Below are 142372 nucleotides of genomic sequence, written 5' to 3'. Positions count from 1 at the left end.
TATATTCCATAGATGTCTATGGTGAGGAGGTACAATTTGTTGTTTTTGAACTGAACTACCGCAGGTTTTTTCATTTTTGCAGGGTTGTGGTTGTTTTTTTGGCATTAATGTCATTTTGTGGGAACATTTCTGTTCACTGTACATGACTTTACATGAAAGATCAAAAGTGAATTTTCCGTTTACAATACATGTAACACATTTCTACACGAATATACAGTATTTACTGTATACATTCAAATGTGCATCTCCGGTTTCTGTGTAGCTACTACAGTATTGACTTTTCCCAGTAAACTTTGACCTACTGTTGAAATCGGAATCTGAAAAAGCAAAAACTGACATTATTGTATAGTAGGCCTACAGTAAGCAGTCAGTGTCAACAAAAAAGTAGAACAAACTGCTGTGGTGAAAAAAACACCAACACATTTTGACCAGTCAGCTCACACAATGACAAAACAACTTTTCATTTTGGTGGCCTTGGACAATTTACTGACACAATAACAAGCTTTTGAAGTATGAATGACATTTTTGAAAGGTATAAATATGTCATTCCATCCGTGATGGAAATAATGGAAACCAGGCATAAACTCCTCTCCTACTCTTATAAGCAACCTAGATATTTATAATACAGAAGAAAAATCATATGGATATATTTTCCAATAATGGTGGACTCAGTTGTCCACCAAGTGTTGAAGTTAAATGTCCCAATATGTAATACAAACTTATGTCAGGATAATTGTCTCTGTTTACCACTGGTCTTCACACCGTGTCGCCCGTTTGAGGGCAGCCTCCTGGTGCTAACCTTAAAAATGTCAAGTTGGACAAGAAACACTTGAATGCATCATGGCATCTAATGGTTCTCCTTTAGGGAGGTGGACGAGGCCCAGTCTGGTTTCCAGCTCATGGGCTGTGTCCTTTGAAGGTTCCGACCCCCGAACCAGGACACAGCTTATGACTAACTGACTCATTCACTAATAGTCTAACTCATGGACTGAGTGGTACTACTACTGTCTCATTGTCTTCCACAGTGATCCACTGGCACAGTATGATGATGTTCGGTCAGATGCTCTGCTCATTCCTGCCTTGAGGTTCTGTGGTCAGCTTGCTAGCTGGACTGGAAACTCTACCACTGACCAGGTACAGAACGGCCTTTACACAGAGTAGGTTGGTCGGTGTGTATGGATTTCAAACCACGACTTAGGTAAGGTCTCAAATGTTATTACGTACCTAGTGGGAAACCTCCAGCTCTGAAAAGTGAAGCCAATGTGGAAGTGCCTTAAACTTGCATTCTTTCTAATAGCCAGCAGGGGGCGACTCCTCTGGTTGCAAAAAGAAGTCTGATTGTATAGAAGTCTATGAGAAAATGAGTCTACTTCTCACTTGATTTATTACCTCAGTAAACATTGTAAACATGAGTTTATGTTCTCAATCGCTAGTTTCAAGTCTTCTTCAACACAGCATGATGTTCATTTAGTAAATTATGATCCCATTTAGAGTCAAATAGACCATAAAGCAGGGGATGCTTTAGGGCGTTGCTACCTTGTGTTTGACAGGTCGTTGCCAGGGCGTTGTCCGGTCTGGTTGTTGTCGTCTTTTTAGTCTTAAAACTTTAACCCTTTCACGTAAGTTTTCAATTCATGAAAGTTGATTATAACCTTTTTGGTCACCTAAAAATGTCTTATTCAGCATTCGGTTGTACTTGGCTCCACCCTCTCGTGTCACTTCTGGTTGCAAAAGACCAAGATGGTGACGGCAAAAAACAACAACATGGCGACAACCAAAATGCCAAACACAAAAATGCTGAACTGTAGTCCACAAACCAATGGGTGATGTCAAAGTGACTAGGTCCACTTGTTATATACAGTCTAAAGACTTACCTCAGAGAAAACCAGGCTTTGTTGATCAGGAGTACAGCAAAGAAGAAACAACTGGAATTAATTTGAGTATGAAAACATTTTTCTATAAACAAAAATTGTAACTGAGAGCAGCAGAGTGGGGAGTATAACATGACTCTGCTGTTGTACTGAGGAAATTAGTGCTGTAGAAATGGACATTATACTAAATTCACCATGTGAGCAGTTGTAGTGGGCTACTACTAGTAGGCTACAGGTCATTTCTACCCCCTTACTGTTTCCACCTTATTAGAGACTGGCCTTTATTTGTTCGTACTGGCTGTTATTTCAGACTCTGACATAATTTGAATACACCTTCTCACTTCTCACTGATCAGGGAGAAGTAGGAATCAGTGCCAGACTAATCTTTGAGGCCCTGACTGGTGAAATAGCCTCATCCCACCTGGAGCTGCAAAATGAGGGCAGCACGGCCATCTTCTACAGCTGGCAGCAGTTTCCCATGCCACGCGCCTTTCCTAACCTGCAATCACGAACAAAGAGTCTGCACTTCTATTTCAACTCCTCCTCTGGTAAACACAAACACGACCAGAACACCTGCCGTCTAACCCTCACCCTACGTCCCACGCTGTTTGTCCCCGTGTCAGCCCATCACGCTGTGTCTTTCAACCAGCACTCAACGCGCCTTCCTGTTTTCAATTTTTGTTTCCCCTCCCATCCAGGCGTGATCCGTCCAGGTGACACCCAGCGTGTCGAGTTCATATTCAAGTCCGAGGTGACAGGCATCAAAACTGAACTATGGCGGCTCAACACCCACCCTGTGCTGCTGCGAGGAGCCTCCATGCAGGTCACACTGAGGGGAGTGGCTCTGTACCAGGACAAAACCGCAGACCAGAGGCTTTTCATAGAGGTGGTGTACAATTAAACTGTGTGTCTGAAAGTGAGACAGAAAAAACGCATGGACAGATAGCACTAAGGTTTTCCTTTTTTGTCTGTTTCTGTTGTGTGTGCACGAGCAGACAAAGCTGGACAAGGTAGTGCAGGTAAAAATGTGTCGGTCGATTGTGTATGAGGTGCTGCGGGGGGTCCACACCCCAGAGAGGCCCAGCTCTCCTGCAGAACTCCACGTCACTGAAGAGCAAGAGTTTTTAAGCAAAAACCCCAAGGTAATTTCTTTAAAGCATCCCACACGTTTCTTAGCGATCAGTGGAGTTTATTTTTTGTACTAACCCTCCTTACGACTTCAATGTTACAGAGAATAATCCTATAAAACTTTTATTTTTGCTTCATATATAGTTTGAGACACATTGTTCATCATACATCATCATTATGGCCCAATTTCATGTAACACTGATGTATCAGAACTGTTCTTTGTACAGAGTGTTTTTGTTCAGTCTGAGTCTTAGTCACACCACCTCATACAGTGTGACATGATGACGAGTTAATGGGCCCATTCATAGTGTTGTTCTTTTTGACATTTCACTGGCTCTAGGCAAGGGTGTGATCAGCCCATAATAACTGCCCCTTCCCAAGCTGGAATTTATGTTTGTCCCCATTCTATTTTTACTCCACAATTATATTATTGCCATCATAATTCATGGTATACCATTAAGTAATAATAGATAATAACTGCTAACATCTTAACCCAGTCAATGTGGTCTCCACACTGTACAAAAGACGTAATGTTGTTGCCATTGCAGCGTAATAGGAACCTGGCTTTAACTGGGTTAATTGGGAGGCTGATTAGTTTGGTTTAGTGAATATAGAGCATGCCTCTCTGAAAGGTCTCTTCAGATATAATAGACAATAGTAATAGACATGGGAAGAGTGAAATATTATCTCTTATTATATGCCATCTAATTGGGATAAATGAATCTGTCATTACCAAATATTAGAATGATTGCAGCTCTCTTAACTTTTCACGTGGTGACATTTTATCACCACAAAGGGTGGCACACATATTCCTTCTCTGCCCCTGAGGAGTGATGACATGCATCATAGTTGTTAGAGGAGGATAACTATCAGTGATGATTATCACCCTGTAGCGTGACAGTAAGTTCTCTTCTCAGGAGTCTTGTGGTCACATGTTTAAATCACTGCTCCATACATTGTTTTAGTTGCGGTACCTTCATCAGCCATTAGAGGACCTAAAGAGACTGTGGCTGGAAGTGCATCCGGAACGCACCTGGGACCTCTCTGTTGATACGCTCCGACAGGTAGAGACATTATGTGATGTTATGGTGCACGATAACACTCGGTTAGTGCGAGGAAAGTACATGTAGCAGTACATGTAGCGGGGTTGGTCCAAGGTTATAGTCTCAAGGGCCTCTTTGAATGCACTGTGCACCCCTTCTGTAAAATGTTTAGTAAATGATAGGGCTGTCAATCGATTAAAATATTGAATTGCATGAATTAATTTAATCACAAATTAATTGCACATTTTTTATCTGTTCAAAATGTACCTTAAAGGGAGATTTGTCAAGTAATACTCTTATCAACATGAGAGTGGGCAAAATATGCTGCTTTATGCAAATGTATGTAAATATTTATTATTGAAAATCAATTAACAACACAAAACAATGACAAATATTGTCCAGAAACCCTCACAGGTACTGCATTTAGCATAAACAGACCCAATAGGCCAAGCAGCAGTCAGTGTGTCAGTGTGCTGACTTGACTATGACTTGCCCAAAACTGCATGTGATTATCATAAAGTGGGCATGTCTGTAAAGGGGAGACTCGTGGGTACCCATAGAACCCATTTTCATTCACATATCTTGAGGTCAGAGGTCAGGGGGTCCCTTTGAAAATGGCCATGCCAGTTTTTCCTTGCCAAAATTTAGCGTAAGTTTGGAGAGTTATTCAGCCTCTTTCGCAACAAGCTAGTATGACATGGGTTCCTTGGGTTTTCTAGTTTCATGTGATACCATTATCTTCACTCTAGCTTTAAAACTGAGCCCACTACAACCTAAAAAACGCAAGTTGCGTTAATGCGTTAAAGAAATTAGTGGCGTTAAAACAAATTGGTGTTAACACGTTATTATCATGTTAACTTTGACAGCCCTAGTAAATGATGATGCATCAAAAACATAACATAACATATGTGTCTATTCAATTGTTCTCTATTTAAGGTTGTGCTGTCTCTGCCCGAGCAAGAGTCAGCTCAGGAAAACACCCTGGCCCAGCTCAACTCCCTGCTTCTGCAGCTTTCTGAACCATCTCCACTGAAACACCACCAGCTAACAGCAGCAGCTGTAGGGTGAGGCATAAACACACATGAGTCATGTACTGCAGCATCTTGGCTCTGTCATATACACACCCACGATCCACACCTGCAAACTCGGTGTAGTAAGCCTACAGGTTACATTGGTGTGTGGCGCCCCCTGCAGGCAGCAGCTGTGGAGGAAACTGCTTGACACCATGACTGATGAGGCCATGTGGCTCCGAAACCTGCTGGGCCTTCCAGACACATTGATCGATAAAAAGGAGGAATCACCAATCTCTGATGCTGGTGAGACTCACAGGCTTTCAGTCAGACATAGATTGGTGAAAATTCATGCTGCTCATACATGCTGTGTTATTAAACCGCAGATGTGGCCGATGACAAAGGTGAGAAGAGTGAGAAAAAGGGGGAAACAGCAGCTAAAGAGGAGAGGAATGAGGCGAAGCCCAGAATTAAAGATGACAGCAAAGGGGAGTCCAAGTCAGCAGCAACTGAAAAATCAGTGGAGGTGAGGGGAGAAAAGGTTCATGTGTTTGTGTAGCTCACTCGTTACTATAAAATGTTTTGCCACTGAGTGGCAGCAGATTCAAAGGTGTTTTAATTATGAGCATGAATGAAAGTACCGCGACACATCACTTTGGCGGACTTTCAGCTGATCCAACCACCTTTACTTTCATCATTCATTCCTCCGCCATTCAACATAACATTTCTTGTTACTACCGTAGATTGTATATAAAGATGGACGATGCGTCTCTACTCCCTCCCACTTTACAGAAGTGAAGCCAAAATATCTGACCTCTGACCTCAAGATATGTGAATGAAAATGGGTCCTATGGGTACCCACGAGTCTCCCCTTTACAGACATGCCCACTTTATGATAATCACATGCAGTTTGGGGCAAGTCATAGTCAAGTCAGCACACTGACACACTGACAGCTGTTGTTGCCTGTTGGGCTGCAGTTTGCCATGTTATGATTTGAGCATATTTTTTATGCTAAATGCAGTACCTGTGAGGGTTTCTGGACAATAGTTGTCATTGTTTTGTGTTGTTAATTGATTTTCAATAATAAATATGTACATACATTTGCATAAAGCAGGATATTTGCCCACTCCCATGTTGATAAGAGTATTAAATACTTGACAAAATCTCCCTTTAAGGTACATTTTGAACAGATAAAAAAATTGATTAATTTGCCTTTAATCGCAATTAACTATGGACAATCATGCGATTAATCACGATTAAATATTTGAATCGATTGACAGCCCTAATTCTCTGACTTTTAATTTGGCCCATGTCCCATCCGCTAACATGGAGGAGGCGGGCTTTATGTCCTACACTGCAGCCAGCCACCAGGGGGCGATCCAGGTGTTTTGGCTTCACTTTTGGAGAGCTGTCATGTCGTCCCTCTTTATATACAGTCTATGGTTACTACTGACTGCCTCCACACAACCTGGCCACGTACTGCCTGGCTCTCAGTAATGCATATACCTACAATATTATGTTGTGTTGGATAGTTTTCTGCTGGGTTCTTTTCTCCATAACACTTAATGGTTGGTTTAATTTATAAGAGGAGCACCTGTGTAACCATTTGTTTAATAATACATTTTAGTGTTCTTGACTAATTTTAGCTTCTGTATGAATGCACATTTGTTGGCACGTGTGTGTTCCGTTGTGTATGTGTGCTAACCATCTGATATGCAGTGGTTAACCAGCCATTCCACATTCAGTCTTCCCACTAAATGCAGGAAGCTAATGTTCTCCATCCAGTGTTTTGTCCCCCAGAGAAGTCATTATAGTAGCTTAGCCATAGAATACGGTCGTGGCCATTCATGCTCTTGCAGCGTGACTGGTTGGGTGAGATAACGAGCAAAACATTTCACTTAGTTCCCATATTTGTTAAAGCAGATAATTATTTTCCTGCACCCATCCTCATTATACCCAGCCACTTTGCATCGTTCTATTCACAAATCTGAATTTCAGCAACTTTTCATTGTCACCACTGGGATTGAGAGCCTTAATGAGGACGCTGAGTGTGTTGTTCAAATATAGACTAGATGCTGCGTCCCGGTGGCTCAGTTGGCCGCCACATAAACAGCATTCTGGGTGTGAATCTGCCCCGGGACCTGTTACATCATCTCTCTTTTAATGGTTTGTGTCTCCATTGTCAAGGAAAAGAAAAAAGTAACAATAAATTTGGAAATAGGCTAGAGACGCAGTATTGTTTTTATGCCTGTGTATTTTGCTGAATGATTTTGTCTGTGTTATGGTTGAGTCATGGGTAAGGTACAGCCTATTACTCATGGGGAACCATGGTAACAGGACACTTTGTGAAAGTGTGCACCTGCTCTCCAACTGTGCGCCCAGGGTGGGAATTAATAGCACCCAGACCAGTCCAAGCCATCTGTGGTGCAAGCACACACGCAGCTATACGTTACCTAAAAAAACACATGACATTGAATATATAAAATATCATGAAATATGTGGGGGGCAGTTTTATCATGACGTAAGATGCATACAACCACGTACCAGACAACTCGACCCTAACTAACCCTAAGTAAGTTCTATCTGTCTTCTATCTGTCCGTCCTGTGTACAGGACAGCAAAAAAAAGGGGAAAAGAAGAGAGGAAATAGGGAAACGTACTAAGGAAAAGCAAGGGAAGGAATCGGCCTTGCTGACTGATATCCCTCCAGACACCGTCAGTCAACAACCTCCTGATAAGAAAATAGAGAAAGTAGAGTCGGAGGTGATGGACACTTACACAAGGCTCCTGCACAAAAAGGCAAGTCTTTTAATTATCTTAGTTTTTTTTATTTTAAAGGGGCACTGACTCAGTCAGGAGGAACAGTTGTATAACACCTGCTTTGGCTCTGGAAGAGTTTTCTAAAGGTTGAAAAAATAACCCTGATGAACTCATCAAGGTTATCTCAGGTCAGGCTTGAGACTTAAGATTTTTAAAAGAAAACCTGCATTACAAACTGGAGGTGTGGAGTTTGAAAGAAGTGGACATTTACTGTAGGAGGGGGGTGTCTAATGAAAGACGCTACACGGTTGCATGGGAAATGTGGGATCGTGTGTTTCCTCATGTGGTGCTTGATCCATACTAAAGATTAAATGTCAGGATGTCTCGGCCTCTGCCTCTTTAATTTTTACCACTCTTTTTTAAAATCTCTCTTGTGCGTCCCCCAACTTTATGGAAGTGCAACACTAAGTCACTCGAGTATGGAGGACGGAACCTGCCAAAATGAATAAATAATTAATGACTCAATAAATGAATAAATATGTCATTAAATGCAGCAAAAATAATATAATAAATGTAGCCATTAATCAATTGATAAAATGTGACAAATTTCTGTTTTAATTTGCTTCTTTATTTATCTTTCTTTGTATTAATTCCCTGATTTATTTACTCTTCTCTTTAATTCTCCCTTTTATTTATGTAATTAGTATTAATTTTTATTAAATTAATTAATTAATTAATTTTAACATTTCTTTTATGAATGTATTTATTTTTGCATTTGCATTTGTTTTGCACACATGTTGAGTGAAAGTCCCCTCACTTGCATAATGAGGCAGAAACGCATAAAGAAATGCAAAAGGAAATGTGTAAATGAATGTACAGTATAAAGAAAAGAATACAAAATAAATAGGTTTGGGGAAATAAATAAGGTGTAAAATGCAAAAGGGAAAATCGTGCAGAAATAAATAAATAAATACATAAATAAATTCATACATTTAAAAATAAATAATAAATAAATAAAAAATACATGCAAAAATAAATTAATTAATAAAAAAAATACATGAATAAATAAAATCGAAAATAAAACAGAAGAGTAAATAAATAAGGGAATTAATACAAAGATCAATAAAGAAGCAAATTGAAACAGAAATATCAATTCATGTCACATTTTATCCATTAATTATTAGCTATATTTATTTTTAATATTATTTTTGCTTCATTTAATTACGTCATTATTTATTTATCAAATTATTTTTTTGTTTTTAGATTTTGGCAGGTTCTGTCCTCCATACTCGAGTACCCTTTAGGTTTCCCTATGTACATCCTATATGAATACATTCATCTATGTGTATCTTATCTGGCAGGTTTATGCTCTGATGGAAGACCTGGTGGACAACCTGTGTGACCTGATGGATGAGCTTAATGAGGGAGATGAACAGGACACACACACTATTAATTAACACGTGAGAGGCAGAAAGTATACAAACAAATGTAAAAAAAACAACCCAAAAAACACATTCCCAAATGTCCTGTTTTTATACCTTCTTTTTGTTGTGAAATCAATAAACTTTTTTTATTCTTCTTGCACAGTGGATGTGGAGTAATATTCATCCTTGTCTCATTCACACTGTCACACTCACCCATCAGTGGATGATAGTAGGTTAAACAGTACCGCTGACTCTGCAAACGACTCTGCCTCTGCCTCTCTCTCTTTTACGCTTACCGCTGTGATTGTGTATGCTGCATGCGTGCGTGGATGGGGCTGCCTGGGTGAGAGAGAGGGAGAGAGTGAGAGAGAGAGTGAGTGAGTGAGCCGTGTGCTGTGGCTGGCTTATCCTTGTCCTATGCGGATTTCACCACTGACTGCCTGCCCGAGCGGCTCGCATCACCCATAGGGTATAGGCCGGAGGTTTAGAGGCTGACTGTTCCCATTCAAGGAGAAAACACTCACTGTTAAGCTCCTCTCTCACGTTTTTAGCCGGATCTAGGAGCCTGTGGTCGGACTTGGTTGTACCGATCCCAGCGGAGGAGGATATCTTACCGGGGACTCGGAGAGGAGATAGCAGGAGGAGAGGCGAGGATGCTCAGTGGACAAGGCGAGAGATGAGCAATGGGCAAGGTAAGCTGGCATGTTCAAATCACCGGCTTTAATTGTGACAATTGCTATAAATTGGTGTATATATAACGTTAATCTACAATGTATTGAGCTCTGTAACAGACAACTCTAGTGGCCTTGCATAGGAATCTGTGCCACACATGGCAGCAGGGAATCCACCGCAAGTGTGTGTGTGTATGGATGTGTGTGTGTGTGTGTGTGTGGGGGGGGGGGGTGAGGTTGCACATAGACTGTAGTAATGCATAATGCAGAGCCACCATGAGCACTCCTCCTCCTCCTCCTCTCCATCGTCACCTGAGATATACAGTATAGGCTATACACCTGCTGTCTCAGCACGCATGCGCATCCGTAAATGTGGACGATGGGGCCGGGTGACGTAGGGTCTCGGTTTTTAAGCGTGAGCATGTTGCTGGCGCATCACACCGCGGGGCCATGTCAGTTCATACACTTAAAGCAGCAGTAGGTGGAATTGGAGCAAATGTGATTAAAAAAAGTTATTTTTTTGTTTTAAACCGCTCACTATATCCTGACTAGTGCATGAGACAGGTAATCTGAAAAAAAGATCATGTGCCTCTGTGTCCTCAGGTCCCAGCCAACATTTGTATGTGGGGCCCATGTGGGCAGTAAATGGGCTGAAAAATGGGCCTTATATGGGATTGTCCGCGGGTTCCATAATGGCCCAATGTCAATTGCACACAAGGATTCCATGCAGGATTACAATGGGTGTTATGTGGGCCCCAACTGGGTAACATACCCAAGACCCATCTTGGTCCCAGCTTTAAGGTCTATGTGGGAACTACATGGGCTGAAATATGGGTTGTAAGAGGGTTTGTCCACAGTTTCCATGTTGGCCCCATGCACTAATTTCCCAGTAGTGACCCAACTAGGACCCACATGGGTAGCCCCCATGGGGAGCCCATGTGGGACCAACTTAGTTGACCCAAGTGGGCCCCAGATAAGATACCCATTTTGGGCCCATACCCACTTGGTACCCAGGTACCCCCAGCATAACCCATGTGGGGCCCACATAACCATGTTGGTACGGGTGTCCTCCGGTGTCTTCCGGCGTCCTGAGCTGGAGCCTGCCATCCAGCTGCCGTCTCTGAGCAGCTGTCAATCACTCACAAACTCCTATCAATCGGTCAAACTAGGCAGCACTGATTAAATATGAATCAATATTCTGTTACTGTAATGCCTATGCCATGTTGTGATCAGTTGAGGAAATACCAAGCACCGTCCACCAGCCAGAGCACAGCCAATAGGAACCTGTGATTGGCCAAAGTTTCCCGTCACGCGCTAGATTTTATAAAGCCTGAAAACAGAGCCATGAGGAGGTGCAGAAGTCTAGTTTTCTCTCAGAACACTTGAATTACAATTATGAATTTTTTCCCAATGATGCCAAAAACGTTCTTCCTACTGAAGCTTTAATCATTTAACTAGTGGGTATGATCAAGGTGTAGTATTTGAAGTTAAAACGTAGAATGTGCATTGTGCTATCCAAAATGTTAGTATCTATACAGACAACTGGCTCCCTGCAGTTGAGCATCACGACTTGACTTGATGATTTCATCAAGTGACTCTTCTTGGCGTAGTGACGGCAGAGTGAATTAGTTAGTTATCATTACACCCACCGGATGAGTCATTTGAATGTAAAGCTCATAGCTGTGATGAATCAGAAAATATCCCAGTTAAAGCACCATGATACTGTCAAGGAGTTATTTACTCTGAGCAGCTCCACAGTTTGTCCCAGGATAACTTCATCACACTCTGGACAGGTCGTCAGACTACATAAAAACACATCATTTTATAAAATAAGGTGCATGGTTATAGATTTAACTGAAGCATATGAAGTAGTTCAAATGTGTTGCATGTCGACCAACTACAACATTAAAGTGCAGCTTACATCTCAATGCAGCAATAGTAATGATTGATATTAATATAAAACTGACAGGGGCCGCTCTTCATAATGAATACGTTTGCTTTTGATACTGTAAGTGCATTCTGTTGCTAATGCTTCTTCACTTTTAACATCCATTACAAGTAACATTTTGTAATGGATTATTTTTTATAGTGTGATCTTACTTTGGTAAGTGATTTGAATACTTCTTCCACCACTGTGAAATAGTGACTGTTAGCAGTGTTGGGGGGGCGGCAGTCAATGCTTGGTCCAGGGCTCACACTAATATTGAAATGGGGGAAATTTGAACACGGGTGGATGTATTTTGAAGCTGGGATTATATAGCTACACATAAATAGCAACATCAATTCGTCTCTCTCACACAGTCTTTCAGCTGATTCCATTGCTTCGGATTCCTTTTAGGGTTTAGAGTTGTCAGGGACACAAAGAATCATATTACTTACTACCACAGTGTGAATTTGCGAGTGAGGGTCAGATAAAGGGATGAAAAGAGCAATAGTTTCACACATGGCAGTGGACAGTAGCAGGCTTTTGGTAACCTTTGTGCGTGTGTGTGTGTGTCTCTGTGTCCGAACACAGAGCTGAAGATGATTTTGCAGAAAGGTGATACTGGTTGAAGTTGCTGAGCTTCACTTTCTTCTTTATGCCCTTCACTCTCTCTCTCTCTCTCTCTCTCTTTCTCTCTCTCTCTCTCTCTCTCTCTCTCTCTCTCTCTCTCTCTCTCTCTCTCTCTCAAACACTGTCAGGCTCATCCTCCCCTCAGAGTTTTCTGTCTGTGTGTCCCTGTTGTGTGCATTTCAGTTCCTCTGCGCTTCTGCTGATGTTTGCTTTTCAGCGGCCGGATGAGGCGTCCTGTGACTTGTTTCAGTGTGACAGCCTTTGCGAACTGATGTGGAGCCGCATTGGACAGTGACATTAGAATTGAATCAATTAAAAAAATAATGAACAAGAGTCTTTAAAAAGCCAGTAATTGTTAAATATAATCAATATTGTTAGTTGTCATAATTATAGCAGTAACAGTCTCTTAATAATGTTCTTATATTTAGAGCCAAATGCATGGTTGGATTACTGAACAGGCTTACTGGACACAAACTCAAGGGCCCAATATGTCAGAGGACCCATAATGGATTGACTGCCAAAGGGCTCAGTCAAACGTAGGGATGTCCTGATCACATTTTTTCTTTTTTTGCATCTGATGTCAGTTCCTTTATAGTGAGCAATCTGCCCATTATGTACTTGAAGTAGATCAGCATATTTGATGACGTTGATGTACTTGTTTGATTCTTGCACTTTTTTGGAGTTGTACCCACATGGTTTAATCCACTTATTGTAAGTCTCTTTGGATAAAAACATCAGCTAAATAATATGAAATATAATGTAATGCCCATGCTGAGTCCAATCCACTATTTATTTTTGTTCTATATGTTATTTAAATATTTTTTTTTACATGGTGCAAACGTAGGCTGTGTGGTTTTGGAGAGGCTTTTCTCTTCATCTCCAGCATGAACAAAATACAAATTTCAGGTGCAGCAGCACTTTTAAATTCTGGTGAAGCTGCAAAATGCTGCTGAAAAAACGTGACAAATACTGCGAGCGGGCAGAGCGAAGGCCTTTTACAGGTCTGTGCCCAGGAGCCCTTTTTTCTCATAATCTGAATGAGGCATAAAATAGATAAAACAACAAATGAAATTCATCAGGTTATTACATGATTGTATAACTATTAATTCAAAAAGGGATTTAGTCTACATTTTCCTCTTTCTCATTAATCACTACATCATCAAATAAAATATACTGCACACTTTATGAAATATTGATTGATATAACAAAACTGTATGTCACTATTATCTAGCAATTTGTCATATAATTCAGTTTCATCACAGTATTCAAACCATGTAATACTTTGTCTGGTAGACATTATAGCTTACCCAATGTCGATATCAATATTTTAGAGTTTAAAAAATCCAAGAGACATTTCTGCCAATATATGCTCTTAACATAAACACAAAATGTATAAACAGGCATTTCTGATAAGGAAGCCCTGAAATTTGTTGATGAATCAACTCTCAGCAAGATTTGTACTTATGGACCGACACAGATACTGATATATATGTGCTAAGCTAATATTGCCCGATGTATAATTTTGGACAATCTATTGTCGAGATTCAAGTAAAGACGACGCTATTATTATACACTTTGTAGTGGTTTAGTCTTGAATAAAAAACGTTAAAGTAAGTGAACATTTGTATTTGTATGCACACATATCCCTAATAGAAAATAGTGACTAAAGTATGTCAAAACTGTCCTTGGTGGTTTTGTTAGCGGTTATGATGCCCTGAGGCACCCAGGGAAAAATATCTCAAGAAAAGGAACACATCATTTTTACCTTGACATTCAAAATGTAACTTTGTTTAGTGAGCTGATGACTGATGAAAGGAGTTTAGTTTAGTGAGGTCACCCTAGTTCAGCTTTGGTTTAGTGAGTAAAGAGTGTTCTGTGTCAGTGAGGGCTTAGTCGCAGGCAGAGGAAGAAGTATCACAGGAACCCTTAATGATCGATTCCCTTGTGTCCTCTCTGTAATATGAATTCGGGAGAGGAAAATGGGTTTTGTGTGTCTGTGTGTGTGTGTGCACAGGCAGCTGCATGTGTGTGTTGGCCTGAATAAATTAAGCTGCCAAGAAGCTTCATCAGACACCTGAGTGCCAGAGCTTTTGTGTGACCTACTTCCTGAGCGGGCACCAGTTGTGAGCCACTCATTCAGTCACTATCATCAGTCATTGTTTGTTTTGCTCAGTGTTTTCATATTGATGTAAATGGCAAATACATAAATCATCAAGTGCAGCCTTTAACTTGACTCATTGTTCTTAGCCGTGCTAGCGAACATGGCCTGGTGGAAGGCAATGTCGTTCATGTTCTCCTCAGGATGAAATAACGTTGGTGGCATCAGGTCAAAGTTCAACTTGTCCATGACTTTGGTTTATGACCCGCAAAACTATCACATTATACCTGCTAAACATCGCTATGAGTCAGAAATGGTAGAGTATAAAGTATTCAAAACCTTACTTAAGTAAAAGTGTCTAAGTATTACCAGCATAATGTCCTTAAAGTAGTATCAAAAGTAAAAAGTACTCATTGTGCAGTTAAATGTTCCCTGTCAGTCTTTTACTATTATATATGATGTTTCTGGATTAATGTTACTGCTAGATTAAAGCCTTAGTGCGTAGAATTGGAGCAAAGATGATTTTAAAAAGTTATTTTTATAAAACGGTCCCTATATCCTGACAGTAGTGCATGAGACAGATAATCTGAAAAAAATCATGTGCCTCTGTGTCCTCCGGTGTTCAATCAACCAATCAGAGCCGAGCTGGAGCCTGCCGTCTCTGAGCAGCTGTCAATCACTCGTGAGCTCTGATCAAACGGTCAAACTAGGCAGCGCTGATCAAATATGAATCAATATTCTGTTACTCTAATGCCTCATTCCGGGTAGGGAATGAGTTTCATTTGAAGGCACCATTTGTTACATTCCACCACTGGAAATCACAGAACAAAAAAGACGTTCTTTATAACTCCAGAACTTGCCTGACAATCATCACGTTTAAAAGTTTTCTTCAGTATTAAAGTAATCCAGCGATAGTTGTCTGTGCAGACAAGGGCACATGGCAAACAGGAACTGCTTATAGATAATTCGGCAGACTTTTAATGGTGGCAGTTTGCTAAGATGTTAACAAATATAGAGTAAAAAGTCAGGGCTCATGTCATAGCCCACAGCTTTACCCCATGAAACCAGAGCACATCCCAAAGCATTGAACTATGGATTCAAACATAGCTGAGGCTCAGAATGTCCCATTGTCGGGTTCCACTGCTAAATAGATCAACCGTAAAAGGGTGAGAATGACACAAAGTTACTTCTAGATTTTATTTTTAATCATATATTGTTTCTATTTCTTTCTTACAGGGGCGTCCGATAACTCCTGACAGAGAAGAGGAGCTTTCACTGCCATAGCTACCTCTCCTCTCCTCTCCTCTCCTCTCCTCCTCCTCCAGTCCACGTTCCCCCTTTACCCCTCTCTCTTCTTTTGTTGACTGTTTGTTTGTTTTTCCACTATTTATCCCTCCACATCCTCCATCACCTGTCGCCATGACAACCTCAGCCCTGCGCCGGCAGGTGAAGAATATTGTGCACAACTATTCAGAAGCGGAGATCAAGGTATTATAAAGGTGTCATTGTACTGTAGCTTTTATGTTAGACTTTGACGATGGGTAAACTCCTTTAAATTAACAATGATGTCGAGTCATATCAGATCAAAACACATCAAAACAAAACTCTCTTCTGCCTCTTATTTCTTGACTTCTCTGTTATAAATATACTTTGAAGCGTGTAATCTCTCACTTTTTTTACGATACTGTTACTCTGGATGAGAAAGAATGTTAAGTAAGGGATAATGTACAGCGAGCCGGTCATTGTTGTGAAATAAACCCCCTTCAGGGCTTCGCGTTGAGGTGCAGCATCGCCCTGAAGGGTTTATTTCACAACAATGACCCATTAGCTGTACATTATCCCGCTTATATACAAGGCTGCTTACTTGAGAAATCAATAATTTTACACAAAAATGGTCCGCCAGAGTCCGACATCAGAACTGCGCCCATAGCAACAGTCTGTTATACATAGCAACGGTCTGCTATAAAGAAATAACAGACCATAGAATGCTGTAATTGACCAATCAGAAACAAGTATTCAACAGAGCAGTGTAATAAATGCGTGTAAATATGCGAAGAAATGGATATCATTGTTCCTCTGCTGGTGACGTGTAGGTTCGCGAGGCCACCTCCAACGATCCATGGGGACCGTCCTCGTCTCTCATGTCAGAGATCGCTGACTTGACCTTCAACGTGGTGGCGTTTGCTGAGGTCATGGGCATGGTGTGGAAACGCCTCAACGACAGCGGCAAGAACTGGAGACACGTCTACAAGGTGACCTCATGAAAGATTTCTGTCAGATTTGACTGATCAGATTATTTAAAAATCCTCTATGTGTTTCTCTTCCTTTCTGCTAGCTCACTTTAGCTTTAACTGTTCCTTAGGCTTCCCTCTTACCACTCGCCACCACTTCCCTCCCTTCACCTTTCCCCCTCTTTAATAATTGATTTAACTCTCTTCTCTGAGGTTGACATTTGCGGTTCACAGTGAAATATCTTGACAACTGTCAGATGGATTGCCATGAAATTTACAACAGATGTTCAAGGTCTCTAGAGGATATATTCTAATGACTGCGCTGATCCTCTTTTTGATGTGTGTGTGCTGATCCTGCATGTGATTCCAGGCCCTGACTCTGTTGGATTACCTGCTGAAGACAGGATCAGAGAGAGTGGCCCAACAGTGCCGGGAGAACGCATTCACTATTCAGGTACTGGACTGCAATGAGAGGAGAACCTCAGCAATCTGATCGCCTCAGGAACAGAGCTGCTTTATTGTTTATTGTTCATTTGGTCCATTGCTAGTTGTTACCAGAACCACTACTCTTCCTTCTTTCATTCATATTATCATTTCCTAATATATACTCTGAATTGATGCTATCTTTTCTGATCAAACTGGGATATCGTTACATTCCCGAGGATCAGATTATTGAGGTTTCCCTGCATCTTCTTAACCACAAATTGAATTGTACATTTTTTAAGTTCAAATTGATCTCTAAAGCAGTGATTCTCAAAGTGGGTCTGTGGCACTCTGTCAGGGGGTCCGCAAAATAATTTGCTATCAATTATACAACTGTACTGTATCATTAATAAAATGCATATCTACAGATGGGGACCATTTGTACCAATAAAACAAGCATATTGTGTCCATTACTCCCACCCAGGTTAGCTTTGGGCCAATAACTCTGATATGATTTTGACACATAGCAGTAAGTTCATTATTTTAAAGTTGCAGCACTTTATACTGGTAGGTTTAAATATTTGGATTTATTAGGACTATGTCGGTCTTGCTACTGTTCATTTTCAGAAAGCATTTAAGATCAATTACGTGAAATGTATGCTATAAATACTGTCAAATTGGGTCCAAATGCTAATTTGAATAAAATCCCCCCCTGTTTAAAGGTATATATATCAGTGGTATTAACATTCAATAACATTGCAAATTGCCCCGCTGTGGGACTAATAAAGGATTATCTCATCTTATCTTAACGTGATTCAAATTGAAATGTGTTTCTGTTTATCACTATGAAACAGGTCAGAAGTATTTAGGTTGCAAGGTTTTACAATACAGATAGTTCTAATGAAATCTAAGAGTACAAATGGTGGTGAGAATGTGCTTAATTGGTGTTACGATTAAGAGGGGGTCCTTAGAAAATTTCTCCCCTGTAAGGGGTCCCTGGTCCCAAAAAGTTTGAGAACACCAGCACTAAAATATCATCAAATGTCTTTTTTCTATATGTGGCTCAGACTCTACGTGACTTCCAGTACGTGGACCGCGATGGCAGAGATCAGGGGGCCAACGTGAGAGAAAAAGCACGCCAACTGGTGTGTCTCCTACGGGACGACGAGCGACTCCGCCAGGAGAGGAGCCAAGCCCTAAAGACCAAGGAGCGAATGGCTGGGGGAGGAAGTGGAAGTGGAGGGGGCGGGGGCGGAGGCGGAGGCGGAAGCGGAGGCGGAGTTGGAGGCGGGGGCGGGGGCGGAGGTGGGGGTGTGTACGGAGGTATACCCCCGTCTTACCACCCAGGCAGGCGCACAAGCCAGCCCAGCATGGCTGTGCTGTACGGGGAGGAGTTCAGCCGCTCCAGAGGCTCTCCATCCTCATTCAACTGTGAGTATTTGGGGTATTTAAACTGCCAATAACTACTATAACTATTTTTTTGGCCACTTTTGGCCAGCAGAAACAATTTGTGAACATGGACATATCATCACCTTTTGATGCGGCGAACTTGTTGGCAAACAGTTGCTTATTTACACATCCAGCAGTTACGGAGCAACATTACAACATTCACTCTCCTTTTAGCTCCGTGTTTGGTCTCCACCAACTCCTGAGGGAAATATCTTGGTCTTTAGCTGCTAGATGCGCCACTATGTTCACCAGCTAGTCGCTAACTCTGTCTGCTGTTTGGTGCTGAGCAGGTAGAGTGTACAGTGGGCTTTCATAGCCCCATTCGTGATTGTCTCATCCACTGCGTAGGAGATAGTTGAAAACCACAAAATCTAAATACATTGTTTGAAAGCACTTCTGATAAAGCATAACTCTCACCTTTGTGTCGCTTGTCTAAGTAGGTTTTCTCATGTGGCGTCTTCTTCGCCTCATTGTGGTGCGCTAAGCTGTAATGGGCACCCTGAGGCTGGAGAGACAAAAACACCCATGGTTGTAATGGCCGCTTTTCCCTCAATGTCCACAAGGGGCAACAATGCACACATTCCGCACTTGAAAACAAACTTAGTCAAGCAATACAAAGGTGAGATTTATGCTTTATCTGAATAGTTTACAAACAGTGTTTTTCAGTTTGACAGTAGGCCTATAAAGCAGGAAAATGTACATCTGATTAGCCGCCCCACCTCTGTTAAAGAGCAGCAGAAAACCGCTTCCCTGAGCTTTTTTATGAGACCTTTCAGGACTGTCTCAAACACTTTGTGGGAGACAGTCACGCAGAGATTTTTAAGAGCTTTTTCACTAAAAACAAGTGCTCTCACAGTGTCATTTGCTTCTTATGAATTGATTATAACTGCTTTAAAGGTGCTACATTTGAAATTCAGATCATTAATATAGCAGCAAACAACAATTTTTAAAGTAAAGATATAGCGGACACACACTCCCTCTTTGTGTGTTGTAATCCGAGCTTCTCTGTGCTTTGTTTACATGTGCATGTTAGTGCATGTGAGTTCCAGTGTGTGTCCCACTGCCTAGCTAATCCCCGTCGCTCTACACTGTGCTCATACGTCAGTTGGCGGAAGCGTAGCGCCCATCCTCCAAGCTCTGTCAGCACTGTTGCAGTTGTTTGCACTGTTTGTGCTGCCATGTTGAGATCCGTGTGGAGGCAATCCCTCATTCATAGATTTGCTCTGAATTTCAAATTCAGCACCTTTAAAGTCTGAACTTATCTGGAGCCCTGAAGAGCTTATTTCATGTGTTGGCGACTGATAAATGGATGAAGCGTTATAAATACACACTTGTATTCAGGCTGATTCCTACTGAAATGCATTTTGTGCTGTAGCCCAGCACTTTGGACAATCCGCCACATAGATTATCAATACTGCAGCGTAGGCCTGAAAATATTCAAATCAGCCCCACACTTCCTGTGCTCCATGTCTCCATGCTCGTGCATCCCCACGTCAATCTGACCGTTTCTCCTCCTCACTTGTTCCCTCTGCAGCCTCGTCCTCGTCCCCTCGCGCCGCCTCAGACCTGGAGCAGGCTCGACCTCAGACCAGCGGCGAGGAGGAGCTGCAGCTCCAGCTGGCTTTAGCCATGAGCAGGGAGGAGAGTCAAAAGGTAAAACAACAAGCACACACACATATTATGATAATTTGTTATCTCCTTTAGCTCCTCTAGTGTGACAGCATACCCTCCCTCCACACACGCACTCACATGTCTCATTGCCTCTTTATGATTCCAATAATGAAAATGTTGTTACAAACGTTCTGAACGTTCGCCCACCTCAATCTAGCTAGCCCTTCCTTCGCCTGTTACCATAGAGATGGATGAAGACACACACAACTACAGATTGCTTTAAGCCTTAGCCAAAAGGAGCATGAGCAGGTACACACAAACACACAGAAACACACATCACTCCTTACCATTCGTTGTCAGCATTTATTAACCCTCTAGTGTGTGTATGGCTCTTAAAATGCGTATCTGTGGCCGTCCAATGAATGCCTTCCTAACTTTAGCCCTCTTTAGCCAGCTTACTCCTTTCCAGGACCTCTGGCTCTCAAACATACATCTCTGTTTTCTCACATAAGTAATGTTTAAACTTCGACTTACAAACCATCCACTGCATTCTTTCTCTCTGCTTTGCTCTAAACCAGCCTCTGCTCATTGTCAACTAAATATTTCAACAGTACAAAAAAGCCACCAGCGCATGCCTTCGTTTTGCAGGGCCAAACCAAAGACTGTTTCACTAACGCTGGTGTGTGTGCGCGTCAACGCTCATAGCCGTGCCGATAATGTTGATGATGTCACGATGCCGCCCCTGCAGGAGCAGTGCTGTCGCCAAGGAGACGAGTCTCTGTTACAGAAGGCCCTGGATGAGAGCAGGAGAGAGAGTCAGTCGGGGACACAGGAGGTGAGTTTTAAAAAACGTGTGTGTGCTGACTGTGCAGTATGTGTGTGTGTGTGTGTGTGTGTGTGGGTGCATGCATGCTACATGAGTGTGTGATGGCATGGTGGTGAGGTGGGCGGGTGCATCTGTAGGTGTATTTTTTTGGCAGGCATTTGGAGAATGAAGTGGAGTTTATAGTGCGGACTGCGGGATAGGGAGGGAAACGAGACAAAAAGACGTAGATCAGCATAATGAGGGAGGTTTGAGAGAGAGAAAAGGTAGAGAGGAGAAAGAGGTGCCTACTGAATGATAATGACTTTGTGTTGTCTAACCTTGAGCTCAGCATGACATTTCCCTGAAAGCATACTCCTTATCTCGTAGCACACCAGCTCCTTTACTTATTGGCCGGTCAACAAGCCAATCAGAGTCACCAGCTGTCTTATGTAAAGGTCCCCGTGGCTTATAATTGGTCATATTGTGCTGCTTATCGTAGAAGTCCTGGTGCTTTCAGGTGCTCCATAGAAAAAGCGTGGAAAGAAAGACCAGGGAAAAAAACAGTGAGCTTCTCAATGGTTCTCTGATTGTCGTAATTCCTGACATATTCACAAGGTTAGATACGTGTCATACATCATCATGTCTTGTATCATCACACATTCAAATAGGACATTTAATGAATGACCTTTTATCTGATGCTTTAAAGCTGCAGTAGGCAGAATGTTTTTGGCATCATTGGGCAAAAATTCCATAATAACCTTTCAACATATTATAATTCAAGTGTTCTGAGAGAAAACTAGACTTCTGCACCTCCTCATGGCTCTGTTTTCAGGCTTTATGAAATCTAGCCCGTGACTGGAGACTTTGACCAATCACAGGTCATTTCAGAGAGAGAGCGTTCCTATTGGCTGTTCATTCAACGGTGGCAGCTGTCAATCACTCGCAAACTCAGATCAAACGGTTAAACTAGGCAGCACTGATCAAATATGAATCAATATTCTGTTACTGTAATGCATATTTCTCCCCTCAAATGTTTTCAGAAACATCTTGTAGTGTACTGTTTAGCTGTAAAATGAGAAAATTTGCTCCGGCGGGTGGGCGGTGCTTTGTATTTCCTCAACTGATCTCAACATGGCTGGTCACAAATTAAATCCACCCCTTCTCCCTCAACAAATCCAGAATCTATGAATGAGCAAATATTTTTAGTTTTAAATGTTTAACTGCCGAACACAAGATGTCTCCTACTTCAACGAAAAGGCCAGTCTCAGTTTATGTGACCTGGAGGCTTCAGGGTTCCACCTCACACTTGTGTAAACTCGCTACATACTGGACCACGATTGGCTTCCAGACTAGTTGCGATGTCACAAAATCTTGCTGATACGTACACGTGTTTAACTCAGATTTAAGGTGAACACAGAGAAACTTTCCCCCCTTCAGCAGATCAGGCTGGTCTCATACATTGTTTGTAGCTATACCTACGAAAAGTAATGCAACATTAAAGTAATGCACTGTAATTCGTGTATATCCCACAAAACAAATTTGTGTGTAATGCACGTAATCGTGAACCAGGAAGTAAATAGTAGCGAACGCTGCATAGAGAGGAGGTATGAGTGGATGGGTGGGTCAAAAAACACCGGACTTTTGCCCAGGAGACCGGCGCTCGTGTCCCGTGTCAATGTTGATGTATTTGTCACGTAACTTACATACTTAAGTTACCCCACTTTTGTAGTTATTTTAAGTCAAACCACAATCTTTCCCTAAGTAGTTTTGTTGCCTAAACCTAACCACGTCGATCTTTTCCTAAGCCTAACTATTAGTTTTGTTGCCCAAACCTAAGGTAGTTGTTTCCTGTGAAGACGGAAGTTTATTTTGAAAAGACCGTATGCATGTCACGAGCGGAAATTGACACGTGTTCCTGGACATTCGTAGGAAAACGAACGAAAGATTTCGCAAGATATCATACGAACCGTTGTATGAGAATACGTTGAGCAGATGAATGTGAAAACACATGACGCATATGCATCATTCTGCACCGTGAAGCTCAAACATCAAAGTGAAGCAGCAGTAAGCAAAATATGTTTTTTGACTGGAGGCGGACTTTAAATTTCTAACATGAGACAGAATACTGAGAAGAAACAGATCATTATTTTCAGTCAGACAAACTTTTTTGAACTGTCAGTTTTTGTGCCAAATTAACCAAATAGAAACTCTGTGACCGTTCTCACGACAGTTACAAAGTTTAAACTGAACTGTAGCTCGATAGGGAAGAGTTGAGTAATCCAAGAAGGGTACTATTGTTTCTTTCTAAAAGAAAGATGCACATTGTTATAATCATGATGTCGACATGCGATATGTTTGTGTATGTAAGTGTGGTAAAAGTAGTTAATTAGGTGCCCATTTTTTCATGTACTTATTTATGTGCTAAAATGAAATTAACTGATAATATTACCATCACAAGTTCTTACTGTATATACTGTTACTCCACATCAGCAATTTTTATGGTATCACATTTCCTAATATCCATTTAACATGTCATCATGAACGCACTGCAGTCTGCAGTATTTTGCTGTATGAAAGGCCTTTATGATCTCATATGAACCCTCTCATGATAATGCCACCCTCGCATATGTTAAGATATGGTGTGATGTGTTATTTGAAAGATGTTTTATCACTTGGAAATTCTTGTTTGCGTTTGAATCATCAAAAGGCTTATAATTGCTAAATTAAGGCTGCTGTTAGTTATATGAACACAGTAGACAGAATATCTATGCACTGCACTGCTGTGTACTCTGCTGTGAGATGCTGCTCTAACAGCTGCTGCAGACTAATCTAAACAGAGGAGGCCAGATGCAGCCTTACATTTCTTATTACCTCAATCAAGCTAACATACACACAATACCAAGCAAAAGATAAAGTTTATATATGGTACAAAAGCATCTGGCTTTCTGATATATTAATCAGACGTTACAATAACAGACCAGTAAATAATGATATAACTCACAAGGACGCTTACAATGCTCCTGCTGTTATATGTTGTTAGTTGGGGGTATATAGCGCTTTACGTGTCCGTCCTTCCGTCCGCCCGTCATTCCGTCTGTTTGCGTGACACACTTTCATTTCCAGAGCAGAACTCGGAAACTATTTGTACCTTAAGGCCACCGTAGTTCTCCGACAACAGTTTTGGAAAGGGAGGAGTGAGAGGAGGGGTACATAGTTGGTTGCAGTCTGCAACCATACCACTAGATGCCACTAGATTATACACACTGTACCTTTAACTAAGATCTGCCCGGCTGAATGCCTAAATAGTGTTTTAAAGTAATTCTTGTATTATATGGTACAATCACAGTAACCACATCAGTTCCCATACTCTCCTCCACAGATCTCAACAGGGCTTGATACGTCCGGCTCTTATTGAGAGTCTTGCATGGTTCAAAAAAACATCCAGCAACACAAACCTGAGGATGTTTGGCACAGATTTACAGAAAGGTTTTGTCTCTCTCTGTAGTCGGCCATGCTGGACCTGGTGGACATATTTGGCCCCTCATCTGAGGCCCCGCCTCAGCCTAGTGACCCTTGGAACTCTGCCCAACCCACCGATGACATCACCTCTGACCCCTGGGACTCTGTAGGTGGGTGACTCATCACAGACGCACCCATTCAGTGTGTTTTTAATGCTTCACACCCAGTTTTGTGTTCTTCGTCACAGCGGTCCACTCCAGCACTCCTGTGATTGGTAGCCCCTGGGCGGCCCCTCCCTCATCCTCCAACGCGTCCAATCCTTGGGCTCCATGTGCCGACTCACGCACAGACCCCTGGGAAGCAGCGCCTGTTTCCTCCAGTCCTGTCAATCACACGTGGGACAGCCCGACAGACGGAGGTACCTTTTTAGAAACACCTCATCAAAATGCACATATGTTGTAGTTTTCAATATCTGTCAAAAAACAAAGTAAGCGCTGCACTCTGCCTAAAGTTGTACTGTTTTCAATGTGACAAGCAGGTGGTGATGGGACAGATCCGTTCGCTGCACAGGACGAGGATAATCCAAATCAGGAGGTTCCTCAAGTGTCCTCCCCTCAACCTGCTAGTCCCACAGGTAGTGTAGCACAAGACTGTGGATTTGACTGTACATTTGGATCTTACTGAAGCAATACGTCTCCTGCATGGACAGTGGTTGGAAAGGAAAAAAAATCTTGTTCCAGCATGAGCCCATGGACAGCAAGTACACAGAGTACACACAAGATAACACAACACAAGATAACTTACTGTAGATACACAGTACAGACCAAAGTTAGCCTACTGTGGTTTTCAATTCATTCACATTATGAGTATATATTGTACAATATTGTGTGTATGTTGGTGTTTGTGGTACTTTGCATATTCATTGTTGTACTATGACAATTACCTTTCCGAGGTAGACCCTAGAGAGGCGTCCCGCCCCTTCCGGTGGACCCCATGGGACCTTATTTTGGAAAAAAATATGTATGGTGGTCAATGACAAGAGACAAATATATATTTTTTTTATCCTGTTTGAATTGCTCCATGAATCACACATATGACGTTTGTCAATTTAAAAGATAATTTTGCAAGTCAAGAAAGTCACAGTTTGTTGTAGTATCATTTCGTTTTGTGTGAAACTGCTCAGTGAACTACATCTCTCGTCTCGCACAATATACATCACCAACACCAGCTAGCTAGCTAACTTAGCCATGTTCCACACACAAATGAAACGTTATCTTACCTGATGTGATTTATCCAGCGACTCCTGGTCTTTTTATCAGCCGGGAAGAGAAAGAACGAGTAAGACCCGTAGCTCGTGTGAGTTCATCCCAGTACGAAACACACAACATGCTTCAGCGAGAGAGACGTCACTTACGTGACTTTTGGGTGTTTAGTCTTTTGAGCCTAGTTATGTATTTTCACAGTCTTTTACTTCAACAGTTTTACAACAAACTGCGACTTTCTTGACTTGCAAAATTAACTTTTAAATTGACAAACATCATATGTGTGATTCATGGCGCAATTCAAAAGGATCAAACAAATATTTTTCTCTCGCCGTTGACTACCGTTCATATTTTTTGCCGAAATAAAGTCCCATGGTGGTCCACCGGAAGGGGCGGAACAAATTCCTGTATTACCTTTGTGAAACTTAGAATACAAATGTATCACCCTTGCTTCATATTGCATCTTATCCTCTCAATAACCTTTTTTTCTGTTCCCGATGCAGATGCAGAGCTGTTTGGGATGAAGTCAGACTCTGACCCATTTGCTGGAGCAGATTCCATGCCAGATCCATTTGGGACCGACCCTCCGGTGAAGCCCCAGGTAAATGGACGAGAGTCGGCCAGCCCGGAGATGTTTGACCTCTCCCGGCTAGCGCCCCCGCTCAGCGCCCCGCATACACGTATGTGTCGAACCCCCGAGGCCTTCCTGGGACCTACGGGGGCCTCGCTGGTCAATTTAGACGCTCTGATACCCTTCAACCCTCCGAGCAAGTTGCACAACAACCCCTTCCTCTCAGGTAACAAAACACTTATTGAAGAACTCATATTACAGGAACAGTATTGGGATATTATTAAAACGTTTTCCACCCACTCTGTTTCTATCTTCTCAGGTCTGAGTGCTCCGTCTCCCACCAACCCCTTCCACTGCGACCAGCCTCGCCTCACCCTCAACCAAATGCGGCCGTCCTCTACGTCCCCGCTGCCCCCCCACATGCTCTCCTACAGCCCGTCGCTGCCCCTCCCTCTGCACCACCAGACACCCGTCCTCCCCTCCTCTCAAACACAACCTCCTGCCGGACTCCTGGACCTTCCCTCCAACCTCCCGCAGCCGCTGCTCCCCCTCTCGCCACGACCGCCGCAGCGCACTCAGTCACAGACACACAGCCACAACCCCTTCCTCTGAGGCCTCCCGCATCTTTCGACGACAGAATGGACTCTTTTTGGATTAATCTATGCCGACTATAATGAGACTAGTTTAAAATGAGCCTGTGGATCCTGGTCTGATGTCATTGTGCACACGGATAAAACTCGGACCGGATGTATTTGTGTCGGTCTAAAGACACATCAGCTGCTAAATAACCTGAACTCTTGAAGAAAAGCTAACACACACACACACACATGCACTCAGGCGCACTTCAGGGTGCACAGACACAAACATGCACACACCACCAATCTAACAGGGTGTATCTCAGCAGCCCCTTCGATGCCTTTTCCCCATCAGCAGCGACAACTCCGAGCACCCTTCGACCACAGCGCCAGAACTGTTCCTTTAGACGATCGGGATGAAGCCACATACGTTGATTGTTCACCAAGATTCACCAGGATCCTTACCGCTGCTGCTTCACCGACAAAAGCATGAATGCACCCCACCCCCGAGACTCCAAACTATTCTATTCTGCTGAGCACCTGAGACGACTTCTTCAAATAAATCCTCTTTTTCTGATGAGTCAAATAGCATCTTGAGCTTTGTTGGCACAAGTGAATCACCGGAGAAAGCCCAAAAGTGTGTTAGATTCAAGACAGCACTCAGCACTGTTCAAGAACTAGTTGACTCCCGTATTCCTCCCTACATATAGGCTACATGATGATATCTATTTTGCATTGCCTTGTTACCTGGCAAGCTCAACAGCATCTGGTCCTAAGTTAGTTACGTTATTTGTCGTAGTAGCCCCAAAAGGATCCAAACTGTACTAAAACAGCCTAAGCTAAACCTTATACTGTCTAAATCTGGACCTAAACTGATCACTGATTGTATCCTATGGGACCCGTGTGCCTGTCTCTACAGCTGACCCACAATGCATTCCCGGCTGGTTTATATTGGCGCCATAAAGGAGGACCTCAGGGAGACCGCTCTGTCCCTCCTCCGGTGAAATTCAACCTTAGTGAATGGAGAGGCATTAGTCTACAGATAAAACGACAAGGAGAGCATAAAAGTGAGGGATGACGAGAGGAGATAAAGGAGGAGGGAGGGATAGAAATAAGGTAAAATGATCACAGATGATAAAGTGATGTATTAAGGAGCAGTAGCTCCTCTCCTCTCCTCTCCTCTGCTCCGCGTTCACTTCTGTATTAGGAACAAGAGAATCTGACTAGAAGAGTTTGGTCGTCACTGCACTGAACCTGGACTTGAATGTGAAATGCCTGCCTATAGATACACACAGGCTTAGTACATATGTATTTAACAGAATGATACCTACAAAGTATTATAAGATATTATACCAATAAATGAATGGTGTTTGCATTATAATTTCGGAAGTGTTCATATGGTTGATTGGGAGTTATTCCTTCATTTTTTCATTTCGTTGCGGTGAAGATACACTGTTCATTACTGCGTCAGATATGACTCCTTTCTACCTGTGCGACTGTCACGCTATGTTTTATCATTCAGCATTATTGTATTATTATTAAGGTAGTGGCCACACTAGCTGCTGTTCAGGAAAAAGGTACACAGTCTCACTTTAAGGCCTCTGTGTGCTTAAAACGAAGACGCCAGAATTGAACATCAGTCACTGATAAGGCAGTAAAGCACAAAGCTCTTTGTAGTAAAGACGCAAATACAACATTATTTATCAGAAAGTACCAGGTGTGTATAAAGGAAAAAACTATTATTTAGGATTAGTGCATTAACAATACAGAGGTTTAGTATTTTTTGTTCTACTAAAAGTATAACAACCAGATTGATCCTAACTTTAAATCTATTATTAATTATTATTTACACATCCAGCAGTTATGGAGCAACATCATCATTCATTTGGAGTCGTGTTTCTGTCCACGTGATGAATGTAAGTCCAATATCCCCTTTCTTTTTGCTCTGTTTTTGGTCTCCACCAACTCCAGAGGGAATATCTGGCTAAATATTCACCAGCTAGCTAGTAGCTTACTGTGTCTGTCTGCTGTTTGCTGCTGAGCAGGTAGTGTACAATGGGTTTTTAGAGTTTTTCAATGAAAACGACACTATGAGAGCTGAGAGTAAACTAGAACAGTAAAGTTGCGGACCGGACAGCTAAACCTGCAGCTTCAGGTGATCATTCTGTGAAGGTTTAACACTACAAATGATTCCCTTCACATTTTATTATTGTCATACATTTTTATTATTATATAAATATTGATTATAGCTCCTTTAAATATATTTTTTGAGGTACATAAGGCCACTCAACATCTCTGTGAGGTTGGCACTGAAAGAGCATCTTTCTTTCTTTGACTACACACTACCACAAACAGCATCACAGGTTTAATAAATCTAAATTGCTATTAAATGTTGACCATATATCAAGAAATCCACAAACACTCACATGTACTAACATCAGCAGGAACCAAGGCAAGAGTTTTAATTGACATTGTATTTTGGTGCTCATGAGAAGATGGAGTTGATATGATCCATTTCACTCATTGGCCACTAGATGGTAGTATTTACCCAACGTTACCCTGCAGGTTCTTTCTAGCTATTCAGATACAGCCAGCACAATTTAGGCTCCAAGAAGTAGCACTATAAACAACAGCTGTAGTAATTCAGGTGTTGCACTCTAACAGTTGATATCCTGCCATGTGTGTTTTTATCCAGCCAAACACTACAGCAGCTGCTTTCACTGATGACACCTATCATTCTCCAACTGATGGACTCTGCTGTAAACATCTTTCTCTCTAACAGGTAAGAAAGAATACTTATACATGTAGCATTTCTTATGCAGATACATTCAAGACAAGCCAGTATCTTGTAAAAAGAAAAGAAAATTACCTCACACTGCTCTTAGGACATCAAACTAATGTTTCAGTCCTTGGGGCCATGGAGATTGGGCTTGTAGTTTCCCAGATACTTTGTCATGGACTAAAGTATGACAGTATTGCGAGTTGCTATGGAGATTTCTTACCCTTGACAAAGTATTAAAATTAAAGCAAGACTGATATTGCCATAGGCTGCTAGTAAAACATGGCGTCTCCATTTTTTTCCATTTATAATGGCCCCCGTCAACATGTGTCTCCTATCTGTGTGTGTCTGCATGATGAATTAAGGCGACCGCAAATTCTCTCAAAAGGTCAGTTATGCCCAATTCCCAAAGCGAAACTAAATGATCAAGGAAATCCAATCATGCCCCAGACACACTCACACACTTCCCTGCTCTTTAATGTCTGGCAAACAAAATCAAGTGATGGCAGACCTAAACAGCTGCAGTCTCGACCTCCAGATACGGTAACTCAACTCGTGTGCGCATTTGATTTCGCCATGTGGTGTTGATTTGGCAGAGGAAGGGATTGAATGATTGTGAGACTGGCTGTGAGTGCGAGTGAGCGCAGAATTGCAAAAGAACATCCGAGGCCCTGTGGACCTGCAGTGAAGGGAACTGGACAAGCTTCACAACCACAGTCAGAACAGAGGGACTCGTAACCTCAACCTGAACCTCTAAGAGGGAAGCTTCTGAGTAATATAATTGTCTTTTAGTTAATCATGCATGGCGCTCTCCAACCATCAATCTATATTAGTCAGTGTTTTTCGAAAGAAAGTAACACATTTCCATAAGAGCGTACAGTCTTCCTCCTAACTACCCTGTTTAGCAGGTGTGTGCGCGTTGTTGCATGTGTCCAGTCAGGACAAATTTCCTCTTGATCCCATTTATCATGCACTCAAGCACGAGAGAATAATTCCTGGTCTGTTGCCCCCCCTGGAGCTGTTGTTCCTGGCCTGCAGTGAGGCGTTCGTCCAATTTCAAAGAAGCATTCAGAGTGATAAAATAAGCTTAGTCCGATCAAGATGCTGCTCCAATGTGGGAACAATTATTCTCCAGCGTAATCTCTCAGCTACATCCTGTCTGAGTGGTGCCCCGATTTAGGAAGAGTGTGTGTCTCTGTGTAATAAAATTCAGGACTTCATTAAAAATAACACCAAAGTTAAGCAGCTTACGTTCCTCCAGGCTTTTTATTGCTCATGAATTGTTTTATCAGGACACAAATAAAAAAGAACAAATAAGGATTAATGTGACGGTAATAGGGGGCCATCTGTACTCTGGAAGTGCTATAGATCTAATGGGTACCAGAGTTATTTCATGATCCAGGACTGTTTGATTCCAGACCCAGATCATAAACTGTTGGATCATCCCTGCTTCAGCTGCGTGCTGTGATGTTTTTTTCATTTTGCTGTTACAGTAACTATGGTTATTGTTAACCCTCTGAGACCCGCAATAGACCGGTTGTTGTCTTTTTTAGTGGGGGGACAGGGGGTCTTTAGGGGGAGATAGCAGGTCAGCAGTAGATGTCACATAGAAGTGGTGTACATCATCTGGAAGCTGGGAACCTGAAGATTAATTTGAGAGGCAGCTCAGCACTGTGTTTCAAGTCGTTCTAGTCATAAATCAGAAATAAACATGAATTAATTAATTGATTAAAATAAAGTGTATAAGGTTTTAGAACATTGAAATGGAATTATATGTATTCCCATGCTCTATTATGTCTTATAAGTTGTTGCAGCAATTTTTGGGTTGATACCATTTGTTACACAGATGTTACAGATTTCGACATTTGGAGATTTCTGCAAGAATTGCACGTCTGTAAACTGTAGACTTGTGGGTACCCATAGAACCCATTTTCATTCACATATCTTGAGGTCAGAGGTCAAGGGACCCCTTTGAAAATGGCCATGGCAGTTTTTCCTCGCCAACATTTAGCGTAACTTTGGAGTGTTATTTAATCTCCTTCCTCACAAGCTAGCATCACATGGTTGGTACCAATGGATTCTTAAGGTTTTCTAGTTTCATATGATATCTGTACCTTCTAGCTCTAAAACTGAACCTGCTACAGCCTCTGAAAGACAGTTAAGTCAGGTCTCAGAGGGTTAACTATGGTTAGCCTAATCTAGTCACTCAGAATGACACACACATAGGCCTACTGATAAAACACCTGGAGCTGGTACAAAACATAACGTTAAACACACTGCACTGAACCTGCTACCTGCTATTGGTTGGAAACAGACTCCCACACACACACTAAGTCTCTCTTGCTCTCTCACACACACACACACACACACACACACACACACACACACACACTCACTCTCTCTCTCTGTCATTATTCATTTACTTTCCTTTCAGAGAGAGAATGATAGTCAAAAACAATATTTCAGCCCATCCTGTTTTTCTGTCTGCTCACCAAGACAAACCTCCCATGCTGCAGCTGCCAACGTTGACATAAAACACACTGATCTGGTTCCCTATTCAACACTCTACAGGAAAGCTAAAGAGCTGCTGCTCTGTTACATGTCATCAAAATGAGTCTGACCAAACAAAACAAGGGACAACAGAAAAAGATAACTCTTTACTTCAATGAGTATTTGTTTTAAAAATCCCAAATGATCTGAAATTGAAAATAAAATAATATATCAGTTACATTAACAGATCAATTGACTCTCATCACACTGTAGTCATTGTTCTGTGTTTTATAAACTATAATTTCTTTCTGTGTGTTTAACTAGAGAGAAAACAATTTGTTTCTATATTTCCTTTAAAACATGTTACTTTCTTATGTTGTAAAAAGGCAAATTATGTTTTCGTTTTGAATTCAACAAATAATAATGAAAACATAAGCCTGAAAATAATAGTTGTTGTATACGATCACCTGTTATCAGGTGAAATAATTCACATAACAACTGAACAATCTCTATGAGAAATGAGCAAACTCCACCCACTGATGAAGGCCACAGGATGTGGATGAAAGCTGTGGAAAAGTTCCAGTTCTGCCAAGACTTACTTGTAATTGAGTACTGACTACCAAAAGACAAATGTTGTGATACATAATGGCATAATGGCCAAATAAGGTGAGGGGACACTTTATAAATATATTTCAAACAATATATAAATCTTGATTGAACACTAATTAATGATGATTTGTCAGTTTTAAAATGGGAATACACCACATTGTGATTGATTTTTTTTTTTTATGTCCTGTTTATACATAATTTTTGGAGAAAAGGTTTCTGGAAAAGTAGAAAATATTTTTTAGTAAAAGCCCAAATTGCGGGGATAAAGGAGGACGGTCTGCAGGACAGAAAGTAATGCACTTTCATAGACTAAGCTACTGGAGTTATCCTGCACTATACTCATTTTTAACAGTCTCTTCTGCACTATATTCACTTTTTTAATAGTCCTGTATCACAGTTGTTACCCTGCACTATATTCAGTTTTAACAGTTTTCTTCATCTCCTTGTAGTTTTATATCTGGTATATTTTTTTGTACTTTGTACTTTGCACTACTAACTTTTTTACTGCCTTTTTACTAACATGTTTTGCACTATGGAACTGTGATGCTGGAAACTTGTATTTCCCTCGGGATCAATAAAGTTACTATCTATCTATCTATCTATCTATCTATCTATCTATCTATCTATCTATCTATCTATCTATCTATCTATCTATCTATCTATCTATCTATCTATCTATCTATCTATCTACCTATATCAGGCTGTTTAAGCTGGCGCTATGTAAAACACTTTGGGTGACGTCACTGTTCTCGATGATTGACGGCGATTTACAGCCAATCAGACGTCTGTCCGTGTTTTTACACCAGCCAATGAGCGTCTAGGATTCATTGTTTGCGGAAGTTGTGAAGCTGTAAGACACGCCGCTAGCTGGGACTACACGTTTAGTTAAAATTATTACTTTGGGCGTCACTAAAATGTACAGAACACCTTCCAAGAGATGTCAAATGTTGACGTGGGTACGTTTTACGTAGAGAATAGTTAAAAATGAGAGCTTACTGACATTCTATTCACGTTTAGTAGCCCACGTGTGTCACTCCTCGTCACCGACTGTCTTTATAAACGTCGGTTATTCGGTCAAGCCTCGGCTGACGGCTGTTTCGTTGCCCAGATAAGTGGCGGACTCTCCGGGCAGAGGTTGACATGAACCCACAAAAGAGGCTCCGCACCACAGAGGATGAAACAGAAGCACCGAGAGGAGGAGAGGAGGAGAGGAGAACAGTGGATGTGGTGAGGGATAGACTGACACACATGCACAGCATACATTGATGTAGCCTACTGACCTAAAGGAGAATAGACATTAAGAGTGGACAGACAGTCTGAATGAGAATAGGCAGTCATTTTGACATGTAATAGCAGGGTAAACACAGGTATAATTGATAAAATGAATTATGGTCCCATTCTATTTAGTGTCACAGCCATTCCAGTGAGCCAGCATGCACAATACCAGGGCCCTGATCCACCTAAATGGAACAAGACCATAATTAATGCTATTAATTACATCTGTGTTTACCCTGCAATGATATGTCAAAAGGCTGCTGTGAAAATGGACCTATTGAGAAACTAGGTCTTCCTAGGTGTTGTTGTAAACATTGGCATACTGTTAATTTGAAGCTATCTATTAAATTAACTTGATGATTTGCACCCTAATTTCTCCCAAAAATATATCACAAACTATCTTTAAAAAGTGTCTCTGCAGCAGTTTTCCAATTTATTTCCAAATGAAATCCCTGAACTGGTTGAAATATTATCCTTTATGGGCTATTTATGGGTGGTTGTTCATGCATTGATTAGTTGCATTGACTGTAGAATCTCTGTGTTTTCTGTGCTCAGAGTATTGTTGTCCCAGTATACAATGCATCCTGCTGGCTGGATGAATGTCTGCAGGCCATACTACACCAAGACTTCACTGGAACCATGGAGCTCTCTGTATTTGACGACGCAAGCACTGTAAGTTTGCATATTTATATGCAGATATGTAATTTGTCCCAAAATATGAGACCTCAGTTGAAGTTCAAATTCTCTGTCTGTGTGTGTGTGTGTCATTTAGGACGACTCCAGGAAAGTGGTGGAGAGTTGGACGGAGAGGCTGGAGGCGAGGGGCATCTCAGTAGTGATCTCAGGCCACAACTCTGCCCAACCCAGAGGAGGTCAGTAGACTTTTAGGTTGTTGATCAGCAATCAATTCCCAGTCCCGACAATGGATATAAAACAGTAGATGCCACATTACGTCATAACTAAACGTCTGCCATCTTACCTGTTTACAATTGACACATATGGGCAGCAACTGTTATCGCCAATCGAGTGTTAAGTAAACAACATGTTAACGTTAAGGACGTCCTAAATTCCATTTCACAATATTTCAGGTATTCCTTTTAGTAAAGCAAATAAAATTAATCCATGTCTTGATCAGGTAGGTTAAAGTAGGCCTAATTCAGTTGCAGAAAAGAGATTTGTACTGTAGGTCAAGTTTGCAATTTTGCATAATTCCTGCGATTTCTCCGCATTATCATCATAAAGTTAATGTCCATAACGTTACCTAGCGATGAGGATGAAAGACAATTGAGATGAGTCCATCAGGAGTTCTGATGAAGGCATTAAAGCTTCAGTAGGCAACAATTTTTTGAGGCACATTTTTTCAGATTACCTGTTTCATGTACTACTGTCAGGATATAGCGACCATTTGATCATATTTGCTCCAATCTCTCCTACTTCAGCTTTAACTTTTTCCAAACAAAACTCTATCAATTAAAACAAGTCATTTACAGTTAGCAGAGCTCTAAAACTGTTCCTCTAAGCATTAAAGCAAACCCCATAGCAGTTGATCGGAAAAAAAACAACATAACAAGAAGTGACTGATTGTAATTATCTACCTATAAGCCATAATACTGAATCTATTAATGTACATAAAAGATATTACTTAATGTAGTATATGAGCCATTCAGACTACCAAAGACAGTTTTTACATATGAAGTTCACATAAAATTGAAAAAATATAATCATTGTCTGATACATAAATGCACAATTATGAGATTATCTTCATGATTAAAAGCATGATTTGTTCTCTTGGGCCTATAATAGTCAAAATTCTACCAAAATCTTTTTGATTATTGATGTATTGTGGTCCCGACTGGATTATCTTGTCAAACTCTGACGTTGGCAGTTCATTTTCTATGTGAACCCATATAGGCTGAATGAAAGAAAAGGCAAAAAAAGGAACTGAAAAAATTTGCAGAACTTTGGAACATGCGTATAATTTGAGCATGAAAATGAATTCCACACAAAATAACTCAAAGTCCACTTAGTAGCTTTCAACTGTATCTCCTATTCTTCTCCGTCATGGAAATAGCTTCCCAGCAGATCCTGTGACCCGTTTTGTTCTGGTGTTCACAGACAGCTGACATTGTCTGTTTTTAGGGTTTATTTAGTATCTTTCTGTGAAGACAGCTAGAGGAGGTTGAAAGCTCAAGAAAAAGCTAGTAATTTGACCTTGAGTTAAGATTATACTGTCAAAATATGCTCAGAATTCAATGAGTGGCTGAGGAAAATGAGTAATGTATGTTTGTGACCCATTAAAGTTAGATATGTGACATATTTGCATTGCCTCTTTGCATTGGTTTCCAGTTGATTTTAGAATTGATTTTAAAGTTTTACTCATAACTTTTAAAGCTCTCTTTGGTCTGGTTCCAGCATACAGTTGTGGGCTTTTGTGCACATATATACATACCATATACAGTATATACCTGCAACCGACCTCAGAGTCTGCAACAAAACTCTGCTAACAGTCCTACTAAAAAGAAACTAAAGGAAATTGTGCATTTTCTTTCAGCGCTCCCACACTCTGGAACAGCCTTCCTGTCGAAATTCATCTTGCTACCTCAGTGACTTCCTCTAAATATCTACTAAATACTCATTTTTTTAAGTTGCACTTCTGCATCAATTGGGCCTCTTGTGTGACGTATCACCTTTAACCTCTCCTTTTGCAGCCTTCAAATGAAACTCGTGAGCTCGTGTTTACAACATGGGAAGTCGTGTACACAATATGCTTGGCGTTTAAGTGGTTAAGTCGTGAGAACAACGGCAATATTAACGTTACTGTCGGCATCTGGAAGCCACAGAGGCTAACAATTTAGCAAGCTAGCGTGCGGATAATGCAGTAAATGCAAAGACATAATGACGAATGATGAAAAAGACTGATTTTCAACAGACATATTATGAAATTACAAAGAAAAACGTTTAAAAGCGAACTAAAATTAAAATATATTTGCTTATTATGCACCGAATAATTAACTTCCATGGCCTCTGCCATTTCTGACAACATCAACAAACACGTCACAACTCGTGAACTCAGTTTCAGAAACTTTCCACTTACGAGATTGTGAATACCACAAAAGGGGGGCGTTCATATGGACTCTTATCGTGACCACGTTAAACATGACCCTATTGGTATTGTCAGAACAATTTCTGCTGTTTTAATCTTTTTTTGTTTGTCTTTTTATTTTTTCTGTGAAGCGCTTTGTAACTTTGTTTTGAAAAGTGCCATATAAGTAAAGGTTATATTATTTTATTAACAAGTGACGTAATCTTCCTTGTCTCTAATAAGTGTGTTGGTAATCTGTATACTCAGAATAGGGACAGTACATGAAGAGCCCACACTTGTGGAAAACCATCCGTTGGACACCAGAGAGTTAATAACATCAGTCACTGGATGAGCAAGATCGTAAAAACGTTGTGTTCGGGAAACCAAATTAAGAAGCTTGGTGTTTCGTTTTAGTTTTATATTCTTCTGATTAACCAGGGAACAGCATGGTGATGATCACTGTGACAGACTACCGGTCTCATGCATGTGACTGGCATGCCTTTATACTGCTGCATTTTGTGGTTTGACATTTTGAAAATGTCACATGTTTAATGGTTGAACTTGATAATTACTTACACATGGATAAATAGAAATAGTTAGCACACAGAGGCAAATAAACACACACACACACACACACACACACACACACACACCCACTAACACACATACATATACACACAAGCATAAACATACTCTGTTCGTTTGTCTTTCAGTGGGATATGCAAAGAATAAGGCAATAGCTCAGAGTTGTGGACAATACTTATGCTTTCAGGATGCGGTAAGTGTGTGTGTGTGTGTGTGTGTTAGACAACATGTTTAATTTCACTGTCCAGAGTCAACACTAATTAGATCCTATTGGTTTGTCAAAATAAACACGCTGTACATGGACACGTTCACACAGAGACCTCAGCAGCTCAGTGACTGTTTGACAGACCTGTCAGAACACATGACTAATGAGCTGAGCGCAGCAGTTGACACATGTTTGTTTTATGTGTTTATTTTCATATGAGTGGCAGCTCTGTCTTTGAAACAGTGCCTTGTAGTCGCTCGTCTGAAGGTCAGAACTACAAAACAAAAAGCCATAAAATCTAAGTTTATGATCTCTGTTCAGATTTATTTTTGTGCTAATAGAATAAAAGACTCAATGACAATACGATTGCTTTCTCAGAAGACAGCCAACTGCTTCTATTTGTTCTCTTGCATTTGTTTCTGTTCCATTCCTCGACACTGTTCATATTAGGGCTGTCAATCGATTCAAATTATTTACTCGCGATTATTCGCATGGTTGTCCATAGTTAATCCCATAGTGGGATACTGGTATCATATGAAACTTGAAAACCTTAGGAATCCATTGGTATCAACCATATGTCTACCGTATGTCATACTTGCATGTCACGAAGGAGGCTAATTAACGCTCAAAAATTGATAAATTATGGCTTAATTTTGGCGAGGAGAAACTGGCATTGGCCATTTTCAAAGGGGTCCCTTGACCTCTGACCTCAAGATATGTGAATAAAAATGTGTTCTATGGGTACCTACGAGTCTCCCCTTTACAGACATACCCACTTTATGATAATCACATGCAGTTTGGGGCAAATCATAGTCAAGTCAGCACACTGACACACTGACAGCTGTTGTTGCCTGTTGGTCTTGAGTTTACCATGTTATGATTTGAGCATATTGTTGTATGCTAAATGTAGTACCTGTGAGGGTTTCTGGACAATATTTGTCATTGTTTTGTGTTGTTAATTGATTTCCAATAATAAATATAAACATACAGTTGCATAAAGCAGCATATTTCCCCACTCCCATGTTGATAAGAGTATTAAATACTTGACAAATCTCCCTTTATGGTACATTTTGAACAGATAAAAACTGCTTGACTAATTTGCGATTAGTTGTGATTAACTATGGACAATAATGTGATTAATCTCTATTAAATATTTGAATCAATTGACAGCCTTAATAATAAGGCTAATCTAATTTTACCTCATTTGTTTTTGTGATTAATGTGAAGTAGCTGCTGTAGCACTGCAATTTCCCTCTTGGTATAAGAAAGTACTCTAACTAGCTAGCAAGATAGGTATTACTGCTCTGTTCTATCCAGATCTATCTATCCGTCTGCATCTGTCCGTCTGTCGATAGATTGATAGTTAGACGGCTAGCTATAGAGTCAGGCACTTCCAGGAGAGAAAACAAAGTAGTTATTAATGGTGGCGTACACCTCATTGAAATGAGACTTTTAAAGATGATGACACTGATAGGGAAGAAAATATTACTCCTATAGTTTCATGTAAACTTTTTTTGACCAAACCTCAGATCTATTTGTTCAAGTTGAAGTGTGTTTGTATGGCATAACCTCATACAAAACCACTTAAAAAAGTGATTAAAATGCAACCAAAAAAGGTATTCAGAGAGACAGCACACATACAATAAGTAAAAGAAGGCAAAGTCAAAGCTAAACAAAACAGATATGATATGAATTCTTATACTTAAAGTAACTTAGTGTGTACTTGTTTTGCACATGATGCTTCCTATAATTTACATGTAGTATGTGTTTAATTTTATATATTTTTTGTTCTTCAGGATGATGTTATGTTGCCCCAAAGAGTTTGTCTGCAGTATGAGGCATCTGTCCTCCACCCAAACTTTGTAAGTTCTCCCTCAAGTATTTGCTTACTCACTTCCTTTCCTCTCTGTCGAACGCTGCCTTCACCGCTCCTCCTTTTCTTCTTTTCTCCTCACTTCTCTGCCTCCACTTCCCTTCCTCTCTCTCTCTCTCTCTCTCTCTCTCTCTCTGACCATCTGACCAGTCCCTCCCAAGAATATTCATGTTGTTTGTGTCAGTGTGCTTCCATGCAGTTGGCATGCAGAACAGTGTGAGCATCCGGTGTTGATGCTTTCTGTGGCCTGCCAGGTCAGAGGTCAAAGGTCGTGTGTGTGAGGGAAGTGAGGGAGACTGCATGGAGACAGCGGGCTTGCTGCCCTGCACAAACAGCCTGCCTCTTTCTGTATAGCTGTTCTATTTTATGGTTCTGGATAAAAATATGGTCCTCTGTTTTGTTTTTCAGTTCTGTATAACCTCTCCCTTCTTTATCTAAGCCCCTCTTTACTTCTCATTGACCTCTCTCCTCTGAGATCCGGCCTGTACGTATCAAACAGGGTACAACTGATATGATTCAGATATGGTGACGTCTTAAAAATGAAATGTTTTGTCAAGAAAACACATTCCTATGATACAAGACAACGAAAAGCTACAAAATGTTCACACTTGAGATGCTGGAACCGAAGAATTGTCATTTTGGAGTGAATTTAAATATTGGTTTGTCTTAATGGTCGTTAGACTTTTTAATCTCAAATGTACCTTTATTCTGAAGGCTTACTACAAAAGCCAGAAGTGATTTATGCAACTTAACACAAACCTATGAAAACAAAACTCACTAGTTATTTCCATGGCAGCGTGTTTCCAAAATTGCTGCAAATGTTTTCAATGGTTCCTGAAAGGAAAATATTTTTCATGCTCATGGTGTATGTGTGTTTCGATGATAGCTGATTGGCTGTAAACTTCGGAGGGTTCCAGAGGGATCTACTGAGCGTTACACTCGCTGGATCAACACAATCACTCAGGATCAGCTCATCACACAGGTAAATACCCGCAGCTTGGCACAGCATGCATGTTCAGGGCGCACATACTGTGAATGTTTGTGTGTATGTGAGAGGTCACGTGCCAGGCGGCAACCAGGTCAGACAGAAACAGGATACGTACCTGCCGTCCGCAGTTTCCACGGAAATGTGGCAGCGGACTGGACGGAGGGGCGCAGCGTCACTCCTGACCTCTCCGTCTATCCTAGTCCCACCAGAGGAAACGGGTCACGCTGCCAGCTGTCTGCTGAGGGTAGTCCTTAGTGGAAACTGTTGGCGGTGGAAAAGTGCATTTTGCAGACAAAAGTACTGCGTGCTTATTTCTGTTTCAACTGATCCTGCAATAGACGTTTTGATATATAATGCTTATTGTATTCATCGATGTGTGAAAGTTGCTGTAAACAAATCCATCCCTAAAAATTTGTAAAGCTTCTCCACTCCTCCCATAGACTGTATATAAGTAACAATATGCTTGTTTATGCAAATGTATGTATATATTTATTATTGGAAATCAATTAACAACACAAAACAATGACAAATATTGTCCAGAAACCCTCACAGGTACTGCATTTAGCATAAAAATATGCTTGAATAAAACTGCAGCCCAACAGGCAACAACAGCTGTCAGTGTGTCAGTGTGCTGACTTGACTATGACTTGCCCCAAACTGCATGTGATTATCATAAAGTGGGCATGTCTGTAAAGGGGAGACTCGTGGGTACCCATAGAACCCATTTTCATTCACATATCTGGAGGTCAGAGGTCAAGGGTCCCCGTCAAAAAAATGGCCATGCCAGTTTTTCCTCAACAAAATTTAGAGTAAGTTCGGAGCGTTATTTAACCTCCTTCACGACAAGCTAGTATGACATGGTTGGTACTAATGGATTCCTTAGGTTTTTCTAGTTTCATATGATGCCTAGTCTTGATCTTGTCTTATCTTTTATTTTATTCAGCTTTAAAACTGAGCTCGCTACAACCTAAAAATCACAAGTTGCATTAATATGTTAAAGAAATTAGAGACGTTAAAACCAATTTGTGTTAACACGTTATTTTCACGTTAACTTTGACAGCCGTAGTTTAGACATTTTTACACTTAAGAAAAACCTAGACATAATAACTGACTGGGCAGTGGCTACTTAAAGCTGTTATTGAGTGAACATCTTTGCATACCACTTTAACAGCTAATGCTTCTACTTTCACCATATTAAATAGTCACATTAATCACTAAATGATAAATGATGTACTAAATGTGACACCACTGGCCGTATTTCTTTGTGTGTAGAGATGGATGTCTGCTGTTGCTGTCTGAACAAAACACACTGTCTCCAAGGATACAAGACAACCTGGACTCACTCTCTCTCTAACACACACACACACACACACACAGTCTGCATAACTCCTTAGCAGGCATTCCTGGATATTTATGTGATATTAAGTTTCATGGAGCATGAGAATGAGATCATACATTGATTCTGCAGGCTTAAAGGCAGCTCGTTTCCCCTTCGCGTTTCCTTTCTTCACTTTATCTGACTTTACTTCCAGTTTCTGGGTAAAGAAACTGAACCTAACTGAGTTAAACCAGAGATTTACTCGGGGTGAGGCTTGTTTAACTTGATCCAGAGGTGGACCCTGAGTGTTCATCTGTAGGACATTAGATATGGTTATCCCACCGACTCGCCCTCTCCCTCTCTCTCTCTCTCTGTGTCCTGGTTTCCCAGAACTCATTCTTATTCATGCTTTTGGCCGCAGCTTACATCTGCAAAATGTTGCAATATTACAACAGAAGGGAGAGGAGATGTACGTAGGTGGACTCACACATACACACACACACACACACATATACTAGATTCTGTCCAGCTGTTTGACTGGCTGATTCCAGATGTTTTCCCCAATTTTCTTCATCTGTGATGCATTTCAGTTATGCAGCAGTATTCAGCTTCGACCAAGAATAGTCACACACACATATACGCACAGCAGGGGGAAACACAGTGGAGGGGGAAACGACTCGACCTGGAATGACCCCCTTCAGATTCAAAACGCAACAACACTACTGAACAAAGCACACTCACGTACAGACGAAAAGGAGGAAGAAGAAGGGGCGGGGGTCTGGAGAGAGACGTGGGCAGCAGTGGAACAAATGAGTTGGGAGTAAAAAGAGAAAGAAATGTAGGTGCTGTAATGCGGCCCGGGCGTATTAAAGAGGTTGTGGTTAGAAAAGAGAAGGAGAGGTCAAAACAAAGTCAAAGATCATGTGCGAGAGGATGGAAGTGCGTATCCTTCAGCCGCACACTTCAGGAAGCACACACTTCTGTGAGAGAGAGAGCACGTGCCTCTGCACTCTGACCTATTTTGTTTGCAGGATTAGAGGTTTTGCAGAGTCCTTCTCCGTTTGACTGTTTATTCCTAAAAGCCAAGTGGGAAATTTCCCCCGAGCCATCAGCCAAATCCTGGTCATGTTTCAGCTGATATGGATGTTATGTTCTCGACAAGAAGTTCCTTTATTTATAAAGTGGAGCTGAAACACAAAATGCTGTTTCCTGCACTGTTTGTGTGTGTGACAGCTTGTTGAGAGACAAACTGCAGGGGATGAATCTAATTACATATCCTGGTGGTAACTCTCGCAGGATTTGATTGTAGAAGTCGTGTAGCCGTGTAGAGTGCAGACTTGTTTGTATGTTCACATTAAACACAAAGAGATATTTATATGAATATAATAAAAATAGGGCTGTCAACGCGATAATAACACGTTAACGCAAATTTGTTTTAACGCCACTAATTTCTTTAACATTAACGCAACTTGTGATTTTTAGGTTGTAGCGGGATCAGAGTGAAGGAAACCATTGGTACCAACCATGTCATACTAGCTTGTCGCGAAGGGGGAGAAAAACTTTCATGGCCATTTTCAAAGGGGTCCCTTGACCTCTGACCTCAGGATATGTGAATAAAAATGGGTTCTATGGGTACCCACGAGTCTCCCCTTTACAGACATGCCCACTTTATGATAATCACATGCAGTTTGGGGCAAGTCATAGTCAAGTCAGCACACTGACACACTGACAGCTGTTGTTGCCTGTTGGGCTGCAGTTTGCCATGTTTGTGATTTGAGCATATTTTTATGCTAAATGCAGTACCTGTGAGGGTTTCTGGACAATATTGTTATTGTTTTGTGTTGTTGATTGATTTCCAATAATATTTATATACGTACATTTGCATACAGCAAGCATATTTGCCCACTCCCATGTTGATAAGAGTATTAAATACTTGACAACTCTCCCTTTAAGGTACATTTTGAATGGATAAAAATGTGTGAAAATGTAGTTTCTCTTTATTTTCACTTCTTCAACCTTATTTTAGAGTGTTGCATGTCATGTTTTCTCTCAGTGCACTGCTCAAAATTCACTGTAGAATCACATATTGACTTTTCTGCAACATCATATCAGTTGCATATTTTTCAAAATCAGTCTTGTTTCTGTTCCATCACTCATCATCTCCGTCCACTTTGATTTAATCAAAGCTTCTAAACTCATAGTCCGCCCACTAGTCGATATTTGGTCAGAATATGTTTCCCATTTCATTTCCTGACCGGGATTCAAACCTTGACCTTGCTCAGCTGAACACCTATGGGAGATTTTGGACTGACATGTTTGACAGTTCTTTCTACCACCGCCATCATTAAAATAACTAACTGAAAGAATATCTTTTGGAGGATTGATACTTGCATGTTAAAGACCAGTAAAGCTATTCTGGGAGCCTGTTGTAGCCCAGCACTTTACTAACACATTTTATGTTGTTTTTTTCATTTAATCTGTATGCTTTGGTTCAGGTGTGATCAATTATCTCTCTGGTTCTTCCTCCATCCAACACACAAACGTTGTTTAAAATAGAGCAGGATGCATAATAATAGACATGTAACCTGAGTTCTTTGTGTAAGAAAAATTGTCCGTTCACAGTAACCAGTATGGACACAACACAGTATTATATGACTGATATAATGTCTGAACTGTTCTTGTGTCTCAGGTGTACACGTCTCATGGGCCCTCAGTCGTCATGCCAACATGGTTCTGCTCAAGGAACTGGTACCTGAAAGTTGGACCGTTTGATGAGGGAGGCAAGGTGAGAGTTCACGCCCAAACTATTCCCAAAGCCCTTTCACTCCGTCTTAGTGTTTCTTTCTTGTGCCTCCCTTCTCTTATATTTCCACTCCAAATGACAGTCCATTCATTCATTCATTTGGTATCAAAAACTTTTGAATTTTTCAGATTTCAGGCGATTGGATGGCGAGCACTTCTGTTCTGGAAGCTGCTCAGAAACCCCCTTATTGTCAATATACCTAGGGCAGCCATCAGTCAGAATGCTCTAGGTCTTTAGTTTGTGGCTGTAAAGTTTCATGAGACTGTGATTATCCTAGAGGTCACCACAGGTCATTTTATACAGTCTGGTCAAATTTCAAAAAGTTATCTCACTAGAATGAAATGGCTACTACCATGGTTAGTGCCAATGAATTCCTTAGGTTTCTCAGTTTCATATGATACCAGTAGCTTCAACCTGCTGCCTGTTACAGCCTCTGAAAACGTAAAGTCGGCTGAGGGCGCCAGCGCCCTCAAGGACTGGAAGAGGTTAGAGCAAGATATTTAGATCAATTTGAGAAATGTTTAAAAAAAGTTAAAAGCTCATAGCAGCTGCTACCACAGCTTCTGTGTCAACTGAAAATGACGTTGGTGGGGGGGATCCCTCTTCGTTGCTTTTCCTGAAGTTTCTTCCACTTTCTTTACCTGTTAAAAGGGTTTTTATTTGGTTAAGTTTTTCCTCATCCGATGAGAGGGTCGTACTGTAAAGGACAAAGGGTGTCGTATTCTGTACAGATTGTAAAGCCCCCCGAGGCAAATTTGTGATTTTGTGCTGTACAAATAAAATTGACTTGACTTGACATTAGCACCTATTCCGTCAATTTCAAATATTGAAGTTAGGGCTGGCAAACGATTAAATATTTAATCGCAATTAATCACAAATTGTGTATCTGTTAAAAATGTGTCTTAAAGGGAGATTTGTAAAGTATTTAAATACTCTTATCAACATGGGAGTGGGCAAATATGCTGCTTTATGCATATGTATGTATATATTTATTATTGGAAATCAATTTACACAAAACAATGACAGATATTGTCCAGAAACCCTCACAGGTACTGCATTCAGCATAAAAAATATCCTCAAATCATAACATGGCAAACTGCAGCCCAACAGGCAACAACAGCTGTCAGTGTGTCAGTGTGCTGACTTGACTATGACTTGCCCCAAACTGCATGTGATTATCATAAAGTGGGCATGTCTGTAAAGGGGAGACTTGTGGGTACCCAGAGAACCAGTTTTCATTCACATAACTTGAGGTCAGAGGTCAAGGGACCCCTTTGAAAATGGCCATAACAGTTTTCCAGTTATCATCACGTTAACTTTGACAGCCCTAATAGAAATATATTACAATTATTAACCCCAGTCATCTCCAATCATCATTTCTCACTCTACTTCCTTCCTCTCCAGGGAGTCCCGGAGGACTTGCTCTTCTTCTACCAGAGTCTTCGTCAGGGAGGGGGCGTGGCCAGGGTCGATCAGTGCCTGCTGGTGTACCGTTACCACGAGAAGGCCACCACACACTCTGTAACAGAGTCAGTATCACTACACACGCCTTCCCCTGCTACACACACAGAGACACACGCACACACACACACACTCGGTCACAGTGTTGTGTCTTCCACGTACTCACAGCTGTCTGCTGGCATCCCAGAATTTCTCAAGGCTCGATATTCTCACACACAGACGCATGTTTTCGTAATCTAGAGATTTTCATAATACGTTTTTGGAATTCCAGACACTTTCCCAGCGTATGAATCAGGACACTTCTCTGTGTGGAATGTTCAGTATCTCTCAGACTCTGTCGGGAGGGAATCAGATCTTGTCGTGAACCATGTTTGAGATTTTGTGTGTGAGTGTCTGAAGGATCTGACACTGCTGCTGTTGCCTGTGCTTCAGCAAGGTCATGTAGTGTCTGCAGGTGCGTGCGAGTGCCTCAAATGGCAAAACACACCAAAGGAGAAGGGCTGTTTTCGAAACCGCATACTATACTAGTAGTACGTACTGATTTGGCCAAAATGTAGTATGTAGTATGCAGTATGCGAACAAAAGCAAAATCTCCAGTATGCCAGAAATACCCGGATGACGTACTGATTTGGAAAAATTCTCCAGTATGCATCGGACCAGTCTATCTCGCCTACTGTATCCCACAATGCAAAGCGGCGGAACAGTACAGGCTACGGGTATAAAAACAGCAGCCAGAAGCTGCTCTTTTTTTACGTTTTCTGTAGCCATTTCAACACTAAATTCACTTCTGAACGTTTTTGAGGCGAGAAATCAACTGTGTAGATTATTAATATCGGCAGTTTTACGAAGTTAGATGGCGAATCGAACATTTGTTCCACCGTTGTCGGAGTTTAGAAGCTCCACAGAATACCGTGACAGCCAGCGAGCGCCTGCCCGGGTCGCTGCCAGCAAGCCGGGTAGTCACGCTCAGAGACCGCTATGAGCTGCTGGAGCTCTCTAGAGACCGGTCTGTAGACGAGAGGCTTTGATTTCCTTGTTGACGGATAGTTTGTTTAAATATCACAACACAGATGTCCATTATAAATTAACAGGAACCTGTGTTTATTTGCCTTTTTTCGAGTTAAAAAGCTCCACAATCACCCGCGGGCGTAGCTCGCTGGAGAGCCGGCCAGTGACGCTCACAGAGCAGCTGTAGAGCAGCAGAGTGGCGAGGGAAGATGAGAGGAGAGGAAGAGGAGAGAGAAGAGGAGAGGAGAGAGAAGAGGAGAGGGAAAGAGCAGCTTCTGACGGGGCAGAGAGGTTCCTGATGAGACAACATGACACTTTTTTAACATGTCTCTAATATCTGGAGGGAGATCAGTCCTTTTGCTGTAACTGAAAAAGCAGTTTGAGTAAAGTAAACGTTGTGGATGAATGTTTTATATTTCCCGTCTCTCCTCGTTGATGATCCTGTTTGTCGGACTTCTTTATGAGCTGTCAGAATAAATAGTTTAAACCTGCAGTATCTTATAAAGTAAACAAGCACAACATAAACAACAAAATCAAAGTTGTATTTTTTGATAATATTGTAATAGTGGTACAAGTTAGTTTTTTTGTCCTGTGCTTTAAGAGCTGGTTTGAAGGCTTAAGCCTCGTCTAGCATACTGCTAAATACATCACTTTAACTGTCACATACTGCATACTACTGAGGAACGCAGTATACAGTATGTACTGTATACTGCATACTGCGCTCCTCAGTAGTATGCAGTATGCGGTTTCGAAAACAGCCAAGGTCTTTCCTGCCTCCTCCCCTCCCCCGCCACGCCTCCCTCCCTTTCATCCTCTCTTTCCTTTCCTCCTTCCTTCCTTCCTTCCTTCCTTCCTCCCCTGCATCTGTCCACTGCTCGTAAATCTGCCCCGTGTTGACGCACTCCTTCAACGATCATCCTCCTCTCTGTCTTCATCTATCATCGGGCTATTTTTGGACGCCTATTTCAAGTTCGCCTTGCCTACTTTCTACTCCCCCACCCCCCACTTGTTGTCGCCCCATCTCATCTCTTTAGTCAAATGAAACCATCATCTTCTTTCTGTCTCTTTCTCTCTCTCACACGCACACACACACACACGCACACACAACACACATACACTTGTACTTGTGCTTTTTTCATGCAGATTGACTTATTTCCTAGAAACTTCTGAGCACATCTCTGGTAAACACAAGATTCAAAGTATGTGATTCTTTGTGGAGAAACTCAGTTTTACAGATCTGTCGATTAAATCAACTAATCGATTAGTCAAAACAAATGAAATCGAAGGAGCAATATGCCGGGTACACACTACACGAGAATCAAGCAGATTTTGTGCCTGATTCCTCCCTCCCGACAATCGTCAGCAAAGCCCTGAGTTTTTGATGGTTCTAAAGATGATCTTTCCAGATATTCTTGTGGTGTGAGGTATGTTCAGAGTGTGTTTAACATCCCCCCCCAGTCCATCCTGACCACACTGATTTCAAATCACAAATATTAAACATGTAAACTATTTACAATTGGATATCCTGTTGTGTGTGGGGAACCCCGAGGACAGCCGATGACACAGTCACGTGGAGAAGAACGATAGCCAATTGAGAACCAAGCTGACTGAAGAAGGAAAGACAATCACCGCCGTCATTGCGGCCGAGGCTAATGCGTGAGCACATAAAGTACTCCAGGAATGACATATTTTTGTAGGCCAACCAGGAAGTTAGCATCGCACTAGTTCCCTCGACAAAAAGCCAAGGGGATTTTTCCATTGGCTTTTGGATTATTGCAGAAAAGAAGCTCTGTGGGTACCCTGCCTTCGCCCAATGTCGGCTGGGATCGGCTCCAGCCCCCCCGCGACCCCTAACGGGATAAGCGGTTGCAGATGGATGGATGGATGGATGAAGAAGCTCTGTGGCAAACACTTGAACACCACTTTTATGATTTTTGAAGCGTGAATGCAATCGCCAGAAGTAAAAATCTACGTTATGCTATAAACGAACTACACCACGGTCGCATGAGCGTGAGTATACACAACGAGGCTGTAAAGGAGGACGAGTAATATTGTCTCATTTAGTCACTTGTTATCAACTGCCTTTTTTAAGACACGTAAAGGCTTCAAAATTCATGAGTGGGGTATTTATTGATGTATTTTATGTCGTAGAACAAAACGTTAAAATCTCTTCAGCTTGTGTTAACCACAGACCTTATTTCAGACATCTAACTAAAAACCCATTCAACAAACCCATTGACTTCCAGACGAGGGAACCGGAAGTGCTAAAATGCTAACTCATTTCTGGGTTTTAGGACTCATTCCTGTAGCACTCTATACAAAACGTGACGCATAAAGTAGTGGGATGGAAGAATTGGAAGACCAACTTGTCGATTAGTGGCAACAACACGAGTGCTTATTTAACATGTCTCCATCTCCATGACTTCATCCATTCATTCTATTTTTTCTTCGTGACTTTTCAGTACAAAGTAGTGCAAAAACTAACTTCACTAATTCTTCCTGCCCGTCATACGCCATGTTTGGTCACACTAAAGTCACGTTTGATTGTGAGATATTTTGCAAGATTTCCGAAATCGTAAATCAAAACTACACACTAAAGGAACAAATTAGTTAAATTTAACAAAACATGTCGTTATGTGTGGAGTCTCACATTTTCAAAATCTGTTTGGGCCAACCTTTTGTCGACTAAAAATGTCTTCGGTCGAGGACGGCCTTAGCACACACACACACACACAAACACACACACACACACACACACACACACACACACACATCATGCAATTGTAGAGGCTCTGTCGGTGAGGTGAGAAGTGTGTTTTTAAAAAGTCAAGATGGTGCCAAATAGTAACTGAGATAAGAGGCTTCTCAACACAGAAAGGCTGTGTTTATAAATGTGAGCGTGCGTACCAGAGTGCATGAACGTGCGTTTGCCTTTTGATCTGCGGGGTATTAGGAGCATGAAGGCTTCAGTATGTGTATACAGATACAGTTTATTGTAAATCTCTGCCATGTCTTAGAATCAAAGCCTGCATAGAGAATGTATAGAAAGTAATCTGGAGACCACCCGCGCTCCTCGATGGTGGTGGGTTTGTTTGTCATACGGGGCCCACTGTTAGACCCAGTAAGACGCTCACATCAGGAGATGAGAGCGGAGCCCCTCCATGTGAATGTGTCCATATAATTACTCAACATCAGTGCATGCCTGCGTGTGAGAGAGAGCGAGTGAGAAGGAGGAAGAGGTTAAGAGCATGAAGAGTGTGAAGACGCATATCTGAGTGTAAAGGTGTAAGTGTGTGTGTGTGTGTGTGTGTGTGAGGCCTGTGCACAGCTGTGCATATCAGTCAAAGAGCAGGCAACAGGAAAACTAATTTAAAACAGGTGCAATGTTTTCATCCACTTGAAAAATCAGACTGCTGTTCATCATAAATCAGTTGTAGTTTTTATTTAATGCAGTGATTATTATCTGATCTGACTGAAAGTATGATTCTGATTTATTACTTTATTATTTTTGTAGTGTTATCTTGTACTCATCAAAGTAATTGCTGAATTCGGGGAACTAAAAAAAATTCTGACGAGCAAAAAATACGAGCAGTCAGATCATCAGACGGGCTGTAAACAGAACAAACAACTGATGATTTATTACAAATTGTTGACAGTTTGGGTAATACTTTTACTTTTTGGCTGAATTTTCTCAACAATCTTGACTTCGACCTGCAGACGTTATCTCTGATTTTAAACTTGTACTCTACGTGCTTCTAGGGCTGCACAATTAATCGAATATTAGTCGCGATCATAATTTTGGCCTCCCACAATTAAATGAACATGAATAAAATGCGTGCTCCGCTCATAGAAAACTCTGCTGCGTAAATCAAGCGCTTCCTAAACTAACAGCTAGAGATGCAACAAAGTAAAAGCACAACATGGAAGTGAAAGCAGCTCTCTGTTTATAATAATCGTGATCTCAATATTGATCAAAATAATCGTGATTATCATTTTGGCCATAATTGTGCAGCCGTACCTACTTCTGTGTCCATCGTCTGATCCTCCACTCGTCTCCTCTGTTTCCAGGGAAACCATTTGGAAGCTGCGAGTGGACTTCCTGCAGGAGCGAGTTCTCAGCCAATGGGAGAGCTTCACCATATGGAACGCTGGGAAACAGGGCCGGAAGCTGTACCGAAGCCTGAGCCCAACCAATCAGAAGAAGGTATGCTACCTCCAGCTATGCAATCAGATGTGAGACATTAGCCAAGTTAGTTTTTTTTCCGCCTATTAGTGGATCGAACTGGTGGAGAAGGTCTTGGTGTGGGATGTGAGTGTGTGTCATCTTTCACCGCCATTCTGATTCTTTTATCAGGTGACAGCTTTCTGTGATGTTGACGAGAACAAGATCCAGAAAGGCTTTTACACATATGAGGAATCCAAGGTGAGATCAGACACTGTGGATACAAAGTACACCAGAGGGCTGTACTACGAAGCAGGATTTGGGGTTAGCGAGGTAACTTCAGGGTTAACTCAGGGTTTTCAGTCCTACAACGGTGGTTCACTTCTTATAGGGGTAGTTTGTCACTTATGCTGAACAGCTAACCTGCTCCGGAGCAGGTTATGTTCAAGATAAGCGATCAACTCGTATAAAAGCAACGCCTAGTGACCAAAGCTTGGTGCGCGGATCGTATAATAATATTACACAAATGCAAAGCAGTTGATAATCCAGGCTAAAAGCAACACAGTTTAAACTGACAAATGCAGGAAGGACTGCTGACATATGACATATTCAACTGTGTTACTTTTAGTCTGATTCTGTGTTTAACTTCTTCATATTTGTCTAATATTATAGTTTGCTCTTCCTTTGTAAAATCTGCCGATCTGCTGACGGTAGACTTGTACATGTCTGTGATTGGTCGTATGCTGCAAACACCACCCCTTTTATGTGAACGCGCTCATAGCCAGATTGAGAAACCGTGGGTTGATTTACCAAGTTGATAAACAGCTTCGTAGGACCGCTTAGCGGGATCGCGTTTGTTAGAGTTAGTTAAGCCAGATAACGAGAAGATACCCTGGGTATGTTGAACTCGCTGCGTAGTACAGGCCTCTGGTTTATTGTGATTCAATGTAAGCAAGGCCAAGTTATAAGCTATGATCCAAATGAAAGGTCACCCAACCACTTTTTTTCCCAGTGAATCAGATTGCTTTGAAGCTGTGACCAACAGTGATACACAGTTAATGTGTCTCTCTTTCTCTTGATATCCCTCCAGGAAAGACCTAAGCCCAAAATCCCAGTCCTGCACTACAAAGACGCCTCCGCCCCCTTCGTTATCTGTGTTAAACTGGTGAGCAGAAAACGTGTTTGTGTGTTGTATGTTTGCTGTTTCTGACCTGCCTGTCCCTCAGGTCTGTAATCTAAGTTAACGACATAATGATCAAGGGCGTGTGCCCGGCACAGGACATAACACACACACACACACACACACACAGGAAATGGGTAGAGACAGCAGCCTGATCTTTGATCACATGACGCTTATACAAACATCTGATGTTTTTACCACTCAATTTGATACAATTTGTTCTGCCAATATTCATAGCTAGTGCTTAGCCTTGACCTAAGATAATGACATTCTCTTTTTATTAATGTACAATAACACACACACACACACACACACACACTGCTGTTCTGACAGCCAAATCACTAATTGCCTATTTATCACCTTGCCAGATTCAGATGTCGAATCTAGAGCGACCCCACCTACGGGGGCTACTAATTGCTCAATTATGGGAAATGGGAGACGTAATCATAGTCAGAGGAGACCTGGACTCAATCACTCTCCCTCTCCCGTTCTCTATGACACACACACACACACACACACACGCACATAAACACCTGGACTCAATCACACAAATTGTTTTTTAATCCCCAGATGTCGAATAACTATAATCAACAAATATACAAATTAGTTGTACATTCTCCATGGTTGAGCGTAGTGTTTTGTCAGTGAGTCTGAATCTTGTAAGCCCGTTTATAACCTTTGACTTTAATTCAATGAAGCTAAAACACTGAAGACAACAAGGACCTTCATTAAAAAGGCAAGGCAAATGAAAGAGTTTAAGGGCAAACGGTGATTCTTCTGATAATGCTTTTTGGGTGGATTTGTTTTTTTTACCTTCTGCCATGTTTTCTGTTCCTGTTGTTCTTTCATCTTTAGGACATGACGGGAGGCGTTCTGGAGGAAAACCTCAACTGTTTGCAGCTAAAGGAAGGAACAGATTACTACCATTTCAACTGAATGCCCAGAGTGGCGGAGATGACAAGAGGAGCCCTGCAGCTTTACCAGCCCAAGAGGAATGCACAAAAAACTGAGCGCGCATATGCGAGCACGCATGGGACACCGACCCGGGTGATTTATACGTGTAAGAAGTTACAAACAGTCCCTTTTAAAGGTGCACACCGTCACCTACTGTAGATAGCGCTTGTTAAGTCAATGAAAGCAATTTGGTTTTGTATTATCAGTCGATAATTTTATCAGCTGTATTTAATTATTGGAATAATCCATGATAGCATCAAATTTCACATTATCTGCCAATTATGTTACGGGCCCGATATATATCATGCATCCCTAATTTTAAGTTTTTATAAGATGATTTTATCTGTGGGAAAGAGTGTGAAAATTGAAAGTTCTCAAAGTTTCACTTGGCAAAGTTGACAGAGCTGCTGATAATGGCACACCAATATATCCCAGCCCTGTTTTTCTCTACCTCACATCTGAACCACAACACTGGGATAGTTGTTATTATTGAGAGGACCGATTCCAATCTCATATCTGTTCATTAAATATGAAGCTACAGCCAGGAGACACTTAGCTTAGCTTGGCACAAAGACTGGAAACAGGTGGAAACAGCTAGCCTGACTCTGTCCAAAGGTAACAAAATGTTCCTACCATGTTTGTTTAAATCGTACAAAAAATTAAAAAAAGTACAAACTTGGGGTTATGTGCCAAACTATTTCTTGGTCGAGTGCAGTTACTCCAGGTTTTTTTGGTAATTTTTACACTTCAAGTTTCGTATGAATCAAACAAACTACACATAACATGTTAATCAGTGAGCTTTAGGGGCGCTCGTAGGCCGATTTTGTGACCTTTCGATTTAGGCCAGTGGGTTTCCCCGTTTCAAGTCTTTGTGCTGAGATAAGCAAATCATCTCCTGGCTGTAGCTTCATATTTAACTGACTGAGAGGTATTGATCTTCCCGTCTAAATATGGGCAGGAATAGGCAAATATGCGTATTTCTCAAAATGTCAAAAGTTTGCTTGTTATAAAAGTTTGAACATGGGTGTTTAACCTGACCTGGAGTTGAAAGAGATGGCGAGACAGAAAAGTGCACGGATGATTTTGTTATTGAATTACAAAGAAGAGAGCATTAATGCAAGAGGACATGACAATGTTGGAGGAATAAAATGTTAGTGCGTTTTCTAATCCTGTGTGGACTGAGATTGGCATTTGCCAACCTGTACACTTGAAACTGTGTTTGTAGTTAAAGGAAGTGATCAGAGTCGGCTCCGTCATCACAGAAGGTTCAACTTATAAAGGGTGGGATGTTTTATGACCGGAATCACACTCCTTTCTCAACAGCCTTCTCTGAAGCAACCATGCAGAATCAGATACACGCACACAGCTGCTACAAATGTTACACATATTTGTTTTTCTTTCCCTGGGTCTCTTATGAAATCTAAAGAACAATAACGTCTTTAAGAGAGCACAGTTCTGATACATAAACACGCACAAAAAGTTTATTTTACCTCACAGAGTGTGGAGCTTTTCTGCCCAAAGGTAAACAGACCTTTCCCCACAAAATCTCCCGGTGTTTCCTGGGTCGGCGACCGACGTGGTCTGCCTTACTGTAAATCTGTCCGCAGCAGTTTGTAGGGAGGCAGCCGGGGCGGTAAAAACAACTGGAGGGGGTCTTCAACTCTGCCAAAGTTATATTTTCACTACCTTTGTTTGTTATCATAAACTGAACATACAGTTGCACAGTGGTGTGAATGTACAAAATCACTGTGCCGTATTAGAAGTCGGGGCTTGAATTCATTGTGTTTGATGAATTGCAGGATTGTTTGGGCCCGAGGGTTTGAGGTGGAAACCCCAGACCTCTGCCACCCACAGTACGCTGCTGTGAAGGGGCTGAGAAAAATATCACATCCACTTAGCACTCAGTCTCCATCTAGACCCCTCATCCCTCCCTGTGTTTCTGCACACAAACATTGAAACAAGACCGTGTGATTCTTTACAGTAGGGCTGCCACTAATGATTATTTTCATTATTGATTAATCTGATGATTAGTTTCTTGATTAATTGTTTTGTCTTAAAAAAAAACCCGCAGACAATAGTACAAAATGTTTGTTAAATTTTCCTAAAACCCAAGGTGACTTTCAAATAGCTTGTTTTGTATTACCAACTGTCTAAAACCCAAAGATATTCAGTTTACTGTCACAAACGACAAAGAAAAAGCAGCAAATGTAGCTTGAAAATATGGAAGATTTGCTTGCAAAATGATTTAAACTATAAAAATCATGTTGATTATTTTTCTGTTGAAAGGTCAATCAATTAATTGACTAAGCGTTTGTTTCCACTTTGCACGATTTAATTTTTTTTTTTATCTGTTATTAATCTGTTTTTGTTATTATGTCTTTTTTTCACTTTTTATCCAGGCTAGTAGGCTAGACATGGTATAACAATGTAAGTCAGTTGGTCGGTCCACCACTTTGGACCAGACTCAAATATCTTAACAACTAGTGGATGGATTGCCATTAAATTTTGTACAGACATGGTCCCCAGAGGGTGAATCCTAATGACCTTGGTGATTCTCTGACTTTTCCTTTAGCGCCGCCACCACCAGGTATCCTGTGAAATAGCTCAACATCTACCACAATAACTGGCGCACAATTTAGTGCAGACATTAATGGCTCCCAATGGATGAATAATGTTATCTTTGGTCATCCCCTGACCTTTCCTTTAGTGCCATCATCAGGTCCAAATTGTAATTTGTCCGCTACAGCATGGTGAACATGATAAACATTATACCTGCCAAACATCAACATGTTAGCATGCTGACGTTAGCATTTAGCTCAAAGTGCTGCTGTCTGGTTATTGACACACTGAAGACATTTATAACCTCTGCTCACTACGCCTGTTGCTTAATATTTGAGTGAAGCAGCAGTAGGCTTGACAGGTCTTCATAGCCATTCATATTCAAGGTTTATGCAGTCATGGAGCCATAAGGTGCTTTGGATAAATGTCCACTCAAATGGACGCCATATATTTTATAATGTAACGAACCAGAGTGATTTGTTTAAGTAAGGCCACGCTCTTTCTAAATACATCCTGTCTCCTTTACCCACTCTGCCCTCATGATAAAGCACTTGGTAGATGATCAGAGCGAGCTCTAATGGAGAATCTATGAAAGAGACTCGCAAAGAGAGTAAACAGAGCTTTACTCAGTGTTTACACTCCGTCTCTCTGCAGACATCAGACCTGATAACACACACACACAATGAATGACCCTGACCCTGGAGCCTGCTTGCCCTCGCTGGTCAAATAAACCTGCACGTGTGTGTAGACAAAATGCACACACACACACACACACACATATATATGCACTTACACAGCTGCGTGTTCTCTGGCAGTGCAGCTGATAAGCGAGAGAGATACGAGTTACGGGTGTGTTTGGGGGAGGAGAGCTCACGGAGGTCAGACACTGAAGGCTTTTTATTCACCTGGAGCTTTACCACATTCCTTTGTTTCAACATCTCTCTTTATAGAAGTAAGATGTGTGTGTGGTGTAAGTCTGTCACTGAAAAGGAGAGACTGTCTGTCAGCCAGTAAGTCACAGGCCCGTTCTACACTGCCCTACAAAGCTCAATTGCAGTAACCACATATTTTATCAAAATTGAGTGAAGACCAGAGTCTTACTTCTTAGCATCTGTTTGACCATATAAAAAATAGAAATGTTTCATTTTTGTCAAAACAGCATATGAATGTCACAGAGAGAAACACAACAATAGACATTTTAAGCAGGAGAGATAACGCTATATCAAGTGAAAGCTAGTCAGTAAGATTTAACCTTAGCTAAGGCAATACTTGTTTTTCTCTCTGTATGGTGCTGAGCAAAACTCTGAGGAGCGGTTTGGAAGTTGTCTCTAACTTCGGGGCTAACACCCTTCACGTTAATCAGCAGGTGGCAATCAAGACACGGGAGCACTCGCATGAAACACACAACCTACACACTGAGTTATTCCTTAAAGTGGTTCGCTACTTGTATAACACATTTTAGATTAAAAAACATCTTACAAATGCATAATTCCCCGATGCCTAGGCCCGGCGGGGAGGCAACTTAGGCCTGGCAGGCCACCAGGCATGCAATACACTTGCAGAAACCCTGGGTAATTCAGTTTATCACATAACTAAACAAAGGTTGTGTCTAGAAGCTAACCCACATTTGCGAAAACTCACTGCTCTACAACCTATCCTACCCTTAACCATTCAAGGTAAATGCCTAACCCCGGAGCAGAAACTAAATCAAATCACGATGCTCCTGCTAAAGATAGCTAGCTCAGCCATCTCAGCCTTAAAGTGAAGATCACATGATTTGGTGTAGAAATGCTTTAAATTGTAAATTAATAAAAAAAAATTATTTCAATATACTGTAAATGTATAAAGTGTATCCAGTGTGTAGGATTTAGGGGGATCTATTAGCAGAAATGGAATATAATATTCACAACTATGTTTTCATCAGTGTATAATCACCAGAAACTTTAGAATCGTGTTATCGTTGGCTTAGAATGAGCCCTTCGTATCTACATAGGGAGCGGGTCCTCTTCACGGAGTCCACCATGTTTCTACAGTAGCCCAGAACGAACAAACCAAACACTGGCTCTAGAAAGAGCCTTTCGCGTTTTTATGTTACCTGAAGGCCACCGTAGTTCTCCAAAACTGCGAAACTGCATTAAAGTGAGCTGCCGAGTGCAAAACCGCGGTAATGCCAGCCACCATCCGAATGTCGTTGCTCATAAAGTAGACGAGTAGTAGCACTCAGTTGGTTACAATCACTAAATCTGCACTGTAGCTTTAGAGTAAACAGGCAGATAGACACAAGCAAACAATCAAAGTAGCAGTACAGTAGATGCTGTGTTTCCCCCTGAAGACAGTCGAAAAACAGACTGCATTATCTGCGTTACTTTAGGTCTTATGTAGGTTTTATTGCAGGTATGAAAGTTCTTAATCAGCCTAAACAAGTTTAAATGAAGACATGTTAACCATTTCCCCAGTTTCTCTGCTTCTGAAGGTACTGCTCTCTTCTTTGTAGGACAGAATGAAGTTGTCAGTGCTGTGAGCTGAATGACTGATGTTCATCCGTGGAGCTGCTCAGTTGGTCCGTGTGGGTAAATACATATTTTTAAAAAGAGAGAGGAGTGTGCTGTGCGCGAGTAATGAGTTAATAAAGGTCATGAAGATTGTAATCGGAGATAGAGGAATGTGTGTGTGTGGCTCCGTGAGGAAGCAGTGTGTGGACAGACGGAACGTTCCTCCTGTCAGGCCGCTTGAGAGGAGCCAGGTGACGGTGGCGGGTGGGGGTGGGGAGTGTGAGGGGGGGAGGTCAGAGGCTCTGCTGCTCTGTAAATACTTCACATGGTGAAGGAGCACATGAGGTCAAACAGCACATCAGCAGCTCCGACTTCCTCTGCTGTGGTGACAGGATTAGACTCAGGTCAGACTCCCTCTGCAGCGGCTTCAGTCCTGTTTATGGTGAAATTATGTTTTTCAAATCCAGTGAGTGGAGGGAATGAGTTGGTGGTGCAGTTATACAGTCGTGCCGTGCTTTATGCAGAGAGACAGAGAGGAAGTGTTGAAAATCACCCTACCTGTCGGCATGGGTGGATTATGAGACAATGGGCACAGACATGCATCATAATCATGATACATCGTTCCAATCCATCCATGCCTGTCGGGTCATTCAGGGGTTATTATCGGCACACCTGAGCTAGTAAAGTCATCCTTCAGTCCAATTCTTTTTTTTATTTTTATTTGAGCAGCACTCAAGAACTTGATGTCATCGTTTTAATAGCAGTATGTACCCTGGATACATATGTTAAACAACATTTTGGGTACCATTTTGAAGTCATGGCTTTGCTAATGCTTTATAGATCAGTTATAAGCCATTATTTTGGGTTGTAGGATTGTGACAAATCACTTTTACTGGTGTTCATCCTTTAATTGGTAGTGAAGCAGTTCTAACTGTTGGTAATCCATTCATAAATGCTTAATAAGTTGTTAATTTTGGTTGCATCCTCTAGCCCTTAATTTGTAGTGGTCATACGGTTCAAGGTTCCACTTTATTGTCATTATACAATACAGGATTGCACAATGAAATGCAGTTGTAATAGATAAAAGAGATTTTTCCTAACCTGGTAACCCACAATTGTCCTTGTTAATGGCTTACACCTGATCTATAAAGCATTAGCAAATGATTGAATGAATGAAGCTAATTTTAATTCAGTTTCCATTTATTCAGTCCAGGTTGAGTGTTTTTCCAGTTAAAGGTGTTATTGATAACAATGATAATGTTCAGCGACTAGATGTCACAAATTTCCCACCGCCGTTTCATTGCATTTACATCACAACAAGTCGTTGCCAGGCACTTATCGTCAATCTCAGCCATTTATCCGTTATTTCCACACTAACCGTCGACCCAGAGATACCACGTGATACCAGCGTTGTTATACTATTGGCTCACAAGCCTTGTTAGAAGTGGGAACCAAACGTCAGATATCTTCCACAGAGATAAACTAAACATTGATTTCTGACTAGGGAAATACACAATCCAACTTTTTCAGTCCCGATACCGATACCGATACCGATACCGATACTGATACCGATACCTGGGTTTTGGGTATCGGACGATACAGAGTATTTATACCGATACCGAGATTAATAAACTGTATGTCTCACTGTGCGGAAATGACTGGGATAATTTGTTTTATGTGTAAGGCAACAATGAGCTTGACTTAAACATCACTTTCCTAACTTTGTAAAACAAAATGTAACAAATAAATACATAGATACAAATTTACTTTGTACACCAACAACTTAGTAAAACATCTTCAAAATTAACAGGAACTACAATTCAGGTGTAAACCTTTTTAGTTCTTGTCATCAATAACAATAAAAAATGGGAAGTGGAAAATGAATATTTGATTTACAGTATATTATAAAGTGTAATATATATAAAATATAATGAATGGCTCCTTGAATGAGTCCTGATTCTTAAACTTATAACAGCACTGTAGCAATATTGGAAATTCCCATTTCCACAGAGACATAATGGCAGAGAGAGAGAGTGTGTGGGTGTGTGTGTGCGTGTGTGTGTGTGTGCGTGCGTGCGTGCGTGCGTGCGTGCATGTGTTTGTGTGTAAGGGAGTCTGTGTTTCGGTATTTCTCGAAATGCATTACATAGCTCTGGCTGTGTGGGGGAATGTGACGAGTCAGTAACATACTGACTGTTTTCTCACGGGAAAACCGCCCGAGAACCAAACAGGCGTTTAGAGCACATGTGTGACTTCTTGTTACGTCAGGGTCTTTCTTTTTCCCAAGGAGGTGGACAGAAGGACTATGGTGAAATAACACAAGAATGATACAGCAATAGGCTATACACAATATAAAGTCACACTTAAAAAAAAAAAATCCCCATTGAGGATTATGTTAGATAATATGGCAAATTAAACAACATATTCCTACAATTAAACATCTTAACAGTGGACTCTGGCACTGACTGCAGAGGGTTTTGGTGAGTGTTTTTGGGGGGAGTCATGCTGCTGTTCCAGACCTGCATGCTGCTCTAATTTTCACTGCGATAATATGATCCATCTGTTTACAGAGCCAACACACACACACACAACACTCTCACAGTTTTCTCTCTGGCATCTTAAGACCTGTAGGACTTATACATATAGTCTACACACAAGGAGCCGACACGCTGAATAGAATAGAAATGATCTAAGAAAGCTTGGCAAATAGATGTGGACTTGGCTAAAAGGAATAAAAACTAAAAATGTTTTAAAAAGCAGCTCATTGTTTGTTTCTTTTTTAACAGATTTGTTTTTACTTGAATGTGCATATTTGTGCATTTGTGGGCCATTTTCACTCATAACCAGTATCATGATAGCGATAACATGATCCTATTATTATGATACTAAAATATGGGATTATTACAGCTAATGTAGCTTCTGAATGGAGTCACTTTTAATAGGTAAGCTAAAAGAAAACATGCCGTTCTGTCTTTAGAGAATAAATAGTTTTTGACAATTTCTGTAGAGAATACATCTGTCACTTTCTTTTCAGCAGCCATGTACATATTAAAAAACTCTTATGTTCCTTGCTGTTTTCCAATTTCAGGAGTTATAACTGGATCTGAAAAATGTACCACCTAAGTAAAGTGTCTTTGTGTTTTTATAAAAGCGCTATAAATAAAATGTATTATTATTATTACTATTATTATGATGTTCTGATCTGCATCAGTATAGGTCCAGTTTAATGTGCGTAAAAGTTTAGTTCCTGCTGCAGTGAGAGCTCCAGGCCTTTCTCTACACACATCTTACAGGGGGCAAATAGATGTGGGCTTGGCTGAAAGGAATAAAATGTTTTAAAAGCAGCTCATTGTTTGTGTCTTTTTACAGATTTGTTTTGACTTGAATGAGATTTTTTATTTGTGCATTTGGCCATTTGTGGGGCCAAGTTTCTTTTATTTCTTTTTTCTTTTATTCACTCATAATAACCAGTATCATGATGCTCTCTCTGGTCTGCATCAGTAGGTCCAGTTTAATGTGCGTAAACGTTTGGTTCATGCATCAGTGAGAGCTCCAGGCCTTTCTCTACTCTGTGTGGGAGTGGTTTGGAGCGAGCGTCTCGCGTGTCACTCAAGCGGAGTTCAGCAGTTGGCACGCGCCCCCGGTGACGTGAAGCGGAGCGCACGGACCAAACGTGTTTTAAACAGTCTGTTGTCCTGCTGCTGCTGCTGCTGCTGAGCTCTTACCTCTATACTGCTTTTACATGTCAACATGTTTTTCCGTCACAGACGCAACTTCTTTTGCCTCAGCTGAACCCGCCATGTAGCGAGCCAGAGCGCGCTGAACGGAGCTCCGGAGGGATATTTTAACGGGATTTTACGCGCGTCTTGCTGGTCCTGCCTGCGGGACTCGGTGACCTGCGGGTCGGACAGCAGACCACCATGCTCCGGCCGTGGACTGCGCACTGGATCACAGCTGTGCTGCTGTGGTGTCGGGCGGTGGCGCAGTACTCCAGCGACCAGTGCAGCTGGAGAGGAAGGTGAGGATGAAAGATGGACAAAAGAAGGACTATATCCTCCTGAGACCCAGCCCATTGACATGTGTCCTCTGTAGTGGACTTTTTGTCCACATGCATATCCTTTTACTCTTTTGACCTACTCTATCAACCCCTGGTGTATTGTAAAGAGGACATCATGGGCTTTCCAGTCAATATGGCATGTGTGTTTTTTTTAATCAAGTTGAATGTATTCTTGGTTTAATATCACTCTACGGCCATAAATGTTAATTTTTTTGTCTGTTCATACTGAAATGGTCCTCTGATCCAGTACAGTGGACATGCTATCAAATAAAAAAATAAAGTTCAAAAAGCCTAAATTGTAAGATTTTCTTTTAACCCTAAATAGGAAGAAAATCACACATAAAAAGTAATTGGAAGACTTTTTTTACTCGGTTCCCAGGAGGATATGACCATCTCTATACTCTATTATATAGCTATAGTACTGTTATCACATGCAACCAAGAAAACACACCTAACTCAGGAATGTTATCAGCATGTTATAGTCATTACTTTCTTTTAAAGAACTCCATAAAGAAATATAATCCTTTTTTTTTGTTTTTGATCTTCCACTTTGGACTTTTAATCCATGGATGTTAAATCCTGGAAATGCAGGGGGGAGTCATGAAAGGAACTTGAGTCCTGTGTGTGAGAGGGAGGTTGTGTCTTTGAAGTGGCTCTGTTGTGCATTAGGCTCCACTCTGGATTTCAGTGGGCTTAAAATGAGTAATTAGACGCATGGATGTTTGATTAAGATTGAATGTAATCTTCAGGACGGACACTGGAAGGTCAGAGTACAATAAGTGACTCTCTGGTGCATGGAAACTAGTTAAGGATGTTTTGGCTGCTGTGTGCCATTACTTGTGGTCACAGACACTTTATATGATGTCAGATCTCAGTAATTCATAATATCTTTATTAAAATCTCTTTTCTCAGAGAGGACTAACCAATTCCATGGACAGGAGGTGCTTTTTGAGAGACTATTTAGATAAACTTCTCCATATAGTACATCTAAAATATGATCCCTTTAAGATTTTTGGAAAAGTATAACCAGAGGAATGTCTCTGCTTCAGTTCCTATCTTAAGTAAATACAGCTATATGGCCCCTTTGATCACGCCTTCCAAGTCCCCAAGTCATAAAATATGAAAGCCCATGCTGCTCCGCTCTCTGTGTTGTAAAGTTTACCGGCCTCCAACTTCTAACGACTTAATGGCCCAATCAGTTCCTGGTGTTGAGGTAGCTTATGCACATCAGAGACAAGCGACCACATCCGTCCAAAGTGAAAGATTTGTTGGCTGGACAGCTGCACCAGAGCTGCACCAGAGCTGCTCCTAATGAATGTTGCAATATCATTAAATCCCTTCCATGTGCTTCTTTAACTGTAGCGTGTCGTCATAGATCGTTTTTTTATGCATTCACCGGAATATTTTATGTCTTTCTAAGGTCATTTTTTATGATTTTAAGCATTTCCATCTTGTTCCTCATGAGAGTAAGCTATAAAATCTGTCATCTCATCTGCAGTGGTTTGAGTCACGAGTCTCATCGCAGAGATGTGGAGCAGATCTACCTCCGCTGCTCTCAGGGCTCTCTGGAGTGGCTCTACCCCACAGGAGCCATCATCATCAACCTGCGGCCAAACACAGAGCCCTCGTCAGGACACACGGCAGGTCTCCACGTGTGCATCAAACCCCACACTCACTCCCAGGTAGAGCATGACACCAGAATATTACCATTTTCAGTGTCCGATGGATGGAGCTCATATTTGTGTCCTCCTGGCCCTTCCGTGTTCAGGGTTCTCATGTGTACCTGGAGCATAACGGAGATCTGAGGATGCTGCTGGCAGAGAAGGACCAGGCTCAGGGCACGGTGCACTGTTTCAGCCTGGCAGAGGGAGCTCTCTTTGTGGAGGCCGTCCCTCAGGAAGACATCAGCCGGAGGATCACAGCTTTCCAATACGAGCTGGTGTCCAGTCAGGGGCCCGGGGCACACATGTACCCGTACCTGCACCCTGGTTTAGGTAAGAGAATGAATGCACAAATTCTTCAATGTAGGTGTTTTCTTACATGTAGGTTAAAGAGATTTAAGTACATTTACTCAAGTGTTGTACTCATACACAACTTTAAGATACTTGTTTTTCCATTTTACGCTACTTTATACTTCTATACCGCTACATTACAGATGGAAATTTTGTAGTTTTTACTCCACTACATTTATCTCACTGTTTTAGTTAGTAATTACTAGGGCTGTCAGTCGATTCAAATATTTAATCACGATTAATCGCACATTTTTTATCTGTTCAAAGTGTACTTTAAAGGGAGATTTTTCTAGTATTTAATACTTTTATCAACATGGGAATGGGCAAATATGCTGCTTTATGCAAATGTATGTATATATTTATGATTGGAAATCAATTAACAACACAAAACAATGACAAATGTTGTCCAGAAACCCTCACAGGTACTGCATTTACTGTAGCATAAAAAATATGCTCAAATCATAACATGTCAAACTGCAGCCCAACAGGCAACAACAGCTGTCAGTGTGCTGACTTGACTATGACTTGCCCCAAACTGCATGTGATTATCATAAAGTGGGAATGTCTGTAAAGGGGAGACTCGTGGGTACCCATAGAACCCATTTTCATTCACCTCTTGAGGTCAGAGGTCAAGGGACTCTTTGAAAATGGCCTTTCCTCGCCAAAAGTTAGCGTATGTTTGGAACGTTATTTAACCTCTTTTGCGACAAGCTATTATGACATGGTTGATGCTGATGGATTTCTTAGGTTTTCTAGTTTCATATGATGCCGGTATCTTCACTCTACCTTTAAAACTGAGGCCGCTACAAACAAAAAATTACAAGTTGGACACGTCATTAATGTAACTTGCAAAACAAAACACCGGTCTCAAACTCCGGTCTCCTGGTTGAAAGTCCTGTGTTTGTTGGACCCATCCAACTCCCCTGTTGCCCGCCATAAGTGGTCTTTCTCACTTTTTGTTCTACGTCACTAGCTCTGAGCATCGCATATTTACAGGGATGGGTTAGTTTACATTGCTGTCAGTACAGACTACATGTCGTACTAATGACACGCCAAAAGCAAGAACGGAGTCATACATACGCTTTGTCGTGCGACCGGGCTGCTTTTAGTGTTATAGATCACACTACCCAAAAGTTTATGAAGTAGTTAAGAGTAGCTCCATTTTGACCAACTACAACATGAAAGTACTGCTTACGTATTAAAACACCAATAATGATCCAATGGTATATTAATATAACATTATTATGGGCCATTCTGCGTAATGAGTACTTTTACTTTTGATACTTTAGGTACATTATGTTGCTAATACTTCTATACTTTTTTTACTTGAGTGAAAACTTGAATGCAGGACTGTTACTTGTGGTGGAGTATTTCAATTTTATTTTAATACTTCAACCACCACTTGTTGAATGTTTGTCAGCTTTAACACACCAACAAGCAAATGTTTCCGAAACTGTTCATGCTTGCTATTTCATTATCACCAGAAGGACTTAAAAACACGGGAGACAAGTCTAAATATTAACAGCAATAGATTAACTGTCTCATGTAAGTTTCAGTTCTCTTTGGTTAAAATGATTCTGTTAAACTCCTCATATCTGACGCAGGCCGTCCTCTCACTGACATAAAGTGAAGGTGACAAAAGACCACGTTAGTGTTTCTTCATCTCACCTCCATGCTGCCCCGCTCTGACACCCTCTCCTCCCCCACTTCCTCACTCCCACACTCCCTTGTCTCAGCCAGACTTATGAAAACAAGCAGGCCAATCAAAAGGTCACGTTAGGGTCAAGCACAAGGGTCAGCCAATCGTCTCTCAACTGTCAATCAAGAACAGACCGCCGCCCCAAAGCAGGGAATTTTTGGCTAGCCCACCCGTGTGAATAAAGCGGTGTGGCGGGGAGGGACGGTGGGTGGAGAGGAAGGCTGGACTGCTTTCTTAATGAGACAGAAGAAAGCTTGTCCAAGCCTGTCTGTCTGTCTGTCTGTCTGTCTGTCTGTCTGTCTGTCTGGGCGTTTTATAGCTGTTTTTATAGCTGACAGGGTCAAGGGGTAATTCTGTGATTACGCCTCTTCCCTCACCTGCTGTTCTCATTCACTCTCTTGATGTCTCTTCTGTCTCATAATCACCCGCTAATACAGAGAACAGGAAACAGACAAAAGGGTGAAACAACTCATACGGTGATTCAAAAGCTAATAAGGAAAGAAAATGGATCGTAAAAATAAGAACTTCTGTGGTTTCTTATGTTAAAGTATTAAATGTTTTTCTTTTTTTTCCTGTTTTCCATTACAGTCTCCTGTAAACCCTGTACAGATGAAGAGGTCCTTATGGCTGTGTGTACCAGTGACTTTGGTAAATACATACACACAAACACACACATACACATTATAGGAATAGTTTGACGTTTTGGGGAAAAACACTTATTTCCTTTCTTGTCGTAGAGTTCGACGAGATGATCGATACCACGCTCATGTCTGTGCGGTCATTATGAAGCTACAGCCAATAGCTGGTTAGCTTAGCTTAGCATAAAGACTGGAAACGGGGAAACAGCTAGCCTGGTTCTGTCCAAGGGAAGCAAAACGGACTGTTTGTTTAATTTTCAGTCTTTATGCTAAGCTAAGCTAACTGGCTTCAGCTACATATTTACAGACAAGACAGTGTATGTTCTCATCCAACTCTCGACAAGAAAGCAAATAAGCATATTTCCCAGTGGAAACTATTTAATGTTTACTCAACAGTTGCCATTTGAGCGACAAGTGGCAACAACAGGATAATGGCACATTGAATTGTCCTACATTTCCCAAGATTCCCTTGAGTCGGTTTCTTTAAAGACATCATCATGTTATCTGAATGAGCTAAAATGAAGTGTAAGCTGGGGACACACCAAGCCGACATCAAAGAACTAGCGGCGACGAAGGCCGCCTGTTGCGTCACCTCACGTTGCCTTTGTTTAAGCCAAAAAGTTGCATTCAACACACCGCAAAGACGACACGCCACTCTCGCTCACCACTTAGCTTCACTCCAGAAGGCCATGTTGTTGTGAAAATATCCGTGTATTGGAATGATCAGATGAGATGAAGATGAAATATTATAAAAGCCTTCTGTGTTTTTCCGCGTGACTTTGTTCGTTGGCTTTCCTCACTTTACTCACCGTTTCTGTTCTCGTGCACTGATTCATTTGAGCTGAACCCCCAATCAGAGTGATTTTTCTCACCGTTGGGCGCCGCACGCCGATTCAACATGCTGAATCTGCCAAAAAAAACTCAAACACTAGCAGATTGGAGCCGACGGTGCGGGACACACCGAAAAAACTAGGGCGATGAACGCTCACCGACGGCCCCAAACTGACCGTTGGCTGACCGTCGGCTTGGTGTGTCAGGACCTTAACAGTAACACAAGTAGAGTTAGAAAATCAGCAAACTGACTCAGTTACACTTCTCTTTATCTCTCCTGTTCCTGTCTCTCTAGCTGGCAGTGGCATCTTTCGAGGCGTAGCATCAGGTACGAACGACCACTCCCCTGTTGTGGTGACTCTGAGTCGGCTGTTCCGTCAGAAGAGCAGGGTGTTTGCTTGGAGTGGAGCCAGAGGGCGGGGCTGGGGTGGACGTATCAACGCTCCTGCACGGTGCGTTGTGCATCCCGGAGGGGATGAGTACCTTTTGACTGGCTCTGTCCATTTTGGCGAAGCCTGGCTCGGCTGCGCACCTCGCTACAAGGACTTCCTGAAGCTGTACGTCCGAGCACAGAAAGCGGGAACAAACCCCTGTGAAATAGACACAGGCTGAGCGATCTCTTCTGGGTAAAACAGGGTGGAGCGCTTTTCAGAAAAAGTCAGTGAGGAAGACGCAAAGAGGAACAAGCTGGAGGACGGAGCGACATTATCTTTGAGCCTGTCAGAGATATGAGCAGGGTTACGGACCACCGGCCATCATTAAAGGCTACTTCTGCAGGCTCTTTTCAATGCTGTGCAACTTATTGACGCTTTGCAGCAGAATTGGACACCTGGGCAGTTTGGACATTTTAGTAGCAAATGCGCTGCCGAAACTAAAATGTCCCCATTTGACTGTGTGTAAATATGTTTGTGCATGAGTGAGACAGTGAATGAATGGATGAATGATGAGCTTAAATTAATTTTGTGCCTAACTGGTAACGGTTTTTATATTCTCATGACGATACTGCTTGTGTGATCGTTCTCAAAATGATTGTTTGCTTTGTAAAAAGCTTTCTGTAAAATTTAGGAGTCTTCTGACAGAAGTGTTCAGTATGCAGCTCTGTGAGTCTTTATGTACCAAGTGTGTTTTGAGAATGAGTTCAGAGGGTCTATATATTTACAGAAAATAAAAAAGCCACCCTTCAGCTTGTCTTTCTGTGGAAAGGTACACATTTGATCTATCCATTTCTCTATTTGTGAGTGAGCCTGTATGTCAGAAAATAGGGTCCCTTCATTATTATTAGGCCTTTATTTTATTAACAAACCTGTCCCTATGTGTCTCGTACTGTATGGCACACCGAGGCTGAGTGTGGTTGAGGTGCAGATAATTAAAAACAGACGGCAAGTGAAGTTTATAGTTGGACCAAAAGTTACCAGCTTCTCTGCTGCAAACAAAGCCATATTATTCACCTAACTACCCAAAAGAAAGACCCATTATGAGTGATCAGTGACCGTTAGCTGGCAGGAGAGCAGGAGAGCAGCAGTGCGTCAGTGCTGGCGTAGCTGCCCCTGTGGCGCTTTGAGGAGCCACTGTTCTGGTTGGCATCCTCTTTGCCTCTGTGTGTGTGCGTGTGTGTGTGTGTGTTCATGCATTCACAGCTGAGACAATTATATTTTCCAACTCAACCAGGTCCAATTCAATAGCTTGTGCTAATGTTTTTTTCCCCTTGAGTTTCATGAAAGCAGACTCCTGTGGCCTGAATTATTATACAAGCTTAAACTGTGAGCACAAATGCAACTCAGACCAACGTCCATTTTTTTTCACAGAGGCATTTTACAGCAGCTGTCAAAAGGATAACTACTGTCAGATGGATGTTTGAGACTATTAGAGCTTGATGGGTGGAGACCTGAAAGAAGATGCGGAAGTGTGAATGACCTTAGAGGAGTGTATGTGCACCTCTTCCTCCGCCCGCTGTCAGCAGTTGTGTGGGTGTGTGTGTGTGTGTGTGTGTGTGTGTGTGTGTGATGCTTTCCCTCTTTCCTCAGGAAGAGCAAGAATGGATGGAATGTCCACTCCCACACACACACACACACACACACACACACACACACACGCACACACACACACACACACACACACACACACACACACACACACACACACACACACACACACACACACGCACACACACACACACACACACTTCCTTCTGTGGAGACAAACCATGTGTGCTGTGTACTATACACAGTAAAAACAACCATTCTTAATACCTGACAAGCGTCATTTTCAGCATGCAAGTGTGTGAAACTGGTGTTTTTTTTACCCCAGTGTAAAGTTTGTAGTAATGCTGTCACTAAAAAACTTGGACAGATTAAATAAAGAGTGGTCAAAATCAAAACAGACAGAGTGTTCAGACAGAGAACTTCCCTTAATGCAACTAATTTGCGTATTTTTTCAGACCCCAAACTGCATGTGATTATCATAAAGTGGGCATGTCTGTAAAGAGGAGACTCGTGGGTACCCATAGAACCCATTTACATTCACATATCTTGAGGTCAGAGGTCAGAGGCCTTTGAAAATGGCCATGCCAGATTCTCCCCACCAACAGTTAGCGTAAGTTTGGAGCGTTATTTAGCTTCCTTCACGACAAACTAGTATGACATGGTTGGTACCAATGGATTCCTTAGGATTTCATAGTTTCATATGATACCAGCTTGAGCCCGATACAACCTAAAAATCGCAAGTTGCATTAATGAGTTAAAGAAGTTAGTGGCGTTAAAACGAGTTTGCATTAAGGGTTATTATCTCGTTAACTTTGACAGCCCTAGTAGTGAATTTGGGGAGGTAAAATGATTTTACTCTAATGTAAATAAAGCTAACACTAAATGAATAAGTGAGAAAGAGAAGGCAGGAGAGTAAGATGTAGAGGGAGACATTAACGCATAGCTTGAAGGTTTAAGATAGACGCTAAAGACTTGAGAGGGTCACCTATATATAACAGTCCCCTCCTCATACTAAGGGATATATATATGTATATAAGTAAGTATATGTGTGTGTGTGTGTGTGTGTGTGTGTGTGTGTGTGTGTTTGTCTTGGGTAGTTTGAGAAGACCACAACACACGCGTCCTGCACACTGCCGACATGCAAACAGGCCACACGGCGGAAACCCAACCCACTGTAGCAACACCCAACACTCCTTGGCAACCCAACCTGGCAACAGCCCAGCTCGCCTTGGCATCCTCGCTAATTCGGGACACACTTATCCCTCCGCACGGGGGTCTTAATGTTAACCTTTGGGTGTGAGAGTGTGTGAGTATGGAAACAGTTTGTGCTGCAGTATGCGAGAGGCACAGCTGAGCGGTCAGCTGGAGTCGAGGGAATGGCTGAGCTTAGGGAAAATACAGCATGCTTTCACCCACATATACCACCACTGGCATTTCTATAATGCGCTGACCAGGGTGGGGTCAGTAGTTTTAAACGTTGGCACAATATTTTGGGTTGTAAGTATGTCTGGTTTCTACAGGGGGTACAAGGAAGAAAAAAAAAATGGCCTCCATGGAGACTGATGCACTCAATAAAGTTCACATAGCCTCGCCTATAGACTTAAGAAATAAACAAAAATAGAGATTTTGAGCTATGTACCATTGTAATATTTATTGACATTTTCAGTGTTTCCGTCATTTTATTAAGTGACATAAGTTTAGGTTTTAGTGCTACAGTATTTTCAGAAACACTATTTAAAAAAATGATGATAAAATGATCATTAGAGGTGCCAATTAATAATTTTAATAAATGATAGACATATGAATAAATTTGTAAATGGATTTATGAAATTATTTTTAAAAGGTTTTTAAAAATAACTTTTTGCTGCCACATTAATAAATTGAATAACACAATTTAAAAAATAAAAGTAATTTCACAAAATCATTGGCTGCACGTTATGAAATATTAAAGAGAGTGGATACAAATTGTTCCTTTGTCTCCTATTGAGTGTTAAAGGAGCACTCCATTGATTTTATACATGAAGATCAGGTTACTCGTCACAAGGACTCCTACTCAACCTGGGAAAACAGTTGTCTTACAGTATGTGGCTCTAATGACGCTGTTGATGTCATGGTGATGTCATCAGGGCTATCTCAGCTTGAGCTACAAATTGTTAAGAGTAAGCCTGCGTCATCAAACTGTGGTTCGGAGTTTGAAAGAGGTGGACATTTAGCAAGAAGAAAAGGTGTAGATGCTATTGCATTATGGGAAATGCTGGATCTATCATTTTTGGAGCTTGACTCATACTAGGGTACGTCACATAACTTTATGGAAGTGCAGTTCTAAATCTGGATTTCCCCTTTAATGTGGTTTCAGTTTCCACTAAAATGAAGAGGTTAAATCAATTAAAAGTAGACATATTAGTAATTGAAATGACAAAAACTCAATTATTTTAATGCACCCTTTTAAAATGAATTCCTATAAAGAAAAAACACAGATTTAAAAGGGATTTAAAACCTATTTATTAAATATGATACAGAAATTATTTACCTGAATAAATCTGTCTTACTAAGAGTCGATGTGATGTAATGTTGGATGTGTTAGTTGTAAGTAGTTAATTTCAGAAATTAAAGGTGTACAACCCTATAGAAGGATGTTCCGGCCACATAGGGGAAAATAACAATTACAAGTTTTGATATTGAGTATGTTTTTCTTCTAGGCTACTTTTACATTATGAGTAACTTCTGAAAATTATTTTCACCTTGCTGTGAAAGGCACCGACTGAAGTTATACTGTTTCCATTGATATTTATCTGAACCTGTGTTATTTGTCAGTAAATTTCTAAAGAATAACTTTCTTTCGAAAACACTTTATTTGTGTGTATTATAATGCACACATATTCATGTGTGTTGAATCTCTTTTATTTTGAAAGTGACATGCCAGTAATAGTTAATAGTTAAATAGTTGTCAGTATATTGAGGTGTAAGTGTGGATAGAATGCCACTTTGTTGTGTCGATGTGAACCGTTCATTGAACTTCATTGAACTTCTTTTTTTTGTACAGATTTCTAACAATCACATAAACAAGTCAGTTTTCACAAGACAGGAAATATTTCTTTACAGCTGTAACTTTGTGGTAGTTAGTAGGTTGATGGAACATTGGTGATCTAAATGAGGAAGTGAAAGGGTTCAACATTGGGCATTGCATGCTGACACATATGGTGGGTGTAGCATTTTCTATTTAAGACAAACTTTTTTTCTTCCGTTTCTATTTCTTAGAAACTGCGATCGATGCAATACCATGAGGATGTGGAGCCTTCAAAACCCGCTGTTCACCCTGTGCAGTAAGTTTTTAAGATTAAATGAATAAATATATGTTTAATGCAAATTTAATATTGCAGGATACACCTTGATATTTGTCTTGGTAGTTTTTTTTATTATTTACTGTAACACAGCTGGCATTGATGCTAGCATTTTATGTCTATATAAAATATAAAAAAATGATATCATAGACATCACAACATATTCAAATGCATATACTCAGTGACACATTGATAAGAAGCTGCATAAACCTAAAAAAGAAAAGTTGTAATGACGACCCATTTCCAGAGTATTTACATTTCATGTTGTGTTCTCTTTACAGTTGTTCTGAGCTGTGTGAGGAGCGCAGCAGGGTTGATCCATGTATCTGGATATGAAGGGGGACAAGTTAAAGTTTCTTGTCCCTATGGAGGGGGTTACGAGCCTTATGAGAAGTACCTGTGCAAGAATGACTGTGGCGACGATGATGTTCTTATAACGACAACGCAAGCAAATAAGAACAAATACTCCATCCATGATGACAAACAGAAACTAATCTTCACAGCGACCATCTCTGATCTGAGTCGTAGGGATGCTGGGACATACTGGTGTGGGGTGACCAGGAATGGAAAGGATATCTACACTGAAGTAAAGCTGGAAGTAGGCCAAGGTAGGTAAAAAAAAAGTTGCTACGGGTTGTCACCATAATGTATACTGGATATGAGGCCATAGAACATTAAACAATTAGACTCATTTACAGTGGTGAAATTACATTTACACAAGTACTGTACATAAGTACAATTTGAGGTATTTATACTTTCCATTTTCGACTACTTCATACTTGCTTCACAACATTAGAGGCAAATATTGTACTTTTTACTCCACTACATTTGTCTTACAGAAATAGTTACGTTGAAGATTCATTTGTATATACAAAACATATGATCATCATCAAAATTGAGTGTTTTAGATTAAATCGGTGTTTACCAGTAAGTCAAATTGTTTAAAAAAAAATCATCCATATTGGTCGATTTTGCTGCGTGCTTACACGTTAATGAAAGGGGTCGTTCTGCTTGCCATGAGCTTTACTTACTTTCGAGGCTTTCACTACTTTTAGTGTAGCTAAAAATATTTCTGTATTTTGCTTAAAGCTGCAGTAGGCAGAACGTTTTTGGCATCATTGGGCAAAAAATCCATAATAACCTTTCAACATATTGTGATTCAAGTGTTCTGAGAGAAAACTAGACTCCTGCACCTCCTCATGGCTCTGTTTTCAGGCTTTAAAAAATCTAGCCGGTGACAGGAGACTTTGACCAATCACAGGTCATTTCAGAGAGAGAGAGCGTTCCTATTGGCTGTTCATTCAGCGGCGTCAGCTGTAAACCACTCGCGAACTCCGATCAAATGGTCAAACTAGGCAGTGCTGATCAAATATGAACTAATATTCTGTTACGGTCACATATTTCTCATTTTCAGAAACATCTTGTAGTGTACTGTTTAGCTGTAAAATGAGAGAGTTTGCTCCGGATGGTGGGCGGTGCTTGGTATTTCCTCAACTGATCGCAACATGGCTGCTGGGTCACAAACTTTCTCATTTTACAGCTAAACAGTAGACTACAAGATGTTTCTGAAAACATTTGAGGCAAGAAATAGGCATTACAATAACAGAATATTGATTCATATTTGATCAGCGCTGCCTAGTTTGACCATTTGATCGGAGTTCACTAGTGATTGGCAGCTGCTCAGAGACGGCAGCTCGATGACACATGATTTTATTCAGATTACCTGTCTCATGCACTACTGTCAGGATATAGTGACCGTTTTATAAAAATAACTTTTTTTAATCATATTTGCTCCATTTCTACCCACTGCTGCTTTAAGTAAAATTTTAAAAGCCAATAATTTTACCTTGAGATATGTTCATGTAAAGAGTCTAAATACTTATAAATATATATGTGCTTAACAATCTATGATGTTTATTTTGCTCTCAGATAGCTGTTGTGACAGATCCACCAAAGTCCAAAGTCGTGAGGAGAGTTCGGTGTCCATCAGTTGTCAGTATGAGCCTAAGCACCAGAACGATCTGAAGTACATCTGCAGAGGAAACCATCCCCCCACATGTCTGGAGAAGGCGCTAATCACCTCTGACAACACACAAAACGGACAGTTCAGACTCACAGATGAAAAGATGTTACGGAAATTCACGGTGACCATTACCAGTTTGACCCAAGATAATTCTGGGCCGTATCTTTGTGGTGTCCATGGAAACACTGGCCTGGATGTTTTCTCTGCTTTTGAGCTGGAAGTCAAAGGTGAGAGATTTACTTCCTCATATTGTGGTAAACCATTATTTTTCACAGTATGTAAATCAGTTTTCTGTAAAATAGATATTGTGGAAAAATGACTAAAGGTTTGATTTTACACTTGTCTGATTTGTCAAAATATATCAACTATTTGAAGGAAAGGTGAATCATGCACATGCTGAATACAGGCTGCAGTGTTGACCCAAACCTCCTTTTCCTTCACAGAGTGGTGCTGTGTCAAGTCAAACAAACTGAGCGGCATTGTGGGACGCCCGGTAACTCTGCAGTGTCCCTATCCATCACAACACAGGCATAACAGGAAGTTCCTGTGTAAGGGAGACTACCGCAACAACTGCACAGACATGGTGACCAGTCAAAGCAGGTTCATGCTACAAGAAGATGTTTCTTCCGGCTCTTTCTTGGTGACGATCAGAGAGATGAAAGCAGGGGATGCTGGGACGTACTGGTGTGGTTCAGACTCACAATGGAGTACTGGAAACTACACCAAGATTCAACTGTCAGTAGGTACGAGTATGAAAAGAGCAATAGATATTACACCTGAGTATATGATAGTAAAAATAGCTCTAAGTTACATCCAGGTTTGATCACTGCTGTATAAATTTGTTATCCTGTAGGTTCAGTTAGCTCTTGTCTGCATCATATCTCCATGAAATAATGGATTTTAATAGCGCTTTAAGTGCATGTGAACGTGCTCCACTGGCTAGCTCATGTGGGGGAGACATGGAGACAGATAAGAAGCAAAAACGCTGATGGACTCGAGCTTGTGGATCTGATAGACTTTATTAACACAGAATAAAGCCGAGACAACTCTGCAGAAAAGTCTATGTGGCATTCATTATGGCAAACGTTATTTTTATAAAACGGTCACTATATCCTGAGAGTAGTTAATGAGACAGGTAATCTGTGAAAAAAAAAATATGATCGTGAACTCTGATCAAATGTTTATCAATATTCTGTTACTGTAATGCCTATCTACTGTTTAGCTGGTAAATGAGAAAGTTTGCTCCGGCCGGTGGGCGATGCTTGGTTTTGGCTCAACTGTTTTTAACATTGCGGCTTTCTCCTTTTACAATTCACCAAAATGTATTTCTGAAAATGTGTCTCCCTAGTTTGACAGTTTGATCAAAGTTCATGAGTTTTGCAAGCAGTGATTGACAGCTGTCCAGAGACTGCTCGGCTCCAGCTCGGCTCTAATTGGTTGTTTTGGTGAGGGCGTGGTGAAATCTTGCAAATGTCATTAGGAGCACTGGGAGGAGGCAGGAGAACATGCATTTTTTCACAGATTATCTGTCTCGTGCACTACTGTCAGGATGTAGTGACCGTTTTATAAAAATTACTTTTTATCATATTTGCTCAAAGTTACCAACTGAAACGTTAAATGTTTAGCTCAAATGTGTTTCTATTTCACAGAGTGGTGCTGTGTGAAGTCAAACAAACTGAGCGGCATTGTGGGACGCCCGGTAACTCTGCAGTGTCCCTATCCACCACAACACGGGCATAACAGGAAGTTCCTCTGTAAGGGAGACCACCGCAACAACTGCACAGACATGGTGACGAGTCAAAGCAGGTTCAAACTTCAAGATGATGTTTCTTCCGGCTCTTTCTTGGTGACGATCAGAGAGCTGAAAGCAGGGGATGCTGGGACGTACTGGTGTGGTTCAGACTCACAGTGGAGTGTTGGAAACTACACCAAGATTCAACTGTCAGTCGGTACAGGTATGAAAAGAGCAATAGATATTACACCTGAGTATATGATATTAAAAATAGCTCTAAGTTACATCCAGGTTTGATCACTGCTGTATGAATTTGGTATCCTGTAGGTTCAGTTAGCTTATGTCTGCATCATATCTCCATAAAATGATCGATTTAATCCCTCCTCTTTCCTTCTGGATTGTTGAAATTATGGACTATCAAATAATAGCAAAACTGCCTTTAAATTCAAGGAAACAAGGAAAGGCTACACAATGTTTTTAACATAATTTGAGAATTTTCTTTCAATCAACAAATTAAAGCTGTGCTAAAAAACGTGATTTGTAGATTGTGCAGTTCGTAGGTGTAATGTTTACATTGTTCACCACCATAGTTTAGCATGTAAGCATGCTAATATTACTTATTCGCTCTAAAAATAAAATATGCTGGGGGAATGTCTTTAGTTTTTCAGGTATTTGGTCATAAAGCGAATGACCGGACAAATTGAACCTAATGATGGTGCTGGATGAAAAGTCAGCGGATCACCAGAGTTATTATATTTATTCTCTGGGGAACATCAGTGTCTGTAAAAAAATTGCATAGTGATCCATCCAACCGATGTTGAGACACCTCAAGGTGGGGTTAGAGGTAAAGTCAGGAGGATCGCCGATATTATCAGGATACATCAGGATACAACCATGAATGTCTGTAAAAAAGAATTGTGCCAATCCATGCAGTAGATTTTCATCCCCTGGGGACTGTGAATGCATATACCAAATTCCATGTCAATCCTTTAAATAGTTCTTGAGATACTCAACAGACCTGACCGAAACTGTCCGACAAACATTGCTGTCCCCGCTGCTAGCATCGCAAAAAATAAGAATGTTTGCTAAGTGTACTAAGAAACTTTCTCTAACAGTCTTACCACAGCAGACCAGCACTGTGGTGGAACCTGTCGGATCACAATCAACACAAATCCCTGGAAAACAGATCGATGGTACGTGTGTGCCTGCGTGAACCAATAGTTAAACACAAACTGGCCATTTATAAAAAGGGAGCATGGAAACACCAAATGTTGTGAGGCCACAGTTCTGATTTTCGGTGCCCTTTCTGCTGTTTAGTTCTTGAGATTGTGATAACAGATATGTGAGGAGTGTAGATCTGATATGTGTTTTCAGGAAGTGCAGAAGATATTTTTACTCTGTTCTGTTTTCTCGTCTTCTCAGATGCAGCACCCTTTCATCCTGTGGTTTTCATTGTGCCCGCTGTGCTGCTCATACTGACATTTGCCCTGGTCATGGTTTTTAAATACAAATGTTATAAAGTGCAAGGTACGTTTCACATACAAATGCATGCACAGAACCATGCACACACAGGCAAACACATACACATATGCATCCAAACTAATTGTGTAACTATTTCTTATGCTGTGTGTTTCCAGGAGCTGGAGCCAACGTGAACAGAAACAGAACCAAGGCAGCCGAAACAGAGGAAGTGATAAGTGTAGCAGATGTAAGAAGGCTAAAATCCAAAATTATTAGTAATCATTTCCCTTTGCCAATGAATACTTACACCTGCAATCTGCCCTGTAAATGGAAAAAATGTCTTGCTCTGGACCAAAGTACTGAACAAATGAAATGACCAACCAACTGATTATTTGGCCATTTTAATATGCATAATAATATGAATTATCGTCTGAGTAATGTTGCCCTCTTATGTGTTTATTTTTGTTGATTCTTTTTCAGATTTATGCAAATCAAGACATAGCACTCTCAAAGCAGAGGTCCTCCAAACCGCAAAGCGCCAGTCAACACTATGATGATGCAGGTGAAACCCAACAAGACTCTGTCTACCAAAACTACACCACAACAGATGATATCTACTGTAATCAAGTTCCTATTAAAGCCAATAGGAGATGAACAGCATGCACATCTGTGACCAAACCTTGCATTTTTGGGTCACATCTGTACCCAAATGATCCAGTTTGTATTGTCTTAATTAACAGCTGACCAACACATATTCACTTTAACTTTGATTTGACACTTTTACACTTTTTACACTTTTACCTTTACGCTCATTATGATTGCTTATTGTTAATATAACAAACTGTTTAAAGGTATAATATGACACATTTGTCAGTTGGTTTGTAAAAACACCACATACAAAGTTGGCCCCCTCATCCTCGGCTCAACGAGCCAAGAGAGAGAGAGAGAGCATTGATGGTGGAGCGAGCTATAGAGTGAATGAAGAGAGGGAACGGCGTTAGTGAGAACAACGCAGAGAATCAGAGAAATAAAAGGTTATTTTCTGATTGTTTCACAGCGGTTACATTCTAAAGCACACACACAAGCAGCATCCTGTCCTCTGTGCTCGGTGTGTGTGCCTCGGTCAAACTGACACACCGATAGCAGCACACAACAGCCGTTCTCATCCATCAAATACCGCCGATTTGTATCTTACAGAGCTAAAGGAGGACTTGTGCCTCGGTATCAGTCGCGAGGGGTGTGACAAAGTGTTAGTATTTGACGACCACACACACCCTGCACGCTGTTATTGGCTGGGGGTTACACCCCAACGTGGGGCCTAAAGGCTGTTTGCAGACGCACAGAAGCGTCCCAAACACAGCAAAAAGAAAAAGAAAAGAGAAAATACAGCCAGAAGGCAGGTTCTCTGACACGACCACTCACTTCTAGTGGGTCATAAGTGATGATTGAGAGGGGTTATTTTGTATCAGTCCATGCATTGTTTTTGAGAAAATGTCTGTACAGTATGCCTTTAACACACCTGCACTCCTTATAAGACATTGTAGATAACCATTTCAGCTAAATACTCTAAATGTAAGTTACTTTCATGTTTATATGTACCTTTAGTAAAAGTGAATAAATAAATAAAATAAACTAGAAAAGCCAATCTATGTTGAAGCAACTCATTACTATTTATTTTTATTTTTTGCATTTTATAAATGGGATATAAAAACAATATTGCCACATTGTCAGTGATTGTCAGTTCCAGACATTTGATCAACTAAATTAAATAACTGATTCACTATAGCATGACACTATATTCCAGTGATATTCACAGAGAAAAAACACACACACACACACATGCTCACTGGTCCTGCATGGTGTCTGGGCTCTAAAGTTTTCTGGGCCTCTCTGTTCATCCTGACACACACAAAGACATGCTCACAAGTCAGTAGATTTTTATTGAGTTTTGTTTTGTTGCATTAAACTAAACTAAAGTTTTTTGTTTTTTTAACCGCAGATAGTTTGAGTAAACATGATTTGACGCTCACTTGATCTGACGGATAACCTGAGCTGTACTGTAGTTCTCCTCAGATCAAGTCACTTCCTCCTGTCTATAAAACACACTCACACTTCTGGTTAGTGTGTCACAGTGAGCCCTCTGCTGGTGCTGTTTCACTATTACACTGAATTCACTATGAGACACTGGATCATACAGATGGAAGAATCAATAGGCAATATTCCAGATTGCATAGCCCATTACTGTAATAACTATTTATCCGTCAATAAATATTGTTGATTTATGTATTAATCTGACAAATTTTATTTAATTTTTTAAAATATATTTTTTTTATTGATTTTATTTTGTTTATTCTTGTTTTTTTTTTTTTTATCATTCTAATGATGAGACAGAGGATGCAGCGCACCAAATGATAATGTATAGGCATGTTAGTACGAACAAAAGCAAATTGAGGATACATTATTTGCAGTAGTTAGGTTTCACACTGTGACTGACTGGTGAGTTGTCAAGGGTGTACCCAACCTCTCGCCCAGTGTTAGCTGTGATCGACTCCAGCCCCCCGGGACCCTGCAAGGATAAGTGGTTACAGATAATGGATGGATGGATAGTCAGGTTTCATCTGCTTTTATGGTCATTTTCGACCTTTTTGTCAAGACTTTGGCTTACACAAAGTTTCTGTTTTTAGATAAATGTTTGCATGAGGTTTTGAATTTAGTTGTATGTTTAACACATTTCTTAATAATATTTAAAAGTAGTTAAAACCGTACCCCAGGAGATGTAAAATATATAAATCATATTTTGAAAAAATCCTATAATTTCTTTATTTAAACCCCAATTTTTGATTTTTTCAATGTTCTTGACCAGTGAAAGGCTAAATAACAGTAGGCACACATGGATTAAGGATTAAATTGGATTAGGCCCTGAAAAAAATATATAATTATTCTGGGGTCACACTTCAGTTTTCACACTACTTCTTGACAGTAATGGGGCTGGAGCCAATCCCAGTGGGCCATTTAGAGTCACAAATTAACCTAACCTGCATGTCTTTGGACTGTTAGAGGAGAAAGTAGAACTGATGCATATTGTGGGTGTAAGATTTACCCACATAATATTCTCGACATGTTATACACCGGACTGTAGTCTGTGTGAAACCAACAGTCCACACCTTCACACAGTTAGACCAGACTAGCTGTGGTTTCTGTTTCTTTGCAAAACCATGAAGATGCCGAAGGTTCAAAACCTGCTGTTCATCCTCTACAGTAAGTTTATTTATTTATATGAAAATCATTTCAATGCAAATAAAAGTGGTTTCAATGTCTTTGACTTGGCAATGCTCTATTATGATCACAGCTGGCATTAATGTCCGTTTGTGTCGTAATTCATCTTGTAAATCAAACTCAAAGGGGTGAAAATGATCATGATGTAGACAACAGATGTGTTGGGTGGTAAATGCACATATATGTGCACTCAGTTTAACTTAAAACAACTACAAGTTATATTACATGAAGCCTGTTTCCAGCAATGTTTCATTTCATGTTGTCTTCTCTTTGCAGTTATTCTGAGTTGTGTGACGAGTGCAGTAGCGGAGATCCATGTGTCTGGACATGAAGGGGGACAAGTTATAGTTTCTTGTCCCTATGGAGGGGGTTACGAGTCTTATGAGAAGTACCTGTGCAAGAATGACTGTGGCAACGATGATGTTCTTATTAAGACGACAGAAGCAAAGAAGGGCAGATACTCCATCCATGATGACAAACAGAAACGAGTCTTTACAGTGACCATCTCTGATCTGAGTCGTAGAGATGTTGGGATATATTGGTGTGGGATGACCCGAACCGCTTGGGATACTTACCCTGATAAAGTACAACTGGAAGTAGTACCAGGTAAATAAACAAGCATTTTTACATCACTTCATGATGTTGTTGTATGAAACATAGCTGCCTAAATGTGATACACTGAAAGGTTGTTCTGGATTGTTTGTAGTTAGAATTCAAATAATCAAAACATCAGATTTATTTCCATCATAATCTTGACCTCATTAATATTCTGTTAATGCGTATATTCTTGTATCAAAATCTGACTGTAGAATGCCAAACTTAAAACATCTTTGTCACTTGACAAACCTACACTCCATCCCATTTCCAGAGCTGTCATCAGACTAGTTTTCCACGTTGTTTTTTGTAGTAATTGTTGTTATATTAATTATAACACTCAACTTTATTACCTCCCTCAGCAACAAGAGGAATTGCACTGTGCTGGGAGTTATTCTTGCACATATACTTAATTTCTGCACATTAGAGGTGCTGAATTCGATATCAAGAGCATAAATATAGCTGCAAACAACTATTGTCTATGTAAAGATATAGAGGAGTATTGTCTACCTGAGCAGAGCGTGAAGTCGCTCTCCCTCTGTGTGTGTTGTTGAAAATGTGTCTCCCTAGTTTGACAGTTTGATCAAAGTTCAGGAGTTTTTCAAGCAGTGATTGACAGCTGTCCAGAGACTGCTCGGCTCCAGCTCGGCTCTAATTGGTTGTTTTGGTGCGGGCGTGGTGAAATCTTGCAAATGTCATTAGGAGCACTGGGAGGAGGAAGGGGAACATACATTTTTTCACAGATTATCTGTCTCGTGCACTACTGTCAGGATGTAGTGACCGTTTTATAAAAAAAACTTTTTATCATATTTGCTCAAAGTTACCAACTGAAACTTTAAATATTTAGCTCAAATGTGTTTCTATTTCACAGAGTGGTGCTGTGTGAAGTCAAACAAACTGAGCGGCATTGTGGGACGCCCGGTAACTCTGCAGTGTCCCTATCCACCACAACACAGGCATAACAGGAAGTTCTTGTGTAAAGGAGACCACCGCAACAACTGCACAGACATGGTGACGAGTCAAAGCAGGTTCGAGCTGCAAGATGATGATTCTTCCGGCTCTTTCTTGGTGACGATCAGAGAGCTGAAAGCAGGGGATGCTGGGACGTACTGGTGTGGTTCAGACTCACAGTGGAGTCCTGGAAAATACACCAAGATTCAACTGTCAGTAGGTACGAGTATGAAAAGAGCAATAGATATTACACCTGAGTATATGATAGTAGAAATAGCTCTAAGTTACATCCAGGTTTGATCACCGGTCTAAACTTGGTGTTCAGGTTCAGTTAGCTCATGTCTGGATCATGACATCACTATAAAATAATAGATTTAATCCTTTCTCCTTCCTTCTGGATTCCTGAAATTATGGATTATCAAATAATAGCAAAACTGCCTGTAAATCAAAAACAACAAGCTAACTGTTGTGTTGGCTGACACAAGTAGCTCGCTACAGTTCAAGACAAAGGCCTAAATAAAAAGGATTTGTTTTGTTATGTGTTTATAAGTAGTTCACAATTTCAATTTCTTTCAAATATGCTTCTGTATGATACTTTAATGGCAGTTTATCATGTACAATACAGGGGTAGAGATTGAAGATGACATTTGGAAATCATCATAGGACCACTACGATGTCAACATTGTATTCTTCTGGTTGTTGATTGTTAACGATCCATGTCCTCCCTTGGAGCGTCATTTTATGTGTTTGGGCCAATCGCAGATTAGCATGAAAAAAATTAAATACATTGAATTTTTAGAAGGGGTCCCTCCTGAAGGGACGACAGCACCAGCCCGTCCTCGCTTGCCCCAACCACCACTTTCTTGCCTGCCCTGCAGGTGTCGCTGTTTAAGCATTTTAATCAGAATTTCAAGATTGTATTTTTTCCAAAGAAGAAGAGAGAATTTTTTTTATAAATAATACTGAGATATTTCACTCTGGACCAAGTTGGTGGACCGGCCAACCGACCGACAAACGTTGGTGTCCCCAGATCCCCGCTGCTAGCATCGCAAAAAATAAGAATGTTTGCTAAGTGTACTAAGAAACTTTCTCTAACAGTCTTTCCACAGCAGACCAGCACTGTGATGTCTACCATCACTGTGGTGGAACCTGTTGGATCACAATCAACACATATCCCTGGAAAACAGATCGAAGGTACGTATGTGCCTGCGTGAACCAACAGTTAAACACAAACTGACCATTTATAAAAAAGGGGCATTGAAACACCAAATGTTGTGAGGCCACAGTTCTGATATTTCGTGCCCCTTCTGCTGTTTAGTGCTTGAGATTGTGATAACAGAAATGTGAGGAGTGTAGGTCTGGTGTGTGTTTTCAGGAAGTGTATAAGATGTTTTTTTTTCGTCTTCTCAGATGCAGCACCCTTTCATCCTGTGGTTTTCATTGTGCCGGCTGTGCTGCTCATACTGACTTTTGCTCTGGTCATAGCTCATAAAGACAAGTGTTGTAAAGTGCAAGGTAAATTTCACATACAAATGCATGGACAGAACCATGCACACACAGGCAAACACATACAGGTTTGCATGCAAACTGATTTTGTAACCATTTCTTATGCTGTGTGTTTCCAGGAGCCGGAGCCAACGTGAACAGAAACAATACCAAGGCAGCCAAAACAGAGGAAGTGGAAAGTGTAGCAGATGTAAGAAAACTAAAGTTCAAAGCCTTGCTAATGGGCACAATAGGCTGGTAGGGTGGTAGCCAACTACTGGAAGGGAGTGGCGTCATCAAAATCAAAAGGATTTTTACCCTTGAAACCATGAATGTCACTGCAGTCTGCCTTTTAGTCTTGGGTACTATTTAGACACAATTAGCTATAAGTGGTTGAGAAAAGCTCAGGTTCTAAAACTGAAGGGGTTCGTCCTCTTGGGAGCATGAATGTGCTCAAAGAATTTAAAGGTATGCCCATTGGATTTTTACATTTCTTGGGGTCAAGTGGACAATCTGGCCTGATGATGGCATCAGAGGAAAGGTCAGGAGGTCACCAAAAACATGAAAATTATTACTTTGGTTGATGTGAGTATCTACTGGAAAATTAATGGCAGTTTTTCATTGAAAACATTTTTAGCCATGCTGTCTACCACTTTGGTGAAGACTGAAATATGTCAACAACTATTGGGTGGATTGCCATGAAGTTTTGTACTGACATTCATTGTCTCCAGAGGAATAATCATAATGACTTTAGTGATCCCGAGTTTTCATCTAGTGCCATCATCAGGTCAAAATTTCAATTTGTCCAATACTTTGGTTCAATACGTAAAAACGCATGACATGCCCATCAGCCTCAGCTGTACTTTATGTTTAGTACTAATTAGCTAATTTTAGCATGCTAAGATACTAAACCAAGATAGGAAATATGGTAAACTTGTTAAACATCAGCATGTTAGCATTGTCATTGTGAGCATGCTGGTGTTAGCATTTTGTGCATCCTCACAAAGCTGCTAGCATAAGTGTCACCAAAATTGAAAAATGTCCTGCTCTGGACCAAAGTACTAAGCAAATGAAATTAATGGACATTTTAATGTGCATAATAATATGAAATGTCATCTGAGTAACGTTGCCCTCTTATGTGTTGATTTTTGTTGATTTTTTATTAGATTTATGAAAATCAAGAAGTAGCGCGTTCAATGCAGGAGTCCTCCAAACCGCAGAGCGCCTGTCAACAGTACGATGATGCAGGTGAAACCCAACAAGAGCCTGTCTACCAAAACTACACCACAACAGATGATATCTACTGTAATCAAGTTACTATTAAAGCCAATAGGAAATGAACAGCATGCACATCTGTGATCAAACCTTGCATTTTTGGGTCACATCTGTACCCAAATGATCCTGTTTGTATTGTCTCAATTAACAGCTGACCAACACATATTCACATACCGCTGTGGTCCAGTCATTGTCTGACTGAAAACTATCCATTGCTTAATTAATTGTTTTAACTTTGATTTTACCCTTTTCCTTCTGCTTTTACGCCCGTTATGATTGCTAATTGTTAATCACATATTGTGGATAACCATTTCAGCTAAATACCATCACCTATAATAATTTGGAAGGCAAGTCCCCACAATATGACTCACACACACACAGCCGTGTACTTCTATCTTTGTGAGGACACTCGTTGACATGTAATGCATTCCCTAGCCCCTTACCCTAACCTTAACCTAATTCTAACTTGAACCTTAAAACCATGTCTGAACCCTCAAACAGGCCTTTGAAGGTCTGTCCAAAGGTGAACACCGGCCAAAATGTCCTCACTTTCCAAAAATGTCCTGACTCTGAAGGTCTAAAACTCAAATTGGTCCTCACAAAGATAGCTGTACAAGCACACACACACACACACACACACACACACACACACACACATTCTCTCGCTCATACCGACTCCTTGGTCCTGCATGGTGGCGGAGCTCTAATGTTGTCTTGGCCTCTCTGTTCATCCTGACACACACAATGACATGCACACAATTCACTGGATTATTATTCAGTTTTTGTAAGTTGTTGCATTAAACTCAAGATTTTTTTTTTTTAACCGCATGTGGTTTGAATAAACAGGATTTGACAATCACTTGATCTGACTGATAACCTGAGCTGTAGTTCTCTTCAGGTCAAGTCACTAATAGAGTCCACTTCCTCCAGTCTAAAACACAGTCACACACTTCTGGTTGGTGTGTATCACAGTGAGCCCTCTGCTGGTGCTGTTTTATGTTGCACTGAATTCACTATTTGACACTTGATCCCAAAGGTGTAATTTACTAGTCAAAAGAACATTTCAGATATCCACTTCCTATCCATAATTGTCATTTTAGATATCCACAACATATTTTTTACCAGGAAACCCAACAGGGACAGCAACACTAACTCTATTCTACAACATGGTTTTTCAACCAGCAGTCATGGCATTATTGACAACTATAGAATAAAGCTCTGTCTGTCATGACGGTTAGTACTACTGACTTTACACTGTCTCTCTTTACAGCCATCTGACGGCAGCAGGTATCCGTTCCGTTATGCACGGCAGATCTGCTTAATTTTGTGCCACCAACATCAGACTGTTGTAAAATAACCACAGAACACCGTATGTACATTATGTATACATCAAACTTGCTGTTTTGATTAAATATTCGACACAGTTTCTTCAGCAAATCAACAGCCGTGTTTTCCAAACTGTCAGTGCCTAATGACGGGGAGAGATCTCATAATTATTAGTTCATTCTGAGCCCACCCCAAGTCATAGTATAGTATATTGAAACAAGCTCACAAGCCCCTGTCTGAGCGCCGCTGTGTTGAAATTTCATTTTCACAACTATTCTTTTTTCTCTTATACCCTCTCAAAAAGATTTGAATGCATACAGCAGACACAAAGCTATATTCAGGGATCTTTATTTCTCAATCACTCACACAATGGGAGATTAGTAATACATTAATTTGGAATGTTCTATTTTAGTTATATTTAACAAAGATTTTCCTCAACAGTCAAATTTACACTTCAGAACCAAAGACTCACTTCAAAATATAACTCACTATTCAAACGTCCAAAAGATTCGACACTCTTGGTTACAAACATATGAAGTGCATGAACCAATCTAATAAAGTGACTTGAATCCTAGACTAACTTAAAGGGCCTTAAAACTGTACAGTATCAGTTCAGTACATAAACAACTGTTGTGCTAGCTCTTCTGTTAATACAACAATAAAACGAAACAAACAAAACCACATACAGCTAATTCAGATAGCACATGAAACGTTTGGTACATTAATATCAAGTGAAATGGTGCAGTATGTCTCAATATACTCACTGCATTCTATCTTTGCGCTAAGGCGGCGACCATCAACCCCATACAGCACTACACAACGAAAATAGACATTATTTTTGGTAACATGTACACACATTAAATGTGTACAAAAATATATCTCTGCAAGATGAACTTACAATGCTTTCAGAAAAGATTAGCCTTGCAGTCCTCTCATGAATACTCAGCACATGTGGATAAAATATGTAAACAACAATTTACCTGAATTATAGACAATCATAATATTAGATAGATAGTAACTGTATTTATCCCGAGGGAAATTCAAGTTTCCAGCATCACAGTTCCATAGTGAAAAACATGTTAGTAAAAATGCAGTAAAAGTGTTAGTAGTACAAAGTACAAAAAAATATACCAGATATAAAAATACAAGGAGATGAAGAAAACTGTTAAAACTGAATATAGTGCAGGGTAACAGCTGTGATACACGACTATTAAAAAAGTTAATAAAGTGCAGAAGAGACTGTTAAAAATGAGTATAGTGCAGGGTAACTCCAGTAGATTAGTCTATGAAAGTGCACTGTGTGCATTATTATCTGCACTGTGTGCACTATTGTACATCTTTCGATCGTTTTGTACAGAAATGACATTTTAAACATATTTACCCACACTGAAAACAGCAAACGCCCCACAGGACCACAGATTAACAGGTTGCACCATTGACTGATTTGCATCATTGACTGATTTGATAAACTGTTTTTTCCCCCAGGCCATCAGACTTTTAAATAGATAATTCATAAGACACCTTCTCACACAAAAATATATCTTATACTGTATATACTGTTTATGTTCTTAATGTATATGTTCTTAATATGCCCTTGTACAAAGTATTTCCTTTTATAATTGTAATATAACTTATTATTTTAATGGAGCTTCCCAGCAAAAAGCATTTCACACGATTGTACCTGTATAGGACAGATATTCAGAGGACAGATGGTGATTTTGTAATGGGTTATGTATGGGTTTTTGTCTGATGGGTCTTACTTGTCTGTCTGTCTCTATGGTAACAGTATATCTATTGTATGTGTACTTTTTCTCAAACTGAGCTGCCTATGGATGCAAAATGAATTTCAGTGCAAACTGACAATAAAGTTGTATCGTATAGTATAACATGACAATAAACATCTTGAATCTTGAATCCTGAATCTTGAATCTAAGCAGTCACCTGAGCCACAGTGGAGCTGCTCCTGCCAAGATGAGTAACCCTGGCAACACCAAACAAACAAACACACAGCCTGCTCTGCTTCAGGACTTTGAAAACTTGCATCTCTGGTGCTACTTTTTATTTACTCCAAAATCTGCTTAAATCGGCTGATGAGTTTTTTTTTTTTTTTTAGTATAGTAGCCTAATTTAATTGTCAAAAACAATGAATTCTGAGGTGTTAGTGTCGAGGTACCAGTATGACAGCAGAGTTGTGGCTCAGGGGCTCCAGGAGAAACAGCCGCCTGTCCAGCCGGATGTCCCGCAGCCGTCCTCGGGCTCAGCCACAGCCGGCTACCGCTCCGCTAAATACTCCCCGGATGACTGGTTCTCCAACTACCACACCATCCTGCAACAGGCCGGCACCAACCGCCTCCAGGCCCGGAGCATCCAGGCAGACTCCAAGACTCTGTACCAGGACACCGAGGCGGACACTGTGAAGACTCAGGCCGAGGGGACACGTCTCCTGGGACAGAGACTACAAGAGGTCTACTACTGGAAGTTTGAGCTGCAGCGGCACATCGAGCTGCTGCAGGCCGACACCGAGGCTCTGATGGCGCTGAAGAGGAGACTGGAGAAGGCGCTGGACGCCACCGAGACTCCGTATGCCATCGCCACCGATAACCTCACCTGCAGGGCCCGCAGACTGGGACCAGACCTGGTCCGAGACTCTGTGGAGGAGGAGCTGGTTAAGGTGACCTTTGACTTTATCATAAAGTTGATGTGCTATATATACTTTTGCATGAAAGAAAAAGCATAAAGATAGATATGCAATGTGAAATCCAAGCAATATGGCAGTAATATATCAAAGTTAATAATAGGAAAGTGTAGTAATAATAGCTTAATTCCTAGTTAAAGGTCCCATTTTGTGTGAGATTTTCAGGTCTTTTACATTATAAAGCAGGTTTAAGTGTTATATAAATACTGTTAAACTATCAAAACGCTCAATATACAGAGAAATACACACAGCCCGTGTTCAGAAATTGTGCGTTTGAAACAAGCCGTTTGGATTTCTGTCCATTTGTGATGTCACAAATATACAATATTTAGACCATTACACGGTTTTAAATGTAAATATTATATTTATATCTATTTATTTCCTGTTGCGGTGTATGTAAATGACATCAGCTGACAGGAAGTAAACATGGACCCAAACTGTTGCCTAGCAACGCAATTCCGTTGCAATTCCATTGCAATTCTGTTGAAATGTGCTAAAATGGAGCGTCTCAGACAGAGGGTAAATACAGGTATATTCAGGCAGACAGTATGAGGAAAATAAAGTCTTTTTTGAACATTACAGCATGTAAACATGTTCTAGTAGAAACCCAAAATAAAAGTATGAGCCTGAAAATGAGCATGATATTGGACCTTTAAAAGGACAAATATAGGACATATGCTATAGCAAATAGGCCTATATTCCCAGAATAAATTTAATTAACACTTGGCCTACTGTACGTATGTTAGCAATAATGACTACTTGATCCTCTTTAGGCTAATGGTATACTTTGGGAATGTACACTACTTATTGGGATCTAAAATTTTGCATGAAAAAAAAATCTGAAAGATAAATATGCAATGTGAAATCTAAGCAATATGGCAATAATATATCAAAGTTAATAATAGTAAAGTGTAGTAATAATATCATAATTCCTAGTTAAAAGGACAAATATAGGACATAAGCTGTAGCAAATAGGCCTATTTTTCCCAGAATAGATTAAATTGATCCTCTTTGGGCTAATGGGATACTTTGGGAATGAACACTACTTATTGGGACCTACTTTTTCAAATTAAAATAATAGATCTGCAACAATTAGTCAATTAATAGATTGGATGGTCAAGGGAAAATTATTATTTGAACAATTTTGATAATCGATTAATCATTTCAAGTCCATATTCATGCAAAAATGCAAACTATTTGATAACTCCAGCTTCTAAAACGTGATAATTTGCTGCTTTTCTTTTTCTTAAATTATATTAAATTGAATATATTTGGTTTTTGGCCTGCAGGTTGGACAAAACAAGCCATTTGATGATATCACCTTGGGCTTTTTTCTCTTTTTTTCTGATGTTTTATCAACCAAATGGTTGATGGATTAATCAAGAAAATAATCTGTTGATAAATCGATGATGAAAATAATCTTTAGCTGCAGCTCTATAAAATAATAATGTAGTCCTTTACATATTTACTTATTCTTTTAATATTACATATTCTTAGGGATCAGTTGTCTCATCAGTGTAACAGTAAAACAGCACCAGCAGAGGGCTCACTGTGACACACACTAACCCGAAGTGTGACTGTGGGTTTTTTGTAGGAAGTGGACTTGATCAGGAGCGTCCAGGCTCTTCTGAAGAGAACTATAGCTCAGGTCGTCAGTCAGATCAAGTGAGTGTCAAAATCCTGAAAACAACCTGACATGCAAACTCACGTACAAAATGTCTTCTTTAGTTTGATCGTCCTACTTCAGAGAACTGAGTTATCATCCTTCGGTTTGTGTCTTTGTGTGTGTGTCAGGATGAACAGAGATGCCAAGCAGACATTAGAGATGGACTGGTCTGATAAGTACCAGGCCTACAACTTTGATGACCACGGCGGAAGACACAGTAACATGAGCCCAGATACGAAGCACTACCCCAGCTCAGCCACCATGCAGGACCAGTGAGTCTTTGCGTGTGTCAGCGTGTAACATCATTTTCAAAACTTTGAAAGACATAAAATGAGAAATAACGTTACATAACTTAACACATAACTTTTATACAATTTGTCTTCTGGTCTGCTGCAGGGTGTCTAACTGCACATCGTGGACAAAGTTTACACAGGACAACCTGTGCAAGGCCTTGCAGGAAGAACAGGCCACCCACAGTCTCAGGTCAGAGCGCACTGTGTTGACTGTTATCAGGCCATTAAAAGGTACAGTGTGTAGGATATAGTGGCATCTGGTGGTAAGGTTGCAGATTGCAACCGACTTGCAATCCCTTTCAAGACTGCGGTAACATGAGCCGTCAAATGCACAACCGTGGTAACGACCTTCACCTCGCTCAGAGGCCATCTATACCATAATAACACTACTTTAGGAGTAATGGAAGTCAGACAGCAGCTGGCGGTACCAGTTTTGCACTCTGTGGCTCACGTTACCGCAGTTTCACAAGTGTGCCGGAGAACTAAAGTGGCCTTCCGGGAACTTAAAAACGTAAAAGACTCTTAAAAGAGCCACATTGTCTGGGAACAGTAGAAACATGGCGGAGCAACATGGCGGACTCCATGAAGAAGAACCGCTCACTATGTAGATATGAAGGGCTCATTCTAAGCTAACGAAAACACAACGATTCTTAGTTTCAGGTGATTATACACTAATGAAACATAGTTATGATTATTATATTTTATTTCTGCTAATAGATCCCCCAAAATGTTACACACTTCCTTTAAATAGACGTTATCAGTCGCTATAAGCACCGTAGATGTGGGTCATTAGGGACCTACTGCGTGGTAAAAGTGAAACTTAAAAGCAACGTGTTCTAGCAGTAGGCCCCTATTGATCCACATCTATGGTGCTTATAGCGACCGATAACGCCTATTTAATAGCCTGGTGGTGCAGACGTGTTTAAGCTCTGCGTGATGGAGGCTACTGTAAAGGAGACAATGTGACACATTATTTAAAGTTCTCAGTAAGCATAGCGATGCTGTTTGTGTGCGTCAGACTGCTGGTGGAGCAAGTGCTGCAGGACACCACTGACGATATGAGAGTCCAGTGCTCCAGTGTGGACCGAGCCTTCAGCCAGCGCTGCGGGGAGCTGATAGAGGCCAAGGCCCAGCTGGAGATGAAGCACACACAGGTAGACAAGCAGAGCGACAAATAGACCGACAGAGTGGCTGATTGATTGGCTACTTTAATATCTATTGTATGATCGTGTGTGTGTAGATCTTGGAGCAGATTGGGGCCCAGGAGAGGAACATTGTGGCTCTACGGCAGGCCATCCATAACAAAGAGGCTCCACTGAGAGTAGCTCAGTCCAGACTTTACCTCCGCTCCCTCAGGCCCAACATGGAGCTCTGCAGAGATGTGCCCCAGTTCAGGTACACACACACACACACACACACACACACACACACACACACACACACACTACCTCAACTTACTGTATTGCTCTATCTCCTTATTTACTTAATTACTCTCTTCATTTTGTTTGTTTCCTGCGTGTGCAGTTTGGAAGGGGAGGTGAGGCAGATTGATGCCACTGTGGCGTCTCTGAAGCAGCAGCTGAGTGAGGCCAGAGGCTCCCTGTCCCACCTGGAAGAGTCACGCATCACCCTCGAGAAGGACATTAACTGTAAAACAAACACACTGTTCATCGAGAGAGAAAAGTGCATCACTCACCGTAAACGGTACCCGACGGTCTACACGCTGTCAGGATACTGAAGTCGACAGCTCTGAGTGTTTGTGTGGAATTCGCTTTGATTTTGCTATTTCTTTCCGTTTATATTCCTGGATTGTTTCGTCTCTTTGTTGTGCTGTGTTGTAAGGATCAGTGAGATATTGTGTCGTCAAGAAAGCCTGAAAACTCTTTATGTACTGTATGTATGTGCTGAAATAATTTTCATATACCCCTTTATGTAATGCAGAAACTACTACTGTGTTGCTCAGGTTCATTAAAATAAGAGTTATCCGGAAGACTAATTTGTTTAGTAAATATAATACACGGGAATTTCATTTTAAATACAGATACAGTCCAAATATGCTGTTTATTGTAAATGTAAATGGCAGAAAGATTTTGCTGTCACTTTTTAATTAACAATAAGGTGTAATATACAATATGAATAGGGTTAGAGGCTGTGGTTGAAGCCGCACTCCGAGAAAGAAAAGAAAAATGAAGGAATATTCATGATCAACATCACAAATTTACATCAACATGAGAGGGGGCAAATATGCTTGCTTTATGCAAATGTATGTAAACTGGAAAAACAAAGTTCGGAAACTTGTGTTTGGTCGATTATTTCTCTGTTGTTCCAATGCTAATGGTCATTGTATTTTACATCGCTGAAAAGCCTGTTTATTTACCTTCGCAATGATGTCCAACTTGTAAGGATCATGCATTTGTGGGATGAGCAGCACAGCTGATTATGTGGGTAGCGCCCAAGAAAAATTTGCCAAAATGCTCCGTCAATGATAAACAGTGTATTTTCCTGTTGGTATTGACTCTTGTTTTGAGTTGTTTGGTGGATTGGATGATTGAACTCTCTATCAGTAACAAGGAACAAACAAGACATATTGGCAATTTTACACTTTATTCATTTAATACACCGTCAGGAGCCTCAGTAGCTTCAATGATGACAAGCCTTGTTTTGCCAGTGAGGGAGATGCCGCCCCACACCATGCCACTGCCCCCACCAAAAGCTGTTACTCCATCGGTGCAACAATCAGCATAGCGTTGTCCACGTCGTCTCCATACTTTGACCCTGCCATCCAACTTTCACAGACAGAACCTGGACTCATCACTGAACATGACATTCCCCCACATGTTCAGGTTCCATTGTCTGTGTTGTCGACATCAGCGCAAACGGGCCTGACGGTGAAGGGCAGTCATTGCAGGCTTCCTGGTAGCCTTATGAGAATACACTGTTTACCATTGGCAGAGCATTTTGGCAAATTTTTCTTGGGCGCTACCCACATAATCAGCTGTGCTGCTCATCCCACAGATGCATGATCCTTACAAGTTGGACATCATTGCGAAGGTAAATAAACAGGCTTTCCAACGATGTAAAATACAATGCCCATTAGCATTGTAACAACAGAGAAATAATCCACCAAACACAAGTTTACGAACTTGGTTTTTCCAGTATATATATTTACTTTTGAAAATCTACTAATAAACACAAAACAATGACAAATATTGTCCAGAAACCCTCACAGGTACTGCATTTAGCATAAAAGATATGCTCAAATCATAACATGGCAAACGGCAGCCCAACAGGCAACAACAGCTGTCAGTGTGTCAGTGTGCTGACTTGACTATGACTTGACCCAAACTGCATGTGATTATCATAAAGTGGGCATGTCTGTAAAGGGGAGACTCGTGGGTACCCAAAGAACCCATTTTCATTCACATATCCTGAGGTCAGAGGTCAAGGGACCCTTTTGAAACAATATATTTTATAATCTAAAAGACAAAGTAACAAAAGCCTATTCTAAATCTAATATGCATACTTTTGTGACACTTACTGAGCATGTTCATAGTTTCAAGGGATTAGTTGATTTATCGATCACCCATCGACAGAAAATTAAAAGTCAGCTATTTGGATAATTGATTCAATGCAAAAATGCTTGAAAATGTGAGGATGTTCTGCACCTCCTTGTCTAACATGATATTAAATTGAATGTCTTTGGCAGTGGTGGAATGTAACTAAGTACATTTACTCAAGTACTGTTATTAAGTACAGTTATGAGGTACTTGTACTTTACTTGAGTATTTATATTTTATGTTACTTTATGCTTTTACTCCACTCCATTTTGAAAGCAAATATTGTACTTTTTACTCCACTGAATTTATTTGACAACTTTAGCTTCTAGTTACTCTGCATATTCAGATTACTAATAGAAAATCCCCACAATAAATCAACTAATACTTATGATGAATTATCACAGGTTAAGTTACCCTGCAGTATATAAAGCACTTAAACTTAGCTCCACCTTTTCCAGCTGCAACACTGAAGTGATGCAGACATTCATCACTAATTATAATTCAATAATATAATATACGTGGGAGCTATTTATTTGTTGTTAATATTTAGTTGTTGTTCTACTAATAATAAGTAGTATTGTTTGATTTATTATTCTATATGATTACTTTATTTAGATGTGATTTTTGTAAGTTATTTGTTCAGTTTAATTATTTTCTTGTTTAGTATATTTAGTTGTTTTTTTTATTTTAATAAAGAGTGATGTCTGCGTACTGACAGAGAAGAGGAATCTAACGTCTGACACCAGAATAACTTCAGATGTTTTCATTGGTTAATTGTCATTATTTTATTGTCGGGGGAAAATAACAATAAAAATGAAGTCAATTTGATTCAAACTATTTCATTGACACAATGAAAAGAAAGTGAAAATAATTTACTGCTCTCTCTCACAAGTCCCTCGACTTTATGGAAGTGCAATACGACAGTAAACTGCTGGAGTGCTCTTTTAACTTGTATATACGACGTGCAGCCTCTCTGTATTCTGAATAAGTTTCTTAGTCAAACTGGTGAATTTAGTTTATTTTTTTAGTTTGCTTGTGTTTTAATAGTTTGCTCACGTCTTTTGTGACATACGTGTCAGAGTTGTGAAGAGGTTTTATTCCTTTGTTTGTGTTTTGCCTCTTTTCTTAAACTATTGAGTGTTGAGCTAGATCCAAGATAGCAGCACCCTTACTAAATAAATGTCACTGTTAAGTTTGTGACCTCCTGGATCACCTGGTGACAGAATGACTGCCTACAGAATTGTCAAAGCAATGTCAAGCTACAGTATCATTATGCAGTATATGAGATTCAACTATGATTTACTCCACCAGAGTGAGCTCTTGAGCCTCGATATCTCTGATCTCTCATTACAGTCAGCTGTGTTTCACCACAAAAGCAGAATAAAAATCTAGTTTAGGAATACTTTACTTGTAAATGTAAATTCTAAAATCATTAAGATGTTACAGTAAGCTTTATATTTGTGGTATTGATAGTGATATGACAGATATTGATATGTATATGAAATGAGCTTTAAAGACCAGCCATCTGTTCTAATCCTGAAACACATCTGTCATGTCTTGTCACTGCTGAGCTTCTCAAACCTACAAATATAGAAGAGGGTAAAGATTAACACAGTATTCAGACAACACAGAAACACAACCCTACTGTACATACTCAAAAGAAGGAGCTGCTTGACTTTGAAAGACATTTCTGCCATTTCTATAAATTACATAAATCACTGTTTTAGGTTCAGTTTCATTAAGTGTTAAAGGGACTGTTTGTAACTTTTTAAGCGTATAAATGTAGCGGGTCGGCACACATGCGCGCTCGCATATGCGCGTTCGCGTGTAGCTGCTGTACCCTCCTCCTCTGTCTGCTCGCCTTCACTCAGACAGCTCAGCTCGCTCCACCTCTAGACATGAACGCGCGCTCACTACACACTGCAGAAGAGTTAGTTTAGCTCTGAGAATATCTAGTGAATGCACAGGGGACGTTTGTGCAGAAATAACTGCTGCAGCTCCTCCAGACCAACAGAGGTTTTCCGTGTCTTGTGAAGTGACGGAGCTGTGCAGAGAGTTACGTTGTCTTCTCGTTACCGACCGGGTGCCGGTGTCTCCTCTGCTCTCTCCGGCTGCGGGTGGAGAGAGCAGGGAGACACGCTGCAGAGCCCCGCTGCCTCAGCCTGCACTTAGGCAGGAAAAGCCAACACTAGGATCAGATCTAAATCATGTTCATGGAGAGTCCTTTGTCTGGTCAGCTAACATTACTGCCAAGCAGCTGAAATATAGAGTGATATTGTGGTTTTAGCTGACGTGTGTCGCCTCACTGTTTTGAGCGATGCTCGTTCAGGTATATTGAGAGCGAGCAAGTGCGAGCCCGACGCTGACTTTCGTTGATTTCACGGCCACAGGTGTCGCTGTTAAGAAGCATTTCTGAAAGTTACAAATAGTCCCTTTAAAGCTGCAGTCGGTATCTTTGAGCAAATATGATAAAAAGTTACTTTTATAAAACTGTCACAATATCCTGACCGTAGTGCATGAGACAGATAACCTGTGAAAAAAAGCATGTTCCTCTGCCTCCTCCTGTGCTGCTATAATGACATTTGTAAGGTTTCACCGCGCCTCCCGAAAAACAACCAATCAGAGCCGAGTTTCTACGGCTACATCCACACTAATACGTTTTTGTTATAAAACAGCGTTTTAAAGTGAAAACAATCTCCGTCCAGACGAGCGTTTAAGGGCCGTTTCAGAAGTAATCTCCGTCCATACTACCACGCTTGAAAAATGCATATCACATAACCACTCACGTACACTGGGCATATGCGTGCCGGTTGTTCAGTTGCAGAAAATACTACGTAGGAAGAACAGCAATGGCGAAAAGTAAGACCAGAGATTTCTTTGCTTGGACCGACAACGAGGTGGAGCTGTTTCTGAAAGTAACACACGGGTGTAAGGCTGATGTTGTTTGTTTTCTGCTGGAATAGGTTCGGGTGATGGGGCATGACGAATCAGGGAAGGACACGTCATTATTGATAAGACCCAATCAAGAAGCGAACGTGGGTGTCTGCATCATCGTTTTTAAGGGTCTCCGTTTCTGCCCGTCCAGACTAAAACGTAACCCTGGAGTTTTAAAACTAAAACAGGGACTGCAGCGTTTCCAAAGGTCTCCATTTCAGGGGCTCAAAAACGCCAGAGTGTGGTCACTTGCCATAAACGTAGCAAAAGTTATGCGTTTTAAAACAATAACGTATCAGTGTGGATGTAGCCTCCAGCAGCTGTCAATCACTGCTTGCGAAACTCGCAAACTCCGATCAAACTGTGAAACTAGGCAACGCTAATCAAATATGAATCAAGATTATATCACTGTAAAAAGAGAAAGCCGTCATGTTGAAAACAGTCGAGCCAAAACCAAACACCGCCCACCAGCCGGAGCACACTCTCTCATTTTATAGCTAAACAGTAAATAGGCATTACAGTAACAGAATATTGATTCATATTTGATCAGCGCTGCCTAGTTTGACTGTTTAAAAGGAGTTCACAAGCTTCACAAGCAGTGATTGACAGCTGCTGTAGAGACTGCTCAGCTCTGATTGGTTGTTTTCACTCAGGAGCGGTGAAATCTCGCAAATGCCATTAGGAGCACATGTACACAGAGGAAAATGATTTTTTTTCACAGATTATCTGTCTCATGCACTACTGTCAGGATATAGTGACAGTTTTTATAAAAATAGCTTTTTATCATATTTGTTTAAAAGTTACCGACTGCAGCTTTAAAGCATTGCAATCTCAACTTTAGCAGTATCTGCTCCTGTTCATTGAAATACTGAGCAACTGTCCGTCTCTATTCTTAGATAGAGCTTCCTTCATGTGAGGAGGTGCCACGACTGAGGATGTTACAAAACTGAACTTTATGCAACGAGAAAAAGTTCACAGGCAGCTCCGTTCTTACTGCGGAGCACATAGCATTTATTTCATGACACCACCAACTGTGGGCACAGCGCTGCATGTGTGTGTGTGTGTGTGTGTGTGTGTGTGTGTGTGTGTGTGTGTGTGTGCATATGATTTTACCATTGTGTGGGATAAATATGCACGCCCTTTCAGTCTTTCAGACATCAGAGGGGAAAGTGATTTTCCTTTTTTTACAATGAGGTTTCAATGAGGATTGGGTAAAGCTTTGATACTCACATTCAATATATACACACACAATAAAACAAGTGTTGACAAGTCTGTGTCGGGATGCACAAACATCACCTAAATGTTGGTATAGTCTGATTTGACAGCAGGAGAGTGAAAAAAATAAAGTTCATTTTATCATGTTTGGATCGTCTTTTCTTTGTGTTTTCATTGATATCCATGATCATAATTTCTTTGATCGTTAAGTGATGAAAGGACAAATGTGACCCGAAAAAACACAGTTGCATAAATGAAAAAAAATGGGAGGGATGGATGAAGTAGCAGATCTGAGGGAGTGACAGAGAAAGAAAGAGGGAGGGAGGAGAGGAGAATAGAGAGACAGCAGGACCAAACTCACTGCCTTCTTTTCCTCCAGTGCTCTCTCCCTTCTTTCTCCTCGTGACTCCAGGCTGAGATCAACAGATAGGTGAGATGAACTTCAGCATGTTTCTCTTTACTTCACCTTTTGCCTCAGTCTATTTTTCCTCATTATTCAAGATTTCACCCCTGCAGCTGCCTGAACTCATCCACACTCATCTCTCCTTTGTTGCATTTTTAAAGCCCATATTTGTTTGTACTGTTGCATGTACGGTATGTATGTAGTCTTATGGAAAGCAGAATTTGACTGAGTCCTTGCTGCTGGGTGGATAAATTCACTATAAGGTGTCTCTCTCATCCTCCAGATCTCCTCTGCTCTTGCTCCTTATCTCTCCAGTTTCTTCCCCTCCATAAGGGTTTTAGGGGTGGTCTGAGGATGAATTAATCATTGCTCATTAACCAAAACGTCTCACAGACGCAGGACCTGCTGCTTTATTTATGTGTGAGAACATTTTTACGACTGTGTTTATTTGCTTTTGTGTCTGTTGGCTAAATGCATGCAGCTAAGCTTGAGGGTTTGCGGAAAGCCAAAGTTTCCGTTGGCTGGACGGAGAGGCTACTTTTAGCTTTGGTTATTACTCCCTTTGGCCTGACTGGTTCAGACTGAGGGCCACGTTTTCACGATGTTTCTCAAGTCTCTGACTGTCCTTTTAAATGACTGATTATTTTACAGGATAAAAACATCTATCAATCTTTCATTTTTTTTACCGTGGAATGTCCCATTAGGGTTACAAGAGAAGATTCAAATTATATGTTTTGTCGGAGTATGGAATGTGAGTTCCATGGCTTTGCGTGATTTTGGAGATTTTTGTGGTAACATGTGCATATGTATTTAGGGGCTCCTACTTTACATGCATCTTCTCTGTTTTCTGTAGTTTTACTCCTCTTTACCTAATGTCACACCGCTTCCATTTCAGCCCTCTCCCCATTCTGCTTTTTTATATTCCCTCCAGGATGCTGCACCTCAGTTCCCTGTCCACACTCCTCCTCCTGCTTCTCCTCTACCCCCCTCCGCTGTCTGCCCAGGAGGTGCATGTACGTCTGGCTGGCGTAGACCGGCGCAATGCAAACGAGGGACGTGTGGAGGTGTTCTACAATGGCGCGTGGGGCACCATTTGTGATGACGAGGTGGATATTAACCTGGCCAATGTGGTGTGCCGACAGATGGGCTTTCAACGCGGCTTGACCTGGGCGCACAGTGCCAAGTTTGGCGAGGGACAAGGTATGTCCACAGCCAATGGCGTTTAGTTTTGAACAACTTAATTCTAAAGTTTTCTTCTGAATCAATAACTTACCGCCCTTTCTTGCTGTTAGGTTTGATCTGGTTGGACAATGTGCGCTGCACGGGCACAGAGTCCTCTATTGAAAACTGTCGCTCCAATGGTTGGGGAATCAATGACTGCACCCACGCTGAGGACCTAGGGGTCGTTTGCAGCAGAGAAAGGAGATCTGGCTCCCCTACTGTCGCTGTGCAGGAGGCTCCTTCATCCTCCGGGCGCCAGCCAAGCCAGCCAAGACAGAGAAACCCACCACCACCGTCGCAGCCACAGCCTGCGCCCCCGCCAGCCCACATCTCCTCATCTAGTGCAAGAGGCCACGAGATCGCCCTCCATCGCAACCCAACTTCTTCCCGTCGCAGCATGATCTCGCCGCAGGAGAACGGCCACGAGATCCAGATCTTGCGACGGAATCGAGGCGGGAGCACCAGGGGGAGCACGCAGGCGAGCCCAGCTCTGCCGCAAGGGCACCAGCTGCCTTCTCGTCTGGTAAACGGTGCATCGTACAGGCAGAGACAGGAGGCGGCTAGGAACGGTCAACAGGCCGTGAGACGAGAGGCAGACGGACAGGCCAACAGGCAGACCCAACCCCAGTCTGAGCGGAGGAATGACAGGAATCAGCAGCTCAGTGGGAACCACGTCGAACCAGAGCCTGTTTATGAGACTGATACGCACTACACACAGGTAAAACACACACACACACACACACACACACACACACACACACACACACACACAGGCACACACAACCTCTAGCACACACCAAAGCAGTAGGCCACTCTAGCTTTATTCAGACTCCCATACATAAATGTCATTTGTGGAGCCACAGGCCAGTGGACATGTATAATTAGAGACAAACCTAAAACCAGACCATCTCCAGATCCAGCTCTTATGCAGCTCTTAAGTTTAGGACCCAACCACCAGAAGCTCAACAGCCCCTCTCTTCAAACGTGCAAGAAACTCAGAGCAGAGGAAATTGCAAGACATTTATCACTTTGTGTTTGTCTTTCTTTCTTTTCAACTTGCAGAGTTTACACATTCTTCACCATCTTGTACCCATCATGACACGTATCCCGACACATTAAACAATCCTCTGTTTTCTGTTAGTTTCCTTCCTGCTGCCTATGCAATGTGGATGATTAGAGAGTGCGATGATTAGCATGTCATCTTATCGTGTTATTCTTCTCTCGATTGCGTGCTGTCTGCAGATATTTAGTTAAACAAGTGGTTGTTTGAGCAAAGATGAAGTAGTGTATTAGTGTGCATGACATAGATCCATTTCTATCCTCTTTCTTTCTTTAGGATAAAGCAGTGCCATTAACTGTTAATCATCTTTTTTTTTTAAATTGCAGGGATCTGACAGGGTTCACTTAGAGGAGGCTCGTCTACGGCCTGTGCTGTCCGGCAACCATGGCGGTCTGGTGACAGAAGGGGTGCTGGAAGTGAAGCATGCTGGGAGGTGGCGTCATGTGTGTAACCGGGGCTGGGACTTGAGCAACAGCCGCGTCGTCTGTGGCATGTTAGGATTCCCTGCTACAGAGGCGTTTGACCAAAACGCCTACAGGTGAGTGTGTGAGAGTGTGTGAGAGTGTGTGAGAGTGGGCAGAGTGGAGGAGGGAGATGGAAAAAGTGTGCGTGCGTGTGTGTGTGTGTGTGTGTGGTTATTAAAGGGATGGAAAAGCGTGGCGGACTACACATCCCTTCACGGATTAGGAGGCCCCATGCCTGGATTGCTGTTCCATCCCCCCTGTAGTAGAGGTTAACCACAACTGCTGTCATTAGTGAAAACACACTTGGCTTGACATGTCCACTGTGGCATTAGGCGAGCCCCGCTGTCCACTGTCTGCCCCATCGGATGAGTGGGCCTCTACACAGACCTTTAAAATAGTCTTAGATAGTATGTTATTAATGTCAGATCCAGACTACAAGATTATCATCATCATCCTGGTGTGTGTCTTTACATGAAACCTCCCATACATGGTTTCTAATCTCATATAATTAAGAAACCCCCAATGAAAACTGTGTGCAGCAGCACTTTCTAAAGCAGAGCGGCACGTCTGAAAGTCTGAGGACTCACTTATATTCAACTTAAGTAGATATACCATTGAGGCAATATGATCTCTCTGTATGTATCAATATCATTAGCTTTAGAGCCAGACATTCCTCTCAGGAGACCAAACCATATTTGAATATTTGCCTGTGATTCATCAAATGGACAGAAACACAACTCCGTATGAATCATGATGTTGAACCGAAACTGCTATGTAAAAATAGGCCACCGTTTGCTAACAGATTTGACAGAAAAGGCGATAATGATGTCGGTGTGTGTGGTCATAGTTTGTTTCGGCCAAGCCCCCAGGAGGAGTGCCGGACTTTAAAGCAAATTCTTTATAGTGGCCAAACAGCGGTACTACAACTTCCGTGTCCGTCACGTGATGCCATTGGGCCCAAAAAGACTTTTTCCCATAGTAAATCAGCTAAGAATTTTTCTTAAAGGTAAATCAACTTCCCAGTATGAACACTTGAATAGCCCTTGATTAAATCATTAGGTCCTAAAAGTTGTAAAGTGCTCTAATAGCTGAATACAGAGTTATTTCCCTTCCTTCGTTCATGGGAATTAGCCCGAAACCGAGGCTGGACCGCGGACTGGAAGGCGGGGTTTAAGGAAACGCTACTGCGCCTGCTCTATGGGCCCAATGGATGCAGAAGATCGCCAGAAGTTACGGGTAATTTGACTGTATACTTGGAAGTCAAGTTTTTTTTTTGCTTCATGCGCCACTGAGCAACTCTCATAGAAATGAATGGGGCCCCCAACAGGGGACGCTGTATCCAGTTCTCTTTATACATCCATGGTTTTGGCTTTGAAAAAAACATGTTATACAGGCTAAATCTAACTGAGTATCTATTACTGTCAAATTTGAACACTTCATCTTGTTAACAAAAAGTTAACAAATTGTTAACATATGACTATTTGTTCGTTAGTTAGTTGTTGCAACGGAGCTCGAGCTGCTGAATCCCAAAAATGTACTAATAGTTTAGTAAGTAGTACAGTCATAGATGCACATTTAGTTTAGTAGACAAAAAAACAATCGAGTTACAAAAGCTAGTTCAGAGGCTAGGTAGGAAAAGAAACCGGACTTCAGCTTTCTATTTGTTGCATGTTTTCAATATATAACTCTTTTATTGTCACTCAAACACAAATCGTTTGCTTAATGACAGGTTGTTATGCTGAATCTGTCTCTGTAAATCCAGCTCATCTCGTCTAACTTTAGCCATAAATACCCGCTTTAGCATCTATACACAAACCTTCAAAGCCCTTACACACACATACCATAGAAAAACACCAACACCTCACTTACACACACATGCTAATACATCCCAGCCTCCGCCCTCGTCGCACAGCATCTTACAAGACCTTACATAAACTATGTCCAAAATCTACGTGCGCATACAAATAAATACGCAAATACACACACACACACGCTTGTGCACACGAAACACAACCCTCTGTGTGTCCGTCTGTCTGCCCACAGAGGTCTTTTTATGGCTTGGCTAACAGGGCGAGTGTACTGACCGCTGGCCTGCCCTTCACCATCTGTCTCTCCATGTCGCCAATAATTACCCCTTGTGTCCTGCTCTGCTCGGCGGCAGGAAACAGACTGCTTCTCCTCAGCTGCCCTGTTCACCACCACAGCCTCGCAATGAATAACTCTCTCTCATGTCGTCTTATCTCTTGAGGGCTTCTTCAGAGCCGTGCACTTCAGATGATGTGAGAAAAGCTAAACTTCCACTTGAATGGGTGCTTCAATTCGATCACGTAGACCTTCTAAAGTCCAAGATGTTGGTTAGCCTGATGTCCGCCATTCTAACTTTCTAAATTTAATGCTAATGTGGACAACAACACTGAAAAACACCTCAGAGTTCTCTGGAGAAACCACATATTTCTGAGCCAAGAACCCGACCAGCAGCTTGTGTAAAGACTGGACCAGAGAATGTTGTTTGTTTTTTGTCCACCTCCACCCAGCTACGTGGGAGACGAATGGAGCAGCCATTTTTGTCTGACAGTAAACATCTGAGATGGGGAGAAGGTGCTTTTTGAACAAGCAGCAAAGTGGAACATTGGCATCTGGTGCCACGCGTCTCGTGCCAGGCCATTGTTCCGACGGCCTATTATTCCGAAACCCCAATAATCCAAAAAATGGTCCCATTGCACCGAAAGCCCTTTTGTCCGACAGCGTGTTATCTCGAAAACAATCTCCCATTATTCCACTGGCCCATTGCTCTGAAAATACAAACTGTCTGTGCAACGAACAGAAGCACATGGACAATTATTAAACAAAATGACATCATCAACCCTCCTGGTCGTGATATTTATTTTTCCTAACATGGAGAAGGCATGACCTGCCCTACTCTGGTTGGCCTACCCTGATATTCCATAAACCTAACTAATGTCACACCTCATGCCCAAACCTAAACAACCCAACAAACAAAGGTTAGAGTAATCAGAGGCAGAGTGGTGGATAATGCCTTTAACAGTAGGAAAAAAAAATCGGGAAGGTCCGATCACGTCATTCTGCACAATAATTAGCCATGTGCTTCTGTTTGTTGAAGAGTGTGTATTTGCAATGGGCCTTCAGGAACAATGGAAGTTTGTTTTTCAGGATTACCTGCTGTCGGACAAATGGGCTTTCGGTCCAATGGGACATTTTTCGGACTATTGCGGTTTCAGAATAATGTGCCATCGGAAAAATGGGCAGTCCCGTGTGTCCACATGTTTATAGTCCTTTAGAAAATGTTTCCCGAGGTAGAAATTGTGATGTACAGCGACAATAGCCATTTTTTTGCCACGCTAGCAGCATGGCTTTAGGGATTGCACAGTCTGTCAGCCTATCCACCACTTTGGTCCAGACTGAGATATCTCCACAAATACTGGATGGATAGCCAGCCATGACATTTGGTATAGACATTCATGGTCCTCAGAGGATGAAGCCTATTTTGTGATTCCTGACTTTTCCTCTAGCGCCACCAGCAGGTCAAAGTTTACACTTATCCGGAGGAATATCTCCACATCTCCTGGATGGAAGGGCTCAACATTTGGTGCAGACATTTATGTTTCACAGTTCAAAGTTTCAAAGTTCAGATTATTTCAACTTTGACCTTTGTTGCCGCTGACCTTTCAAAGCGCAACCAATAAGAACAGCTGCAACTGTTGTTGTTGCCTTGAAACAGTGAATGGCGTTCCTTGCTCTCTTTTGGGGATATATTTTACCTGCTGCCTCTACAAGTCTCTACGCCGTACCTCGCAGTGAGTGAAGAGCAGATCTCTTATAATTTGAAGGCAGTTTAATGAGTTTAGCTCAACGCACTGCTGTGCCTGGCCTCACAGAGGCACTAGCGTGGCTGTAGACTCGTGTTTAGATTGATACACGCATGACAACAGTCACGTCACAACTTCCTGGTGCGACCCACTGTGCGGGCAATGGTCCGTGCCTGCTCTTCTTTGGGGTTTTGTGTCCAACTGGAACAGCTGTAATTATGGTCTGAGAGATCCAGTAGAATATTCTCTTGACTGAACCTGCTGCACACCCTTTGCTGTGTCAGCACTTCCCCCCTCTAGCCATGTGGTTGTCGTTTTTTTTTTGGTGTGACTGCCTTTGTCTCTGCCTGTTAAGTTGCACAGCGCATTTTTACAGCTGTTTAAATACTCCCCCACTTTGCTGTGCTTACAAAAGGCAAGTGCTAAAGCCATTTTCCAGCTCCCTTGTTTCATCACATCCACACTCTCTTTGACAGTGACTTCAGTTCTTCTAATTTACTTAAACCCCCTGCTACTTCTCCCCTCCTCAGTTACGTCTTATTTAAAAAATACTTTATATGTCTTTGTGGCAATTATACTAAAACCCACAGTTCGTGGAAAGTACATCATTATGACCCCCTTTGATTTTTTGTTCCATGGAGGTTGATGGGATGTCTAGAGGCCGTCGTGGAGCCAACCTGCTGTCTCCTGAGTGAGTGAGCTGATTGTTCCAGCCAGGCAGCTTTGCATTCATGCAGTATAATAACAGGTTATCTCTGCTTTCCTGACAGTCAGATCCTCTCTCCAGTTATGGTATTGTGTGGTCAGAGTTGCATAAAAAACCTGGCATCGAGCTGAAGATCCTGAGAAGTAAGAAAGTCTTCTCCTGGTTAAAAGGATTCAGCGGTGCCGCGGTCGCAACCTGTCTGTTGTGCCTGAGGCTTGATGCTGCGGTTCACTTCCCTCCCTTTAAATCTCCTTATAAGACTGGGAAGAGCCTCAGCTCAGCTCCGGCGTGTGTTTCCAAACCTGACAAAGAGCAGCGTCCATCGTGCTTTAAGCTCTCAGCAGGACAAGTGAAATGTGTCTCAGTGAAAACCATAAAGGACATGGCTCTTCCTCATCCTGTGAAGTTAGGCGATGCTCATAAAAGTTGCCCAGTTCACAGAGACTTACATCACCCGCTGCTTGTTTCCCAGAATGCAGTCATAGCGTTGAGTAACGACGCTGGGGTTTTAAAGAGCTTTGTTTTTACAGAGGCAAGGCAGGGAAAGTTGATATGTACGTGCATATTTCCATGTCTGGTGTGTGTGAACCAACATGCTACTGCTCGACCGCACAGCAGACACTGCCAAGCAGAGCAGACACTGCCAAGCAGAGCAGGCAATTATATGGGTAGCACCCCCCCCATACCTCCTCTCCCTCCTCCAAACCATGAACTAACACCCCCTTACAGTCTGTCTTTCTCATTTTGATGTTATGAAACGTTTTAAGCAGATAGACACAAGCAAAATACACGCCATCATACACAACTCACACACACATATACTTATTTACAATCTACGCTTCTCGATCCATTCTGTTGTTTACTGTAGATATATGTGTCTTGTTCCCTCAAAGAGGAGGTATCTCTAGTTTTAGGGACGTTCATGCTTTCAGACCAGCTAGGCAAGGAATAAAGGGGAAGGCAAAAGAAAGAAGGAAGGAAGGAAGGAAGACATGGAAGAAGAAAGAGAAAGAGAGAGAAAATAAAGTCAGGATAGAAAATGAGAAAAGAGGGAATGACAGAAGAAAAAGAGAAAGAACAGAAAAAAGGAAGGAAAGATGGGAAGGCAATACAGAACAGAGAAATAAAAAGAGATACTCATGATGATGTTTTATCTCACATTACTAGCGGAAACTCCAGGCAAAGTAAAAAAGTACAACATTTTCCTCCAAATAATTTAACTTAAAGGGGAACTATACCCATTTGCCCAGTGGCTAAATGAGACTACTAAACGTCATCACGCCGACTCATCCGCCTTTACAGCTTCTTAGTGTAGTTCATATAGAGCCAAACGTTAGCTTTTTACTTCTGGCGATTGTATTCACGCTTCAAAAATCAGAAAGTTGTGTTCATTTGTGAAGATTATCTTGCTGAACAAAACGTGTAAGTATCATAAACGTGTGTTTGCCACAGAGCTTATTTTCTGCAATAATCCAAAACCCAATGAAAAATCCCATTGGCTTTTTGTTGAGGGAACCAGGGCAAAGCTAACTTCCAGGTTGGCCTACAAAAATACGTCATCCCTGCAGCACTCTATAAAGATCATTTTGGTATAAAAAAAAATGACAAAATCAGTCTCCCATTCGTTGTCTATGGAGCAGCTCCAGACTTTATACTTGATGACATCACAAGTTTGAGACTTACTCCTCCGGTGTCTGGCTTTGAGAGAGAGGAGCTCACGTTCACAAATATTGATTGAACTTTCCCAGACCATTGAAATAACATATTGGAATTGTTGAGTTACGCGGTGTTCCCCTTTAAAGCTGAACTGATCAATATTTTCATATTGATATATGACTCAACTCTGCAGGTCTACAGGCTGTTTTATCTTTACTGTTTAGGTTCACTCTCGCCGCTCTCATCAACCTCATTTCCAGCAGCAGAGCAGCTCTGATATACTACTGTACCTGCCCAGCACCAAACAGCAGACAAAGTCAGCGACTAGCTGGTGAACATAATGGAGCATTAAGCAGCTAAAGAGCCAGATATTTTGTTCCATACAGTTGTCTGTCTGGCTCAGGGTTTCTATTGTAGGCCCCTCCAGCCTCAAACCCATTTCTCATCTAATATTGGCGCTGTGTGCATAATAACCTGTGGATTACCAGGATACTGGGGTTCTCCTGGAGAGGAAACAGGTCCCGTTTTAGGTCGCCAAATATTTAATTGCATCATGAATCTCCTCTTGTCTATACTTGGTGTTGTGACTCATTTAATTCAGGCACATTCATGAAGGGCGTCAGTCACGCTGCACCTGTCTGTGGTTACACTGGTTGATGCAAGCGGTCAGCTCTAATGTGTGTGTGTGTGTGTGTGTCACAGAGGGATACTTCCCAGACTCTGCCTGGTTTGTGAATCATTCTTTTTATTGAATTCACACTTCTTTTTTTCTTCACTTTTTAAGGTTTTAGCATAGTGTGTGTGCAGCCAGGCGTAGGGGGACTCATTTTGTGTATACACACACGGTAGAATTTGAGTCTAGTTTAAAGTAATATCCATGAAGCTGGACACCGTTTAGAAATCCCTGTTGGAGTTGGCAGACCTCAATAAGGCTTCTTGAAAGGGATTAATGTATAGTGGCTTGTTCATATTTTTAGTTTTTCCACATGGATGCCCCAAACCAGACATCCACTGGAGACATATAGACAAACACTGAAACAGAAATACCCATGACTGTAGAAATGGAAGATCTAAAAAAGTCATGACAAGAAGGTGGTGGTTTGTGAGGACAGAAAGGAAGAAAGAGGGAGTTATGTGATCCGTTATTGTAAATCTCCCTCTCTCTCTTTCTCCCTCCCTGTCGCTTATACAAGGGCTATGTTTATCCAAAGACATACACGCCCTTCGGCATGTTGTGTTTGTTTATTTAGGGATTGATAGACAGTCTGGAAAAGTAGGGATGTAAAGGAAGAGAAGAAAGGATGATTGAGGAGGAAAGATGCAATTGAGTACAGGGGCAGCCTGTGGGAGTGTGTAGGACAGCTGGTTGTTTAGTCTACTGGATGTAAAGATGTACGGTTGTAACTCCAAAGTGATGTTCTCTTTCTTTCAGGAAATTGTGGGACTCCAAGTTAGCTGATGCGTCCTCCAGGTAAAATCTGCTTTTTTGAAGAATATAACTTTTATAGCTTGTGTTTCAAAGATCATAATGACACAAATGTACCTGTCATGTCTCCCCCGCCCAGGCTGAGGACGCAGATCAGTAAGAAGGCCTACTGGGTGGAGAAGGTGCAGTGTCAGGGCGTCGAGGCCTCTCTGGCGCAGTGCCAGGCCCAGCTGTCCCTCGGCAGGAGTGAAGTCCCGTGCCGCGATGGCATGCACGCCGTGGTCCGCTGCGTCCCCGGATCCCAGTTCACACGATATGGCAGAGCACCTGCACCACCTGCCGTGACGGTAAGTTTGGAAGTGGAGGATGAAGCAAATACAGATTCTTAACGAATATGCTCAAATGAAAGGAGTATTTGTGATATTTCATGGTATACGCTTATTTGTTTTCTTGCCTAGATCAATAATACTCTCCTGACTGTCCGCTAAATATGAAGCTACAGCGTGCAGACGGTTAGGGTAGCTTAGTCTAGCTTAGCCATTAGCATGGCTCTGTCCAAGGTAATTTTACCAATTATCAAGTTAGCCTATATCTTGTTTGGTTAATCCGTACACAGACAGTAAGTCACCGTGCCAAGAAATCAAGAAATACTTCCAGAGTAAGATGCTGATACCCCTCTTCGCAACTATCAATTGGTTAACTTAACAGCGGGAAACAGTTGGTTGTGGCAAAAAGGTAACACGCAAATTGCGAAACTCTCACGAGATGGTTAAGGTTAGGCATTGACCTTGAAGTGAAAACACTAAATTGCTTCTATTTGTTAGGTGTGTTTTTAATTTTAGACAGATCCAAGCTAGCTGGTTCCCCCAGTCTTTGTGTTAAGGCCGTGACACACCAAGCCGACAGTCGGCCGTCGGACAGTTTGGGGCTGTCGGTGAGCATCTGTCGGCCTAATTTTTTTGCAGTTTGTCCCGCATCGTCGGCTCTAGTCTGCCTACGTCGGAGGCTTTTCGAGCCTGTTGGTGAGAGAAATCACTCCTATAGACTGTTCAGCTTCAGCGAATCAGAGCATGAGAAGAGAAACAGAAGTGAGGAAAGCAAGTCAAGAGGGCACACCTAGAAGGCTCTTCTCATTTTTCAACTTCGTGTCATCTGATCATTCCAATACACAAATATTTTCCCAACAACATGGCCATCTGAAATGAAGCTAAGTGGTGAGTGAGAATGGTCTGAAATTGGTCGCCGCTTTGTTTCATGTACGTATCATAACAACGGCTTGTATATCCGCCCTCCTCGGTCTTCCGGGTTCCCTTTTTGAATGATGAATACAGACTACCGCCACCTGCTGGTGTGGGGAGTTATTTCCTCTCACGCAGGCGCGAACGTACGTGGTAGTTGGCTGTCAGCTGTAGTATTTGCGGTGTGTTCGAGTGCAACTTTTTGGCCAAGACAAAGGCGACATGAGGCGACTCAATGGTTGGCCTTCATCACCGCTAGTTCTTTGATATCGTCTTGGTGTGTCGGCTTGGGCCTTTAAGCTAAGCTAACCAGCTCCTGGCGGTGGTTTTAATCTTCTCAACTAACTATCAGCAAGTAGGTGAATAAGTGTATTTCTCAAAACTATTCCTTTAAAATAATAATTTCACTAGCTTCTTTTACTCAAGCAGTCCGTTGAACTGTGTTAAGAAAATAATCTTTTGTCTTCAGTCTAGCCAAAGGAACAGCCCAAATATCCTTTATCAGGCTGAAATCTAGTTTATTAGGCAGTATAACTGTTCAATCTGAAGATGTGGTTATGAGCATCCAGATCCAGACAGGCTTTAAAACATTTCCAGATCAATTCACAAACTTGCACCTTAAACTCTTTCCTCTTCCCTTTCAGCCCATGGTGCGTCTGAAGGCGGGGCCCCGGCTCGGGGAGGGCCGTGTTGAGGTGCTGAAGGAGGGGAAGTGGGGCTCCGTGTGTGACCACCTTTGGGACGTCCCTGCAGCCAGCGTGGTCTGCAGAGAGCTGGGCTTTGGGACGGCCAAAGAGGCGCTCAACAAGGCTCAGCTGGGACAGGGTAAGATATAGGACACATAAACAAAGCCACACACACAGTGTACATAAAGTGCACTTTGAAGTCCTTCTGGTGCTTTCCAGTGATGCATTAACACATGCTTAGTGAGGTCATGGTGGGAAACATTTAAACAAAACTATAACTGGGTCTTTTTTTTTGTCATCTTGTCTGAGCAGATAACCTCATTCATAAAATCATAAAGAGTCCCAGCAGATCTGATAACCACTTGTGTTGAATGGTACCGCCTGCGTTCACCATGCACTCCGAGCACGATCCGTTGAGCTCAGTGATCTTTTAGACTAAACACTCCTCAGCCTAAATGTCTGTTGCTAAACGCAGTACTCCAAGAACCATGGGCTCCAAGCAGACAAATAAACCCAGAGAAAATGTTTACAGCCCGACTTCTACTTCCATCGCAGAAGCTGATTGTTGAGGAACTCTACCCATGACCAATTATACCAGTGTAAACTACGCTAGGAGGTTCCAGCGACCCAAACAATGGCCTGTGTTGTCGTCAAAATAAACCTGTTGTATGTGAAAAGTTAGCGCCGCTTTGAAACCAGGATGTCAGGCAATCAGTACTGAGCAAGACTGTGATTACTTTGGCACCGCTTTTGTTGAGCGCCTGAGAATATAGCCACAAAATTGTCCAGCAATAATAACATTTTCCTAGGAAATAGACCCCACTTTCACACACTCACTTATTGTCCTTTTTTTTTTTTCTTGCCGCACCTCTGCAGTACTGTAATCACTATCATTTCCTCCCATTATCTTCCTGCCCAAAAGAGCACATACCATGTCCTATAATGACGGGTGCATTTCCGTCTCTCTGCTTTACTTAATGAAGTAATTCATGGAAATTCATTTGAGTGTTACTTTAAGGGCTCTATTAAAGTAGGTACTATGGTGCAGTCAAGTCTGAATAATGAACATGGTTAAATGTCGAAATGGAGCACTGTGGCTTTTAATGTCTCAGGCCAGTTTACCAGAGTTGTGTGAAGAGAAGAGTCTGTTGCCGTGTTTTCATTCACATATTTGTACGCCTGGTTGCACACACACTATGCTAAAGGAGGCTATGAAGAAAAGCTGTAGGCTATGGAAGTTATTGGGCTGTCAAAGTTAACACGATAATAACGCGTTAACGCAAATCCGATTTAATCCGATTTAATTTCTTTTAACGCAATAATGCAATCGATCTTTCAGAGGTTGTAGCGGGCTCAGTTTTAAAGCTAGAGTGAAGATACTGGCATCATATGACACTAGAAAAACCTAAGGAATCCATTGGTATCTCATACTAGCTTGTTGCGAAGTAGGCTAAATAACGCTCCAAACTCCAAACTAAATTTTGGCGAGGTAAAACCAGCATGGCCATTTTAAAAGGGGTCCCTTGACCTCTGACCTCAAGATATGTGAATGTAAATGGGTTCTATGGGTACCCACGAGACTCCCCTTTACAGACATGCCCTCTTTATGATAATCTCATGCAGTTTGGGGCAAGTCATAGTCAAGTCAGCACACTGACACACTGACAGCTGTTGTTGCCTGTTAGGCTGCAGTTTGCCATGTTATGATTTGAGCATATGTCTTATGCTAAATGCAGTACCTGTGAGGGTTTCTGGACAATATTTGTCATTGTTTTTTGAGTTGTTAATTGATTTCCCATAATAAATACATTCATACATTTGCATAAAGCAAGCATATTTGCCCACTCCCATGTTGATAAGAGTATTAAACAAATCTCCCTTTAAGGTATTTTGAACAGATTCAAAAATGTACGATTCATTTGCGATTGATCGTAGAAAATCATGCCATTAATCGTGATTGAATATTTTAACCGATTGACAGCCCAAGTTATTATGCTTGCTTGAGGTGATTTTTGCCTCTATCGAAAATGTGTTGATGAGCCAAACGGGATATGAAAACGCCTTTGACGAATAAATTCTGACATGGCGAACATTTAACTCATACGGCTGATCGACTATTTCCGCTGTCGGGGTCTTCTTGGGTATTCCCATAATGTGCGAATGCTCGTCTTCGTCTCCGGGCAGCACGAAACATGGCACTTAAAACTTGCCATTTTGAAGCAAATAATAGTTCGGCCAAGTCAGCTTGTTTTGTTTCCGGTTCGCTACCTCTACTTCTTCTACTTCTACTCTGTTTACTGGCGGATTTGAGCCTGTAGCGCCATCTTCTGACCAAACTACGCTGTAGCCGAGTTTATAAGCTCCAAACCAGTTGATGGAAACACGCCCAATTCGCTTTTTTTTTTGCAACAAGTTTGCTTAAAATTCGCTTGATAATTGGATGGAAACACAGCTTGTGTGTTGCAATGTGAAGGCTCTGGGTAGCCCAGTTAGAGGATTTATTTATTTTAGAAAATATAAGTCCAATAACAAAACTGCATTAAATAAGTACATTAAAAAAGTAAGAAAAAAACACTATATATATATATATATATAGAGAGAGAGAGAGAGAGAGAGAGAGAGAGAGAGAGAGAGAGAGAGAGAGAGAGAGAGAGAGAGAGAGAGAGAGAGTAAAAAAAAAGTAAAATCAGAATAGATTCTCATCGGTCCATACACATATGTTATTTTGATTACCTTCTTATTTTAAATGTTTCTTATCGTAATAATCGTGATAAAAATGTTCAAAATTAGGTTTAGAGTTTGCCCATCTCTTCTTGTGACTGTGGAATTTTCCCCAAAATAGATTTAACTGTACAAAGAACATCATTTTTTTTCCTCCTCATTACCTTCAAAACACATAAGTAGCCCAGTTAGAGGAGAGTCACTTGAAGTAAGACATGATGACATCATTAGCTATTTAAGGCCAAATTATAGGGCTTCAGCCTGGGCCTCACACACCTACACCAACATGGATGTGTTCAAAGATTTTCCTCCATTTTGCCATTTTGGTATCTATTTTGGTCTATAAAACGTGCCTCTGGTGTGCAGTGTGCAGCACTGAGTGTACAGTAATTTAAACAGAAAGCTCTCTGGCTAAGCTCCGTTACAGAGCCACATCAGAGGTCCCGATCATGTCTGGGCTTTTAATCCCACTCTGTGGACATCTGTGGCTGCAGGGCCATCAGGTTCTTTTATGTAGCTACCCTGTGTGTGTGTGTGTGTGTGTGTGTGTGTGTGTGTGTGTGTGTGTGTGTGTGTGTGTGTGTGTGTGTGTGTGTGTGTGTGTGTGTGTGTGTTTGTGTGTGAGCCTGTCTTTTTGCATGTGGCCTATGGTTGGTAAGACACATGTGAATCATTCAAATCCACGACCTTCTCCTGTAGGAACCGGCCCCATCCACATGAACAGTGTGCAGTGTACAGGCAGGGAGAAGACGATTACAGAGTGCACCTACAGAGAGGTGCCGCTTTACACCTGCAAGCACATCCAGGATGTAGCGGTCCGCTGCAACGTGCCCAACACTGGCGTGCAGGCCACGGTGAGAAACACACAAATATACACAGACAGGCATTTAGCAAATTTTGACGGACTGACAAGAAAAACTCTTTTTCCTCCCACAAACCTTCAGGTGCGTCTGGCAGGAGGCAGAGAGCCAGCAGAGGGCCGCGTGGAGGTGCTGATGGAGGTCGGAGGGGTGAAGCGTTGGGGCTCCATCTGCAGTGAGAACTGGGGCATCAACGAGGCCATGGCGGTCTGTCGACAGCTGGGCTTGGGCTTCGCTTCAAGAGCTCATCAGGTAAACAACAGAATAGAACACGCAGTGGTGGAAGAAGTACTCAAATCTTTTACTTAAGTAGTACGTAAGTAGTAGGGCTGTCCCGAGGGCTGTACTACTTTTTGGTCTTCGAAGCTTCGGTGAGAAATATTCGAAGCTTTGCGGCGCAGCGCAGCAAGCTGCATGTTCTTCTTCAGATGTCTCCATCTCCCCCCTCATTTTATACTTTATTATTACATATATATATATATGTATATATATATAACAGAAGCATTCAAATATAGATTTGGAGGTCGATTACCATGGCAGTGGTCAAAACTTCGAAGAATTTGGGTCAGCCCTAAAACGTAGTATTACCATAGAAATACTCTGTCCTGCATTGAAAATGTTGCTTAAGTAAAAGTACAAAAGTATTAGCAGCAAAATAAACTTAAATTACCATTAGTTTTGCAGAATGTCCCATTTTAGAATTGTAAATGGAATTATAGAATATATATATACCTATATATTATTGGAGTATAACTATTGATGCATTGATGTGTTCATCACTTGATTGTTGTAGCTGGTAAATGTGACGCTTCTTTTATTTATTTATTTTTACCTATACTGCTGGGTAGCTTGATAATTTCCCACTAGGTACCAATAAAGCCTTACTGATATAATATTTATTTGTCTATTATATTTTGTATTTTTAATCTGAATCTGCAAAGTGACTAGTAGGCCTAACTCAGGGGTCGGCAACCTTTACTATCCAAAGAGCCATTTTAGGCGGGAAAAAAAATTAAAAATCTGTCTGGAGCCGTAAAACATTTGCAGTGAGGTATGGGGCCACATTGAGGGAAAACTAAATCTGAGATTTCAAGAATAAAAAAGTCATAATATAACGAGAATAAAGTCATAACTTTACGAGACAAAAAGTCATAATATAACGAGGATAAAGTCATAACTTTATGAGAAAAAAAGAAAATTCCACGCAAAACGTATATTACTATACATATATATACTAATATTATGACTTTATTCTCATAATATTACGACTTTTTTTCTGGTAATATTATGACTTTATTCTTTTCCTCAATGTGACCCTAATACTCTGTCGTACCGTCGTACCATAGAGCTTCAACAATGATAAATAAAAATGAAAATGTAAACAAAAAAACAGTTATTCATTTCCACTAATTTTTTTAAAAATCCGCGGGGAGCCACTGGAGAGGGGCTAAAGAGTCACATGTGGCTTCGGAGCCGCAGGTTGCCGACCCCTGGCCTAACTGAAGCTGTCAGATAAATGTAGTGGAGTAAAAAGTACAATATTTCCCTCTGAGATGTAATGGAGTATAGATGTATAATAGTAGCAGAAAATAAAAATACTCAACTAAAGTATAACTTCAATTTATAGTACAGCAATTGAGTAAATGTGCTTATTATTTTCCACTTCTCAGAACATGTTGATGTTTTTTTGCAAGTTTCTGCTTCATTCTCTCCTCTTTCGTCTCTAAGCTTTTGTTCTGTGTGCTCCTGTATTTCCTTCTCTCTCTCTCTCTCTCTCTCTCTCTCTCTCTCTCTCTCTCTCTCTCTCTCTCTCTCTCTCTCTCTCTCTCCGTCCTGCTGTTTGTGTGTCTGTGCTGTGTTATTACCGAGGCCTGAGGTAATTACAGGCTTCTCAAACGTCCACTTCCAGCGCACCGAAAATAAAAGAAGGAAAGTGAGGCGAAGAGAAATCGGGAGAAATTCACAGAGCAAACAGTCTGAAAATAGAACTGTGCATGGAAAGGGCAGCGTGAGTGTGTCTTGAGGGGGGCTGCCGGGAACATTTAACAGGCAGTTTTAAAATTGTGAAAAAGAGTGGAAAATGTGATAATGTGCACTGATAGTTCCTATAAAAACTGAGTTTCTTTGTTTATAGCAGAGTTTGCCTTCAGCTTCTTGTCGTTATTTCAGAAGTGTTTAACACAATCTGATTTTGTGTGTGAATTTGTTCTCTTCTTGTGTCTCTGCGCAGGAGACCTGGTACTGGCCCGGTTCTTCAGATGCTGCCGAGGTGGTTCTGAGTGGAACGCACTGCATCGGTACTGAGATGTCCATCCAGCAGTGTCGCAGAAACACAAATGTCTACTGTCCCAGAGGAGGAGATGGCAGGGCTGCAGGAGTCACATGTGTAGAGAGTGAGTTCAAAACCAGCAAACATGTAGACACAGCTGTATTTGTTGTGATATGTTAGCTAGAAGAAACTCTTGCAAGACTCACTGCCCGACGACCTATCCTAACCTTCGAGGTCAATGCCTAACCTTAACTATTCAAGGTCCATGTCTAACCTTAACTATTCAAGGTCAATGCCTAACCTTAACTATTCAAGGTCAAAGACTAACCTTAACTATTCAAGGTCAATGCTTAACCTTAACTAATCAAGACCAATGCCTGACCTTAACTATTACGAAGTCCATGTCTAACCTTAACTATTCAAGGTCAAAGACTAACCTTAACTAGTCAAGGTCAATGTCTAACCTTAACTATTCAAGATCAATGTCTAACCTTAACTATTCAAGGTCAATGCCTAACCTTAACTATTTTAGGTCAATGCCTAACCTTAACTATTCAAGGTCAATGCCTAACCTTAACATTTCAAGGTCAATGTCTAACCTTAACTATTCAAGATCAATGCCTAACCTTAACTATTCAAGGCACATGTCTAACCTTAACTATTCAAGGTCAATGCCTAACCTTAACTATTCAGGGTCTATGTCTAACTTTAACGTTTCAAGGTCAATGCCTAACCTTAACTATTCAAGGTCAATGCCTAACCTTAACATTTCAAGGTCAATGCCTAACCTTAACTATCGCTCAAGAGTTTCCAGACCTTACTAGACCTCTGTAGCCCACATGCTCATCTCTGTTCGAGGCTCTGTTTTGACAAGGAAGAAGAATGCATGGAATAAAAAAGATACTATTTTTAAACTGTCCATCATGACTGTCTATCATGATGCTTAATTTGGTAGAGTTCTCTTTTAAAAAAAATAAATTAAACTCTGACCCTTGACCCCTGCAGCTGCTCCTGACCTTGTCCTGGACGCTCAACTGGTCCAGGAGACGGCCTACCTGGAGGACCGACCCCTCCACCTGCTGTCCTGCGCTAATGAGGAGAACTGCCTGTCCTCCTCTGCTGCCAGGATGAACTGGCCCTACGGACACCGCCGCCTGCTGCGCTTCTCCTCCCGTATCATGAACATGGGCCGTGCCGACTTCACACCCCGAGCCACCAGAGAAAGCTGGACATGGCACCAGTGTCACAGGTAAGACTGTGGGTCCTGAACCAATTTACAGTGAACCAAGAGCTGCTCATTTTACGCCTTCAGCCAGATAGGGAGTGACTATGTGGTGATTTTAGCTGCTGCAGGGTTTGGCTGGAAATGAAAACCTCCTCCATGGCACAGGACTGGGCTTCATTATGAGGTGGCACGAGAAAAAAGCAGCATTTTAGAAAGAACGCTGAGGTCCAAAAAATGTAATGACTGCAGCGGAAGATGGATGTAAGATTTGGCGAGTGAAATGGGATCACAGTCATATTTTTTTTTTGCGATCTGGACTATAAATAACCAAACACGTATAAAGGTCTGTTATTTAACACAATAAACACAATCTTTCATCCTCCGAAATGATGTTTACAATAAACATCCTCCTCACTGGTCACCCGGTTGTTACAGTCAAGGCCATGACTGCACTCAGAGCAGCCTGGCTTCTTATCTCAGCGGTTGTGGTTCTGCGTCCCAAAACGAGACGCACAGCTCGGTGTCTCTCCCAGCCGCAGCCCAATCACTACCTCCCCGACCAGCAAACACATGGTTTGACTTTTGGTACAGTCTGTTCTAAGAATGGTTCTGTAATTAGAGAAAGAGCAACACCAAACTGATATCTATCTGCCCACTTGTGATTTTTTACAATTGTTGCCCGTGTCTGTTTGACGCCTTTGCGACAACGTAACAGGATTTATGGCTGCTGTATTTCAAATAAACCTCAGGGGTTGTTTTTTCACAGGACGATGTACAGTAGATGTGAACAAAAGCAGCAGCAAATTACATGGAGCTCTTTCTCGGTGTCTTTGATAACTTCTTTACTTCCTTCACATATTAAAGCTGCAGTAGGCAGAATATTTTTGGCATCATTGTTCAAAAATTCCATAATAACCTTTCAGCATATTGTAATTCAGAGAGAGATAACTAAACATCTGCACCTCCTCATGGCTCTGTTTTCTGGTTTTAAGAAATCTAGCACGTGACGGGAGACTTTGGCCAATCACAGGTCATTTCAGAGAGCGAGCGTTCCTATTGGCTGTTTATTCAACGGAGGAAGCTGTCAATCACTCCCAAACTCCAATCAAACGGCTTGGTATTACCTCAACTGATCTCAACACAGCCCCCGGGTCACAAACTTTATCATTTTACAGCTAAACAGTACACTACAAGATGTTTCTGAAAACATTTGAGGCGAAAAATAGGTTTTACAGTAACAGAATATTGATTCATATTTGATCAGCACTGCCTAGTTTGACCGTTTGATCGGAGTTTGCGAGTGATTGACAGCTGCTCAGAGATGGCAAGGCTCCAGCTCGGCTCTGATTGATGGTTTTCCTCCAGTCTATGAAATCTTGCAGACGCCATTAGGAGCACTGGAGGACACAGACACATGATTTTTTTTTCAGATTACCTGTCTACCTGTCAGGATATAGTGACCGTTTTATAAAAAATAACTTTTTTAATCATATCTGCTCCAATCTCGCCTACTGCTGCTTTAATCATGTCATCCTGATCCCATTCTCAGGCACTACCACAGCATTGAGGTGTTCACCCACTACGACCTGCTGACGTTCAACGGGACCAAGGTGGCTGAAGGTCACAAGGCCAGTTTCTGCCTGGAGGACACCTACTGCCCTGAAGGTGAGAAGACATGATAAACAGATTAATGCTGCATAACAACCGCTCCTTGAGGGAGAATCTGGAAACGAGAGCAGAGTCGTGAGAATCAAGAATACATAAAAGTGCAAAGCTGAAATTCCATAATGAGTATTCAAAGTCAGCGGCAGGCTGTAAGATCAGAGGCCAAGCCTAAATTGATCTTGGCTTCACAAAACCCAGACAGCTTTATGCAGCGTAGATGCTTTTTATTCTTTTTAAAGTCCCCAAAAAAAGATCTGGTTTTTAAATCATTTTGTTATAATTTCAGGCTGGTGGCAGCGACTGACAGCAAATATTGATTTACACATCCTCTCCTTTTATCTCTCCTCATGTGTTTTCCAACTGTTTTTTTTTCTACCAGGTATCCATAAGCGGTACGCCTGCTATAACATGGGACAGCAGGGTATCTCAGTAGGCTGCTGGGACACCTACCGCCACGATATTGACTGCCAGTGGATCGACATTACAGACATACGACCTGGTGAATACATCTTCCAGGTAAGGAAGCTTGTTTTTTTAAGTTAAATGTCACCACGTGCACCTATTCTACAACCGTTTATAGAGTTAACTAACTTGAATTGGCAAGTCCAATAAAAATGCAGAGAAAAAAATAATCCACCTTTCAATCTTCATGGTGAAATCGCATCGTTTTAGTAGCTTATACAACCTCTTAGATTAGATCAGGAATGAAAGCAAGAAAAGAAACAGAGCAGAGTTGGTGTTTCAACATCATGAGATAAAAGCTGTGATAAAAGACTATAATTTGAGCTAAATGACTCTTGGCTGGTGTACCATTCAGGTGTACAGTATGTATGTAGTTTTAAGGGTGTGTGCGTATTTAAGGAAAGTGAATTTAGTCTGGATTTATATAGAAAGTAGACCTGCTATTAGTCAACCCTCTCAGAAAGTGCAGGCGTATTGGCAGTGGAACGACTCTGTCAGCACTTTACATTTGTACGGGGCGAGTTTTATGTTTAAAAGCGGAGTTTGCGACATGTCTCGTCTGTTTAGACATCCAATCTGCTGTGGTGACCTACTCATCTGTCCTCCCTCTCTGTCATTTGTTCTATTTTCTCAGCTTAGTGGCAGATGATGTTTACTGTTTGTATTATTTATATATATATATGTAAAATCAAGATGTGTACGTGTGACTTGCATGTGCCGACAACGTGTAAGCTACACGATGGAGTGGTCCGTCTGTACACATGTGATGAGCCACGTCTTGAGAGGTAAAAACCACATGCATGTCATAAAGCAAGAGATCCGCGTGTTGCCACGACGACGTGACCCGGCAGCACTTTGCGGTCGAGATTGCGGTTCAACAGTAGTTGAGCTGCTCATAAATTTGTGTAAGAAGTGAGAGACGGAGGGAGGGCGCAGATGCTCGCTCGTCTTTCATGCAGCTGGGTGTTTCTTGGCGAGCCTTTACCCAGAATCGCCGGGTGGCAGCCATTTTTAGGACCGTACTGTACATTTAAACCGATGAGTCACGTCCACCTCAGCGTGATTGCTCCTGATTGCTCCGTCATTTAAAAATCAAGCTGCACAACCTTACAGTCTTTTACATGACAGTGACGACCTTTCATTGTTCTGTAAAACAGGCTGCGGGCCCTTTGTTTCACATTATTACAAGAGCTTTTAAAAGGGCATCAACTGCCACCCAGTAAATATGCGACTATAAAATATGTGCTGAAATCATTGGCTGCTCTCTACATGCCATATTAAAAAATATATATGAACTTCTTGACACCAAATTTGGCTGCAAATGTAATTAAAAGGAATCATAATTATGAATATTTTCATCTTAAATCTTTGCCCGTAAATATAATTGGAACCACAAAATGTATACTGTACGTAAAAAAATATATAACTGGGCTGCTTTGTTGAATATGTGGTCATGTTATCTGTTTGATGTGTGCATCAGGAAAATAGATTTGTGTGCTTTTCTTATATATGGCAGGCAGGCAGACAGGGTGGAAAACAACAAACCATGGCAACCAACCATGGCTGCAGCCTAATGATAGACTGCTACTTAAATCCAAACCCAAAACTGTCATCTGCATCTCTGGCACTTTTTCTCCCTGCATGGAGATAACAGTGGAAAGTGATGTCATGCATCACTTGAACCCCTAATTTATACATCATGAGCCATATAGAAAAGGAGAGAACAATAATCCTGTGGCTTCTCAGTTGGACTTGTGGAAGACCAGTTGTTTCCTAACTGTCTGAAGCAAAGTGTTACCTTCTCACTCGTTCCTTTACTTTATTAAAAGACACTTATTGCAATGTTCCTGATCTCGACAGAAAGGTACTTTGTCAGGCAACCAGCGAAGACTCAAAGCCCCTGGCCAAGAAATAATCCCACACATAACCCCTGTACAATTTGTTGTTTATACACTTATATTAAACATTTATATACATCAAACAACATATCATTTATTAATTAGTGAGCTTTAGAGCTGTAGGAAGATTTTTGAAACTTTGGACGGATCCATCGCCCTGGGTTCCCTCAACAAAAAGACAATGGGATTTTTCCATTGGGTTCTGGATTATTGCAGAAAATAAGCCCTGTGACAAAAAACATTTATGACACTTACAGGTTTTGTTCAGCAAGATAATCTTCACAAATGATTTTTGAAGTGTGAATGCAATCGGCAGAAGTAAAAAGCTAACGTTAGGCTATAAACGAACTACACCATGGTCGCATGAGCGCGAGTATACACAACGAGTCTGTAAAGGCGGACGAGTCAGCGTGATGTTTAGTAGTGTCATTTCGGCACTTGTTAGCTACCGCCTTTTTTAAGACACATAAAGGCTTCAAAATTCACAAGTGGGGTATTTATTGATGTATTTTATGTCGTAGAACAAAACGTACGGACCCGCAAAGATACCTGTTGATATTAGAGATGGTATTTTCAAAATGGTCTTTGATAGTTTTAAGTACTGTGGGGTGAATTTTTATTCCCTGATTGTTAAAGGAATCATTGACGGTCAATTGAGATGGGGGGTGGATACTTTTGGCTGCTGTATTGAAAGGCATTGTTTGGATTTTGACCTATTAATTTTACATCTAGAGATGTTTTTAAAATCCATAAGTATGTGCTTAAAGTTAAAATATAACAACACATCGTCTGCATACAGGGAAATGCACGTGCTATAACTGCTTGTGCGAGCAGTTCAGTTGCCTGGGCGGTATACTGTATAGAAAAAGCACGGCACTAGAGTCGGGATACATTTCCATTACACTTGTTATATTTAAGCTTTGCATGTTGACTGTTGAAAGTTGTCCTTTAATAAATCCTGTCAGATCAGAAAGGTACTGTACTCAACTGTGAGGATGATGACTGACTTGAATCTTGCAGTATCTAATCTCTAGTCTATTTTCTTTTACAGGTGGAGGTCAACCCTTCTTTAGACATGGCTGAGTCGGATTTCCAGAACAACGTGATGCGCTGCCGGTGCAAGTACGATGGAGCACGAGTTTACATGTTTGGATGCCATGCAGGTAAAGTCGTTAAGACTTTTTCAATGCATATACATTTTTCAGGCTGGTCTCCAACATTGTTCGCAGCTATACCTTCGAAAAGTAATGCACTGTAATCTGTGTATATCCCACAAAATCAATTTGGGTGTAATTCACGTAATCGTGAACCAGGAAATATAGAGAGCAGCAAACGCTGTGTAGAGAGGAGGTCGATGTGGATGGATGGGTGGCGTTCGTGTAGTTTTAAGCCACAATCTTTTCTTAAACCTAACTAAGTAGTTTTCTTGCCTAAGCCTAAACAAATCGATCTTTTCCTAAGCCTAACTAAGTAGCTTACTTGCCTAAACCTAAGGACTTTTTTTTCCTGTGAAGACGGAAGTTTATTCTGAAAAAACTTTTCTTTGTCTGTATTCATCAGGTGATGCTTACAGCGCCGAGGTGGAGGACTTGTTTGACCACCAACGTCAGATCTCCAACAACTTCCTGTGAATTTAGGAACACGCGGATTTAAGGACAGAACAACTCCTCACCACACCTCAACATGTCAGGGGAAGGAGGTTGAATGACAATGACATGCCAGTAAATAGAAAGATGAGGGTCAGAGGGAGGCGGGTGGGAAACTGGGATGGTATGGGAGAGACTTCATGCAAAAATGACTAATTAGGACCCCGTGACTGATTGTCATCAGCAGTGACTGTTCCTGTTAGAAAGTCAAAGAGATTGAAGAAGAAATGTGGGAAGAGGAAAAGACAAAAAAAGTATAAAATGACCAAAGTAGGACGTTGCAAGCATCGTGTCACCATGATAAAACGTAGAGTAGTTCACAATTTTAAAAACCTGTCTTGAATTTTGTAACAAATTTAATTCCCTTAATCAAAACTTAACCACAGTTTTAAGAAAGTAATGTCATGAAGGTGCATGAGAACACATCCTTTACTTTTACAGTACACAATATATCAACCCAGGTAACAGACTGTCTGTACATGCTTCCTGTGCTTTCACTGTTCACATTACTAAAGCAGTATTTACTGTTACAACAGTGTGGTTTTTGGTTTGAATGAGATTTTTTTTTTTTTTATTCATGGTGCTATTTTGCCTTATTTGAATAAATATTGTAATGTATTGCAAATGTATTGTCATGTACAGTTTTATATTACCTCTCTGGAATATTGTTCTTTAGGTCTCTAATTTATGCAGAATTTTAATGTACTTTTGAGTTGAAACTTGTCCCTGTGTGGCTGTGTTTTGTATTGTTGATTTTTATTATGACAAATATTTTTCACTTGTTTGTTTTTTACCTGTTTAACATCGGTAACATCAGCTGAGATGTGGTTGTACCACGGCATTGCGCCTTTAACAGTACTTGGTAATGGTAGTGAAAGAATAAACGTCAGATTGACAAACTCTATGGTTATTTGAGGCATGGTTATTTGACTGCAGAGTTTTCTAATGCAGAACAAAGATAATGGTTAATGATACCGTTTCTGCAGGAGATTTGGGGAATGTGCTAACTTGCTAAAATAGATTCCCTTATTTAACTGACTATAAGATAAATGACAAAATGACAAGTTAGGCCTTAACAGCAGTTCAGGCAGGTTATACAGTGCCTTATGCAAGTATGGTAGTATGATCACAGCAGAGTATAAACTTCTCTGCTTCCCGCAGCAGATTTAACAAAAAAAACAAAAAAAATCTAGGCTACAGTAAAAGATTGAGGCTTCAACAATGACTGGGTTTAACATCCTTTCCCAGGGAGCCTGCGCTAACCCGTATTTTATGGTTGTTTCCAACCTCATTCCCACTGATGAACACATACACTGTGGAAACTCTCACTGCTGCCCATTGTCACATTACATAGGCACTTTAAATATGTCACTTACTTTGGTCTTTTTTTCCCCTTTTATGAGTTGGAGTATATTTTCACTTTCTATAATAAGTAAAAGGACAAATTAAAATCAAATAAGTAATTCAAATTACATAAAGAAAGTGATAGAAACCTTTAAAAATTGCCATTTTTAGTGACATTAGCAGCACTAACTGGCTACTATTGTCTTTAAGATGGATTAAAAAAAAAAAAATTGACTCCATCCTAATGTGACAAACAGGTCCCTGAACACATCATATCATGTCCAGGATAATCCATTTTTGAAGGGCAGGACTATTTAACTTTCACTTAACAGCAGCCTCTGCGGCTTCGAGTTATGGGATAATGCTAATTGCTAAACTACTGATTCGTATTTAACTAACATGCTATGCTATTGTAATAGCAGCACAAGTGGAGACGAGTCACAAAGTCAGCAAACCGAATCAGTGATGTCCATTATACAGCAACATTTACCCAAAGTTAGCTAACATTAGCTACCGTAAGCTACTGGTCATACCAGACCAAGCAGGCTGTATCGGCAAAGTTTCAAAGAACCCTTAAGTGTTTTGAATTGAAGAACAGTGCGTTTCATTACTTATGAATTCAACTTTTCACTTGTAAGAAGAAGACTGTGTAATTTCTTCTGTCAAATCTCACATATAGTCTCCCTTTAAGTACGCATTTTCACCTGGACTGCAATACATCTCTTCTCTTTGTATGATATTAATGCAGATAAATGCAATAATAGAAATACTCTTATCACTTAGTCAGGTGGTTAACAATCCATTTGAGTGTCATTAGTCACAACAAGCTGTGAATTTTAAGAAGGGAGAAGGGTGATGTTAGGTGTGATTGCTGACTCACCACCCTACACCACCAGAGCTCTTTATTGTGGTGGGACATTAGATTATTCCTTCATTTAGACCATGCCTCACATTTAATTTGCTCCAACACAGGCAGCACGTCTAGGGCAGAGCTGGCACTTGGAACCACCACTTGCTCAGTAGTGGTTTGTGTTCGTGTAGTTAATCTAATGATTGTGTGCGAGGCACCCAGCAAGCTGCTCTGCGGTACATCACCTCCTCATGAAGCCACAGCAAAGCATGAGATTATAGGCAGGGCTCAGATCTCACACGACGATGGTAAAGAGCAGCTACAATCTGTATGTAGTTCAGCTGCAAGAACAACAACAGAGCGCAGGGAGGTCCACTTCTGTTCTGGCAAACGCACTATGTAAATTTGTCCACATTTGGTTTTATTCCACGCTGGAAGTCATGTAAGTAGGTAATGAAAAGGAAAGTCAAGTGTGCACTGAGACCAGCTGAGACCTCTTCAGTTTAATTTAAAGGGCCAGTGTGTAGGATCTGGCGGCATGTAGCGGGGATGTTGCAGATCGCAACCAACTGAAACTTCTCCTGTGTGCAAAGCGTGTAGGAGGACTACGGAGGCCGAGGCGAAAGTCCCTTTCTCGAGCCAGTGTTTGGTTTGTCCGTTCTGAGCTACTGTAGAAACATGGCAGCCGCCTCCGCAAAGAGAGGACCCGCTCCCTACGTAGATATAAACGGCTCATTGTAAGATAACAAAAACACGATTCTTAATTTCAGGTGATACACTACAGAAAACATAGTTCTAATTAAGGCTGTCAAAGTTAATGCGATAATAATGCGTTAACGCAAATTCATTTTAATGCCACTAATTTCTTAAATGCATAAACGCAACTTGCGATTTATAGGTTGTAGCTGACTCAGTTTTAAAGCTAGAGTAAAGACACTGGTATCATGTGAAACTAGAAAAAACCTAAGGACTATCTTGTCGGTAAGGAGGCTAAAGAACGCTCCAAACTTACACCAAATTTTGGCGTGGAAAAAATGGCATGGACATTTTCAAAGGGGTCCCTTGACCTCTGACCTCAAGATATGTGAATGAAAATGGGTTCTATGGGTACCCACGAGTCTCCCCTTTACAGACATGCCCACTTTATGATAATTACATGCAGTTTGGGGCAAGTCATAGTCAAGTCAGCACACTGACACACTGACAGCTGTTGTTGCCTGTTGGGCTTCAGTTTGCCATGTTATGATTTGAATATATTTCTTATGCTAAATGCAGTACCTGTGAGGGTTTCTGGACAATATTTGTCATTGTTTTGTGTTAATTGATTTCCAATAATATATATAAACATTTGCATAAAGCAGCATATTTGCCCACTCCCATGTTGATAAGCGTATTAAATACTTGACAAATCTCCCTTTAAGGTACATTTTGAACAGAAATAAACGATTAATTGCAAATTAATTGCACGTTTTTTATCTGTTCAAAATGTACCTTATGGACAATCATGCGATTAAATATTTGAATCGATTGACAGCCCTATTATCAATATTATATTGCATTTCTTTCTGCCAATAGATCCCCATAAATGTTACACACTTTTTACAAAAACTGACCAGGAATAACAAGAGAAGGGTTTAATATTTCACAACATGATCTGAACACTAGAAAGAGGGAACACAATCTGCAAAAATTGTAAGCTACTATGAGTGAGTCAAACTATATGACCATTTCAAGTTCAATGTAATGTAGCAAATAATAAAAATCACAAGATTTAAAATAATTTCTTCTTCTTGGCATATTTACCTTTACGTCGCATTACATTGACTTAAATTATTACATAATGGTCGGCATAAATAAAAACTATAACATACTATGCTATCATTGTTTTTTTTAATACCCCATTAAAGAGAATAGTGTTTCTCTAACTGATATTCCCTGCTTTATGTCCTGCTCCAAACACTTAAAACACATGCTGTCAAATGCATTTTCATCAACCTCAACAATGTAAGTATGATGCATTGACATTATACAACATAAATCCATCACTCCTGATGCTTCTGCTGTACAAATACATCTTTGGAAACACTTTGGAAAGAGATCAGTACCTGCAGAGGTTGCATTTGAATAGCGTGAATGTTAATTTGCCAAGCTCATTGTGAACTACTGATTTTAAAAGAAATGAGAAGTGAACATGTAATGATGCCTCCTCTGAGGCTGCAGCACTTTAATCCGCCCACTATGAGCCACGTGGCACTGTGTCACCGTCACCCTCAGCCAATGATCTAAACTGTTATACAAACTGGGTTCCTTACAGCAGCAATGGACTGCACTGATGTATGGATATATATATAGTACTGGTAGAGATGAATTTCACACAAATACTTAATTAAATGATGTCTGCAGACTTGTTTGATCATGAATGATAACCTTTTCTAACATGTACGTACCCAGCAATCTGTTGTATTACTATGTTAAAATGTCCACTAACAGCTAGCTAGTGAGGTCAAAAAGTAACCACATTTTATTTTGAAGTTGATATAAAATTGAAATAACTAGCAGTAAAACAAATGATAAATGTGCAGCTCTTTTCTCAAGCAGGAGAATAAGACTGGATAATTAGCTGAGGTGAAGGAGACGCAGTGTCACGTGGTCTGTGGTTGCAGCTGGGTGAAGCCTCAGAGGAGGCAGCTTCCTCCAGCCGTCACTTAAGTCTCCTGAGCCTGGATGTTTGTGTGTCACGAAGCTGAATTATAAAAGCGGACTCTGAATTAGGAAACGTTTTCCTCTCTCTAGTGAAAAGTCCAAAATCTCAACATTCCAGGAACAAAGAAGAACAGCATGTTGAGACCGACAACCACACATTTTATTTTTATTTATTTTTTTAAATCTAAAGCAATTTGAAAGAGTTGTGATAAACCATAATGTTGCAGAATTTTCTCAACTAATAGATGGTGCAATACTTCAACTGGAGCCGAAACATGTCACCAAAACTGGAGTTGAACTTGCCTTCTTCAGCGGAAATATTTCATCTTGACAAATTGAAATGTATTCAGACAAAATGCGATATCTGCTCATTAGTTTCATTAAAGTTTACTGACCCTAGATCTGTCGCTGTACAGACACTTTAAGGGTGCGTCGATCGCCTATAGCAGTTCCCTGCGAAGTGGACTGCTCAGGATATTCAGTCGTGTTCATTAAGATTCTAAACCGTAGGGAGTTAAAATGCCCAGTTCAAAAGGGAACTGTGTAAGGAAGAGCTGAACAACGGCTCTTCACTTCACAAGTTGACAAGCAAGATTACCCATCAGTCATTGCATCATGCAATGCAAACGTGAGCATTGGGCTATGCTAGCCGCTAATGTTAGCTGCCGTAAGCTCTCATGCTGCAGCCGGCGTTGTGCTCTGGAGACATCGCTGTTCGCCAAGTATTGCGGAATTTAGCAATAATGTTATTGATATCTTACTAATAATTCAGGGTTCTGGCAGGAGATATTTAATATTTTATTTCAGTAGCAGTAGCAGCAACAGGTATCAGAGGTGTTAACCTTAGCCTACCAACGCACGGAGGACATGATGTCTGCGTTGGGGACGTTGCAGGGTGTTACGAATGGAGGAATTTAGTCGCGTAAAGTTCCCTTAACTGACATTCCCTGAGCAGGGAGCAGGGAGTAGAGACTACTGTTTGTGTACACTGTGGATCGGAACGCAGCTTAAGACCAAATACTACTCAGTTCAGGAAGTAGTTTTCAAATATACTAGCACCAGATGAGATGTATGTTATTCACAATGTCATGAACAGGTCAATTTGTTAAAAAGGACCATTTTCTGCCTCCAAATATGTTGCCTCAATTATTTGACGGACACGTTACACATGCACAAACAGGACTGCTCTAACGTCTTTTCCGAAAACAAACCCTTAAATGTTTTTTCTAATTTTTTAACTGGCTAGCGACTAAATCTGTGTCATCATTTGTTTCTTCAGAATGAATGTCAACCGTATTATCATCATCATCATCAGTTCAGCTTGGACAACAAGACTCCTCTCGTTGAAACTGTGTGCTGACAAGCACAAAAACATGTACGCCAGTAGGATTTAACAGATAGACGAGCCATGAAACTGGAAGAACGATAGCATCAGCTTCTTTGGAGGCTTTTCACTTCTCAGAAAATGTTTAATAAGACAAGCTAACGGGTCGTCAAACAGAGTCAATAAAGTCTTCATATAGAGTAGAGTATAGTATAGTATATATCGTGACTGAATTTAATATTACGAGAGCTTTAACAGAAAACTTTGATTCCCTCACATTTACAGGTGGATTAACTTGGGTCATCTTTAAAAACATAAAGAAAAACAAACAAGTTTTTAGATCTATTCAGGTGGGTTAGACAAATGGTGAGACCTGGTACTTCACTACAGACTGTGGTTACAATGTTAAGAAATATGAAAGAAAACCCAGGCGAGTCAGTTGTGTTATCCCCGGCCATGGCACAGAGGCAACAGTCCCTGCATGGGATATAAACGTGAGGGAACAATAGTAGGACACTCATCTGATGTAACACTGCAGGCAAATGGACAGTGGATGATGAGACGTTGACTAACAGTTGGTGAAGGACTGTGGCCGAAAGAAGGAAAAAAATTGGTGGGAATCCATTTCTGGGAAGCGCGGTGGTAAGAAGGAGTGGCCAGTTGACAAAAACAGAGCAGGAGAAGAAACAGAGAAGACTTTAGCCTCTGCTGAATCAAGGAATCTTAAAAAACAAAACAAAAATAAAACAGTACTTTTCTGTCCAGTCAGTTTCCCTCCCAAGCATCTTCCTTCTGTTTGGCTGCCAGGCGCTTTTGATCTTAAAGATAAATCACAGAGACACGGTTCAACATACCAATCAGCCAAAGCCCTTAAATAAACAAGACGTAGGTTGATTTGTTGCTCTAAAACTGTATCACTGTCTTCGTCCCATGCAAAGAAGTTAAAAAACTGAGGCATCTCTAGATACGACCATATGTGGCATCCGTTCCAAGGACACAATGTACAGAACATGATGCACTGACATTCATTGAGCGTGTTGTGATCTTACATAAAGAGCACAGTAGTGCGTTCATGCTAAGAACAAAGGAGTTGTTTTTTTGTTTTCTATACTCAAAGCCCTGACTGGCTCTTTAGTGGACAGCCATTTGTGGTTTCCTGTGCCTATATACTTATGTTCCATCTGTGAAGGGAAATGACTGCTGTGCCGATTATAGACCTGTTGTGATCTGCACAGCACTGGACGGAGAGCAACTTCTCTTGGCATCAATTTCCATTTTCTTCACTAAAGTAGAAAAACAGCTCCCACTTGTGGTGGAAACCCTGTGATGCAAAGACTAGGACAGTCAGACAAGGACTGTTATGTGTATTTTAGGGCTGTCAATCGCTTAAAATATTTAATTGCAAATTAATCACACATTTTTCTGTTCACAATATAACTTAAAAAGGGAGATTTGTCAAGTATTTAATACTCGTCTCACATGGGGGTGGGCAAATATGTTCGCTTTATGCAAATGTATATATTTATTATTGTAAATCAATTAACACAAAACAATGACACATTTTGTCGTGAAACCATCACAGGTACTGCATTTAGCATAAAAAAAAAATATGCTCAAATCATAACATGGCAAACTCAAAATTTAGTGGACGTTTGGAGCGTTATTTAACCTCCTCACAACAAGTTAGTATGACATGGATGGTACCAAATGGATTCCTTAGGTTTCCTAGTTTCATATGATGCCAGTATCTTCACTGTAGTTTTAAAAATGTGACCGCTACAACCTAAAAATAGCAATTTGCATTAAATCATTAAAGAAAATAGTGGCGTTAAAATAAATTTGCATTCACACATTATTTTCACGTTAACTTTAACAGCCCTAGTGTTTTTTAATATTTACTTATTCAGGGTAGGTTGACTGTTCTTTCTTACTGACACCCTGCTTGACACTCACATATATTAAACCCATTTTTCACAATAGCGACAGCCCACTAAATGTGACAATCTGCAGTATTTCAGTCAAAACTTCTATGCTACTAGTAGACAGAACAGGCCCTTCAAAAGAAGACATACTGCTACTGACCCGCAGAACATTTTCCCATAACAAACCTCATTCATAAGCTGAAAATAACATCTCTGTTGCACCTTTGGCCTCCTGGAGCTTCCTCTTCTCTGCCTCACGCTGCTCCTTCGTCACGTTGCTCTTTACACCGAGGGCACCAATCACAAGCTTGTGAGCCAGTGCTGCACTCGTCTGAGGTCTCTCTTTAGCAGGCAGGAGGTAATCTGTAGATGGGAAGAAACAAATAATAATGAGGGATAAACATAATATTAGTCTCTAAATATATGAGCTACAGAAGACAAACTGACAAAGAACTGGAGAGGCATGCGGCTGTGTTTGTACCTGAGCTGCTACGAGCTTGGGCCTTTATGGCAGCGGAGGATTTGGACAGAGGACGCAACTTCATCAGAGGATGTTTGGACCTTAAAGCTTCACGAGCTGAAAATGGAGAAGAAACAAGTTACACAGGTCTACGTGTTCTTTCATATTTTTTGGAGACAAGTCAAAAGGCTCATTTGTAAGATGACGTCAAAAAGAGATTCAATTGTGTTTCCTCTTACAACTTACAATATCATATAATAGATCAGCAGTTAAAGAAACAGTGTGTAGGATCCGGCTGTATCTAGCAGTGAAATTGCAGATTCCAACTTCTCCCATATGCCAAGCATGTAGGAGATCTACGGTGGCTGACGCGAAAACGCGAATGGCCCTCTCTCTAGAGCCAGTTGTTGTAAGAGTAGAGTGCATAGAGAGTGTGTCTACATGGGAATTGAGTGGTGAAGAGCGAGAGAGCGGTGGCGACGGCAGCAAGTAACGATATCGACTCCAGCCCAAGCAGGAAAAGTTAACAGTGTTTGGTTTGTCTGTTCTGGGCTACTGTAGAAACACCGGGACTATGTGAAGAGAAACTAATTTTGGCCGCTTGTATCCACGATCTCATTCTTTTGGTCACTACCCAAAGCTCATGACCATAGATGAGGGTTGGAACGTAGATGGACCGGTAAATCGAGAGTTTTGCCTTCCGGCTCAGCTCCCTTTTCCCCACAATGGTCTGGTACAGCGCCCGCATAACTGCTGACGCCGCACCGAACCGTCTGTCCATCTCCCGCTCCATTTTACCCTCACTCGTGAACAAGACCCTGAGATACTTAAACTCCTTTGCTTGGGGGAGTGACTCACTCCCAACCGCACAACCGCAATCCACCGTTTTCCGGCAGAGAACCATGGCCTCAGACTTGGAGGTACTGACTCTCATCCCGACCGCTTCACACTTGGCTGCAAACCGCCCCAGTGCATGCTGAAGGGAATTAATATTAATAATGTCATGTTTTCGCATCAGGGTCTACTCATGTGGCACTGACCCTCTTTATTAAACAAATTTCTTCCCACTGTGGCAGGGAAAACAACAACGATATTTACTGCAGTAGATAATGTATTGTATATTCCCTCCTTCAACTGCCATTTATGTGACGCAGCACTTCACTAACCTGCTATGGGGCTTGAGAAGAGGCCCAGGGCGTGTGAGTCATCAATCCATTTGATGTCAAAACCTCTCTGTCTGAAAAACACAGTGAGTAAATATTCACACAACAGCAGTGCAGAAACCGTTACAAAAACCAAAGGAAGATAAAGAGTCTTGTGGCTCTCAGATGAAATACATCTACCAAAGTGCTTTAGTCACGATTCTAATGTTCTTAAAATGCAGCAAGGGCTAGCAGTGGTACATTGAATTATACATACTGGTAGCACTGAAATAACTTGAGAAGGTCCTCGGTCTTAAACTCTGCAGGGAACTCGTAGATCTCTACAATGTGAGCAAGTTCGTCCTCTGTGAGGTCGATGTCATCTTCGTCATCTCCATCCATGTTGTAGTAATCAAACCTGGGCTCCTGCATTGACTTCTTCTTTCTACCTTCCTTTATAGCCAGCTGGAGAGGTAAGAAGTGAGAACAGATGAGAATAGTTGGGAGAAGAGGGAAATGACAAGCTTTTCTGCTATATTGTGTATTACACAGGGTTCCTACACATTTTCCATTTCAGAATTTCATACTTTTCCAGACTCAAATTTCCATTCTTCTCGGTTGATTTTTCACAACATATTTGACTTTGTGACACGGGTGCAAAGGATGCTGTGACAAGACTACAGTGCTTTTGCCCTTGCATATGGCCTACAATCGCCGCATCCCCCATGGTGGATTTGTTGAACGCTTTCACACAAAGTTTGCATCCAGCTATCTTTTCCCATTTGGAATTGTTAACCAACCAGGCTTTCTCTATTTGGGATTGTCAAGCCAGCCCTTTGAAATCTTGTATTTACCCATTGTGCCCTTTCAATCCACAGTCCTACGTTAGACGACGTTCCACTATCAAACATCTTGTACTTGGGGCAGTGGTAAACATTTTGGCTGCACTGCCTGCTCCAAATGCCATGAAAACCCTTCACACTCTACTCTATGCTAGTATGATCAATTTATTTTTAGAAATTCAGAATTTTATATTTTAGAAAACAGAATAGGGGCAATAGTCTGGAAGCAGAAGTGTTTTCCATACTCTTTTTTTCACACTTATCCAGACCTGAAATTATTAAAATCAAATTCCATACTGCGTAGTAGGGCTGTCCTGAATACCACTTTTTGAGCTTTGAAGCTTCAGTCAGAAATATTCAAAAGGTATTCAAAGCTTCGCAAAGCTGCGCGGCGTAGCGACCGACATATTACTCTGGATGTCTGTCTCCATCTCCCCCGTTTCAGTGCCCAGGACATTGCTTCCGCCGCACTACTGTACATACACGCACCTCTACACATATCAAACAGCAATATCAGTCTGAGAATAACTACTAATAATTAATAATGTTGTGGGATTATTCCTTATTTCATGGGCTGTTTGAGGATTTATACATTATTTTTTTATAAAAAAACAAAGCATTCGAATAGTGATTTTGGAGGTTGAATACCATGGCAACGGTCGAAGCTTCGAAGCATTCGGGTCAGCCCTACTGCGTAGGAACCATGATTACAAGAACACTTATTATTAGACTGCATAAGTTTTACTTAGGTGTACAAATAAACTGGCAAATGAGTGTGTGTGTGAATTTTGGGGAAGACAATCACCCAGACCAATCTCTCACCTCTTCAAGGGCGGGTTCCAGACAGTCTCCATCATCATTGAACAAGGTGTCCCAACTCTCCTCTTCCTCGTCCTCCTCCTCCTCTTCCTGAGCAGCTGTTGCTTCCAGCCTTGAGGCAACATCGGCCTCCCCATCGGTTGGGTCAGGCTGCCCATTATTAACCTGCACATCTGCATCCTGCAACCGCTCTTCCTTCACGTCAGGATCACCATTCTGTACCTCACCTCCATCAGCAGCTCCCTTGTCTGCTGCTGCTCCAGCCTTGTCCTTCTTGTTCCTGGCGTTCTTCCTCGCCTTGTCCGTGTAGCGAGGCCTGGGTCTCGGCTTTACTTCTCCCTGAGTCTGAGCTTTGTCTTTGGGGCCCTGGAGTCGTTGCTTGGGGACGTACACAGCCTGAGTTGGCTTCTTTGACTGAGGTTCAGGTGCTGCGGGTGGTGTCGGCTGGGCTGGAGCACCGTCTTCTTTTGGCTGGTCCAACTCCATCATTAGATTACGTTTAAAAACACACCTGGGTACACAACATGGTACAAAAAGATACTAAGATATGATATCACTATGAGTTACATGACTCTCTACCTGTGTAATTTGAATTCTACTGATGGAAACATACGAGTAAATGATAGATATCTGGTTAAGATAGTGTTAATAGCTAGTAAGAAAGCTATCACAAGGAAATGGGGTAGTGGATCCCCCTACACACGAGCAGTGGGTGGGGGTAGTAGAGGAGATATACATAATGGAGAAGCTGTCGTTTAAGACTGCAAGAAACACAGCTGGAAGACAAATAGGAGAAATGGACATTATTCAAACACCAAGACGGCAGAAAGGATAACTGATTGAGTTGGAAATGACATGAGATTGTATAGAATAATGGAGGAGTAACTCCCAAACCAAATGAGTCCTGTTTGTATTGTTCCCTTTGTTTGCTTGTGGGTGAGACTTTGTACCAGCCCATATATTGTTGATACGTGTATAACCTTGAAAAACATCAATAAAACCTAAAGTGGAAACACACACACCTGGATCACAGAGGAGAGGAAAGGGAAGCAGGAGGAAATGCAATGCAGTGAAAACACGTTATATAATGTATGAAATCTTTCTTAAAGGATTTCCAAACGAACCTTTAACGAGTTTAATGATAATATGAATCACGTTTTATATTCTTACTACTTGAACTAGTTAATTCCTGCAAGAGAAACAGGAAGAAAACGGACTAAACGCGTTCAAACACACCGCATTGCTGTTAGCTAGTTAGCTTGTTAGCTTAGCAATTTAGCTACCTAACTAAACCTACACTCACTGAGGTTGTAATAATCACATCTATTGAGACACAAACACACAGTTGATACTAACATACATTACAATGCAGATACGTTCATGTATGATCAGTAAAAACACCCCTAAACAGAGTTATATGTGTAATAATTGTCGTCCTTTCGGCTTACCGGGGTTTGGGTTGTTTAGCTAGCTACTGATTTTTCGTCGCACTACTGACGCAAACGTAGGACGACGCAAAGCACTCTGGGAGATGGTGTTCTTTTATGGCGCTGCGGCTTCAGCACTGGACGGCGAGCACCCTTTGTTTACCGTCGAATTTTTGTTTTTCATCAGAGTATTTATTGTCTTTATAGGGCAGAATTTCAACCCCGACAGTAATTTATAGTGTGCTGTCGCTTGAATGTATTATTTCTTCGCCGTCGCAGTGAGGTATTTGTATAACAGCGAACTACAAAATCACGGAGCAGAGACTTCCGCCTCTCACAGCAGCACAGATCAGCCATTGGTTAATATTGTTATTATGCATAAAGCTCTTCGCTGATTGGCTGATCTTCAAACCGTTACACAAGCTTGTTTTGTAAATTTTAAAATGCATAAATTGTGTAAGGTGGAGAATCTTTGCCAAATGTTATAATAAACGGCGCTCAGTGCACTCCTATCGCTGCAGCCAAGTCAGATCATCTCCCTCTCCGTGCACTGATAAAGCAGGTAAGTCGGTTTTTGCCACCCAGATATCAAGAATAGTCATCAGTGCTGCAGGATTATATAGTGCATGACAATTTATTTTTAACAATTAACCAAGAAATCATCAGTAATTCAGAAAATGGCACTAACGACAATGAGTGTTAATATCAGTGTTCTGATACTCTGCTGCAGTTGCAAACATGTTGATTTTATGGTATGCAAGAATTTAGAAATTATTCATTTTCAAATGTAGGATTATTTTCTGAAAATGTGTAAACAACATGATGGTGTTCACTGGTGGATTTGCAGAGAAACACCTCCTACTTAAACCTGCAGTAGGCAGAATATGTTTGGCATCATTGGGCAAAACAAATCCATAATAACATTTCAGCATATTGTAATTCAGGTGTTCTGAAAGAAAACTAGACTCCTGCACCTCCTCATGGCTCTGTTTACAGGCTAGCCTGTGAAGGGAGACTTTGGCCAATCACAGGTCATTTTAGAGAGGGAGAGCGTTCCTATTGGCTGTTCATTCAACAGAGGCAGCTGTCAATCACTCGTGAACTCCGATCAAACGGTCAAACTAGGCAGCGCTGATCAAATATGAATCACTATTCTGTTACTGTAATGTCTATTTCTCATTTCATATTTGATCAGCGCTTCCTAGTTTGACCGTTTGATCGGAGTTCGCGAGTGATTGACAGCTGCTCAGAAACAGCAAACTCCAGCTCTGCTCTGATTGGTTGTTTTCCTCCGATCTGTGAAATCTTGCAGATGCCATTAGGAGCACCGGAGGACACAGAGGCACAGATTACCTGTCTCATGCACTACTGTCAGGATATAGTGACCATTTTATAAAAATAACCTTTTTTTAATCATATTTGCTCCATTTCTACCCACTGCAGCTTTACATCCATCTTCTATTGTATCTTTCAACTGTTTTTTTATTGTTTTTGGAGACTGTAAACTTCTTTTTATTTACTTAATTTTTATTTGCTTTGATGATTACTTTGAATTCTTTCAAATAATTCTGTCTTTTTACACTTTGATGTGTAAAAATGTATGTATAAAATTGGTGGAGTTCCCCTGTAAATGCATGTGCACAGTATCTCTATACATTATATTTGTTCATCCTTATTATATCTGTCCTGCTTTATACAAAAAACGTGTGCATCATTAATTGAAATGCATAACCCAGCCCTGCTCTGTGTTCCACCAGGTTGTGCAGCGATGTGGGGTTCAGGTGTGTTTCTCCTCCTGATCGGACTCTGGCATCAGTCCCACGCCCAGAGCTCTGAGCCCATGCTTCAGGTTGTAACACAGACGATGCTCCCCCCTGACAGTCTGCACAACCCCACACAGCTCAACTACGGAATGGCTGTGACAGACGTGGATGGTGACGGCGACCTGGAAGTGGTAGTGGCAGGGTGAGTGTGTAGCTGTTTCATATGTCCATTGCACTGCATAGAAATTCTTATACGGGCAAAACAAACGTGTGTGATGTTCCCCCTCAGGTACGATGGGCCCAACCTGGTGCTGAAGTACGATCGCACTCAAAACAGGCTGATAAACATTGCTATTGATGACAGCAACTCTCCGTACTACGCTCTGAGAGACCGAGCAGGAAACGCTATTGGAGTTACCGCCTGTGATGTGGATGGAGATGGACGTGAGGAGATCTACTTCCTCAACACAAACAATGCCTACTCTGGTAAATAGTGCATTCTTATGATATGTCCTCAACATTTTTTCAGGTAGCTGAATGATTTTTTCTTATGATAACTGACTTTTTTTTTTTTTAATGCAGGACGGGCAACTTATTCAGACAAGCTGTTCAAGTTTCGGAATGGCCGCTTTGAAGATCTTCTGGGGGACGAGCTCAATGTGCGTCGTGGTGTCGCTAATCGCATGGCAGGACGTTCAGTTGCATGTGTTGACAGAAAGGTCAGTAAACCCTTTTTATAAAGTCCCACTATCTGACCTCTATTCCCCTTTTTTTTCTACCAATTTCTCAAAGACCTTGCTCTCACTCTCTTGGTTGCTGTTGCTCTGCAGGGAACAGGCCGCTACTCAATCTACGTGGCCAACTACGCCAGTGGCAACGTCGGTCCCCACGCTCTCCTAGAAATGGACGAGGCTGCAAGTGATGTCGCCAACGGCATCATCGCTCTGTCTGACGTGGCTGCAGAGGCCGGGGTCAACAAGTTCACAGGTCAGGAAGAGTCTGCAAAATTACACTTGAGGAAGTTGGCAACCTATGGATGTATAAAGAGAACTGGATACAGTTCAGCAGTTCCTCAGTGGCGCGTGAATCCAAAATGGCTCGACTGCTGAGTGATAAAGTACCCGCATCATCCGGCGATCTTCCGCATCCATTGGGCCCATAGAGCAGGCGCAGTAGCGTTTCCTTTAACCCCGCCTCATTCACATGAACGGAGGAAGGGAAAACTTTGGATTTTGCTATTAGTGCATTTTACAACTTTTCTTATTCAGTATTTGGCTGTACTTATGCCGCAATCCATTGTACTTTGAACTCGGAAAAAAATGACCTGTTATAGAAAAGTACAATGGAACGGCCATTCAAGTTGAGATTCCAAGTTGGACACTCATATAGCCCGGGTTCGCCATCATAACACACCTGGTGGCGCACAGTGAATTACCTTTTCATAATTTTTTACTTTATGTAGTGTTTTATGCAGTGTGTTATGAAACGTGCTGTAACAACACTGTAGCTACGATTTCCATTTCCATTCACTTGATTTGTGATAGAAGTTTGTGAGAATGCGGTACTTATCTACTCCTCCCGTCTCTTTAACAGGGTTCCCGCAGTCATAATTTAGATAAATTAGATTTTCAGAAATATTTCCGCACAGGATTCTCTAGTTGTTAATATAAAGATGGTTACTTTATACATGTTTCTCTTCGCTAATGGAGCTGTTTTAATTGATATAGGTCCTCTGTAGATGCTTGTGAAGCTCAGACACTTACATATATACACACATACAAACATCAGTTTGCAGCGGGCGTCCATGTTTTCCCAAGCAGATGCACTGGGATGCATTTAGATTGGAAGTCGGAATTATCAACTTCCGACTTGCAAGGGATTGCAGCATTAGCTCCACCCGAAAGGCCAAACTTGAGGCTTCATGCTTCAAAACGGCAGTCCACAAACCAATCGGTGACGTCACAGTGACTTCTTCCACTTCTTTTATACAGTCCATGGGTTGGAGAGGTGACGTCTGTGATGTTTTTAAAGTGTGCTGAATCAGTTGAAGCGCTCACGGTTTGCTCGTTGTGCAGGTGGGCGCGGTGTGGTCGTCGGACCAATCCTGAGCCCGTCGAGGTCAGACGTTTTCTGTGACAACGAGAACGGAGCCAACTTCCTGTTCAAGAACAATGGAGATGGGACTTTTGCTGATATGGCGAGACAGGCTGGTGAGTATGAAACGGGAAGGGAAGAAGCAGGTGTAGTAAGAAGTGGACTTTTGTTTCTGACTAAATAAAAAAAAAAAAATTGCAAAATTGATGACATTCCCATCAGCCTCAGCTGTACATTGTGTATACTGCTAATTAGCAAATTTTAGCATACTAACATGCTAAACTAAGACGGTGACCAATTACCTTATACCAAAGAGTATAGAAGCAAAGAGATGAAACTTCTGTGTTTTTTTTTTTTTTACAACACCCGCTGCTGCCATTTTGAACTGAAAGCGCAAATTATATTTATAATACAACAGATAACAATAGAATAGAAAT

At 41.2% G+C, this 142372-nt stretch overlaps 10 protein-coding genes across 16 annotated transcripts in view; 9 read left to right on the top strand and 1 right to left on the bottom strand.

Annotated features, from left to right (window-relative positions):
- Nucleotides 1–9402, top strand: part of mycbpap (mycbp associated protein) — an 18609-nt gene extending 9207 nt beyond the window's left edge. For both annotated transcript variants that reach the window (XM_074629099.1, XM_074629098.1), the window contains 10 exons: nucleotides 1026–1134; nucleotides 2227–2419; nucleotides 2570–2757; nucleotides 2867–3013; nucleotides 3965–4063; nucleotides 4979–5106; nucleotides 5237–5358; nucleotides 5439–5578; nucleotides 7667–7852; nucleotides 9175–9402. In XM_074629099.1, coding sequence (XP_074485200.1) covers nucleotides 1026–1134; nucleotides 2227–2419; nucleotides 2570–2757; nucleotides 2867–3013; nucleotides 3965–4063; nucleotides 4979–5106; nucleotides 5237–5358; nucleotides 5439–5578; nucleotides 7667–7852; nucleotides 9175–9270 — 1408 coding nt within the window. In that variant the 3' untranslated portion in view covers nucleotides 9271–9402. The remainder of the gene's footprint in view (nucleotides 1–1025; nucleotides 1135–2226; nucleotides 2420–2569; nucleotides 2758–2866; nucleotides 3014–3964; nucleotides 4064–4978; nucleotides 5107–5236; nucleotides 5359–5438; nucleotides 5579–7666; nucleotides 7853–9174) is intronic.
- Nucleotides 9403–9511: 109 nt separating this feature from the next.
- epn3b (epsin 3b) lies at nucleotides 9512–28315 on the top strand. Its single transcript, XM_074629101.1, has 12 exons — nucleotides 9512–9929; nucleotides 15797–16048; nucleotides 16654–16812; nucleotides 17162–17245; nucleotides 18282–18645; nucleotides 20198–20316; nucleotides 21023–21109; nucleotides 24585–24708; nucleotides 24786–24956; nucleotides 25077–25172; nucleotides 26304–26597; nucleotides 26691–28315. The coding sequence occupies exons 2-12, from the start codon at nucleotides 15980–15982 to the stop codon at nucleotides 26981–26983; spliced, it is 1860 nt and encodes a 619-aa protein (XP_074485202.1). The 5' UTR covers nucleotides 9512–9929; nucleotides 15797–15979; the 3' UTR covers nucleotides 26984–28315.
- Nucleotides 28316–29639: 1324 nt separating this feature from the next.
- b3gntl1 (UDP-GlcNAc:betaGal beta-1,3-N-acetylglucosaminyltransferase-like 1) lies at nucleotides 29640–53787 on the top strand. Of its 3 annotated transcripts, none has more exons than XM_074629087.1 (13): nucleotides 29640–29728; nucleotides 33933–34051; nucleotides 34655–34771; nucleotides 34872–34971; nucleotides 37895–37959; nucleotides 39768–39833; nucleotides 40731–40826; nucleotides 44840–44935; nucleotides 46358–46482; nucleotides 51491–51626; nucleotides 51777–51845; nucleotides 52675–52749; nucleotides 53620–53787. In XM_074629087.1, the coding sequence occupies exons 2-13, from the start codon at nucleotides 33965–33967 to the stop codon at nucleotides 53698–53700; spliced, it is 1113 nt and encodes a 370-aa protein (XP_074485188.1). In that variant the 5' UTR covers nucleotides 29640–29728; nucleotides 33933–33964; the 3' UTR covers nucleotides 53701–53787. The 3 variants fall into 3 exon arrangements, with proteins under 3 accessions (XP_074485188.1, XP_074485187.1, XP_074485189.1); XM_074629086.1 differs by lacking the exon at nucleotides 29640–29728 and adding an exon at nucleotides 33641–33780; XM_074629088.1 differs by lacking the exons at nucleotides 29640–29728; nucleotides 33933–34051; nucleotides 37895–37959 and having other exon boundaries at nucleotides 34749–34771.
- An 8606-nt stretch (nucleotides 53788–62393) lies between these two features.
- On the top strand, nucleotides 62394–69189 carry LOC141764124 (meteorin-like protein). The gene is made up of 5 exons (XM_074629091.1): nucleotides 62394–62787; nucleotides 64325–64508; nucleotides 64595–64820; nucleotides 67126–67185; nucleotides 68302–69189. Exons 1-5 carry the CDS (start codon nucleotides 62690–62692, stop codon nucleotides 68616–68618), a joined length of 885 nt encoding a protein of 294 aa, XP_074485192.1. The 5' UTR covers nucleotides 62394–62689; the 3' UTR covers nucleotides 68619–69189.
- A 1254-nt stretch (nucleotides 69190–70443) lies between these two features.
- On the top strand, nucleotides 70444–80190 carry LOC141764115 (polymeric immunoglobulin receptor-like). 2 transcript variants are annotated; one of them, XM_074629074.1, is made up of 10 exons: nucleotides 70444–72279; nucleotides 73247–73311; nucleotides 73611–73937; nucleotides 75259–75579; nucleotides 75796–76095; nucleotides 77002–77307; nucleotides 78200–78277; nucleotides 78507–78611; nucleotides 78722–78792; nucleotides 79026–80190. In XM_074629074.1, the coding sequence occupies exons 2-10, from the start codon at nucleotides 73269–73271 to the stop codon at nucleotides 79197–79199; spliced, it is 1725 nt and encodes a 574-aa protein (XP_074485175.1). In that variant the 5' UTR covers nucleotides 70444–72279; nucleotides 73247–73268; the 3' UTR covers nucleotides 79200–80190. The 2 variants fall into 2 exon arrangements, with proteins under 2 accessions (XP_074485175.1, XP_074485176.1); XM_074629075.1 differs by lacking the exon at nucleotides 77002–77307 and having other exon boundaries at nucleotides 71010–72279; nucleotides 75796–76101.
- A 1400-nt stretch (nucleotides 80191–81590) lies between these two features.
- On the top strand, nucleotides 81591–87424 carry LOC141764123 (polymeric immunoglobulin receptor-like). Its single transcript, XM_074629090.1, has 7 exons — nucleotides 81591–81803; nucleotides 82098–82427; nucleotides 83287–83586; nucleotides 84465–84560; nucleotides 84777–84881; nucleotides 84992–85062; nucleotides 86018–87424. Exons 1-7 carry the CDS (start codon nucleotides 81761–81763, stop codon nucleotides 86189–86191), a joined length of 1119 nt encoding a protein of 372 aa, XP_074485191.1. The 5' UTR covers nucleotides 81591–81760; the 3' UTR covers nucleotides 86192–87424.
- A 2007-nt stretch (nucleotides 87425–89431) lies between these two features.
- On the top strand, nucleotides 89432–94098 carry tekt4 (tektin 4). The gene is made up of 7 exons (XM_074629082.1): nucleotides 89432–90123; nucleotides 91742–91812; nucleotides 91942–92085; nucleotides 92210–92296; nucleotides 93125–93260; nucleotides 93347–93501; nucleotides 93631–94098. The coding sequence occupies exons 1-7, from the start codon at nucleotides 89596–89598 to the stop codon at nucleotides 93842–93844; spliced, it is 1335 nt and encodes a 444-aa protein (XP_074485183.1). The 5' UTR covers nucleotides 89432–89595; the 3' UTR covers nucleotides 93845–94098.
- A 6016-nt stretch (nucleotides 94099–100114) lies between these two features.
- LOC141764106 (lysyl oxidase homolog 4-like) lies at nucleotides 100115–125870 on the top strand. The gene is made up of 15 exons (XM_074629057.1): nucleotides 100115–100242; nucleotides 101147–101415; nucleotides 101508–102154; nucleotides 102823–103034; nucleotides 110582–110620; nucleotides 110715–110922; nucleotides 112458–112638; nucleotides 115920–116074; nucleotides 116165–116332; nucleotides 118311–118473; nucleotides 119355–119598; nucleotides 121124–121239; nucleotides 121619–121755; nucleotides 124651–124762; nucleotides 125160–125870. Exons 2-15 carry the CDS (start codon nucleotides 101148–101150, stop codon nucleotides 125228–125230), a joined length of 2721 nt encoding a protein of 906 aa, XP_074485158.1. The 5' UTR covers nucleotides 100115–100242; nucleotide 101147; the 3' UTR covers nucleotides 125231–125870.
- Nucleotides 125871–129058: 3188 nt separating this feature from the next.
- Nucleotides 129059–138216, bottom strand: r3hcc1l (R3H domain and coiled-coil containing 1-like). Of its 2 annotated transcripts, none has more exons than XM_074629062.1 (7): nucleotides 138100–138216; nucleotides 136655–137162; nucleotides 135268–135455; nucleotides 135015–135085; nucleotides 133870–133965; nucleotides 133575–133751; nucleotides 129059–132284 (listed from the first exon to the last, which is right to left on the bottom strand). In XM_074629062.1, exons 2-6 carry the CDS (start codon nucleotides 137138–137140, stop codon nucleotides 133576–133578), a joined length of 1017 nt encoding a protein of 338 aa, XP_074485163.1. In that variant the 5' UTR covers nucleotides 137141–137162; nucleotides 138100–138216; the 3' UTR covers nucleotides 129059–132284; nucleotide 133575. The 2 variants fall into 2 exon arrangements, with proteins under 2 accessions (XP_074485163.1, XP_074485162.1); XM_074629061.1 differs by having other exon boundaries at nucleotides 133611–133751.
- Nucleotides 138217–138500: 284 nt separating this feature from the next.
- The window catches only part of crtac1a (cartilage acidic protein 1a), an 8668-nt gene continuing 4796 nt past the window's right edge, over nucleotides 138501–142372 (top strand). For both annotated transcript variants that reach the window (XM_074629058.1, XM_074629059.1), the window contains exons 1-6: nucleotides 138501–138640; nucleotides 139836–140043; nucleotides 140131–140327; nucleotides 140424–140560; nucleotides 140672–140828; nucleotides 141917–142051. In XM_074629058.1, the coding sequence (XP_074485159.1) occupies nucleotides 139847–140043; nucleotides 140131–140327; nucleotides 140424–140560; nucleotides 140672–140828; nucleotides 141917–142051 (823 nt within the window). In that variant the 5' untranslated portion in view covers nucleotides 138501–138640; nucleotides 139836–139846. The remainder of the gene's footprint in view (nucleotides 138641–139835; nucleotides 140044–140130; nucleotides 140328–140423; nucleotides 140561–140671; nucleotides 140829–141916; nucleotides 142052–142372) is intronic.

Source organism: Sebastes fasciatus, chromosome 3 (genome assembly GCF_043250625.1).
Source record: "Sebastes fasciatus isolate fSebFas1 chromosome 3, fSebFas1.pri, whole genome shotgun sequence".
NCBI classification, from domain to species: domain Eukaryota; kingdom Metazoa; phylum Chordata; class Actinopteri; order Perciformes; family Sebastidae; genus Sebastes; species Sebastes fasciatus.
The sequence above is the reverse complement of the archived record's forward strand: the minus strand, read 5'-3'. Positions and strand labels throughout refer to the sequence as shown.

Coding starts and splice junctions, on each gene's coding strand:
- r3hcc1l (XM_074629061.1), bottom strand. CDS start 137,140: ATGATGGAGTTGGACCAGCCAAAAGAAGACGGTGCTCCAGCCCAGCCG. Junction 133,966..135,014: donor CTTCTCAAGCCCCATAGCAG/GTTAGTGAAGTG, acceptor CTCCATTTTCAG/CTCGTGAAGCTTTAAGGTCC. Junction 133,752..133,869: donor CCAAGCTCGTAGCAGCTCAG/GTACAAACACAG, acceptor TCCCATCTACAG/ATTACCTCCTGCCTGCTAAA.
- LOC141764115 (XM_074629074.1), top strand. CDS start 73,269: ATGAGGATGTGGAGCCTTCAAAACCCGCTGTTCACCCTGTGCA. Junction 73,312..73,610: donor CCCGCTGTTCACCCTGTGCA/GTAAGTTTTTAA, acceptor TTCTCTTTACAG/TTGTTCTGAGCTGTGTGAGG. Junction 78,793..79,025: donor AAGTGATAAGTGTAGCAGAT/GTAAGAAGGCTA, acceptor ATTCTTTTTCAG/ATTTATGCAAATCAAGACAT.
- LOC141764123 (XM_074629090.1), top strand. CDS start 81,761: ATGAAGATGCCGAAGGTTCAAAACCTGCTGTTCATCCTCTACA. Junction 81,804..82,097: donor CCTGCTGTTCATCCTCTACA/GTAAGTTTATTT, acceptor TTCTCTTTGCAG/TTATTCTGAGTTGTGTGACG. Junction 84,882..84,991: donor CAAGTGTTGTAAAGTGCAAG/GTAAATTTCACA, acceptor GTGTGTTTCCAG/GAGCCGGAGCCAACGTGAAC.
- LOC141764106 (XM_074629057.1), top strand. CDS start 101,148: ATGCTGCACCTCAGTTCCCTGTCCACACTCCTCCTCCTGCTTCTCCTC. Junction 110,621..110,714: donor TTAGCTGATGCGTCCTCCAG/GTAAAATCTGCT, acceptor TCCCCCGCCCAG/GCTGAGGACGCAGATCAGTA. Junction 112,639..115,919: donor CAAGGCTCAGCTGGGACAGG/GTAAGATATAGG, acceptor CTTCTCCTGTAG/GAACCGGCCCCATCCACATG.
- epn3b (XM_074629101.1), top strand. CDS start 15,980: ATGACAACCTCAGCCCTGCGCCGGCAGGTGAAGAATATTGTGCACAAC. Junction 16,813..17,161: donor ACTGGAGACACGTCTACAAG/GTGACCTCATGA, acceptor ATGTGATTCCAG/GCCCTGACTCTGTTGGATTA. Junction 25,173..26,303: donor TCAACCTGCTAGTCCCACAG/GTAGTGTAGCAC, acceptor TTCCCGATGCAG/ATGCAGAGCTGTTTGGGATG.
- LOC141764124 (XM_074629091.1), top strand. CDS start 62,690: ATGCTCCGGCCGTGGACTGCGCACTGGATCACAGCTGTGCTGCTGTGG. Junction 62,788..64,324: donor CAGTGCAGCTGGAGAGGAAG/GTGAGGATGAAA, acceptor TCTCATCTGCAG/TGGTTTGAGTCACGAGTCTC. Junction 67,186..68,301: donor TGTGTGTACCAGTGACTTTG/GTAAATACATAC, acceptor CTGTCTCTCTAG/CTGGCAGTGGCATCTTTCGA.
- tekt4 (XM_074629082.1), top strand. CDS start 89,596: ATGAATTCTGAGGTGTTAGTGTCGAGGTACCAGTATGACAGCAGAGTT. Junction 90,124..91,741: donor TGGAGGAGGAGCTGGTTAAG/GTGACCTTTGAC, acceptor GGTTTTTTGTAG/GAAGTGGACTTGATCAGGAG. Junction 92,086..92,209: donor TCAGCCACCATGCAGGACCA/GTGAGTCTTTGC, acceptor GGTCTGCTGCAG/GGTGTCTAACTGCACATCGT.
- b3gntl1 (XM_074629086.1), top strand. Junction 34,772..34,871: donor TATTTGACGACGCAAGCACT/GTAAGTTTGCAT, acceptor TGTGTCATTTAG/GACGACTCCAGGAAAGTGGT. Junction 34,972..37,894: donor CTCTGCCCAACCCAGAGGAG/GTCAGTAGACTT, acceptor TTTGTCTTTCAG/TGGGATATGCAAAGAATAAG.